At 43.3% G+C, this 142848-nt stretch overlaps 7 protein-coding genes and 1 long non-coding RNA gene across 14 annotated transcripts in view; 5 read left to right on the top strand and 3 right to left on the bottom strand.

The window, feature by feature from the left end:
- Positions 1–3754, top strand: part of LOC124034566 (acetyl-CoA carboxylase 2-like) — a 56974-nt gene extending 53220 nt beyond the window's left edge. For 2 of the 3 annotated variants that reach the window (XM_046347931.1, XM_046347930.1), the window contains 5 exons: positions 167–279; positions 543–697; positions 991–1161; positions 1414–1550; positions 1782–3754. In XM_046347931.1, the coding sequence (XP_046203887.1) occupies positions 167–279; positions 543–697; positions 991–1161; positions 1414–1550; positions 1782–1908 (703 nt within the window). In that variant the 3' untranslated portion in view covers positions 1909–3754. The remainder of the gene's footprint in view (positions 1–166; positions 280–542; positions 698–990; positions 1162–1413; positions 1551–1781) is intronic. The other variant, XM_046347932.1, reaches the window with a different exon arrangement.
- Positions 3755–6323: 2569 nt separating this feature from the next.
- On the bottom strand, positions 6324–15027 carry LOC124033393 (forkhead box protein N4-like). The gene is made up of 10 exons (XM_046345417.1): positions 14141–15027; positions 13296–13396; positions 10160–10344; positions 9561–9673; positions 9317–9427; positions 8860–8987; positions 8526–8622; positions 8071–8278; positions 7301–7690; positions 6324–7150 (listed from the first exon to the last, which is right to left on the bottom strand). The coding sequence occupies exons 2-10, from the start codon at positions 13373–13375 to the stop codon at positions 6891–6893; spliced, it is 1572 nt and encodes a 523-aa protein (XP_046201373.1). The 5' UTR covers positions 13376–13396; positions 14141–15027; the 3' UTR covers positions 6324–6890.
- Positions 15028–34832: 19805 nt separating this feature from the next.
- LOC124034565 (unconventional myosin-Ih-like) lies at positions 34833–75095 on the top strand. Its single transcript, XM_046347929.1, has 32 exons — positions 34833–34979; positions 37836–37997; positions 38217–38332; positions 38640–38838; positions 44493–44573; positions 44693–44872; positions 44960–45058; positions 45263–45376; positions 45482–45553; positions 45733–45852; positions 45952–46019; positions 58144–58249; positions 58472–58552; positions 58706–58797; positions 63028–63122; positions 63271–63317; positions 63555–63635; positions 63964–64069; positions 64253–64370; positions 64652–64765; positions 64847–64923; positions 65005–65073; positions 69917–70001; positions 70208–70370; positions 70467–70550; positions 71868–71961; positions 72235–72290; positions 72420–72555; positions 72797–72867; positions 73064–73161; positions 73341–73440; positions 74367–75095. The coding sequence occupies exons 1-32, from the start codon at positions 34974–34976 to the stop codon at positions 74391–74393; spliced, it is 3117 nt and encodes a 1038-aa protein (XP_046203885.1). The 5' UTR covers positions 34833–34973; the 3' UTR covers positions 74394–75095.
- Positions 75084–81240, bottom strand: kctd10 (potassium channel tetramerization domain containing 10). Its single transcript, XM_046347928.1, has 7 exons — positions 81135–81240; positions 79485–79698; positions 77774–77943; positions 77286–77372; positions 77118–77170; positions 76608–76803; positions 75084–76305 (listed from the first exon to the last, which is right to left on the bottom strand). The coding sequence occupies exons 1-7, from the start codon at positions 81135–81137 to the stop codon at positions 76093–76095; spliced, it is 936 nt and encodes a 311-aa protein (XP_046203884.1). The 5' UTR covers positions 81138–81240; the 3' UTR covers positions 75084–76092.
- Positions 81241–85353: 4113 nt separating this feature from the next.
- ube3b (ubiquitin protein ligase E3B) lies at positions 85354–99614 on the top strand. Its single transcript, XM_046347921.1, has 28 exons — positions 85354–85665; positions 86114–86270; positions 86504–86673; positions 86769–86880; positions 87143–87202; positions 87294–87398; positions 87525–87621; positions 87741–87826; positions 88131–88213; positions 88504–88609; positions 88794–88914; positions 89315–89492; positions 89692–89855; positions 90080–90247; positions 90325–90496; positions 90705–90823; positions 90979–91093; positions 91429–91528; positions 91656–91775; positions 91958–92134; positions 92261–92371; positions 92583–92720; positions 93044–93109; positions 93196–93254; positions 95141–95323; positions 95591–95702; positions 95839–95931; positions 96368–99614. Exons 3-28 carry the CDS (start codon positions 86513–86515, stop codon positions 96557–96559), a joined length of 3198 nt encoding a protein of 1065 aa, XP_046203877.1. The 5' UTR covers positions 85354–85665; positions 86114–86270; positions 86504–86512; the 3' UTR covers positions 96560–99614.
- A 140-nt stretch (positions 99615–99754) lies between these two features.
- On the top strand, positions 99755–113555 carry aldh3b2 (aldehyde dehydrogenase 3 family, member B2). Of its 4 annotated transcripts, none has more exons than XM_046347924.1 (11): positions 99755–100021; positions 101331–101379; positions 105533–105728; positions 109850–109960; positions 110437–110557; positions 110691–110776; positions 110875–110956; positions 111075–111467; positions 111717–111883; positions 111970–112069; positions 112695–113555. In XM_046347924.1, the coding sequence occupies exons 3-11, from the start codon at positions 105555–105557 to the stop codon at positions 112892–112894; spliced, it is 1434 nt and encodes a 477-aa protein (XP_046203880.1). In that variant the 5' UTR covers positions 99755–100021; positions 101331–101379; positions 105533–105554; the 3' UTR covers positions 112895–113555. The 4 variants fall into 4 exon arrangements, with proteins under 4 accessions (XP_046203880.1, XP_046203878.1, XP_046203879.1 ...); XM_046347922.1 differs by having other exon boundaries at positions 101331–101494; XM_046347923.1 differs by having other exon boundaries at positions 99755–100314.
- Positions 113556–118668: 5113 nt separating this feature from the next.
- LOC124034563 lies at positions 118669–119629 on the bottom strand. The gene is made up of 3 exons (XR_006838585.1): positions 119394–119629; positions 118954–119301; positions 118669–118851 (listed from the first exon to the last, which is right to left on the bottom strand). It is a non-coding gene; the product is annotated as an uncharacterized LOC124034563 (long non-coding RNA).
- A 190-nt stretch (positions 119630–119819) lies between these two features.
- LOC124034560 (mevalonate kinase-like) lies at positions 119820–130695 on the top strand. Of its 2 annotated transcripts, XM_046347919.1 has the most exons (11): positions 119820–119941; positions 120043–120139; positions 122454–122601; positions 124562–124709; positions 125897–126052; positions 126616–126719; positions 127075–127120; positions 127567–127657; positions 128143–128262; positions 128722–128875; positions 130318–130695. In XM_046347919.1, exons 2-11 carry the CDS (start codon positions 120062–120064, stop codon positions 130467–130469), a joined length of 1197 nt encoding a protein of 398 aa, XP_046203875.1. In that variant the 5' UTR covers positions 119820–119941; positions 120043–120061; the 3' UTR covers positions 130470–130695. The 2 variants fall into 2 exon arrangements, with proteins under 2 accessions (XP_046203875.1, XP_046203876.1); XM_046347920.1 differs by lacking the exon at positions 122454–122601.
- The last annotated feature ends 12153 nt before the right edge of the window (positions 130696–142848 follow it).

The raw sequence follows: 142848 nt of genomic DNA, 5'->3' as shown, positions 1-142848 counted from the left end.
GGGCCTTTTTACATTTACACAGGAGAGAAGCTTCCCTGCATTGTGAATGAGTTGCTCTCTTACTCTCTCTCTTTCTCTCTCTCTTCACCTTTACCCTCCCCTTATCTTCCCTCTCCTCTTCTCTCTCTCTCTCTGTCTGTCTCTGTCTCTCACTCTCCCTGTCCAGGGGTGGTGTGCTCGAGGCAGAGGGCACTGTTGAGATTAAGTATCGCAGGAAAGACCTGTTGAAGACCATGTGCCGAATCGACTCAATCTACGCCGTTCTGGCTGAAAAGCTTGGTAAACTCTTACAACAGTACCGTAGTTTCACCCATATCTACAATAGGCATTGTTTTTTTTTCATTAGCATTATAACAATTGTTGAAGTTTTGGCATGTTTAGAGTAAAAGGAGTATGTCAACTATAAAAAAAAAACTGGTTCATTAGGCACCAAACAAAAATAATCAGACTGAAGCAGGATAAGACTACCTGGATTTGTCCAATAAGAAACAAACATTTTCGATTTTGGAGGCACTGGCTGATAAATCCTCTTGACTGACCAGGTACACCCGAGCTGACGGACCAACAGCGGCAGGACCTGGAGGCCAAGCTGAGTGCCAGAGAGGAGTTCCTACTGCCCATTTACCACCAGGTGGCAGTGCAGTTTGTGGACCTCCACGACACTCCTGGTAGGATGCAGGAGAAGGGCGCCATCACGGTAAGAATCAACTTTCCTCTCTGTATTTTCAACAACATTCTCTGTGTTATGATAGTCAATCAAACAAGAGAAGGTCCCAGAGCCAACACTGCAAAGCAAAATAAAGTTGAAGGAAATCACAAGTGGAGCACATGGGCTGGCAGGAGATGCATGTGTCATGGCCAGTCCTATTCTCTGTACCTGCAATGGGACAGGGGCATTAGTGTCCCTCCCTCTCACTCTATTGTCTGTGTAACCCAGGGGTGGTCTGTGTAACCTGGGGGTGGTCTGTGTAACCCGGGGGTCACATGCAGGACATCCTGGACTGGAAGAACGTGCGGAGCTTCTTCTACTGGCGTCTGCGGCGCCTCCTGCTGGAGGGTGTGGTGAAGTGTGAGGTCTTGCAGGCCAACCCAGAGCTGAGTGACGGACACATCCAGTCCATGCTGCGCCGCTGGTTTGTGGAGACTGAGGGAACAGTCCAGGTATGGACGTCACAACTTAATGTCTCCGTTCATGTCATACAAGTGGTGTTATGCTATTATAGTGTAGTAGCCCTGTCTGAAACATGTAGCCCTGTCTGAAACATGTCCTAATTGTCACCCTCTGACCATAAGGAGTTATTTTTGATCTAATGTTTAAGATGTTGGGTTACTGCGTGGGAGACACAATCTATTTAACTACAATCCATTGTGTGGAGAAGTGTTTTAGAGTGAGATTCTGTGCCTCATTTCCAGGCGTACCTTTGGGACAACAACAAAGCGGTGGTGGAGTGGCTGGAGAAACATTTGACCAAAGAGGACGGCACACGATCAGCCATCAGAGAGAACATCAAGTACCTGAAGAGGGACCACGCCTTAAAACACATCCGCAGGTACACACACACACACACACACACACACACACACACACACACACACACACACACACACACACACACACACACACACACACACACACACACACACACACACACACACACACACACACACACACACACACACACACACACACACGCGCGTGCGTGCATGCACTTGAATGTACTGTGTGTATATGTTGGCAACTACCAGTAATCCTATTGTGTATACTGTGTTTGCTATTCTAGCCTGGTGCAGGCCAATCCTGAGTTGACCATGGACTGCATCATCCACATGAGCCAGACCATCACTCCGTCCCAGAGGGCCAAGATTTCCCACCTGCTGGCCACGATGGACGGCACGGCCCCCAGTTAAACTCCAGATCTGAGCTGAGCTGCCTGACGCCTTACACAAGACATCTATGTAGTTGTCCCATAGGAGAGAGACTAGAGAAGTAGACATATGGACCCTAGGGCCAGCATCTTCTCCAGTGCATCCTACTTTCTGTTGTAATCAGGTGAGCCAATAAAGCTAAGACTAAAGCTTGTCTTATTCTCAGGGTTAGGGCTAGTTAGTGCTACTCACACACTGTAACCAGGCACAGCAGAGATTCACCCTGCCACTGCACATGTACTACATGCTGTGATTGGACATGTTTAGGATGTTCCAAGCAGGCCTGGGTTCAAATACTATCTCAGATCATTTCAAATACTGTATTTGAGCTTGCCTGTTCCAATGGAACCAATAGAAAATGATCAAAGGTACAAACCACACCCACCTGACACTACAGGCAGGTAAAAAAAATGGTCTGGTTCCATGTAGCGGTTGACATTGCTGTGATCAGAGGGAACCGCCACTACTCACTGGCATTTCAAATGCACATTATCAATAGGATGGGAAAACCCATATATTTAAAAAAATGTAACATTCATTGAATGGATTGAACCATGGGCCTTTTTGTCAGTATTCTAATAAAGATTCTCATTGCTATCCTTTTGAATGTACGGCATACTGTACTAATTAAACCAAAGGTTCGTTTTTAGGTCAGTGTCGTCTTTAAAAGCCTAACTATGTGCAATTTGAAAGTCAGGTAAAAGCTTTTTTTGTACTTAACGTTACCACCCGGTGTTTATTCTTGTACCCTTGAATTTCTTTCTTTTATTATTGGTGTTTGACTGAATTAGAAATACACCTGTGTTTTTCCTGAGTCATTTCATTTGTATTTTTTTGTTGTCAATTGCTAAGTTTCCATCCAATTGGCGACAGATTTTCATGCTAATATTCTAAAATTAGCATAAAAACAATATGTGCATTTTCCCTCCAGAGATGTGTTTCCATCACATTGACTTGGTGCAGATAAAAGGCTGTGTGATGAGGTATGCACAAAAAAAGGACTTTTGCTGTTAAATTCCCATTTACCAAATTTAAATTTAAAAAAATGTTAAATGGGTTTCCGTCGGATTTTCAACTTTACTGATGTTTTTTAAATGTATATATAGCGAATGTGCTCATTCAGGTCGAATCATTTGCATGCTATCCAACAACTCTCAGATATACAGTGCAGGTAGGCTACCTACATGATGAGATTATCATGGACAAAAGAGTGAGATCATTTTGATTTGTCAAATGGCAGCCAAGCTTTGATCATCATGTTACCAGAATAAGACCCTCAATATTTATTGGAAAGGAGCATCAAACTCATCACCGTGCACTTTCACCACCCTGTGAAGTTCATCATCATTCATCTGTAGCCTAATTAACTGCATGCTTTCCCAAAGAGTCTAGTGGGAGGACCACACAACATGTCATTGCATGACTCCAAATTTACTTTGATATGATGGTTATTGTAGCAATATTTTCACATAAAGGCATTTTCACCGCCATTACTCACATAATACATTTTACAGACACAAAAATAACCCACCTGATAATAACCCACCTTATAATAACCCACCTGCTAATAACCCACCTTATAATAACCCACCTTATAATAACCCACCTTATAATAACCCACCTGATAATAACCCACCTGATAATAACCCACCTGATAATAACCCACCTGATAATAACCCACCTTATAATAACCCACCTTATAATAACCCACCTGATAATAACCCACCTTATAATAACCTACCTGATAATAACCCACCTGATAATAACCCACCTTATAATAACCCACCTTATAATAACCCACCTTATAATAACCCACCTGATAATAACCCACCTTATAATAACCCACCTTATAATAACCCACCTGATAATAACCCACCTTATAATAACCCACCTTATAATAACCTACCTGATAATAACCCACCCGATAATAACCCACCTTATAATAACCCACCTGATAATAACCCACCTGATAATAACCCACCTGATAATAACCCACCTTATAATAACCCACCTGATAATAACCCACCTGATAATAACCCCGTATTTTGTTTTGTCGACATTTTTAAGTTTACCTACAAATTTGCATCAGGCCTTTTGTCACCTTTCTTATCCAACATGTACTTTACTCGCATAAAAAGGTTGGATGGAAACCTGGTTCTTGATGGTGTATACATGGTGTGTAGTCTGGCTGAACAATCTAAATGTTAGTACTTGTATGGTGCTCATATGGAACAAATGGACACCTAAAGAAGATGATGATTTATGCTATCTTTTTGTATGTGATATGAATACGTGTACATGTTTTCATTGTGTTTAATAGAATCCTGATTGTTTCTTAAACTCAGGTGAACAGGGGCAGACAACGGTGCAATGGATAAATGTTGCCTTCAACAAAATATCAGATATCCATTTGAAATTGTGTTAATAATATATATAAAATATCTGCTATTTTGTGTACGTAATCCTAATAAGAGATAAAGTAAATAAATGTAATGAATCTATTTTCAGCACAAAACTGAAACTGATTTACCCATTGTGATTTTATTGTTTTTCTGTCATTTTAAAGTACATGTAGCCTGACAGTCATAAAAAAATCACTTCAATTATGAATTCAGAATTTGACTAATTTTAGCATATTTTCCAATGCTGACCTGTTTTGGAATGTATGGGTAAATACTGTTTAAGAAACGAAAGCTTTTCTGTGGAGATAGAAGGGATTTGAAACATACAAATATATACAGTAAACCGTGTTTGATAAATTCCTCCCTTTCTCCAATATAAATAAAACATCACAGTAATACTTCCTAAGATGATACAGACAACAGATAAAGAACAGGGAACTTAACAGTATCATGGTAAGGCTTACAAACACAGGAATGCCAATGGTACAATAACTAGCAGATGGTAAGTTAGTAGTTGGTGTACTACAGGGTAGCACAGCTTCTTGAGTCTTTGCTTGGCAAAGCTCCACCAGAGATGTCCGTATATTTTTGTCAATTTTCTCCTAATTTGAGTTTCCCTCTTAGCCGCCATTGGTTACTCATCTTGCTTACAGTACACAGTACCTTCGGAAAGTATTCCAACCCCTTGACTTTTTCTACATTTTGTTACGTTATAGCCTAATTCTAAAATGTATTAAATATATATTTTTTTCAGCAATCTACACTCAATACCCCATAATGACAAAGCGAGAACAGATTTTTTGCAAATGTAGAGAAAAACAAAAACAGAAATACCTTATTTACATAAGTATTAAAACCTTTTGTAAGTCGCTCTGGATAAGAGCGTCTGCTAAATTACTTAAATGTAAATGTAAATGTTTTGATATGAGACTTGAAATTGAGCTCAGGTGCATCCTGTTTCCATGAATCATCCTTGAGATGCCACCTGTGGTAAATTCAATTGATTGGACATGATATGGAAATGCACACACCTGTCTATATAAGGTCCCACTGTTGACAGTGCATGTCAGAGCCAAAAACAAGCCATGAGGTCAAAGGAATTGTCCGCAGAGCTCCGAGACAGGATAGTGTCGAGGTACAGAACTGGAGAAGGGTACCAGAATATGTCTGCAGCATTGAAGATCCCCAAGAACACAGTGGCCTGCATCATTCTTAAATGGAAGAAGCTTGGAACCACCAAGATTATTCCAGAGCTGGCCGCCCGCCTAAACTGAGCAATCGGGGGAGAAGGGCCTTGGTCAGGGAGGTGACCAAGAACCCAATAGTCACTCTGACAGAGCTCTAGAGTTCCTCTGTGGAGATGGGGAGAACCTTCCAGAAGGACAACCATCTCTGCAGGACTCCACCAATCAGGCCTTTATGGTAGAGTGGCCAGACGGAAGCCACTTCTCAGTGAAATGGCACATGACAGCCCGCTTGGAGTTTACCAAAAAGGCACCTAAAGACTCTCAACAAGATTGTCTGGTCTGATGAAACCAAGATTGGCCTGAATGCCAAGCGTCACGTCTGGAGGAAACCTGGCACCATCCCTACGGTGAAGCATGGTGGTGGCAGAATCATGCTGTGGGGATATTTTTCAGCAGCAGGGACTGGGAGACTAGTCAGGATCAAGGGAAATATGAACAGAGCAAAGTACAGAGAAATCCATGATGAAAACATGCTCCAGAGCGCTCAGGACCTCAGACTGGGGTGAAGGTTCACCTTCCAACAGGACAATGACCCTAAGCACACAGCCAAGACAATGCAGGAGTGGCTTCTGGGCAAGTCTCTGAATGTCCTTGAGTGGCCCAGCCAGAGCCTGGACTTGAACCCGATCTAACCTCTCTGGAGAGACCTGAAAAGAGCTCTGCAGCGATGCTCCCCATCCAACCTGACAGAGCTTGAGAGGATCTGCAGAGAAGAATGAGAGAAACTCCCCAAATACAGGTGTGCCAAGCTTGTAGCGTCATACCCAAGAAGAATCGAGGCTGTCATCGCTGCCAAAGGTGCTTCAACAAAGTCCTGAGTAAAAGGTCTGAGTACTTATGTAAATGTGATATTTCCATTTATTTATTCTTTTAATTAGCAAAATTTTCCCAAAACCTGTTTTTGTTTTGTCATTATGGGGTATTGTGCGTAGACTGATTTAATCAATTTAAGAATAAGGCTGTAACGTAACAAATTGTGGAAAAAGTCAAGGGGTCTGAACACTTTCCGAAGACCCTGTATGTGTGTGGTTTTAAAATGATTTTTATCAAATCAGTCTCCAAACGGACCTCTTTCTCCCATCTGAAGTAGTGGCTTGGGGACGGCAACACAAGTTGCACTGTCATTGTGGACAGAGAAAACCAATGAGGGTTCACGCTTTTCAGTCAAAGAAGATGTGGGGGGGTTTTTGGTGCCAGTAGTGGGATTGACAAGTAGAGCCTCTGTGCAAAACAAAAGAAGGTATTTTGATTCTGTTGGTGATGCATCACTACAGCTCTTGTCTTTGACTTCCACTCTGTGGTGGGGATGTTTTCATTAAAGCAGGGCGGTGATGGGCTTGCTGTTGCCTGGCGTGCCCATGTACTGGGAGGAGATGGCGTCCAGGGTGGCGTATGAGGTGAACAGGCCCGTCGCCTGCAGGTCTGAGAAGGGCATGCTGCCTCCACTGGAGACAGGAGGGAGGCTGCCGGTCATGGCACCCAGGTCACAGTCAGACAAACGCAGGGGAGAGTTACTGAAGGTGCCCAACGCTTCCAGGTTAAAGCTGTCGTCTTTCATCTCCTCCCACAGGTTACCTGAGGACAGAAGGAACTAATTTTGTCACGTCAATGGTCATCACTGCTTCTAAGAGACAAGAAAATGGCCAACACCAGTGCAAAGTAACATTGGTTTGAGGATTGTTCAATTAGTATATCATGTTGTGACTAGGTGCTATAGCTACCCACCTTGTAGAGCGAAGTCCATGATGCTGGGGTCCAGTGCGTCCACCTCTGCGTTGACGTCACCGTGGAGACTGTAGAAGTCATGCGGCTGCTTGCCGGGATGCTCGGTGGCAAGAGGGCTGTGGGAGAGGTCAGGAACGGTGTGGAGGGGGGGTGTCTGGGCGGGGGATACCGAGGCCAGCCTGGCCTGGGCATTGGCCTGGAGCTGGGCATGAAGCTGGTGGTGCATGGGCAGGCACTGCAGGGACAGGGTGACCACGGGCTGGGGCTGCATCTGGCCTGGGACAGGCAGGGTTAGGCCGGACGGACAGCTGGGGAGACGGGTCATCCCGGGGTCCATGGGCTTTCGTCTGCAGCTCTCTGGCCGGTCAGTGATCAGCTTGTCCAACTCATCTGACAGAGAGGGAAAAACAGGGCAGTTTAGCATCTGATGACAGACTGATGACTGTCCATTTAAAACAAAAAACTTAGCAGAGTCTAAGCATATTAGTGTCAATTGGAACATAGCCAACTGTACTGTAGCCGTGACAGTTGCCACATGGACATATAAAACTGAAGAGGAATAATCATCTTCATTGGTGGAGGGTCATGTCCTTCATTGATGGGGCGTGTTCAATAGAGCACACACAATTTTTCAAAAACATTTTGCAAAGGAAAACAAAAATGAGTTCAGGTTGTTCCTCCCTGTTTCAGTCCCTTTTCCTCTATTTTGTGCCTATTGAACAGGATCCAGGTTGTGTGTGAATAGACCTCAGTCAGCCCTGTGGTCTCACCTGGGTTGGCCATGCTGCGACGGATGGCTGGCAGGTCCTTGCGCTTCCACTTCTGCATCTCCTCTTCCATCTTGTCGATCTTGGCCGGGTTCAGGGCCCAGAGGCAGCCCTTTCGTGAGGAGCCGCTCATCTTGTTCTCCACCTTCTCAAAGCACTTGTTTAGGGACAGGTTGTGTCGGACTGAGTTCTTCCATCCGTCTGGTGCTGTCTATAGGGAAAACAACCCCAAGGAGAGGAAGGATATATTTAAATGACTTACTAAACACAATGCTAACTTCCATGCAACATATCTGCTTCCCCAATCACTATTGAATATTAGGCCAGTTTTCTGGACCCGGTCTTAGACTAAGAAGCATGTTCAATGGTGATTCCTCATTGAGCATGCTTTTTATTCCAGGGTTAGGCTTAAACTGGGTCCGAGAAACCAGCCCTTAGAGGATCTGCTCAAGTCTTACCTTAAAGTAGGGGAAATGCTCCTTCATAAAGCTGTAGATCTCGCTGACGGGGAGACTGCCCGTCTTGCTGTTCTTCAGAGCCATAGCAATCAAACAGCTGAGGATGGATCAAAGTAGAAAGACAATATTACCATTTAGTTATAAATCTAGGAAGTAAATACATTTCATATGGTTGATAATTAGACCAGGGTCTTGTTCATTAGGCACCAATGGGAAGAAAATTGACTTAAATGGGGAACTACCTGAACTTGTCATTTTCCTTTGTGTGTCCTAGTGAACATGACCAAGGCAATACAATACTACTGTAATGCCCCTTGGCCCAGGGGAGACTTACCTGTAGGAGTAGATGGGCTTGGGGAAAGACTTGGGCTGTAGGTCCTGGTTTTGTGGAGCCAGGCGCGGCTGGGTGAACAGGTTTTGGTTGTTGTAGGAGACATTGCTATAGAACCCAGCAGGAGAACACTGAGAGAAAATGAGAGAATAATCTAGAATATTTGTAATGTATATTATTTATTTAAAATAAAAATAGTGTTTTAATTAATGCCATATAAACATCAAACCCTTAATCAGCAGTAGGCCGTAAACGAATAGAATAATCTCTAACACTACATTAAGTTGCTCATATACCCATGTAGTAACACTGTAATTACGCTAACATTACTGTATTAATAGGTTGTTACATTGTCATTTACTAAATACTCTTTACAATACTATGTAATTATATGTAACAATTCATTTCTAATTCACAAACTGTATCCACAGCCCAGCTGTAGTAGAGATGACGTAGTTACCTGCTGGCTAGCCTGGGTCAGAGTGAAAACTTGTTGGGCAGTAGGTTGGTAGGCAGAGGCAGGGCATTGGTACCCTGGTGAGGGCTGCCCATTCATGGAGAATGGAGACATCTGTGGAATAGACCCAGGGCAACTTTAGTATATTTACTATATGATTTCATTTAGCTAGAGAATAAGCACTAATTAATAAAACAGTTTGGATACATCATATATGTATTTTTTAATGTCAGGATGCATAACTTACATTTCCGCTGTGGGGAGTGATGACGTTAATTCCCAGGGGGCTGTGCTGCATGTTGCTCTGTAGGTGGATCATGGCTCCCTGTCCCCCTGCCATGGTCATGTTGTTCAGCTGAGCTGTGAGGAAGGAAGCAGTACAAAATCCAGGTCTGTCTTCAATCTCCACACATCGGCCCTGTTCCAAGACTTTAGAAATGCATCCTATCTCAAGGTAAGCAAATGTGATTGATAGGGCTGAGCAAGGCTACCACCCTATTACTTTTACCAATTTAAGTATTCTGATACATGATTGTGCTTCAAGGAAGATAAGAAGGAAGGATGCATTTGTAAAGCATTAAGACAGGGTCCATGGCCCTATCAAGTATCAGTGTAGGCCCAAGTCTATATTCCCTTATACTGCACTTTAATCATTCTATTGGTCTTGCCAGTCTCATTAGCCAGGTTGGCAGTTATGCTTCCAACTGTAATCATTTTGATCAATTTGTCCTCTTCAGCATCAGAGCCCAGAAGCACTCCTGAACTATCCAATCAGAGCGTGTGTGTGGATTTGAAATGGTGCAGGCTCCCCCAATTGGCATGTGTGTGTGTTTTTGTGTATCTCACCTGTCTGCTGCTCAAGCAGGCTGCCCCCCTGCCCCTGGGAAGGCCCGTTGAAGTCTCCTCCGCCACCACCGCGACCATCGGCCATCTGCTGCAGCCGAGGAACATCTACAGATGTGAGCCATGACAGAGACTGCAGTTCCCCAGGGAGATCCTCTTGAAGCTGGGAGGGGTCTGTGGTCAGAAGTCTGCAGGGACGGGACACAAGCAACACAACCACTCAGATACACAGCCTATCATACAACTGTAGGATATATCCAGACCTGGATTCAAATAATAGTTGAAATCATTATTGCCATGGAAGCAAAAAAATAATCATCCCAAAAGTACAAACCCCAAAACAAATGTGTAAGTAGCCACTTTATAAATAGTATTCATACTATTCAGGTCTGGTTATATCTAGGGCAAATATACAGGACACTGACTGAATAGACATGTATTCCATTAAACCTAAAGTAATGCATCCAACATTGGTTTTGGAGAAGTGAAAATGAATCATAATCCAGGAGTATAATCTTATCTGCGATTTACCACAAGTATATTATAAAGTGCTATTTGATTAGCTAATTACTGTAATAGTAACATTATGGATAAAAAGCCAACATTCTCGTTATTATTAATCCCTCTTCAGTAACTTGCTTATGACCTTCCCCATCAACAATTTTAATGTTCTCATATACTTCCTGAGTTTTGGGAAATACAAATAAAAATAAGTGATCACTAGATTTGCAACATAACCACCAACAATGATGATCAAGTTGTGTCAACAATGAATTCCCATACCTGTGTACAATATTTGTTAAGATTTACTGCTTAATTTGTGCTTAATCGGGGCATGGGGTGCCAATCAGCTTTTGCTCATTATTTCTTTTAGACAGGAGGGCTCTGCAGGGAGAAAAGAGAAGAATCCTCTCCAGTCGTCTCTCCACACACTTACTGTAGAATAGTTCAGTAATTGGGGTCGCTATGACGACACTCACTATTCAGTTACTTTGTGGGTCTGGAGACTGTAGGATCCCCCGATCCCCACCCCACCCCAACTGCAAACAAAATCACCCCTACATCAGGTGACTACAATCTCCCTCTACCCATTGGCTGAATCATAAGTAAACAGCGCATGAGATCATTTGAAAATATGGGAGAGCGGCACATGTCGCTCTGCAACAGTTGGCCTTGTCTATTGAAAAATTATCACCTATTGTGTCCCAAACGACAAATCTGTCCAGTGGCACGTGGCCCTATTGTTTCCACCCAGACCCTTCCTTGATTGTCTCTGCCGTTTTTTAAACGTTTTTTTTACCAGCCCCTGCATTAATCTGTTGGAATGACAGTCCTCACACAAGAGGGACAAATAGGATGCCATCTGCTTCCCTGTCCCTCTCTCCTCACACTGTGCCCCCTCCTCCACCCAGAAGGGCAGTAGACAGGGCCCTGGGGGACTGAGGGAGGAGGGTGGGGTTGATGGAGGTCAGCCCACACTGCTCACTCAGCCTGTCACCTGAATAAATGACATTTCATCCAGAGCTTTGCCTTGGCACAAGGCTTTGGACACCTTGACTGCATGTGCTAGTAAAGGCTTGTGAATAACCGTCTCTTTCAAAGCAGAGTGACAGACGCTCCTGTGAAACTGTACACCACCGGCACCACCACAGACACCTATTTCTACTTGAGCTTTGTAGTATGAGCTCCCTCTACCCCCAAAAAAGACACATGCACACATGCCTACATACATGCACACACACATGCGTGTTCTCTCTCTTTAAAAAAACACACACACACAAAAAAAACGACAAATATATGCCTCACCAGCTGTAACCCTGAGTTAAGGCTTAATCCAAATAGGTAAAACACGTTTTAGAGAGCACTAGTTCCAATGGAAGCATATAACAACAAGATGACTATTTTGGCCTTAAGGGATGTTCAACTCAATACAACGTGATTTGTCATTTACCTTGGCTGTAGTCGGATCCCCAAGACAGTTCTTTGGATATGTATTTTGTTTCTTTTACTTAGGTATTTGATAGTCATTGTATTTTGTCAGTATTAACATAGGGTCCCATTCATTCTGAAATATGTCTAAATCACCTTACAAACAGACCAATCCAACTCATATTACAGCAGTATCCTTTCCTGAAGGACATGTCTGAACTTTCTTGGGGTTCAATCCACTTTTTGAATATTGTTATTGAGTTGCATCAAAGCAAAATCTGGAAGTGGATTAGGCCTATAACATGATAACGTGACTTTTCAAAAATCTAATGTAGACACGACCTTCAGAAAGGGTACATTTGTAATATAGGATTTGGGTATTTGTATGGTGTTTTGGCCAAATTTTCCAAATTAATTAGGAATTTACTACAGCCAAGGTACAAAAATCAGGTTAGGTTGTATTTGTGAACATGAATATCCCTTCAATGATTAGTGGGATTTGATCAAAACATTTCAACTTGATTGGAAACAGTCATAGCCTATATAACACAATTGATATGTAAAACACATTCTTAATGCTTTTTCATTTTTTCCTGAAAATCTGAAAAGCATCTCTAGGCCTAAGCCAATCACCCTAAATATGTTTACAGCCATTAGGATGCCTCTTCCCTATACACCCCCACTTAACCCACAATAAAGAGCATGTTCAACGAGGCACGGCATGCTGGTCTATAGTGTCCCCCCGTCTAGCACAAGTCGCACAAGCTTTCCCAGAGGTTCAATACTACACAGACCCCACTCCCACCTCCTAATTGAGAGCCACTTCTCCTCGCTAGTGACCCGGAGAGCCCCATCTCCCCCTTGGAGCCGGCGGGCCAAGAGGCTGAGTCTCACTGTGTGCCGGCAGCGGGAGTGTAAACAGAGCTGATGGTTTCTGACAGATCCATTCAGACAAAATCATTTATTCTTAGGTAGTGGGTTTTTTTCTCCCCTTTTTCATACATCACCTCCCTTCACTGAAAGAGCTGTCCATCTACCGTTGGATTAAAACTACAGTATAGGGAGTTTTTGGAAAATAAATATTGGAGTTATCCTTATACCTAAACCTTTTGAATCATATTTGCCTTTTTTTTGTTAAGTGGTGCCAACTTTACAAAGATACAACTTTGATCAAAAAGCATATCATTGCAATTCACAAATCCAGTCTTACCTGTAATCTTGTGGAGAGGGATGATGACCTGAATTTTCTAGAACTCCTGACATCCTGGATGCAATTCCACTTTCTATCATTTCCTGGGATATTTGATAATGCTGAAACAAGGAAAAAGTGCCTCTGCATAAGACATCTAGGCTTCAATACTTGATGTCATTTAGGTTTAGACCTATTTCTGTTTTTAAACTGACCAAACAATTTGAATTTTGTTTCCTTGTTTTGTCTACTCATTATATAGGCTATGATTATGACCTTTAGATAAATAAAATATTAGCACATCAAACAGACTACTTATGGAGGAAAATAAGTATTTATATGATGTATGATATAGTATTATGTACTACATTAATCATATAGGCTACAATGAATGCACTATTTTTAAAAATCTGAATCTGATTATGATCAGTTAATAACAATAATGATATAAGCTAATGACAATCATATCAGCTATCATGGAAAAAACATAACAATTGCAAATTAAAATAGACAACAAACAATACTTTAGATGTTTTTATACACAAGTTACAGGGGTATCAGTTCACAAATGTAGGCCTGTGCTTCAAATTAATATAACATTGACGTTTCACAATACAGAAAACAAATGGATTGCTATTTAATAAGCATTGCAATTGATAAGGCTATTTATTAATATTTTTTGACTGATTAAAAAAACAAATTTTTGTGCAATCCCTAAATATAGCAGCGTTTCCCACCCTTTCTGAAATAACAACAATGACACAAAAATGAAAAGTCCTCTAATATAAATAATCCCCTCTCACTCAAAGTATCATAACTATTTGCTGACATTCATCCTTGTCGTACCGGGAAAAGTTCAATCTTACCTGTTCAGGATCATCTGCAGAAAATGTTAGTTGTTGACGAGTCCGTGTAGTCTACTGTGTTTTCACTGTGCTTGCACTTGTTTCCGAAAAACCGTTTTTAAATTTCCCTCTCTGGAGCTGTCCAGCACACTGTCATGCGCAATAGGCCTACCTACCTTAACGGAGCCTGTTGTTGCTGAAAGGGCAGGTTTCTACGGGTTTGACAGCTGCTGCCAATGTAACAACTTGTAACAGACTCCCGTGGAAGTCAGTACACCATCCGAATGGACAAAAAAATATGCAGCCTGATCTCACTTTTTGTATTTACACCTAGGCTAGTATTTCCTTTAATTACTGTGATTGTGGAGTTTCTGGATAAAACAGTAGGCTATCCATGGACAATGACGAATTTGAGAAAGGATGGTTTCAAAACAATAAACCACTCTGTAGCTGTAGCCACCCAGTCTCTATCCAATATAGTTGACAATTGTCATTGTACGGCGACATATGGTAGCATACTTGTGTGATACTTTTTGTTAGTAAGCTAAAATAAATTGTTTGGTCAAGATCGAGGCGCAGGTGCGCCTTAGATGCGTCGCTATAGCCTACAATACACAACATTAACACATCACTTTGCCCAGTCTTACTTTGAAATCAGCGCTACAAATTAAAACAAATTAATGCAAATAAAAAATAAGAGGAATAACTGCTTAAGAAAGATGTAGTCCTATAGCGTATTTGCACCCTATACAATTCCCCTTCGATATAATGTCCAGTCCTCCCAAGTTCCAGTTTTCAAGTATTCCAACATAGTAATTATTAGAGACCTACGACTCTGATGGTGTCTATCGCTGCTTGTTAGCGTCTGAAACGGAATGAATGTGAATTAAAAGGCGAGTGCTTGTTGACAATTTGTTTCCCCGCCGCTGCACCCGCGTCTTTCTCCGTACAACAGCGGGAAAATAGGCTGGAAGGCGCGCAGGGGAGGTAAAGGGTACATGAGCCAAGGAAACAACAGGGCTGCAAAGTTGTCACTTGTCAGAAGAGATTTGAGCTGTTGATGTCGACCTGTGTTATGGGACACAGTATTTCGACTTCAATCTTAGCGTACTTTAGGTGACAATATACATGGGAAGTAATAGACTCTTATGGGCTAAACTGCTAAAGACAAGTGCTTAGGAAAGGTGGAAAAGTTGTCTACTTCACTGTTATTTTTGTGGGTGTACCAACTTTAAAAATCGTTTGTCCACGTTTACATAAACAACTAGAATTTGAGAAACATCTTGCAAAAATTCACAACCGGAAATTAACACAAATGTCAGTGGGGATAGAGCCAGTGAAAGCAGTGTCAACCCATGGGACACCACAGATGGTAAATCATGCTGCCGCAATGGACACAATCAATGATTACATGCATGAAGGTAACTGACAAAATAAGGCCATCCCCAAAGATCCAGAAAATCTAAGTCCTAGAGCCCGTGGTGTTACACTGTATTATTCACATGGCTCTACTTAGATAATTTGCCGAGGGACCACAACTCCCTTCACTGCGCCATAAAGATTTAGTAAAAGAAAAAGTCTGACCATCCTGTTGTTGGAACAAGGTTAACGGCTTATTATGTTAACTGCATATTATTACGTTAAGAGAGATGAAAAAATATGTGGAGAGAAATTATGTTGAGATAAATCATTTTGAGAAAATGGAGAGAAAAAAAGTACTAAAATGTACTGTAGTGTCACAGTGGTAAATGTAACAAAACATTTAGAGTTCTGATTGTGTGTTTACAGGCTGATGTCATTTTGATTGTGACAGGGCTCTCAAGTGGTTACATTAGTTACATTATACTGATAAAGGATTAGAGTGTGTGACATAAAGTACAGCCAAGGCAATCAACCTCCTTCCAGTTCTCTGCTGCCAATGACGAACGAACTGCAAAAATCACTAAAGCTGGAGACTCTTACCTCCCTCACTAGCTTTAAGCACCAGCTGTCAGAGCAGCTCACAGATCACTGCACCTGTACATAGTCCATCCAATCTACCTCATCCCCATACTGTATTTATTTATTTATCTTGCTCCTTTGCACCCCAGTATCTCTACTTCCACATTCATCTTCTGCACATTCTACCATTCCAGTATTTAATTGCTATATTGTAATTACTTCACCACCCTGGCCTATTGCCTTACCACTCTTATCCTACATTTGCAAATGCTGTATATAGATTTTTCTAATCTATTATTGATTGTATGTTTGTTTATTCCATGTGTAACTCTGTGTTGTTGTATGTGTCGAACTGCTTTGCTTTATCTTGGCCAGGTCGCAGTTGCAAATGAGAACTTGTTCTCAAGTAGCCTACCTGGTTAAATAAAGGTGAAATAAATCAATAAAATAAAAACCAGGGCCCATATTCATAAAGGGTCTCAGAGCAGGAGTGCATATGTAACAGTATAATTTTAAACCGTCCCCTCGCCCATACCCGGGTGCGAACCAGGGACCTTCTGCACACAACGACAACAGTCACCCTCGAAGCGTCGTTACCCATCGCTCCACAAAAGCCGCGGCCCTTGCAGAGCAAGGGGAACTACTACTTCAAGGTCTCAGAGAAAGTGACGTAACCGATTGAAACGCTATTTAGCGCACACCGCTAACTAAGCTAGCCGTTTCACATCCGTTACACATAGACTGGGGGGACTTTATCCTAGATCAGCACTCCTAGTCTGAGATGCTTTAATAATATAACATTTAACATTTAAGTCATTTAGCAGACGCTCACTAGTTCCCCCTACACAGGTAAAGTCACCACTGTTTGCATCAGAAAAGGATGTCCCAGTAAACAACTCCCTGTTCAGAGAACACAGTGATGACATTCCCTCTTGTGCCTTTGTCCAGGAATAATGGGGAAACGGTGGGATTTGACCATTGAACCACGGTTCCATCAACACATATTGATGTTTACACATTTGTTGTAATGGAGATGTTTGTGGAGTATCTACAAATCCTGGACACTCCAGTAGGTAGACATCTGTGTCTGCTCTGACCATTGAAGATGAAAAAAGAGGTGGGTGACCAGACATCTCTAGACTCTATCAGTACACCCAATTAGACATTACAAGATGCTATCATGACATTATACTCATATTTGTACTCAATTATGAAACTGACAAAGACACAAAAAATTGTTATGAAAAGTGACAGCCACTAGTCCATCCATTCTACTGTTCTAAAATGGTCCTGCGAGAGCAAAGATGGATTACTTCAGGACTGGCAATGAACTGCAGGGGCGACTCTTAGACAGGCTTGATCTACATTTTCTCCAGCCGATTCAATCCCTCTTCTATTTGACATGGCAGATAATGACGGTTCTCTGAGAGACTGTTGCATGGACCTAACATCTGAAAGTTGCTTCAGTTCCTCTGTCACAGTGCTGTTGTATTGGGAGATCACACACCCTCCATCTTTCAGGTTTAGAGAAATCAATGGGGTTGACCCTTGTGTGACCCGGGTCAAGACCAATCGGGTGTGTTCTATGGGGAGGATGGCCCTTTTCATAGGCTCAGAGCAGTGTTTCTTCATCCTGGGGACCCAAAGGGTTGCACATTGTAGTTTTGCCATGATTTGAATTAGGTGTGTAGTGCTCGGGCAAAAACATACATGTGCACTCCTTTGGGTCCCCAGAACCTGGATTAACAAACACTGGTTTAGCAGTCCTCAAACCTCAAGGACCCCAAGACGTTTCACAATTTTGTTGTCGTCGTGAACTAGCTCACCTGATTGACCTTGTCAGTGCCTCTTCAACCTAAGGAGGCTTAAGAAATTTGGCTTGTCACCAAAAGCACTCACAAACTTCTACAGATGCACAATCGAGAGCATCCTGTCGGGCTGTATCACCGCCTGGTACGGCAACTGCTCTGCCCACAACCGTAAGGCTCTCCAGAGGATGGTGCGGTCTGCACAACACATCACCGGGGGCAAACTACCTGCCCTCCAGGACACCTACAACACCTGATGTCACAGGAAGGCCATAAAGATCATCAAGGACAACAACCATCCGAGCCACTGCCTGTTCACCCCGCTATCATCCAGAAGGCGAGGTCAGTACAGGTGCATCAAAGCTGGGACCGAGAGACTGAAAAACAGCTTCTATCTCAAGGTCATCAGACTGTTAAACAGCCACCACTAACATTGAGTGGCTGCTGCCAACATACTGACTCAACTCTAGCCACTTCAATAATGGGAATTGATGTAGAATATATCACTAGCCACTTTAAACAATGCTACTAAATATAATGTTTACATACCCTACATTACTCATGTCATATGTATATACTGTACTCGATACCATCTACTGCATCTTGCCTATGCCTTTCTGTACCATCACTCATTCATATATCTTTATGTAAATATTATTTATCCCTTTACTGTTATGCTGGTGAATGAGGACCCAAAAGCGACTTAACGAAAACAGAGTCTTTATTCCAGTAAATGACAAAAGTAATAATCCTGGATATATCAAGGAGAAAACAAAACAGGAAAAACTGAAATCCACTCGTAGTAGCGAGGACTGACTGGAGACTCGACCATAGACTGCAGGTAGCTTCGGGAAGGCACCGACCGTAGCAGACTAAGACACCTGCTCACACGCAGCATCTGAAGAAGATAAAACACGACAGGGCGAGACAAGGACACAGAACAGCGAACATCATACAAGGATCCGACAAGGACAGAAGCGGAAAACAGAGGGAGAAATAGTGGCTCTAATCAGAGGGCAAAATAGGGGACAGGTGTAAAAAGAGTAAATGAGGTAGTTAGGAAAATTAGGAACAGCTGGGAGCAGGAACGGAACGATAGGGAGAGAGAGCGAGAGAGGGAGAGAGGGAGGGAAAGAACCTAATAAGACCAGCAGAGGGAAACGAATAGAAGGGAAGCACAGAGACAAGACATGATAACCAATGACAAAACATGACATTTACACTTGTGTGTGTATAAGGTAATAGTTTTGGAATTGTTAGGTTAGATTACTCGTTGGTTATTACTGCATTGTCGGAACTAGAAGCCCAAGCATTTCGCTACACTCGCATGAACATCTGCTAACCATGTGTATGTGACAAATACATTTGATTTGATTAGTCAAAGGGTTGATTATTAGTTGACAAGTTGAATCAGCTGTGCTAGCTCTAGAATAGTTCAAATACATTGAACAGTTGGGGTCCCTGAGGAGAGGTTTGAAAACAACTGGCTTAGAGGGTAAGATGAAAAAGTCTCCATCTCATTCACCAGTGATGTCAGAGTTGTGGGTTCGATTCCCACGGGGTCCAGTACGAAAATGTATGCACTCACGACTGTCAGTCACTCTTTAGAAGAGCATCTGCTAAATAGCTTCCCGAGTGGCGCAGCGGTCTTAAGGCACAACATCACAGTGCTCGCTGTGTCACTACAGATCCTGGTTCGATTCCAGGCTGTGTCGCAGGTTAGCAGAAAATAGGAGCATTGTACTGTGATTGGCTCAGTATTGCACCGTGATTGGCTAAGTGTTCTGTCACCGCCTTTAGAAGGATAACATCAAGAATGTGAGGTCTTTGGGTCCTTCCATAGACTTAGATTAGAAGTGCCCTTCCAAGAAGGCTCAAGGTCATTGGCCACAGCTAAAAGGACATCGAATCACGTTATATGTACAGTAGCTTTGATTGGACTGATCATGTCAACATCTTACTTTCAAAATCTTAGCTAGTAGTCATCATCATCAAAAAAGTCGACAATCTACTGGCAAATTCTTTTTAATCCTTGTCATATAAAGATAAATAATGAAGATAAATTATAGACAAAACGTATCGTTGCTCATTGCAAATTCAACAATGAGTTGTTTGGAAAGAATCAGTGACAGTGGCTAACTGCAAGCATTGCAATGTTGGAATAAACGTGCTCAGACTGGGAAAATACGTTTTGAGCGGTCATCCAGCTCGGAATTGTAAATCTTTCTTTCTTTGAAGAAAAAGTTTGCCAACGAAGGACCACCGCGCACAACTAGGTGAGTCTAAAAATGTCTTATATTCTGCTGCATAAATGATGTAATATGCCAGGGAGATATGGTCAGCCATATCAACTATGTTTTTTTAAAGATAGTAAACGAGGCCGAATGAATTGTTTCGTTGCCAGACAAGGCTCAGCTGATAGCCAGGTGTAGCAGTTGTAAGGATTCACTCCATTGTGTAGGCCCTAACAGTTTGTGGGCACCACTCCGTCGGAGTGGAATAAATTTATTTTTTAGTGTTGTGTAGTGGCTTTGCTGCAGGCATGCATCTAAAGAAATTGGGTGAGTTTGCCCCACCAACTTGTACATGCTAAAATCGCCACTGATTGTGTCAAAGAAGCAGTGTGGCTTGGTGGGGTCGTGTTTCGGAGGACACATGGCTCTTGACCTTCGCCTCTCCAGAGTCCGTACAGGTGTTGCAGCGATGGGACAAGACTGTAACTACCAAAAGCTTATCACAAAAATTGGGAAGAAAAAAGGGTAAAATAATCAATAATACACAAAATTAAAATTAAAAAAGAGCATCTGCTAAATTACTCAAATGTATTTTTGACCAGGGCCCATATGGCATAAGGGCATAGTGCAGGGTTGACCAAGTTGGAGATAACTTTTGGTCTGTTTTTCACTCTTATCCTTTGTGCATTCCTGTTTCTCTGCACTGTGGATCTTTAAGTGGTGTAAAGGTGATAAGAGAATTATGTTCTGAAGGTACATAACCCAATTTAGTTATATTACTCAGTCTGCAAACCAGAATTTGTAAGATCCTGGTCAAATGAAACAGACGGAGGCCCAGCTAAAATAGTCCAAAAGGTTTATTCATGGGAACGTTCTGGCGTGCACAGTACAAAGACCTTCATTTCATACTGACTTCTCACGCCCACACATTCACACGCACACACATACACACAAAGACACACACACACATATACACACAAACAGACACACACACTGTCTGTCTCACTACCCAGCCGACAGAGATAGTGGCCTTGTCCTTGAGACGTACTCCCTGTTCTCTCCCAAATCTCTAGTCAGGTCTGCACCAAGCTCAGACAGTCTGTGTTTAAAATACCATAAAGACATTGTTTTACCCTAATTCTGACTAGGACTACACATTTATTGATTATGATTTTACAATTATATGTCTCAAGGCGGAATATTCGATCATTCAATTAACAGATAATTCTCAACTAACAAAAGGATATCGTCACAGCTGAGCTGAATTCAGTGCTGTATAGTCAGGTTGTTCATACTAGCAACTCGCATGCCCCTGTATTTTTCAGCCATCTATCTCCTGTGTTTGATGGGTGAAAAATCCACTTGTCAAGTGGCGTGTATTCGTAGATGCCAAGGAAAGCCAGACTCCCCCCCCCCAAAAAAAAATGTAACATAAAATAATGTATCTTTCATCTGTCTGTGTTTCATAATTTTCCTTTAATTCACAAGAGGCGGACTGTATCTCACAGGAGAAAGCATCCGAGCGAGTGAAACAGCGCCCCTCTGTCTCTGTGTAGGCTATCTGATGCTGTCTGGTCCAAATGAGTATGACATTGTTGCCGCCTGTAGCATTGCAGACCATTGCAGCCAGCGAGCATCTGGCATCTCTTGACAAAAAAAAAATGAAAAATGTGCCAATCAGCATTGAGCTAAATCGAGCGAGCTCAACTGTGAATGGTCCTGGTGCACCAAAAAACAGTGTCAAGGGAAGCCAGCTTGGATTTGGCGTCACTCCTATCAAATCCCATTGAGAGCATATAGTCGTTGACAGAAAAACTTGAATTGTTGAATTTCGTTGTGTTGTTGTCCTCCGGTTTACTAGCTTGCCAGCTAGCAAACATTGTCCCTTTTCCAAATTAGCCATGGATGGAGATAGGGATTTGGACTTGTGGTTTTACTTAATTCTCTGTTCTGATCCTACCATTAATTCAAACTCTGTTGAACCCCTGGCCTGAGAGGATGGAAGTTCAATACGTAGCTAGATGTAAAAGTCTATCGTTAACTAGCTAATGTTGCCCATGAATGGAAGTTAGGCTAGTGAGCAAGCATTTTAGCCAGGTAGCCTAGGACAACAAAAAATATGCGTATACTGTTTGACAGAGTGACAGAGCGTTTAATCAACATAAAAGAGAGGAGGATGGCATTGCCATTTCTCTACAAGTAGGGTGAGTCAACATGTTTTTCTACTTGCATGCACACACACAGAAATCAGAACATTGGACAGCCACATCATATTTAGCTTACGTTGGTTTGTTTTCTTTTAGTTGTCACTGTATTAGACTAAGCAGAAGTGTTGATGTTGAAATGGTGCTGGAATAGTTGAGGCAGCTCCTGTTTTCTTTGTGACTTGCGGTAACTATGGGTCTAAATCAATAGTTGTTTCGTGGTTTAAAAATGTAGGAAACATTAACTGGCTTGACCATGCTGTAGGTCATGTAACTGTCTGTTACTGTATGCTTTGTGAAATTCACTGGACAGAGGATGCTATCCGGTTTTGTGATTAAAAACAAAGCTGTGGTTTAATTTATTCTGCTACTGTGTCTTCTTATTGTCTCGGCCTATATAGCACGGTGGCAATGCATTAACAGGTTATAGAGGGGGGTGGGTGGGGAGGCTTGGCTTCCCCAGTGATTTTACCCATGCATCACTACTGCTTGTCACTTAAATCTCGCTGGATTGATTTTCATTTTGCTCCTGTGACTCTTTCATACTGTTGCTTCTGGCAGTCTTTTTCCCCCCATGAACGTCACAACCGCGGACGTGTATGTAAGGTCCTATCAAACACACTCCAGTAATGGTGGAAATGGGCTCATCGAATGCATTATTTTCGTTGCATAAGAACAGTAAATCTTCGTCTGGGATTTAACACATCATCTCGGCCCTTACATCACAAGAAAGAGAAGAATAAGACCGTTATTTTGATGGGTGTTCATTTTCTGTGGAATTGAAGAAAGTTATAGTTGAATACAGTTGTGTTTACAAATTAGACTGCCTGAAATGAAAGCAACTTCTGAAAATGAACACTCAGATTATAGTGATATTATGTCTGATCTTGCAAACTGTGTAAAGTATGTATATATATATATATATACACTGCTCAAAAAAATAAAGGGAACACTAAAATAACATCCTGGATCTGAATGAATGAAATATTCTTATTAAATACTTTTTTCTTTACATAGTTGAATGTGCTGACAACAAAATCACACACAAATTATCAATGGAAATCAAATTTATCAACCCATGGAGGTCTGGATTTGGAGTCACACTCACGATTAAAGTGGAAAACCACACTACAGGCTGATCCAACTTTGATGTAATGTCCTTAAAAACAAGTCAAAATGAGGCTCAGTAGTGTGTGTAGCCTCCACGTGCCTGTATTGACCTCCCTACAATGCCTGGGCATGCTACTGATGAGGTGGCAGATGGTCTCCTGAGGGATTTCCTCCCAGACCTGGACTAAAGCACCCGCCAACTCCTGGACAGTCTGTGGTGCAACGTGGCGTTGGTGGATGGAGCGAGACATGATGTCCCAGATGTGCTCAATTGGATTCAGGTCTGGGGAACGGGCGGTCCAGTCCATAGCATCAGGAACTGATTGCAGGAACTGCTGACACACTCCGGCCACATGAGGTCTAGCATTGTCTTGCATTAGGAGGAACCCAGGGACAACCGCACCAGCATATGATCTCACGAGGGGTCTGAGGATCTCATCTCGTACCTAATGGCAGTCAGGCTACCTCTGGCGAGCACTAGGAGGGCTGTGCGGCCCCCCAAAGAAATGCCACCCCACATCATGACTGACCCACCGCTAAACCGGTCATGCTGGAGGATGTTGCAGGCAGCAGATCGTTCTCCACGGCGTCTCCAGACTCTGTCACGTCTGTCATGTGCTCAGTGTGAACCTGCTTTCATCTGTGAAGAGCACAGGGCGCCAGTGGCGAATTTGCCAATCTTGGTGTTCTCTGGCAAATGCCAAACATCCTGCACGGTGTTGGGCTGTAAGCACAATCCCCACCTGTGGACGTCGGGCCCTCATACCACCCTCATGGAGTCTGTTTCTGACCATTTGAGCAGACACATGCACATTTGTGGCCTGCTGAAGGTCATTTTGCAGGGCTCTGGCAGTGCTCCTCCTGCACCTCCTTGCACAAAGGCGGAGGTAGCGGTCCTGCTGCTGGGTTGTTGCCCTCCTACGGCCTCCTCCACGTCTCCTGATGTACTGGCATGTCTCCTGGTAGCGCCTCCATGCTCTGGACACTACGCTGACAGACACAGCAAACCTTCTTCCCACAGCTCACATTGATGTGCCATCCTGGATGAGCTGCATTACCTGAGCCACTTGTGTGGGTTGTAGACTCCATCTCACGCTACCACTAGAGTTAAAGCACCGCCAGCATTCAAATTATTGCCTATAATTTCCACCTGTTGTCTATTCCATTTGCACAACAGCATGTGAAATGTATTGTCAATCAGTGTTGCTTCCTAAGTGGACAGTTTGATTTCACAGAAGTGTGATTGACTTGGAGTTACATTGTGTTGTTTAAGTGTTCCCTTTATTTTTTTTGAGCAGTGTATATACAGTTGAAGTCGGAAGTTTACTTACACCTTAGCCAAATACATCCTTTTGTGACTCCCAAACCCGCATGTGGGAGCGTAATCATCGCCTGAAACGAATTAGCATAACGCAACGGACATAAATATCCCTAGAAAATATTCCTATTCATGAAAATCACAAATGAAATGTATTGAGACACAGCTTAGCCTTTTGTTAATCACCCTGTCATCTCAGTTCATTTTTTTCCAAAATATTATTTTTGTAGGTGAAACGGCTCCGTTTGTTCTTCACGTTTGGCTAAGAAATCGCCCAGAAATTATGGTCACCACAACTCCGAAAAATATTCAAAATTTGCTCCATAATATAGACAGAAACATGGAAAACGTTGTTTAGAATCCATCTTCAAGGTGTTTTTCTAATATCTATTCGATAATATATCCGTCGGGACAATTCGTTTTTCACTAGGACCGATTGGAGTAATGGCTACCTCTGTATTTTACACGAGAATCTCTCTCGGAGCCACCATGTGACCACTTACGCAATGTGGCCGCCTACGGCTATTCTTCAACAGAAATGAGTAAAACTACATCACAATGCTGGAGACACCTTGGTGAATACGTAGAAAGCGTAAGCTTGTTGATGGTACATTCACAGCCGAATAGGGAGTCATTGGAACGCAGCGCTTTCTAAACCTGGGGCACTTCCGGATTGGATTGTTCTCAGGCTTTCGCCTGCAACAACAGTTCTGTTATACTCACAGACAATATCTTTACAGTTTTGGAAACGTTAGAGTGTTTTCTATCAAAAACTGTCAATTATATGCATATTCTAGCATATTTTCCTGACAAAATATCCTGTTTAAAACGGGAATGTTTTTTTTCTCCAAAAATGAAATACTGCCCCCTAGCACCAAGAGGCTTGGCACAATTTCTGACATTTAATCCTCGTAAAAAATTCCCTGTCTTAGGTCAATTAGGACTTTATTTTAAGAATGTGAAATGTCAGAATAATAGTAGAGAGAATGATTTATTTCAGCTTTTATTTCTTTCATCACATTCCCAGTGGGTCAGAAGTTTACATACACTCAGTTAGTATTTGGTAGCATTGCCTTTAAATTGTTGAACTTGGGTCAAACATTTTAGGTAGCCTTCCACAAGCTTCCCACAATAATTTGGATGCCTTTTGGCCCATTCCTCCTGACAGAGCTGGTGTAACTGAGTCAGGTTTGGAAGCCTCCTTGCTTGCACATGCTTGTTCAGTTCTGCCCACAAATTGTCTATAGGATTGAGGTCAGGGCTTTGTGATGGCCACTCCAATACCTTGACTTTGTTGCCCTTAAGCCATTTTGTCACAGATTTGGAAGTATGCTTGGGGTCATTGGCCGTTCGTAAGACCCATTTGTGACCAAGATTTAACTTCTTGACTGATGTCTTGAGATGTTGCTTCAATATATCCACATAATTTTCCTGCCTAATGATGCCATCTATTTTGTGAAGTGCACCAGTCCCTCCTGCAGCAAATCAACCCCACAACATGATGCTGCCACCCCCATGCCTCACAGTTGGGATGGTGTTCCTTGGCTTGCAAGCCTCTCTATTTTTCCTCCAAACATAACAATGGTCATTATGGCCAAACAGTTATATTTTTGTTTCATCAGACCAGAGGACATTTCTCCAAAAAGTATGATCTTTGTCCCCATGTGCAGTTGCAAACCGTAGTCTGTCTTTATAATGGCGGTTTTGGAGCAATGGCTTCTTCCTTGCTGAGCAGTCTTTCAGGTTATGTTGATATAGGACTCGTTTTACTTTGAATATAGATACTTTTATACCTGATTCCTCCAGCATCTTCACAAGGTCCTTTGCTGCTGTTCTGGGATTGATTTGCACTTTTCGCACCAAAGCATGTTCATCTCTAGGAGGCCGAATGTGTCTCCTTCCTGAGCGGTATGACTGCTGTGTGGTCTCATGGTGTTTATACCTGTGTACTATTGTTTGTATAGATGAACGTGGTACCTTCAGGCGTTTGGAAATTGCTCCCAAGGATGAACCAGACTTGTGGAGATCTACAATTTTTTTCTGAGGTCTTGGCTGATTTCTTTTGATTTCCCCATGATGTCAAGCAAAGAGGCACTGAGTTTGAAGGTAGGCCTTGAAATCCATCCACAGGTACACCTCCAATTGACTCAAATGATATCAATTAGCCCATCAGAAACTTCTAAAGCCATGACATAATTTTCTGGAATTTTCCAAGCTGTTGAAAGGCACAGTCAACTTAGTGCATGTAAACTTCTGACCCACTGGAATTGTGATACAGTGAAATAATCTGTCTGTAAACAATTGTTGGAAAAATAACTTGTGTCAGGTAAAAAGTAGATGTCCTAACCGACTTGCCAAAACTATAGTTTGTTAACAAGAAATTTGTGGAGTGGTTGAAAAACAAGTTTTAATGACTCCAGCATAAGTGTATGTAAACTTTGGATTTCAACTGTAGGTAGATGTAATCTACAGCCAAGCATATTGATGTTATATCCAAGGGTGTCCTGCTTTTGGCACACTTGTTGAATTTTACACCAGAACGGGACAACAACAGTAATTGATGAGGCAGTCTCTAGACAGTGCAGGTGAGTGCAAGTAGTCCCAGCCAAGACAGAACACGTTTTTGGTGATTGCAGCCATGTTCCACCCCTTTATTTTAATCTATTCATATATGTATCACGTTTCAGGTAAGACCCAGATGCAGACAGCGTCGAATTAACAACAGTTTATTAATCCAACAGTGGCAGAGCAGTAATCAGTAATCCAGATAGGTGGGGCAAAGGTACAGGGTGAAAAGCAAGCAGGCTCAGGGTCAGAGCAGGCAGAAAAGGTCAAAACCGGGATAACTAGAAAACAGGAACAATCAAGAGGCAGTAACAGATGGAAAACTGCTGGTAAGCTTGACGAAACAAAACAAAGTGGCTCAGACAGAGATCACAGGTATAAATACACAGAGGATAATGGGGAAGATGGGTAACACCTGGAGGGGTATGGAGACAATCACAAAGACAGGTGAAACCGATCAGGGTGTGACAGTACCCCCCCCCCCCTCCCGCCACCTGGTGTCCTACCTGGGCGCATACCTTGTTGACCAGGGTGTCGGCGTTGGAAGTCCGTGATGAGGCCTAGGTCCAGGATGTCCCCGGCGGGGACCCAACACCTCTCCCCTGGGCCATAACCCTCCCAGTCAACCAGGTACTGGAACCCCCTGCCCTGAGGTCGAACCTTCAGTAGATGCCTCACTGTGTATGCCGGTTGGCAATCGATGAGACGGGGGAGAGGGGTGGGCCTGGAAACGGGAGACAAAGGGCTGTGAGACATGGGTTTAACTCTGGACACATTAAAGGTGCGATATATATGAAGGTACGGGGAAAAGAAGATGAACAGCAGAGGGGCTGATGATCTTGGAGATGGGGAAAGGTTTGATAAACCAGTGGGAGAGTTTGTGGGATTCCACCCGGAGGGGCAGATCCCAGGTGGATAGCCATACCTTCTGCCCGAGATGATGCTGGGGTCCGATTACAATCCGCTTGTCGTCAATACCTGGATGTGGTCTTGAGGAGGGCCGACCGGGCTCTCCTCCAGGTATGGCGACAGCAGAGGACAAACATTTGGGCAGAAGGTATGCCAACTTCTTCTTCCTGTTCGGGCAAAAGCGGGGGCGTATACCCGAGGGAACACTCAAATGGCAATAGGTCCATGGCAGACCAGGGAAGGGTGTTGCGGGTGTATTCCACCCACACAAGCTGCTGGCTCCAGGTGGTGGGGTTGGCGGAGACCAAGCAGCGCAGGGTAGTCTCGAGGTCCTATTTGGCTCGCTCTGACTGGCAATTGGACCGAGGGTGGAAGAGGCTGGCCAACGACCCAAGAGTGTGCAGAGTGCCTTCCGGGAGGGGACGAGAACTGAGGACCCCGGTTGGAGACCATGTCCACAGGCAGTCCATGAATCCGGAAGACGTGCTGCACCATGAGCTGGGCCGTTTCCTTGGCCGAGGGTAGTTTGGGGAGGGAGCGGAATGAAGTGGGCGGCTTTGGAAAACCGGTCGACCACAGTCAGGATGGCAGTGTTGCCCTCAGACTGGGGAAGACTTGTGACGAAGTCCAGGGATATGTGGGACCAGGGACAGTGGGGGACAGGCAGCGGTTGAAGAAGGCCAGCCGGAGCTTGCCGAGGAGTCTTGTTCTGAGCACAGAACGTGCAGGCGGTGACATACGGAGCCATAGTAGACCACCAAAAGCACTGTCGCATGAAGGCCAGGGTCCGACGGAAGCCCGGGTGGCAGGCAAGCCTGAAGGAATGGGCCCACTCCAGGACCTCGGAGCGGACAGCGTCAGGCATATACATCCGGTTACCGGAGAGGTCCGGGGCACCTTCCAAGCCCCCAGGAAGATGTCTCAGGGCAGGTTGCGCTGACTTCAGACAATGTGCGTGGGAGAACATACTCCAGCCCATGATGGCACCGTAGACCAGTTGATGAGGGGATTGTGGTGCCAGGAGAATCACAAAACTACGGGAATCTGAGGAGACTTGATGAGCAGAAATTGAATAGTCTCGCTGTGATTCCCTGACACCCGTACGTTGATGGGAGTGGTATTATGAGTGACCCGGCCTATAGAGCACTCGTCCAGTGCTCTGACTTTCCATGGAATGGAAAAGGGCTGAGTGGGGATGTTCAGCTCGGAAACCATTGTAGCGTCCAAAGGGCTCTCATCTGCCCCAGAGTCAATGAGAACCCGGAGAGATTTAGACTGGCCCACCAGAGTACTTGCTCCTGCCGGTGAGCCTGGTCTTTTAGGACAGGAGGACACCAAATGACCAAAGGTCCCGCAATACAGACAACTCTTCGCGTTGATCCTGTATTGCCGTTCTGCTGGCGACAGCCCAGCTCTGCCTAGCTGCCTATTTGCATAGGCATAGAAATCTAATGCCCTCTCCCTCCGTCGTTCATGTAATCGCCCATCGATAGGATGGTGAACGCGATGAGTAAATCGAGATTCGTAGGTAACTGCCGAGACGCTGTGCAGGAACATATCAAACAGCACTTCCTGGTTCCAAGCACTTGCCGCTGCCAACGTGTGGAAATCCACCACATCGTCTGCTACACTGCGGGAGTCCTGCCGAAGCTGGATTAGCATCCGGGCAGCTTCTCTCCCAGAGAACGCGGCAACAAAAACCTTCTTCACCTCTCCCACGAACCCCTCCAGTCTAACGCATATGGCTGTTGTTCCCATACAGCAGTAGTCCAGGAGAGAGCCATCCTGGACATCAGCGTGAGGCTATCTTGGAGCGATCTGAGAGGAAGGAAGAGGGCTGAAGCTAAAACACAAGTGCACACTGAGCTAGAAACGCCCTGCAGTTGCTCGGCTCTCCATTGAAGCATTCCGGGGGAGGTAAGCGGGGCTTCCGAGAAGGTGGAGTGGCTGTGGGGTTACATGGTAGGCTGCCTCCCAGGCAACCCGCGGAATTGCTCCAACAAAATGTCCAACACCTGGTCATGGCGTTCAGCCAACATTTGGACACCCTCATAAGGCCAAGAAGCAATTCCTCGTGCCTACCAATGGAGGCTCCTTGGGAGGAGATGGCATTGCGCAGCTGGCCCAGGTCTGCTGGGTCAGTCATGGCCAGTTCGTACTATCACGTTTCAGGTAAGACCCAGATGCAGACAACGTCGAATTAACAACAGTTTATTAATCCAACAGGGACAGGCAAAAGACAGGTCAAGGGCAGGCAGGGATCAGTCATCCAGATAGGTGGGGCAAAGGTATAAGACAGCAGGCAGAAAGGTAAAAACCGGGAAAACAGGAACAATCAAGAGACAGGAACAGAGGGAAAAATGCTGGTAGGCTTGACGAAACAAAACGAACTGGCAACTGACAGAGAACACAGGTATAAATACACAGGGGATATTGGGGAAGATGGGCGACACCTGGAGGGGGGTGTAGACAATCACAAAGACAAGTGAAACAGATCATGGTGTGACAATATGAAAAGACACCCAGTGTATTTATGCAAATGAGGCACATACAATTTTCTTAATTTGAACACTAAATATTTTTGAAATACCTGATGCCATTAGAAAATGTATACAGTGCTTTCAGAAAGTATTCACACCTCCTTTACTTTTCCAGATTTTGTTGTGTTACAGCCTGAATTTAAAATGGATCAAATAGATTTTTTTTCCACTGGCCTACGCACAATACCCCATATTGTCAAAGTGGAATTATGTTTTTCAAAGTGTTTACTAATTTAATAAAAAAATAAAAACTGAAATGTCTCGAGTCAATAAGTATTCAACCCTTTGTTATGGCAAGCCTAAATAAGTTCAGGAGTAAAAATATACTTAACAAGTCACATAATAAATTGTATGGACTCACTGTGTGCAATAATAGTGTTAATAATAGTGTTTAACATGACTACTTCATCTCTGTACCCCACACCTACAATTAAGGCCCCTCAGTCGAGCAGGTCATTACAAACACAGATTCAATCCCAAAGAAGGGCACCTATTGGTAGATGGGAAAGAACAAATATAGAAGACACTGAATATCCCTTTGAGCATGGTGAAGTTATTAATTACACTTTGGATGGTGTACCAGTCACTGCAAAGATACAGGTGTCCTTCCAAACTCATTTGCCAGAGCGGAAGGAATGGTGGCCAATGGTGACTTTAAAACAGTTACAGAGTTTAATGGCTGTGATAGGAGAAAACGGACGATGGATCAACAACATTGGAGTTATTCCACAATACTAACTTAATTGAAATTGAAAGGAAGGAAGCCTGCACAGAATAAAACATATTACAAAACATGCATCCTGTTTGCAACAAGGCACTAAAGTAATAATGCAAAAAAATGTGGCAAAGCAATTAACTTTTTGTCCTGAAGTGTAGTGTGGGGCCAATCCAATACAGTACCACTCGCCATATTTTCAAACATAGCGATGGCTGCAACATGTTACGGGTATGATTGTAATCATTAAGGACTGGGGAATTTTTCAGGATAAAAAAGAAATGGAATAGAGTTAAGCACAGGCAAAATCCAAGCAGAAAACCTGGTTCAGCTTGCATTCCACCATACACTGGGAGATGAAGTCACCTTTCAGCAGGACAATAACCTAAAACACAAGGCCAAATCTGCACTGCAGTTGCTTACCAAGAACAGTGGCTGAGTTTCAGTTTAGACTTAGAATTTTAGAATTTTTAAAATAATAATGGGCAGATGTTGCACAATCCAGGTGTGGAAAGCTCATAGTAACTTACCCAGAAAGACTCACAGCTGTAATCGCTGCCACATAAAATGTGGGGTATGAATACTTTCTGAAGACACTGCATATGAGTGCATTCTATGAAAAAAAAGAAGAAATCACAATAAATGGAATACCTGAACTAATGATTTGTCAGTGCCAGTGAAATGTTTAATGTGCTATAATTCAGCCAACATCTGATGGATTTCAAAAATCCATTGTCCAACTGTTGCATTTATTAGAATTGTTTTTAAAACCGTTTAACTATTTTGATGACCTGTTGTTATTCATACAGAATAGGGAAAAATGCTGTTCACATACATATGAAATCATACTGTAAATTGAAAGAAATACATACAGGTGGTTCTTATGTCATATACTGTAGCTTCAGACAAAGACACGAAATGTTGTGAAAGTAAAGAACTGCCTTCAATGTATACAGGGAGTAATTAACCTTGCTGACCGTGGACTCCACGGCTGGAACATGAACTGAAGACGGGAGCTCGGCCCTCGTTCCGCTGCTCTGAAAAATTACTTTGATGGACTATGAAAGAAATAAAAAGGGAGCGAGAGAGGGATAGAGGGAAAGGGGGAATGGAAGAGAGAGAGAGCGGGAGAGAGATAGAAAGTGGGGAGGGGGGGCGCGAGAGAGGGAGGGACTTGGCTGTAATGTTCTGATGATATGAGTGTTATCATCCAGCCTTCATTCTCAGCATGGACTCTCTAATGGGAAAATCAACCTCTCTGACTCCTGTGTAATTGGATTTAGCCGGGTCTCGTGCTGAATCATAGCCCAGTGGGTAGCGCAAAGCTTGTTAAGATTGGACAAGCATTGCTGGGCTGCCGGATTGGGGAGAGAGAGGCGGGGTGCTCGGGCAGAAGTAGCCCCTTGACAACTTTTCGGAGTGGAGGGTGGATAATTGAAATGGGCAACATCTGAACATCCATTATGTCTAACTTTACTCCAATGGTGGGAAGCAGCTTGAACTGCCACAAATAGAGGGACATTTGATATTTTGTCTCGTTTAGGTCATCGGGCCAGTGGAAATGGACACCTGTGCTTCTCCTTCCCCCTGTGTGTGTGTGTGTGTGTGTGTGTGTGTGTGTGTGTGTGTGTGTGTGTGTGTGTGTGTGTGTGTGTGTGTGTGTGTGTGTGTGTGTGTGTGTGTGTGTGTGTGTGTGTGTGTGTGTGTGTGTGTGTGTGTGTGTGTGTGTGTGTGTGTGTGTGTGTGTGTGTGTGTGTGTGTGTGTGTGCGTGCGTGTGCGTGTGTGTTTGTGTGTGCATGCGTACTTGCGTTGCATTCATGCATGCGTGTTTGCTGCTACAGGTTACCATGTTACTGAGGTTACCAGGTTAATGCTCCCTTGTGGTCTTTCCCTGTGAATACCCAATACAAGGGAACACCACAAACCTGATACGACCCAACAGTCTCTTACTGAAGTTTTTATTTTATAAGTTGTCTCTTCTTTTTTCTTACAACTGGACGTTTATAGTGTAACGATGTAAATATACTGATTATTATAAACTGGGTGGTTCGAGCACTGAATGCTGATTGGCTGACAGCCGTGGTATCAGACCATATACCACGGGCATGACAAAACATTTATATTTACTGCGTATGTAACCCGTTTATAATGGCAATAAGGCACCTCAGGGTTTTGTGGTATATGGTCGAGGGATGTATCCAGGCACTCTGCGTTGCATTGTGCATAAGAACAGCCCTTAGCCGAGGTATATTGGCCATATACCACACCCCCTTGTGCCTTATTGCTTAAATATATGATGGGAGAGTATAAAGGGTAATTTTGTTCGTATTCCCAGGCCTTTTGGAGGTTATCTCGTAAACCTTGAGACATTTCTTGTCAAGCGTGTGTAGTTTTCTATGGTGCACGCGCAAAGCAAAGTTTCTTGAATCCACAATCATTAAAATCTGATCAGAGAGCTCTAAGATTTAATATCAGGGTCGTATTCATTAGTCACTAAACGGACTGAAACTGAGTGATTACCTAAACTTGTCCAATAAGAAACACTTGTTATTGTATTCTGTTGCAAAACATATTGCTACATTTTTCTATGGTGTGCAAGAATGAATATGACCCAGCTTGGCATTATGAGAAAAGCATTATGTCGAGCAGGGCACTTGTAGCAGCAGTCAGAGACCCTTCTGAAATAGCGGTGGCCCAGTGGAACTATACTCTGAGTAGTTTGTAATTAGCCTGCAATGTAATCAAAGATCAGTAACCAGTCCTATGCTATGCCAGCGGGGGTTGCTGTGCTGCTGGTTCGAACACACGCGCACACGCACGCACGCACGCACGCACGCACGCACGCACGCACGCACGCACGCACGCACGCACGCACGCACGCACGCACGCACGCACGCACACACACACACACACACACACACACACACACACACACACACACACACACACACACACACACACACACACACACACACACACACACACACACACACACACACGAAAAGAGAGACTCGGAGGAGGGTTGGATTGGATTGTGTTTCTGCATCTTTGTGTTACACCCCGTCGAGCTAGTAGACATTCAAGTAAGCACAGAATAAGATCTCCCTGTCCCTCCACCTCTATCCCCCATGGCATGAATGATAGATTAAGCAGCCGGGCCGCAGTGCCGTGAGCCTGGGTCGGTATGACTAAGGTGTGGAGGAGCAGAGCACACAGGTAGACAGGACCACCAACCCCAGTGGTAGATCCTCAGTGATGGGTCTGTAGTGGCTGCAGAGGAGAAAGGACTGTAATGTAAATACAGGATTTCTTCAGAATTAGATTTTTGCCAACTAATGGTCAGTGATTCATCTACAGTGACTGAATAGAGCATGGGAGGACATGGAGAAGCAGCACACGTGTGATATAACTCCGGTCCAGCGAGGGTGAATGAAGAATTTGGAGCCAACCTGAATGTCCCCATCCCATTCCTGAGTTTGACTGAGAACTGACCAATACAGATTTGGAGAATGCAGGTATGATTGAATGTTCCAATGTACTGTTTGTGTTCCATTTTGTATTTTTAAAGCTAGGATGTTAGTTAACTAGTTAAAAATCTTTACAAGTAAAAAATATAAAATAACCAATATCATCCCATTGGGGGTTCACTGTCTGACCGTGTTTTTCAGAAGGGGGCATAGAGGCCCAGCTCGTGGAGTGTAGATAGAGTGCTTAAGAAAGGGATGGAGGCCCACTCTGTTAGTGGGGTGTAACAAGATCTTGTTGATCAAGTGAAGAGATTGGCCGCCATGCTGCGGGGCAGAATAGAAGAATGGATGGAGGCAGGCTCATTCCATCCTTTGGAGACAGGTTTTCTTGTTTCCTGGCTGAGGAGCGGACTGCCATGGAGTTGAGTGTCTCATGATGGTCCTGTTTATTAGGGCACATAATGGAATAAAAACAAAAAAAAATGTTTTGCAACAGAGAACAAACATGCATGTTTCTTATTGGACAAGTTCAGGTAGTCCATCCCTGTTTCAGTCCATTTTCTTCCTTTTGGTGCCTAATGAATATGACCCATGTTTCACTGGGTCTTCCTAGTTAGTTTTCCCCTTCCACATCCATCTCTCACAAGGATGAGATGAGGTCACCACTGTTTCAGGCGATGTTGGTTGACACTCTAGACCAAGATGAAGGGGCATCTCTTAAGACAATTGGTCATTTGATCTGACAATGAATGGCTGATTGGGTTCCCTACGTAACCATTGTTTCCACTGTTCTTCATGGGCTTTGTATCTCCGAGTGTTTTAGGTACACAATATTTCAGTCACTTTTATCTGTTATTCAATATAGCCTAGATGGATAAAAGGCATTTGTCCATGGACTTCTGCCGTGTTCAGTAATATGAGCATGTCACCAGTCCACACAGCTGTAGTACAGTAACCTCACAGAGTCAGTGTCTTGTACACAGTTATTGCTTTACTGTGGCCATTCGAGTACAGATATTCTGCCTCATCAGGTACAGTAGCTGTATTAACAGTTCTTTGAATTACTTAATACATATGATCTGTTATGGAGCTGTACAGTATCCCGTCCCATCCGTCCCTGAGCTTTGCACATCGTCTGCTTGCACTGCCTTGAGAAATGTTTGTTCCCATGAAGGAGGGCAGTGTAAAAAAAATACACCACTACCATCAAGTTGCCAGATTGATTTTGACATCTCAAATGGTGTGCCTTCAATGATATTGTTCACCTGTCTCAATGGCTTAAAGTGGGGGAAGACTGCGGGGAGGTGGTCGGTGAGGGTTATTGGTGGGGACACGGAGTGAGGGGTATTGTTAAGGAGAGGGGGTGAGATTTGGGGGGTGGGGGTAGATGGGAGGTTGGCTGACAGGTGGAAAAAAACATCTCATCTGACCAGCCCCCCCCCCCTCTTTCCATCCATGGTGCCCGGTGTGAGAAGAGTAATGAAGTCCAAATTACAGCACAGGATTGCTTGGAACAAGCCCCTATTGTTCACTCCCAGGGCAGACTAAATGAGTGTCATAGCAAACAGCGGGACACAGACCGTTACTGCACTATTTAGTCTGCCCCGTTGTCTCAAGACGGCCCCGTTTCAGAGGGTTCTCAGATCAGACAAATACTGCCCCCTCCCTCATTCCCTCCCTCCTTTGCCCTCACCCTTCCTCTGTCCAACCGCCCCCCCCCCCTCCCCTTCTCACCCCAAAATAGGGCAAATCTCCTCTATTGTGTTTCAACTGGCCAGTGTGAAATTGACTGTGACGTTAAATGTTTTCTAATGAATAATTACTGAATGGATATGCTAGGGGAATATATGTAATGGATTGTAGACTGCATTTTAAAAACCTCCTTTTTGTCTCTGCTCCGTGGTATTTACAGGACAAAAACACTTGGCCTTTCTCAGAAGTAACAAGGGCTATGGAATGGGAGGGGAGTGTGTGGGGAGGTGGGGTTGGGTACTAAGGGCTTTGTGTCAATTAGATCCAATGGATTATCTTTTTGAAATGTTTTTTTTTTACAGACAGAGTTGAGAATCAAAGGAGTTCTGCCTTCTAAAGAAGGAGAAAAAAAGAAAACCTACAAAAGCTGTGAAGAAACCTTTGGTCCAAGTGTTGGTGTTGAGAATGCAAAACAGATTACTGAACATTTTCCCACTCTGCTTTTCTCAAATGTGCCGTTGTTTTCGTGTTCCCCTGTTCCATTTGCACAGGGTGAGGTTGGTGTGTTTGGTTGGTGTGAGCTGTGGTGGCCTATGGGCTGCTGGCCAACACCGCCGTACTATGTGCTCTGTAGCCAACATTAGATTCTGTCTGTAGACTACCTCGACACAATCAGAGGGCTCTGCTCCAAAGCCCCATGAGAGCCACAGAGTCCTTGTTTCAGTAGAACTAACAGGGACTCCGCTTGTGCTTTTTTCTGTTCAACCAAAGAGCCTTTTGTAACTTGACTTATACACGATGGAGGAGTTGCTAGTTGTTTACGTCAAATGTTGGCTGTATGGTTCATATACAAATGGCATACATATGATATAATATTAATCAATTTCTTATCTCATGAAACTACTCAAATCCTTAGTTTTAGGAAAAAAACAAAAACAAAATTCTCATGAGGTGGAGCGGTGTGCTCAGTTCCAATGAATGTCTAATTAGCGGACCCCAAAGCGAAAAGTTCTGTGCCTCTAGAAGTCCTCTTATTTATCCATACACTTTTGTTTGGATGCATGTCTGTAAATGTGGAACTATATAAGGACTTCGTAAAACATGCATAAACAGCTCATAATACCTTCATGAAATGCTCATTTTCGTCTTCAAGCCCTTATGTACAGTAGGTATCCTTCATATCAAGCATTGTTGCTGTGTGATTGGCTGTAGGGGCATAAGGCACAGGGTGCCCAGGGTCAGCTGGACATGGAGGGGGCTCTGACCGCCCGAGACCGCGTGGGGATCCAGGACTTTGTCCTGTTGGACACCCATACCAGCGAGACTGCTTTCCTAGGCAACCTGAAAAAACGCTTCAGTGAGGACCTAATTTATGTGAGTTCGGAAGTGGCTAACTTAGTACCAACATTATGTTATACAGTATGTAGTATCACGTATAATGACGCCATCATTTTAGACCCAAGAGCAGATCCTATTTTGGTGCAATAGTTGAAGGAAGAATATATTATGAGCAACTTTCTGGGATTTTTAGCGAATGTTGAAGAACTATCAACTTACAGATATACTGTAAACCTGTTGTTTCTTCCTGTGCAGACCTATATAGGCACTCTGCTAGTGTCTGTGAACCCCTACAAGGAGTTGGATATCTACAGTAAAAAACAGATGGATATATACATGGGCGTCAACTTTTTTGAGCTTCCACCACATATGTGAGTGTGTTACATCATTTTTTGTGCATGTCTATCTGCATGTTGAAATTGTATTGTTTGTCACTCATGAGGTCAGATGTCAATCCACGGTATAAGCTCATACACGGTACAACGTTATACAATGTTAATACAAAATCGCTGTCTGACGTCTGTCTGGGTGCAGGAATAAAGCACAGGAGCAGCATATACAATATATAGGATTTTATTTCATTATTCTCATTCCTTACTGGCCCAGCATCCGTGTACAAATGATTCATTGTGGAATGCAAAATGTACATATCACTTGACACAATCCATTTTTCTGAAGTTATGCCCTGGCGGACAACGCCTACCACACCATGATGGCTGAGGCAAACAACCACTTCATCCTCATCTCTGGGGAGAGTGGTGCCGGCAAGACGGAGGCTTCCAAGAAGATCCTACAGTACTATGCTGTGAGCTGCCCCAGTACCACCCTACTGGACAGTGTCAGGGACCGGATGCTGGTGTCCAACCCTGTACTAGAGGTCTGATTGGACTGTTCTTAGCACTCACTATTATCACACATCTGGTCAGATCTGGTCCCAGATCTGTTTCTGCTCTCTCACTATTTGTGTTGTGCTATGTTTATTGTCATCATAGCTGTTTAGTACAAATAGATCTGGGACCAGGCTATCACACATCCTGGATCACATAGTAGGGTCGTTCCACAAAATGAGTCATTTCGATATTTTAAGTAAGAACTGGGCCTTAATATTGGGTTTTAAAATCCTGTTAAATTAGTGCACTTTAAATAGACCACATGGAAAATGAATAATAAAAAATGTCCTATATATGAATAAAGACTTGCTAAATTACCCAAATTCAGGACTCTGTGACTTCTCTGAAGTCCAACCAACATTTCTCCAAGATTTCACCATCACTGTAAAGCCGTAGTTATTTTGTTGCTTTTACAAAGTAATTTCTGAGGATAATTATTTATTTAATGTGATTATTGATTAATTTTAAGGTAAAACAAAACCTGTCCCTCATTTTAAGGTCAACCCTGTTATGTTAACTGAACTCTTGTTTTAATATGGTGAAACTGTTCCTTTTAAAAAACTTTTTTCCAAAAGAAACATTGAGCACGTAATAGTTAAATCATCGTGTAAAAGCAGGTGAGCTGGCTCTACTCTTTATGTAAAAGCAGGTGAGCTGGCTCTCCTCTTTATGTAACAGCAGGTGAGCTGGCTCTACTCTTTATGTAAAAGCAGGTGAGCTGGCTCTACTCTTTATGTAAAAGCAGGTGAACGAACTGGTTCTACTCTTTATGTAAAAGCAGGTGAACGAACTGGTTCTACTCTTTATGTTAAAGCAGGTGAACGAACTGGTTCTACTCTTTATGTAAAAGCAGGTGAACGAACTGGTTCTACTCTTTATGTAAAAGCAGGTGAACGAACTGGTTCTACTCTTTATGTAAAAGCAGGTGAACTGGTTCTACTCTTTATGTAAAAGCAGGTGAACGAACTGGTTCTACTCTTTATGTAAAAGCAGGTGAACGAACTGGTTCTACTCTTTATGTAAAAGCAGGTGAACGAACTGGTTCTACTCTTTATGTAAAAGCAGGTGAACGAACTGGTTCTACTCTTTATGTAAAAGCAGGTGAACGAACTGGTTCTACTCTTTATGTAAAAGCAGGTGAACTGGTTCTACTCTTTATGTAAAAGCAGGTGAACGAACTGGTTCTACTCTTTATGTAAAAGCAGGTGAACGAACTGGTTCTACTCTTTATGTAAAAGCAGGTGAGATGGCTCTACTCTTTATGTAAAAGCAGGTGAGCTGGCTCTACTCTTTATGTAAAAGCAGGTGAACGAACTGATTCTACTCTTTATGTAAAAGCAGGTGAACGAACTGGTTCTACTCTTTATGTAAAAGCAGGTGAGATGGCTCTACTCTTTATGTAAAAGCAGGTGAGCTGGCTCTACTCTTTATGTAAAAGCAGGTGAACGAACTGGTTCTACTCTTTATGTAAAAGCAGGTAAACTGGTTCTACTCTTTTATGTAAAAGCAGGTGAACGAACTGGTTCTACTCTTTATGTAAAAGCAGGTGAACTGGTTCTACTCTTTATGTAAAAGCAGGTGAACTGGTTCTACTCTTTATGTAAAAGCAGGTGAACGAACTGGTTCTACTCTTTATGTAAAAGCAGGTGAACTGGTTCTACTCTTTATGTAAAAGCAGGTGAACTGGTTCTACTCTTTATGTAAAAGCAGGTGAACTGGTTCTACTCTTTATGTAAAAGCAGGTGAACGAACTGGTTCTACTCTTTTTGTAAAAGCAGGTGAACGAACTGGTTCTACTCTTTATGTAAAAGCAGGTGAACTGGTTCTACTCTTTATGTAAAAGCAGGTGAACTGGTTCTACTCTTTATGTAAAAGCAGGTGAACTGGTTCTACTCTTTATGTAAAATCAGGTAAACGAACTGATTCTACTCTTTATGTAAAAGCAGGTGAACTGGTTCTACTCTTTATGTAAAATCAGGTAAACGAACTGATTCTACTCTTTATGTAAAAGCAGGTGAACGAACTGGTTCTACTCTTTATGTAAAAGCAGGTGAGATGGCTCTACTCTTTATGTAAAAGCAGGTGAGCTGGCTCTACTCTTTATGTAAAAGCAGGTGAACGAACTGGTTCTACTCTTTATGTAAAAGCAGGTAAACTGGTTCTACTCTTTTATGTAAAAGCAGGTGAACGAACTGGTTCTACTCTTTATGTAAAAGCAAGTGAACTGGTTCTACTCTTTATGTAAAAGCAGGTGAACTGGTTCTACTCTTTATGTAAAAGCAGGTGAACGAACTGGTTCTACTCTTTATGTAAAAGCAGGTGAACTGGTTCTACTCTTTATGTAAAAGCAGGTGAACTGGTTCTACTCTTTATGTAAAAGCAGGTGAACTGGTTCTACTCTTTATGTAAAAGCAGGTGAACGAACTGGTTCTACTCTTTTTGTAAAAGCAGGTGAACGAACTGGTTCTACTCTTTATGTAAAAGCAGGTGAACTGGTTCTACTCTTTATGTAAAAGCAGGTGAACTGGTTCTACTCTTTATGTAAAAGCAGGTGAACTGGTTCTACTCTTTATGTAAAATCAGGTAAACGAACTGATTCTACTCTTTATGTAAAAGCAGGTGAGCTGGCTCTACTCTTTATGTAAAAGCAGGTGAACGAACTGGTTCTACTCTTTATGTAAAAGCAGGTGAACGAACTGGTTCTACTCTTTATGTTAAAGCAGGTGAACGAACTGGTTCTACTCTTTATGTAAAAGCAGGTGAACGAACTGGTTCTACTCTTTATGTAAAAGCAGGTGAACGAACTGGTTCTACTCTTTATGTAAAAGCAGGTGAACTGGTTCTACTCTTTATGTAAAAGCAGGTGAACGAACTGGTTCTACTCTTTATGTAAAAGCAGGTGAACGAACTGGTTCTACTCTTTATGTAAAAGCAGGTGAACGAACTGGTTCTACTCTTTATGTAAAAGCAGGTGAACGAACTGGTTCTACTCTTTATGTAAAAGCAGGTGAACGAACTGGTTCTACTCTTTATGTAAAAGCAGGTGAACTGGTTCTACTCTTTATGTAAAAGCAGGTGAACGAACTGGTTCTACTCTTTATGTAAAAGCAGGTGAACGAACTGGTTCTACTCTTTATGTAAAAGCAGGTGAGAAGCTTTATGTAAAAGCAGGTGAGCTGGCTCTACTCTTTATGTAAAAGCAGGTGAACGAACTGGTTCTACTCTTTATGTAAAAGCAGGTGAACTGGTTCTACTCTTTATGTAAAAGCAGGTGAGATGGCTCTACTCTTTATGTAAAAGCAGGTGAGCTGGCTCTACTCTTTATGTAAAAGCAGGTGAACGAACTGGTTCTACTCTTTATGTAAAAGCAGGTAAACTGGTTCTACTCTTTATGTAAAAGCAGGTGAACGAACTGGTTCTACTCTTTATGTAAAAGCAGGTGAACTGGTTCTACTCTTTATGTAAAAGCAGGTGAACTGGTTCTACTCTTTATGTAAAAGCAGGTGAACGAACTGGTTCTACTCTTTATGTAAAAGCAGGTGAACTGGTTCTACTCTTTATGTAAAAGCAGGTGAACTGGTTCTACTCTTTATGTAAAAGCAGGTGAACTGGTTCTACTCTTTATGTAAAAGCAGGTGAACGAACTGGTTCTACTCTTTTTGTAAAAGCAGGTGAACGAACTGGTTCTACTCTTTATGTAAAAGCAGGTGAACTGGTTCTACTCTTTATGTAAAAGCAGGTGAACTGGTTCTACTCTTTATGTAAAAGCAGGTGAACTGGTTCTACTCTTTATGTAAAATCAGGTAAACGAACTGATTCTACTCTTTATGTAAAAGCAGGTGAACTGGTTCTACTCTTTATGTAAAATCAGGTAAACGAACTGATTCTACTCTTTATGTAAAAGCAGGTGAACTAGTTCTACTCTTTATGTAAAAGCAGGTGAACGAACTGATTCTACTCTTTATGTAAAAGCAGGTGAACTGGTTCTACTCTTTATGTAAAATCAGGTAAACGAACTGATTCTACTCTTTATGTAAAAGCAGGTGAACTGGTTCTACTCTTTATGTAAAATCAGGTAAACGAACTGATTCTACTCTTTATGTAAAAGCAGGTGAACGAACTGATTCTACTCTTTATGTAAAAGCAGGTGAACGAACTGGTTCTACTCTTTATGTAAAAGCAGGTGAACTGGTTCTACTCTTTATGTAAAATCAGGTAAACGAACTGATTCTACTCTTTATGTAAAATCAGGTAAACGAACTGGTTCTACTCTTTATGTAAAAGCAGGTGAACGAACTGGTTCTACTCTATGTAAAAGCAGGTGAACGAACTGATTCTACTCTTTATGTAAAAGCAGGTGAACGAACTGGTTCTACTCTTTATGTAAAAGCAGGTGAACGAACTGGTTCTACTCTTTATGTAAAAGCAGGTGAACGAACTGGTTCTACTCTTTATGTAAAAGCAGGTTAACGAACTGATTCTACTCTATGTAAAAGCAGGTGAACGAACTGGTTCTACTCTTTATGTAAAAGCAGGTGAACGAACTGGTTCTACTCTTTATGTAAAAGCAGGTGAACGAACTGATTCTACTCTTTATGTAAAAGCAGGTGAACAAACTGGTTCTACTCTTTATGCAAAAGCAGGTGAACAAACTGGTTCTACTCTTTATGTAAAAGCAGGTGAACGAACTGATTCTACTCTATGTAAAAGCAGGTGAACGAACTGATTCTACTCTTTATGTAAAATCAGGTAAACGAACTGGTTCTACTCTTTATGTAAAATCAGGTAAACGAACTGGTTCTACTCTTTATGTAAAAGCAGGTGAACGAACTGGTTCTACTCTTTATGTAAAAGCAGGTGAACGAACTGGTTCTACTCTTTATGTAAAAGCAGGTGAACGAACTGATTCTACTCTTTATGTAAAATCAGGTAAACAAACTGGTTCTACTCTTTATGTAAAATCAGGTAAACGAACTGGTTCTACTCTTTATGTAAAAGCAGGTGAACGAACTGGTTCTACTTTATGTAAAAGCAGGTGAACGAACTGGTTCTACTCTTTATGTAAAAGCAGGTGAACGAACTGGTTCTACTCTTTATGTAAAAGCAGGTGAACTGGTTCTACTCTTTATGTAAAAGCAGGTGAACTGTTTCTACTCTTTATGTAAAAGCAGGTGAACGAACTGATTCTACTCTTTATGTAAAAGCAGGTGAACGAACTGGTTCTACTCTTTATGGACATTTGGGGGTGTGGTTCTAGCATAACACATTAACCGTGTTACCTATACATAGACAGGCTAGAATGTTATTTCTTAAATTATAATTTTTAGAAGCTTGCATTCAATTGCCCCTCCCTGTTGCAAACAACAAGCTTCCATTCTCCCTGTCACGAGGGGATTTGTGACTGATTTAAGATTAAATCATCAACCCTGTTACTTTATTTGGCACTTAATAGGTACTTACTATAGTCTTTTTTTATAACCTCTTGAGATCAGATTATTATTTTTTTATTTAGTTGAACATCAATTTTAGATGAAATGAAAAGTGTTTTTTTACCAAGTTACACTACCCAAAAGGGACTCATTTCGTGGAACGACCCAGTAGTAAATCTCTCATTGATTAATGCCTCAGTGTTTCCCAACAGGCTTTCGGCAATGCCAAAACACTGAAGAATGACAACTCTAGTCGCTTTGGAAAGTACATGGATATCCAGTTTGACATCCAGGTAAGAAATGATGTTTCCCAGGTCACCACTCCTACTCTGAGACGATTTGTGAATTCAGGTCCAGGTCTGGTAAGCAGTTAATTGAGGCTAATTGATAATTGATCACATTTACCCTCCAGGGGGATGCCGTGGGTGGCCATATCCTGAGCTACCTGCTGGAGAAGTCCCGAGTGGTCCACCAGAACCATGGAGAGAGGAACTTCCACATCTTCTACCAGCTGGTGGAGGGAGGGGAGGAAGACCTGCTGCATCAGCTAGGCCTCGAGAGCAACTGCCAGCACTACAGTTACTTGGTGCAAGTATGGGCAACCACTGTGGTCGATTGATTGGCTATCTAGGGCTAGGCTAACTGCCACTCTATAATGGCAACTCCCTCTCTCAAACAGGACGAGTGTGCCAATGTGACTTCGATCAATGACAAGAACGACTGGAAGACGGTGAGAAACGCCCTGTCCGTCATCGACTTTGACGAGAGTGATATACAAGTGAGTTGCTGTCACACTGTTTGTGGAAACAGCTTTTGTGATGACATTCAAATGAGCTGTATATCTTATTGAAGTATACTGTGCTGTACTAGGCTGCACATACTTTTGCTTTATGTATATGTGTGTGTGAGGGGAGCTGCTTACACACAGCCAGCCACCAGTCTAACCCTATTCCTAACCCTCACATGTCTGCATTCTCTGCAGCACCTATTTGGGATCATAGCAAGCGTCCTCCACTTAGGGAATGTGCAGTTTGAAGCTGACAGCAAAGGCTACGCCACGTTGAACAAGAACACAGAACTCCGCTGGGTGTCAATAGTAAGCCTTGTTATTCCTTGGACACTCTGCAACGACACCATGCCAAAGCCCTGAAGACCACAGTCTACACTTTGCTGACTTTGTGTTGCGTGTGATCATCTGTAGTTGCTGGGAATTAATGTTCAAGTACTGCAGGAGGGGCTGACATACAGGAAGATTGAGGCCAAAACAGATGAGGTGAGAGAGGGAGGAGGGGACTGACTGAATTAATTAATTATGAATTAACTGCACTTACTAGTGGTAAACCCAGTACTCTTTCTCATTCATGATTTCAGCTGTTTCAATCAGATGTGAATTTGCATACTCTTGTCAGGTTTGGTATTATGTAATGTTTTCCTTTTTTAATCACCATCCAGGTGCTTAGCCCGTTCACAGTGGACCATGCCATCTATGCCAGAGATGCCCTGGCCAAAGCCATCTATGGACGCACCTTTACCTGGCTGGTCAATAAGGTCAATGATTCCATGGAGAATAAGGTTAGCAGATACTGTAAGTGACAAGCTCATGTCAAGATGAAACGGGAGCCCTGATGATCTGTGTGACTGACCACTGTTTCCTGAAACCTTTTTTGACAGGAACCATCAAGGAAGACGGTTATTGGTCTCCTTGACATATATGGCTTTGAGGTTTTCTATGTCAACAGGTAGGTGGAACTAGAGCCATATATTTAGAGTTAGTACATTGTGGTTTAGTATAATATAATACAGTATAATCAAAGAATTCCATATGGCAGCCATGTTAGCTCCCCATGGGCAATATGACCAATAGCAGTTTATGGAATTTTCTTAATTTTGAACAAAGCTATGAAACTGAACCTCTCGAATTAAAAGTAGAATCCAAATACTTGTCATGAATGGATCAACTGAAAGCTCAATGGCATCAACATTGCGTGTGTTTTAAAAGTTGTCCGAACTCTATATATACAGTGCATTTGGTAAGTATTCAGACCGCTTGACTTTTTCCACATTTTGTTACTTTACAGCCTTATTCTAAAATGGATTCAATATTTTTTCCCCTCCTCAATCTACAAACGATGCCCCGTAATGACAAAGCAAAAACAGGATTTTAGACATTTTTGCAAATGAATTAAAAATGTAAAACTGAAATATTACATTTACATAAGTATTCAGACCCTACTCTGTACTTTGTTGAAGAACCTTTGGCAGTGATTACAGCCTTGAGTCTTCTTTGGTATGACACTACAAGGTTGGCACACCTGTATTTGGGGAATTTCTCCCATTCTTCTCTGCAGATACTCTCAAGCTCTGTCAGGTTGGATGGGGAGTGTCACTGCACAGCTATTTTCAGATCTCTCCAGAGATGTTCGATCGGGTTCAAGTCCCAGCTCTGGCTGGGCCACTCAAGGACCTTACGAAACTTGTCCCAAAGCCACTCCTGTTGTCTTGCTGTGTGCTTAGGGTCGTTGAACCTTCGCCCCAGTCGGAGGTCCTGAGCGCTCTAGAGCAGGTTTTTATCAAGGATCTCTCTGTACTTTGCCTCTTTCATCTTTCCCTAGATCCTGACTAGTCTCCCAGTCCCTGCCGCTGAAAAACATCCCCACAGCATGATTCTGCCACCACCATGCTTCACCGTACGGATGGTGCCAGGTTTCCTCCAGACGTGACGCTTGGCATTCAGGCCAATCTTGGTTTCATCAGACCAGACAATCTTGTTGAGAGTCTTTAGGTGCCTTTTGGTAAACTCCAAGTGGGCTGTCATGTGCTATTTCACTGAGAAGTGGCTTCTGTCTGGCCACTCTACCATAAAGGCCTGATTGGTGGAGTGCTGCAGAGATGGTTGTCCTTCTGGAAGGTTCTCCCATCTCCACAGAGGAACTCTAGAGCTCAGAGTGACTATTGGGTTCTTGGTCACCTCCCTGATCAAGGCCCTTCTCCCCCGATTGCTCAGTTTAGCCGGGTGGCCAGCTCAAAGGGGGAGGAGTTGCAGTCTACTGCAGAGATAGCCTGCAAAGTAATGTCATACTTTCCAGGTCCATACCCAAACAGTTCGAACTACTAATTCTGAAAATTACTCTCTCCAGAAATAAGTCTCTCACTGTTGCCGCCTGCTACCGACCCCCCTCAGCTCCCGGCTGTGCCCTGGACACCATTTGTGAATTGATTGCCCCCCATCTAGCTTCAGAGTTTGTTCTGTTAGGTGACCTAAACTGGGATATGCTTAACACCCCGGCAGTCCTACAATCTAAGCTAGATGCCCTCAATCTCACACAAATCATCAAGGAACCCACCAGGTACAATCCTAACTCTGTAAGCAAGGGCACCCTCATAGACGTCATCCTGACCAACTGGCCCTCCAAATACACCTCCGCTGTCTTCAACCAGGATCTCAGCGATCACTGCCTCATTGCCTGTATCCGCTACGGTGCCGCAGTCAAACGACCACCCCTCATCACTATCAAACGCTTCCTAAAACACTTCTGTGAGCAGGCCTTTCTAATCGACCAGGCCTGGGTATCCTGGAAGGACATTGACCTCATCCCGTCAGTTGAGGATGCCTGGTCATTCTTTAAGAGTAACTTTCTCACCATTTTAGATAAGCATGCTCCGTTCAAAAAATGCAGAACTAAGAACAGATACAGCCCTTGGTTCACTCCAGACCTGACTGCCCTCGACCAGCACAAAAACATCCTGTGGCGGACTGCAATAGCATCGAATTGTGGCGAAATCTGCTCGGAGCCTTCACCGTGCGCTGCCACTTTAAGAGCGCATGAGCAGTAAGGAAGGAGGAAATAAAGAGAGCTTGTTCAGCTGTTTGGGGAGGAGCTCTTGGGAGGCGCGACAGTTTGATTGTGTGTGCTGCAGAAGTTTTGTTTGTTTTCAGCGTTTGAAGTTTATAAAGTATTTAACTCGATCATCGGTGTGATCGCTTTAGATCGTGGTTGTTTTTGTTTGGGACCGCGCCCGTTATGGATCGCATGGATTAGCAGCAACATTGTTGCGAAGCTTAAACCAACAAACCATCGGACAGTCAGACACCGGCAGGCCTGAAGACCACAGCTAAGATTGATCTTTTTCTCTCTCTTTCTCTTCGCTCTCATTCCAGTGCTTTACCCTGCAACAGACTCTCTATTTGTTAAATGCACTGCCCATTGAAGTTCATTAGAGCTGGACTATTATTTCCCTGCCAGAAGTATTTGGATGGACATTTTAGTAGGTTACTTGCAAGCTGTATATTATGTGAACTGTTGAGGTGGGGTGTACTAATGACATGTGGCCGTGAAGACTGTGGACATTTTTAAGGCCTTTGTTGTGTCGATGAACACCCCCACATTCATACCCTCTGCACTCACCCACTAGAAAATAATACAGATTATTGCAAATCCTATATTGATGACTGGGTTCGTTCTTGTATGAAGTTGCTGTTGAATTGCTCTGCCATTATTAGTATTAGTATTATTGTATGAGGTATTCTTGTTTGGGTTACCCCTGTGCTGTGATGTGGGTTTTATATGGTGTGTATTCTTTTTTCTCTCCACTGGCTATCTGGTAAACAGGCTACACTCTAGGCAGTCTCTTCTGCTGATGTGTGTGGGTCTGGTAGTGGTACTCTCTCTATTCTACTCTTTTCCTTTTGGCAGGGTTAATACCTGCCTGGCGCCCGAACAAAATCTTTCTTTACCCCTCTCTTAAGAAATACCGCTACAGAATTGGCGCCCGAACAGGGACTTGAAGAGAAACACCCATGACACCATCCACACAAGGTTGAATCATGTCTTTTGTTGGAACCCCATACTGTGTCAATGTGGACACACCTGATGGTAATCATGTTCGGGATTCTTTCATTGTGGAAGGACTCGATGAACTAATGGAGTTGGATAGCACTGCCCCTAATCCCCAGGCTTCTGGCTCACCTATAACATCTCCACCATTACCCTCCCCTCAAACCCTTCCGGTTACCCTGTCCAGAGAGACTGGGAGAGGTGTCTCTGTGATCACTGGACAACTGGAACATCAATGGACACACACCAATCATAGTTTGACAATGCAGGAGAATGCCATTCGCAAACTCAGTGAATGTGTGGAGGCTCATCAGACAGATGTGCAGAGGAGGTTGGATTACCTTCCCTGTCAAATGGAGAAAACCAACAACAAATTGTTCAGAGACAGAAATATTTGCAAGATTCTCTGAAGCAGGATATTCAAGGAAAACTGCATCGGTTCAAAACACAAATGGAAACTAACCATCATCAAGTCATAATCTTTCTTGAGGAGGAACAAAAACGGAGAGAAGAGGAGTCGGCCTCTGTTGTGAAGGGAGTGTGTTCTTATCTGAAGGAAGTTCTGGAGGACATGAAGAACTCTCTCACAGGGGAACTACGATGTTTGATTGAACAGACTCAAAAGGACACCGTTAATGAGATGGAAAAAGCACAGAAGGCCACAGACCTTCAACTGGAAGGGCTGCACCAGGAGGTAATGCAGTGCTTTTCCCTTCTGGACAAATCTTCTGCACCTCCCTCAAGTTTTACCTCTGCCACTGGCTTGGCCAGTAAGGGAATAGGAACAGGTAGCACTACAAAACCCCCTCTGAAGATATTGTTAAACAGAACTCCCTCTGCCACTGTCATGCCTCCTATAGAGCGCTCCCTCCCTATAAAACTACTTTTCCCCACTTTTGGAAGTCCAGAAGATGATGTTGATCCACTGTTTTTCTTATCTAAGTGTAATGATTTTCTTTCTATCCGGCCCCTTACTGACTTGGAGGTTCTTGCCACCCTCCGCAGTGTTCTCCATGGTACAGCAAGAGACTGGTGGGAGATAGCCCGTGAACATGTGTCAACCTGGGAGGAGTTTCAAAAAATATTCCTCTTAGCCTTCCTTTCAGAGGACTATGGGGATGAACTGGCGGAACGTGTTCGTAACAGAGTCCAGGGTGAAGCAGAGCCAATACGGGACTTTGCCTTCTCCTATCGAGTTCTATGTAGGAGATGGAAGGCTGACATTACTGAGCAGGAGATGGTCAAACTCCTTCTTAAGAACATGGTTCCCCGCCTTGCTAGTCAACTTCGAGAACGTGTGCAGAATGTGGATGATCTGGTGCGTCTTGGGACTCAGTTTGAGAAGGACTGGAAGCACCACCTCCAAACTAAAAACACCGTTCCCTCATCCCAGTATACCCAGAACTCTCCTGGGGCTAAACCGTCTCAGATATTTGTACCCAAGAACCAGGACAAAATTCCAGTTATGTGTTGGAGGTGTAAAGTCCAACATCCTCCAGATTCTTGCCCGCTCTATGTCCAGCATCAGGATTCAGGAAAAGGTCAGAAAGGACAGAAGACTGAAAGTCTACACAGGCGTGGTGGCTTGCATACAATTGGGTCAGCCTTAATGCCCACCATGAAGCCTTTAGACAGCACAGCTAGCGGTCTTATTCCTATTCCGCAACTACTATTGGTTCCTCTGACTGTTAGGAACTGGAGAGGGAAGGCCATAATCGACACAGGGGCATCTTACACCCTGATGCAAGAGGCCCTGTGGCAGAACATGGCATTACCTCATGAGGAGCTACGAACATGGGAGGAGGGACCATTGTCCTTGGCCAATGGAGAACCTACCACCCCCTTGGGCTGGATTAGTATAATAATACAACTGCATGGTGAGACTATTAACCTTCCTGTGGCAATACTTGCAGATTTAAGCCTTGCATTTGCTGTAGTCCTTGGCCTAGACTTCCTGTTCTTCAGTGGACTGACCATCTCTATGTCCGAACCCTCCTATCGGCTACACTCTGACTATTCCCAGCCTCATCCATTTCAACCTGGTAATGCACTGATTTCAGGTTGGAGCCTGCTACATTATGCAGAGTCCGGACAAGCTCAAGTCAGAGACAGAGAAACTATAAAGAGACAAAGACAAAAACATGTTCCACCAGTGAAGTCTGAGAACCCAACTATCACCCTGATTACCGCCGTACCCCCCTTCTATCCGAGAGCAAAAACAAACAAGCAGTGGAACAGGCATATCTGTCGGATGATGAAAGGTGGCAGCTCTCCCAGATGTTGGACGTGAACAGTGAGGTCTGTACTCTTACACTTGGCCGTACAACCGTCTTCAAACACAAAATCTATACCCGGCATGAGGTCCCCATTAAGCAGCGTCCCTACAGGCTGTCCCCCGCCAAACTGGCAATTCTCAATTAACAGCTTAAAAGCATGTTGGAGAATGGAATTGTGGAACCTTCTTTTCCGGATGGGCTTCTCCGGTTGTCCTGATTCCTAAGAAAGATGGTGGATATCGATTCTGTGTGGACTACAGGAAGCCAAATGCCATAACAGAAAGCGATGCCTACCCTCTACCAAACATAAATGACATACTGGAATCTCTGGCAGGAGTATCCATCTTTAGTAATCTGGATCTGAACAGTGGCTATTGGCAGGTGTCAATGGATCCCGCTAGTCAGGACAAGACTGCCTTTGTCACCCCTTCTGGTTTGTACTCCTTCAAAGTCATGCCTTTTGGTTTGAAGAATGCTCCAGCAACCTTCCAACGGTTGATGGAGACTGTCCTGGGAGATCTGAGGGGTAGAAATTGTCTCGTGTATCTGGATGACATCATAATCTACTCCTCCTCTGTTGCGGATCATCTGCAAGACATTCAGTCCGTCTTCGACAGACTAAAGGCTGCAGGTTTGACCTTGAACTTGAAGAAGTGTCGTTTCTGTCTGCCAGAACTCAAGTTCCTTGGTCATGTGGGTAATGCTGAAGGCATCCATGCAGATCCAGCCAAAGTTGCAGCCGTGCAGGAATTCCCCATTCCCACATCCCTCAAGGCTGTTCAGCGGTTTCTGGGTATGGCTGGATGGTACCACAGGTTTGTGCCTGATTTTTCAAAGGTAGCTGAACCTCTCAACCACCTTAAGAAGAAAGGTGTGAAATTCCAATGGACCCCTGCATGCCAAGGTGCATTTGAAGCACTCAAAAACAGTCTAATTACTCCTCCAGTGCTTGGACATCCTAACCTGAATGCTCATTTCATTGTGTACACGGATGCAAGTCAAACAGGACTTGGAGCAGTCTTGGCTCAACAAACAGGACTTGGAACAGAAGAAGTTCTTGCCTATGCAAGTCGCACCCTTAATTCAGCCGAAAGGAATTATTCAACGACTGAAAGGGAGTGCCTCGCTGTGGTCTGGGCTTTGGAGAAATGGAGCTACTACTTGGAGGCAAAGATCTTCACCGTTGTCACAGACCATGCTGCTCTGCAGTGGGTTCTGGCATCAGGCAAGACCAACAGCCGTCTTATTCGCTGGTCTATCAGACTGCAGAAGTTTGACTTCATCATTGAGTATCGCAAAGGAAAACTGAACGTTGTACCAGATGCCCTTTCTCGGATTACAGAGACTGCCAATGTTTGTCCTCCCTTGTGCAGTACTTATACTACCGCTAAATGTCTGGATGATTCCTTTCCTCTGGATGATGAGAGTGTATGGAGAGCACAGCAGAAGGATGCTGCCATCATGGCGATCCACAAGAGTCTGTCTGAAGAAGACTCCAAGAGTCACTTCAATGATAAGTATAGCATAATTCAGGATAAAGTGTATCGAAAAACTCCAAGAGGAGATGGAATACACAGCACGCATTATCGCGTCTTCATTCCCTCTACATTGTGTGACCAGATAATCCAAGCTTATCATGACAATCCCATGAGTGGCCATCTTGGAGTTTTTAAAACTTATCGAAGACTACAAGAGGTGGTTTACTGGCCAGGCATGTGGGTTGATACCCGGAAGTTTGTACAGCAGTGTGAAGTCTGCCAGAAATACAAACCAGACATTGGCAGACCTGCCGGGAAAATGCAGCAGACTGTGGTGAACCATCCAAATGAAATGTTGGGAATTGACCTCATGGGACCTTTTCCTCCCAGCCGGGGGACACGGAATGAATTTTTATTGGTGGTAGTGGACTACTACACACACTGGGTGGAGTTGTTTCCCCTCCGCAAAGCTACTGCATCAGCCATTGCTCTAATTTTGCGAAGGGAGGTTTTTACCAGATTTGGAATTCCAGACCAAATCCTCTCTGACCGAGGTCCGCAGTTCATATCAGGAATCTACAAAGAGCTCTGTACCTACTGGGGTGTAATTGCCAAGTTGACCACAGCCTATCATCCTCAGACCAACCTGACCGAGAGGGTAAACCGAACCCTGAAGGGGATGATTGCTTCATTCGTGGGGGATCAGCACACAAGGTGGGATCAGCATCTCCCTGAATTTCGCTTTGCACTGAACTCTGCCGTGCAGGAGACTTCTGGGGTCACTCCCGCCGAACTCCACCTGGGAAGACCACTAAAAGGTCCGATGGACAGGGTCTTGCAAAGTTCGAATGTTTCACCTGACTGCCCAGCATTTGATGCCGTACAACACCACCACACCTTGCTAGCCAGAGTGGAGGCCAGCAAAACCAAAGCCAAACAACGACAGCTGAGAAACTATGACAAACATAGACGAGATGTGTGTTTTCCACCCCAGTCTCGTGTCTGGGTACATTCACATCATCTGTCAAAGGCGTCTAAGAAGTTCACTGCCAAGCTAGCTTCGAGATGGAAAGGTCCATACCGTGTAGTGCAGCAGTTGGGACCAGTGAACTACTTGGTCTGTTTGGAGGACACTGGGGAAGATGTCAGGACAGTGCATGTTGTTGACCTAAAGCCCTGCTACCCTACGGCAGAAGAGCTGGATCGCAGGCAAAAGCAACACCTGCAGGACCTCTTCGTGGAGGACTCGGATGAGGAGGACTTCCCTGGTTTTGTGTAGCAGGAACATGAACCTGTCAATGCCTGCATCCTCTCTGTTTCTACAGGCATTGTTTTTTCATGGGGGGAGGAGTGTGGCGAAATCTGCTCGGAGCCTTCACCGTGCGCTGCCACTTTAAGAGCGCATGAGCAGTAAGGAAGGAGGAAATAAAGAGAGCTTGTTCAGCTGTTTGGGGAGGAGCTCTTGGGAGGCGCGACAGTTTGATTGTGTGTGCTGCAGAAGTTTTGTTTGTTTTCAGCGTTTGAAGTTTATAAAGTATTTAACTCGATCATCGGTGTGATCGCTTTAGATCGTGGTTGTTTTTGTTTGGGACCGCGCCCGTTATGGATCGCATGGATTAGCAGCAACATTGTTGCGAAGCTTAAACCAACAAACCATCGGACAGTCAGACACCGGCAGGCCTGAAGACCACAGCTAAGATTGATCTTTTTCTCTCTCTTTCTCTTCGCTCTCATTCCAGTGCTTTACCCTGCAACAGACTCTCTATTTGTTAAATGCACTGCCCATTGAAGTTCATTAGAGCTGGACTATTATTTCCCTGCCAGAAGTATTTGGATGGACATTTTAGTAGGTTACTTGCAAGCTGTATATTATGTGAACTGTTGAGGTGGGGTGTACTAATGACATGTGGCCGTGAAGACTGTGGACATTTTTAAGGCCTTTGTTGTGTCGATGAACACCCCCACATTCATACCCTCTGCACTCACCCACTAGAAAATAATACAGATTATTGCAAATCCGATATTGATGACTGGGTTCGTTCTTGTATGAAGTTGCTGTTGAATTGCTCTGCCATTATTAGTATTAGTATTATTGTATGAGGTATTCTTGTTTGGGTTACCCCTGTGCTGTGATGTGGGTTTTATATGGTGTGTATTCTTTTTTCTCTCCACTGGCTATCTGGTAAACAGGCTACACTCTAGGCAGTCTCTTCTGCTGATGTGTGTGGGTCTGGTAGTGGTACTCTCTCTATTCTACTCTTTTCCTTTTGGCAGGGTTAATACCTGCCTGGCGCCCGAACAAAATCTTTCTTTACCCCTCTCTTAAGAAATACCGCTACAGAATAGTCCCCGCAATATGCAACTGTTCAGGGAAGTCAGGAACCAATACACGCAGTCAGTCAGGAAAGCTAAGGCCAGCTTCTTCAGGCAGAAGTCTGCATCCTGTAGCTCCAACTCCAAAAAGTTCTGGGACACTGTGAAGTCCATGGAGAACAAGAGCACCTCCTCCCAGCTGCCCACTGCACTGAGGCTAGGGAACACTGTCACCACCGATAAATCCATGATTATCGAAAACTTCAACAAGCATTTCTCAACGGCTGGCCATGCCTTCCGCCTGGCTACGCCTACCTCTGCCAACAGCTCCGCCCCCCCGCAGCTCCTCGCCCAAGCCTCTCCAGGTTCTCCTTTACCCAAATCCAGATAGCAGATGTTCTGAAAGAGCTGCAAAACCTGGACCCGTATAAATCAGCTGGGCTTGACAATCTGGACCCTCTATTTCTGAAACTATCCGCCGCCATTGTCGCAACCCCTATTACCAGACTGTTCAACCACTCTTTCATATCGTCTGAGATCCCCAAGGATTGGAAAGCTGCCGCAGTCATCCCCCTCTTCAAAGGGGGAGACACCCTGGACCCAAACTGTTACAGACCTATATCCATTCTGCCCTGCCTATCTAAGGTCTTCGAAAGCCAAGTCAACAAACAGGTCACTGACCATCTCGAATCCCACCGTACCTTCTCCGCTATGCAATCTGGTTTCCGAGCCGGTCACGGGTGCACCTCAGCCACACTCAAGGTACTAAACGATATCATAACCGCCATCGATAAAAGACAGTACTGTGCAGCCGTCTTCATCGACCATGCCAAGGCTTTCGACTCTGTCAATCACCATATTCTTATCGGCAGACTCAGTAGCCTTGGTTTTTTGGATGACTGCCTTGCCTGGTTCACCAATTACTTTGCAGACAGAGTTCAGTGTGTCAAATCGGAGGGCATGCTGTCCGGTCCTCTGGCAGTCTCTGTGGGGGTGCCACAGGGTTCAATTCTCGGGCCGACTCTTTTCTCTGTATATATCAATGATGTTGCTCTTGCTGCGGGCGATTCCCTGATCCACCTCTACGCAGACGACACCATTCTATATACTTTCGGCCCGTCATTGGACACTGTGCTATCTAACCTCCAAACGAGCTTCAATGCCATACAACACTCGTTCCGTGGCCTCCAACTGCTCTTAAACGCTAGTAAAACCAAATGCATGCTTTTCAACCGATCGCTGCCTGCACCCGCATGCCCGACTAGCATCACCACCCTGGATGGTTCCGACCTTGAATATGTGGACACCTATAAGTACCTAGGTGTCTGGCTAGACTGCAAACTCTCCTTCCAGACTCATATCAAACATCTCCAATCGAAAATCAAATCAAGAGTCGGCTTTCTATTCCGCAACAAAGCCTCCTTCACTCACGCTGCCACGCTTACCCTAGTAACACTGACTATCCTACCGATCCTCGACTTCGGCGATGTCATCTACAAAATTGCTTCCAACACTCTACTCAGCAAACTGGATGCAGTTTATCACAGTGCCATCCGTTTTGTCACTAAAGCACCTTATACTACCCACCACTGCGACTTGTATGCTCTAGTCGGCTGGCCCTCGCTACATATTCGTCGCCAGACCCACTGGCTCCAGGTCATCTACAAGGCCATGCTAGGTAAAGCTCCGCCTTATCTCAGTTCACTGGTCACGATGGCAACACCCATCCGTAGCACGCGCTCCAGCAGGTGTATCTCACTGATCATCCCTAAAGCCAACACCTCATTCGGCCGCCTTTCGTTCCAGTACTCTGCTGCCTGTGACTGGAACGAATTGCAAAAATCGCTGAAGTTGGAGACTTTTATCTCCCTCGCCAACTTCAAACATCAGCTATCTGAGCAGCTAACCGATCGCTGCAGCTGTACATAGTCTATTGGTAAATAGCCCACCCATTTTCACCTACCTCATCCCCACAGTTTTTATGTATTTACTTTTCTGCTCTTTTGCACACCAATATCTCTACCTGTACATGATCATCTGATCATTTATCACTCCAGTGTTAATCTGCAATATTGTAATTATTCGCCTACCTCCTCATGCCTTTTGCACACATTGTACATAGACTCCCCTTTTTTTCTACTGTGTTATTGACTTGTTAATTGTTTACTCCATGTGTAACTCTGTGTTGTCTGTTCACACTGCTATGCTTTATCTTGGCCAGGTCGCAGTTGCAAATGAGAACTTGTTCTCAACTAGCCTACCTGGTTAAATAAAGGTGAAATAAAAAAATAAAAAATAGGAATAATCTTGGTGGTTCCAAACTTCTTCCATTTAAGAATGATGGAGGCCACTGTGTTCTTTGGGATCTTCAATGCTGCAGACATGTTCTGGTACTCTTCTCCAGTTCTGTGTCTCGACACTATCCTGTCTCGGAGCTGTACGGACAATTCCTTCAACCTCATTGCTTGTTTTTGGCTCTGACATGCACTATCAACTGTGGGACCTTATATAGACAGGTGTGTGCCTTTCCAAATCATGTCCAATCAATTGAATTTACCACAGGTGGACTCCAATCAACTTGTAGAAACATCTCAAGGATGATCAATGGAAACAGGATGCACCTGAGCTCAATTTCGAGTCTCTTATCAACGCGTCTGAATAATTAAGTTAAGGTATTTCTGTTTTTTATTTTTAATACATTTTCAATAATTTCTAAAAACCTGGTTTTGCTTTGTCGTTACATGATATTTTGTGTAGATTGATGAGAACATTTTTTTCTTTAATCCATTTTAGAATAAGTCTGTTACATAACAAAATGTGGAAAAGGGGAATTGGTCTGAATACTTCCCGAATGCACTGTATAGCTCTGGGTGGAACTAGGTTGTGCAGTAAATTGTAGAAAACTGGTGGGCTACATTTTAAGGTGCACATCAATTGTTATCTGTTGTATGTCCATTCCAGTTTTGAGCAGTTCTGTATAAACTACTGCAACGAGAAACTGCAGCAGCTTTTTATCCAGCTGACCTTGAAGTCGGAGCAGGAGGAATACGAGGCAGAGGGCATTGGGGTACACATAATTTTTCCACACGGATATTTATCTATCCTATTCTATCTGGTTCTATTTAGTCAACATGTGTAATATTGTCATTTGTACCTCGTCATAGTATTACTTTGGTGTTATAGTTACTGTTGCATCCTGCAATGCCTTATGTGTTTATGCTGAGTTTGGCTTAGGTATTATTCCCGTAACTCACATATCTTCCCATCACCTATTTACTTTCGTCTTCAGTGGGAGCCTGTGCAGTTCTTCAACAATAAGATTATCTGTGACTTAGTGGAGGAGAAACACCGGGGCATCATTTCAGTACTGGTGAGGACACACAAATGGCACCCTAATCCCTATCTAGTGCACTACGTTTGATCAGGACTCAACCCATAGAGTAAATTAGTAACATGATGCATCCTATTGCTCTTGGGAAGGACATAGGCTGAAATGAAAGGGATGATCTTGTTGCTTTCTCAGGATGAAGAATGCCTGAGGCCTGGAGAGGCCACTGACTTCACATTTCTGGAGAAGCTTGAGGAGAAAATGGGCAGTCACCCTCATTTCATCACGTGAGTTCAACTATCTCCCTCGCTCCCGAACCACAGTCCTGCATATGTACATGTTGACCACACACAACCTTTCTCACGGATATACAACAGCGTTACTTCAACCTCCCTTATCACTTAAGTTCAAATCCCTAACCACCCCCACCTCACAGGCAAAACATTTTGGTGGCTCCCTTCTTGACGGCGGAGAGAGAACATTTCATTTTAAAATTAATTTCCTGAAATTCCACACACTTTGCCATGGGGTGGATAGAAAATGTTGCTCTTTTAAAGATTTTTTGCAGTTGTACACTTTGCCATGGGGTAGAGAACATTTTTAATTTTCACAACAAATTTCATATAATTCTACTCATTTTGCCATGGTGCCAAAAATACATCTGTTTCACAGCTAATTTCCAGAAATTCTAACCATTTTGCCATGAGGTGGAGAGAATGTTTTTAGTTTTACAGCAAATTTCCTGCAATTCTTCACATTTTGCCATGACTTACAGTATGCCATGTAAATGATATCTGAGTGAGAGTGACTAACAAAATCATTGGGGGCCCCCTAGAGGTCAGGGGCCCTTGGCACGTGCCCTGTGTGCCCGGTCACTATTTGGCCAAGATAACTAGCTAGACTAACTTACCGATCTAAAGATTGTTAGCTGACATGGCTAATTGAGTGACTGACATAACAAAATAAAAATGGCTGATGCACAAACAAATTTTCGAAGTTGCACCTTGAGACCAAAATATACAGTTGAAGTCGGAAGATTACATACACTTAGGTTGGAGTCATTAAAACTCGTTTTTCAACCACTCCTGTTTCCTGTTAACAAACTATAGTTTTGGCAAGTTGGTTAGGACATCTACTTTGTGCATGACACAAGTAATTTTTCCAACAATTGTTTACAGACAGATTATTTCACATATAATTCACGGTATCACAATTCCAGTGAGTCAGAAGTTTACATACACTAAGTTGACTGTGCTTTTAAACAGCTTGGAAAATTCCAGAAAATTATGTTATGGCTTTAGAAGCTTCTGATAGACTAATTGACATCATTTGAGTCAATTGGAGGTGTACCTGTGGATGTATTTCAAGGTCTACCTTCAAACTCAGTGCCTCTTTGCTTGATATCATGTGAACATTTTTTTTAAATCAGCCAAGACCTCAGAAAAAAATTGATTCATCATTGGAAGCAATTTCCAAACGCCTGAAGGTACCACGTTCATTTGTACGAACAATAGTACGCAATTATAAACACCATGGAACCACGCAGCCGTCATACCACTCAGGAAGGAGATGCATTCTGTCTCCTAGAGATGAACGTACTTTGGTGCGAAAAGTGCAAATCAATCCCAGATTAACAGCAAAGGAAGATTTGTGAAGATGCTGGAGGAAACAGGTACAAAATGATCGATATCCACAGTAAAACGAGTCCTATATCGATATAACCTGAAAGGCTGCTCAGCAAGGAAGAAGCCACTGCTCCAAACCGCCATGAAAAAGCCAGACTACGATTTGCAACTGCACATGGGGCAAAGATTGTACTTTTTGGAGAAATTCCTCTGGTCTGATGAAACAAAAATGGAACTGTTTGGCCATAATGACCATTGTTATGTTTGGAGGAAAAATGGGGAGGCTTGCAGGCCGAAGAACACTATCCCAACTGTGAACCCCGGGTTGGCAGCATTATGTTGTGGGGGTGCTTTGCTGCAGGAGGGACTGGTGCACTTCACAAAATAGATGGCATCATGAGGTAGGAAAATTATGTGGATATATTGAAGCAACATCTCAAGACATCAGTCAGGAAGTTAAAGCTTGGTTGCAAATGACTCAAAGGATACTTCCAAAGTTGTGGCAAAATGGCATAAGGACAACAAAGTCAAGGTATTGGAGTGGCCATCACAAAGCCCTGACCTCAATCCCATAGAACATTTGTGGGCAGAACTGATAAAGTGTGTGCAAGCAAGGAGGCCTACAAACCTGACTCAGTTACACCAGCTCTGTCAGGAAGAATGGGCCAAAATTCATCAGACTTATTGTTGGAAGCTTGTGGAAGGCTGCCCGAAACATTTGACCCAAGGTAAACAATTTAAAGGAAATATTAATTGAGTGCATGTAAACTTCTGACCCACTGGGAATGTGATGAAAGAAATAAAAGCTGCAATAAATCATTCCCTATACTATTATTCTGAGATTTCACATTCTTAAAATAAAGTGGTGATCTAACTGGCCTAAAACAGGGTATTTTTACTCAGATTGACTGTCAGAAAAACTGAGTTTAAATGTACAGTGGGGCAAAAAAGTATTTAGTCAGCCACCAATTGTGCAAGTTCTCCCACTTAAAAATATGAGAGAGGCCTGTAATTTTCATCGTAGGTACACTTCAACTATGACAGACAGAATGAGAAAGAAAATCCAGAAAATCACATTGTAGGATTTTGAATGAATTTCTTTGCAAATTATGGTGGAAAATAAGTATTTGGTCAATAACAAAAGTTTATCTCAATACTTTGTTATATACCCTTTGTTCGCAATGACAGAGGTCAAACGTTTTCTGTAAGTCTTCACAAGGTGTTCACACACTGTTGCTGGTATTTTGGCCCATTCCTCCATGCAGATCTCCTCTAGAGCAGTGATGTTTTGGGGCTGTTGCTGGGCAACACGTACTTTCAACTCCCTCCAAAGATTTTCTATGGGGTTGAAATCTGAAGACTGGCTAGGCTACTGCAGGACCTTGAAATGCTTCTTAAGAAGCCACTCCTTCGTTGCCCGGGCAGCGTGTTTGGGATCATTGTCATGCTGAAAGACCCAGCCATGTTTCATCTTCAATGCCCATGCTGATGGAAGGAGGTTTTCACTCAAAATCTCACGATACATGGCCCCATTCATTCTTTCCTTTACATGGATCAGTCGTCCTGGTCCCTTTGCAGAAAAACAGCCCCAAAGCATGATGTTTCCACCCCCATGTTTCACAGTAGGTATGGTGTTCTTTGGATGCAACTCAGCATTCTTTGTCCTCCAAACACGACGAGTTGAGTTTTTACCAAAAAGATATATTTTGGTTTCATCTGATCATATGACATTCTCCCAGTCTTCTTCTGGATCATCCAAATGCTCTCTAGCAAACTTAAGACGGGCCTGGACATGTACTGGCTTAAGCAGGGGGACACGTCTGCCACTGCAGGATTTGAGTCCCTGGTGGCGTAGTGTGTTACTGATGGTAGGCTTTGTTACTTTGGTCACAGCTCTCTGGAGGTCATTCACTAGGTTCCCCCGTGTGGTACTGGGATTTTTGCTCACCGTTGTTGTGATCATTTTGACCCCATGGGGTGAGATCTTGCGTGGAGCCCCAGATCGAGGGAGATTATCAGTGGTCTTGTATGTCTTCCATTTCCTAATAATTGCTCCCACAGTTGATTTCTTCAAACCAAACTGCTTACCTATTGCAGATTCAGTCTTCCCAGCCTGGTGCAGGTCTACAATTTTGTTTCTGGTGTCCTTTGACAGCTCTTTGGTCTTGGCCATAGTGGAGTTTGGAGTGTGACTGTTTGAGGTTGTGGACAGGTGTCTTTAATACTGATAACAAGTTCAAACAGGTGCCATTAATACAGGTAACGAGTGGAGGACAGAGGAGCCTCTTAAAGAAGTTACAGGTCTGTGAGAGCCAGAAATCTTGCTTGTTTGTAGGTGACCAAATACTTATTTTCCACCATAATTTGCATTTTTTTAAATTGAAAATCCTACAATGTGATTTTCTGGATTTTTTTCTTCTCTCAACTCTCTGTCGTAGTTGAAGTGTACCAATGATTAAAATTACAGGCCTCCCATCTTTTTAAGTGGTATTCCCAACCTGTGAGTCGACAAAGTAAAAAGGCTTAGGCTCTGTCTTTATTTGCCTCTCTCTCTCTCTCTCTCTCTCTCTCTCTCTCTCTCTCTCTCTCTCTCTCTCTCTCTCTCTCTCTCTCTCTCTCTCTCTCTCTCTCTCTCTCTCTCTCTCTCTCTCTCTCTCTCTCTCTCTCTCTCTCTCTCTCTCTCTCTCTCTCTCTCTCTCTCTCTCTCTCTCTCTCTCTCTCTCTCTCTCTCTCTCTCTCTCTCTCTCTCTCTCTCTCTCTCTCTCTCTCTCTCTCTCTCTCTCTCTCTCTCTCTCTCTCTCTCTCTCTCTCTCTCTCTCTCTCTCTCTCTCTCTCTCTCTCTCTCTCTCTCTCTCTCTCTCTCTCTCTCTCTCTCTCTCTCATTGACTGCAGGCACAAGTTGTCTGACAAGAAGATACGTAAGACGCTGGATCGGGGCGACTTTCGCCTTCTGCATTATGCTGGGGAGGTCACCTATGGCGTTGTGGGTAAGGTATCCCATGGTCTCAGGCCCAATGGTGGCATTACCCTGCTCCTCAATGTCCCTACATGTCCTACTAGTAGATTTCACTGCCACTCTCACGTCCCTTCTCACTCACCACTCTTTCTTGCATGTTGTTGTTTGTGTCATCCCAGGGTTCATCGACAAAAACAATGACATGTTATACAGAAACATCAAAGATGTAAGTCTGCAGGTTTCTACTGATGGATTATGTGAGACAGGGGAGGAAGGAAGGAGGGGAGGAAGGAAGGAGGGGAGGAAGGAAGGAAGGGGGTAGAGAATGGGACTCTTTTCGATTGGTTCCTTAATTATTTACTCCTGTTGAAGTTCTGTAAATAATACAAGAGGAGGGGAATGCAGTGAATTTGCCCAATTGGTTTTGAGTATCCACTGTGTGTGTGTGTATGTCTGTACACAGGTGATGCGGCAGTCAAAAAATGCCATAGTCAGAGAGTGCTTTGCTTCCACAGAGTCAGATAGCAGGCGACGACCAGAGACGGTGAGAGCTCACCAAGTTTTCCCCACCACTTTTCCATCTGTCCCCCTGAAGTCACAATGACAGTTTTTTACTTGTACACTGCCTCAATAGTATAACATATTGTACAGTATAGCTGGATAGGAACACACCATTTTCAGAATGACAGACAACTGAGAAAAGTAATAGATGTCTCTGTGTTTATATTGGATTATTTATTGTCCCCTTATGCAGCATTTGATCGTCATTTACCTCTGTCACTGGCAGCCTGTTGTGGTCCATCATCCATGTGTATTTGACAGATAAACTGTCGGGGGACTCTACAACTGATCCCAGGCCTGTTTCTCTGTAGGTTGCTAGCCAGTTTAAGAGCAGTCTGCTGGGACTGACAGACATCCTCATGTCTAAGGAGCCCTGGTATGTGCGCTGCCTCAAATCCAACGAGTCCAAACAGCCAGGTGAGAGACCCTCTGACCTCCGCCACGTGCACAATATCATCACCAGCTGGTGGTACTTCCAAACTTCAATCTGTCAACTGTGTTTTATGAAGCAATTGCTCCTTCATTCTCTCTCTCTCTTTTTCCCCTTTGTGTCTTTTTCTCTCCCTTTTTTTGGCACGTACACAAACACACATGCTTCAGGTCGTTTTGACGACGTGCTGGTTCGGCACCAAGTGAAGTACCTGGGGCTGATGGAACACCTTAGGGTCAGACGGGCAGGTTTTGCATACCGACGACGCTACGAGTTGTTTCTGCAGAGGTAAGCCAACAGAACTTGTTGCTTTAGTAGACCACATTGATTACTTTGTAGAAATAATATTTTCCTTATAACATTAGGCTTCATCGGCAAATGATTCGACTAGAATCTTTGAGAGATTTTGACTTTACTTGAGCTGTTGATATCAAATAATTAATTAATTTCTTTATTCTGTCCCCTCGGGGAACGTTGGGTTGCATTTTAACACAAACAAGCACAGGCATTACAGGCATTCCAAATACTGTACATCTAGGACAATGAGGTGATGTGTGATCCACCTCCAGATACAAGCCCCTATGCCCAGCCACCTGGCCCCATTGGAGAGGAGTGGCTGCAGAAGGAGTGGAAGTGCTGGTGCAGCACCTGGGATACCTGCCAGATGAGTACAAAATGGGCAGGTGAGAGCAGTTTGGGCAACTAATTTCTCCTCCACTAGATTGGTTCTTACAAATCTCTGTTACTTTTCAATTTCCCTCTAGAACCAAGATATTTATCCGCCACCCCAGGACACTTTTTGCCACAGAAGATGCCTTCGAGGTCTGCAAACATAAACTTGGTAAGGGCATGAAAGCTAAGAGAAATCAAGAGATTTTATTTATCTGCATAGAGATTTCAATATTATTAATGGATATTACAGCATCAAGGATTCAGGCCCAGTACAAGGGATACCGGCAAAAAGGAGAATTCAGAAGACAGAAAGAAGCTGGTAAGTGACAGCAAAGCTACATGGATGTGGTCCTCTGTAACTCAGTTGGAAGAGCATGGCACTTGCCAGGATAGTGGGTTCGATTTCCAGGACCACTGATTCAGTTCCTTCAGAAAGTGTTCAGACCCCTTGACTTTTTCACACATTTTGTTACGTTACAGCCTTATTCTAAAATGTATTAAATACATAAAAATTCTAAGCAATCTACACACAATGCCCCATAATGACAATGCAAAAACAAGTTTTTAGAATTTTCTGTAAATGTATAAAAAATAAATACCCTTTGCTTTGAGACTTGAAATTGAACTCCAGTGCATCCTGTTTCCATTGATCATCCTTGAGATGTTTCTACAACTTGGAGTCCACCTGTGGTAAATTCAATTGATTGGACATGATTTGGAAAGGCACACCTGTCAATATAAGATCCCACATGTGACAGTGCATGTCAGAGCAAAAACCAAGCCATGAGGTCCAAGGCACAGATCTGGAGACGAGTACCAAAAAATGTCTACAGCATTGAAGGTCCCCAAGAACACAGTGGCCTCCATCATTCTTAAATGGAAGAAGTTTGGAACCACCAAGACTCTTCTTAGAGCTGGCTTCCCCGTCAAACTGAACAATCGTGGGAGAAGGGCCTTGGTCAGGGGAGGTGACCAAGAACCCGATGGTCACACTGATAGAGCTCTAGATTTCCTCTGTGGAGTTGGGAGAACCTTCCAGAAGGGCAACCATCTCTGCAGCACTCCACCAATCAGGCCTTTTAAGGTAGAGTGGACAGATGGAAGCCACTCCTCAGTAAAAGGCATGACAGCCCGCTTGGAGTTTGCCAAAAGGCACCAAAAGACTCTCAGACCATGAGAAGCAAGATTGTCTGGTCTGATGAAACCAAGATTGAACTTTTTGGCCTGAATTCCAAGCGTCACATCTAGAAGAAACCTGGTACCATCCCTACGGTGAAGCATGGTGGTGGCAGCATCTTGCTGTAGGGATGTTTTTCAGAGGCAGGGACTGGGAGACTAGTCATGATCTAAGGAAAGATTAACGGAGCAAAGTATAATCAAGTCAAATCAAATAAAATTTCATTGGTCACATACACATGGTTAGCAGTGTAGCGGAATGCTTGTGCTTCTAGTTCTGACAGTGCAATAATATCTAGCAATAAATCTAACAAATTCACAACAACTACCTTATACACACAATTGTGAAGGGATGAATAAGAGTATATACATATAAAGTTATGGATGAGCAATGGCCGTGCGGCATATGCAAGATGCAGTAGATGGTATAGAATATAGTATACACAGTACATATGAGATGAGAAATGTGGGATATTTCAACATTATTAAAGTGCCGTTATTTAAAGTGACCAGTGATACCTTTATTAAATCCATTTATGAAATGTATTAAAGTGGCCAGAGATTTGAGCCTGTATGTTGGCAGCATCCACTCTATGTTAGTGATGGCTGTTGAACAGTCTGATGTCCTTGAGATAGAAGCTGTTTTTCAGTCTCTCTGTCCCAGCTTTGATGCACCTGTACTGACCTCGCCTTCTGGATGATAGCAGGGTGAACAGGCAGTGGCTCGGGTGGTTGTTGTCCTTGATGATCTTTTCGGCCTTCCTGTGACATCAGGTGCTGTAGGTGTCCTAGAGGGCAGGTAGTTTGCCCCCCCCCGGTGACGCGTTGTGCAGAACGCACTACCCTCTGGAGAGTCTTGTGGTTGTGGGCAGAACAGTTGTCGTACCAGGCGGTGATACAGCCCGACAGGATGCTTCCGATTGTTCATCTGTAAAAGTGTGTTTTAGGTGACAAGCCAAATTTCTTAAGCCTCCAGAAGTTTGAGGAGCTGTCGCGCCTTCTTCAACACTCTGTCTGTGTGGGTGGACCATTTCAGTTTGTCAGTGATGTGTATGCCAAGGAACTTAACTTTCCACCTTCTCCACTCCCCTAGAAAGATATTTGATGAAAACCTGCTCCAGAGCACTCGGGACCTCAGACTGGGGTGAAGGTTCCCCTTCCAACAAGACAATGAAGAATCAGGAGAAACTCCTCAACTATAGGTTTGCCAAGTTTGTAGCATCATACCCAGGAAGACTCAATGCTGTAATCGCTGCCAAAGGTGCTTCAACAAAGTACTGAGTTAAAGGGTCTGAATACTTATATGAAAATCATATTTCAGTTGGTTTATTTCTTATAAATTACATAACATGTCTTAACCTGTTTTTGCTTTGTCATTATGGGTTATTGTGTGTAGATTGAGGAAAACAACTATTTGGTAGAATAAAGCTGCAATGTAAGAAAATGTGGAAAAAGTCAAGGGGTCTGAATACTTTCCATAGGCACTGTATGTAGACAAATGTTTGGATAAAATCATCTGCTAAATGATAGATATCATAATGTGTGTAACATGACAGGATAAACCGTGTGTCTTTTTGGAGAGCAGAAACATAGTAGGCAAGATACCTTCGCTCTCTCTCCCCCGCTACTCTCTCCTCTTCCATCCTATCATCTCTTCCCTCTGCTCAAACCTTCTCCAACCTATCTCCTGATTCTGCCTCCTCAACCCTCCTCTCCTCCCTTTCTGCATCCTTTGACTCTCTATGTCCCCTATCTTCCAGGCCGGCTCGGTCCTCCCCTCCCGCTCCGTGGCTTGACGACTCATTGCGAGCTCACAGAACAGGGCTCCGGGCAGCCGAGCGGAAATGGAGGAAAACTCGCCTCCCTGCGGACCTGGCATCCTTTCACTCCCTCCTCTCTACATTTTCCTCCTCTGTCTCTGCTGCTAAAGCCACTTTCTACCACTCTAAATTCCAAGCATCTGCCTCTAACCCTAGGAAGCTCTTTGCCACCTTCTCCTTCCTCCTGAATCCTCCTCCCCCTCCCCCCTCCTCCCTCTCTGCAGATGACTTCGTCAACCATTTTGAAAAGAAGGTCGACGACATCCGATCCTCGTTTGCTAAGTCAAACGACACCGCTGGTTCTGCTCACACTGCCCTACCCTGTGCTCTGACCTCTTTCTCCCTCTCTCTCCAGATGAAATCTCGCGTCTTGTGACGGCCGGCCGCCCAACAACCTGCCCGCTCGACCCTATCCCCTCCTCTCTTCTCCAGACCATTTCCGGAGACCTTCTCCCTTACCTCACCTCGCTCATCAACTCATCCCTGACCGCTGGCTACGTCCCTTCCGTCTTCAAGAGAGCGAGAGTTGCACCCCTTCTGAAAAAACCTACACTCGATCCCTCCGATGTCAACAACTACAGACCAGTATCCCTTGTTTCTTTTCTCTCCAAAACTCTTGAACGTGCCGTCCTTGGTCAGCTCTCCCGCTATCTCTCTCAGAATGACCTTCTTGATCCAAATCAGTCAGGTTTCAAGACTAGTCATTCAACTGAGACTGCTCTTCTCTGTATCACGGAGGCGCTCCGCACCGCTAAAGCTAACTCTCTCTCCTCTGCTCTCATCCTTCTAGACCTATCGGCTGCCTTCGATACTGTGAACCATCAGATCCTCCTCTCCACCCTCTCCGAGTTGGGCATCTCCGGCGCGGCCCACGCTTGGATTGCGTCCTACCTGACAGGTCGCTCCTACCAGGTGGCGTGGCGAGAATCTGTCTCCTCACCACGCGCTCTCACCACTGGTGTCCCCCAGGGCTCTGTTCTAGGCCCTCTCCTATTCTCGCTATACACCAAGTCACTTGGCTCTGTCATAACCTCACATGGTCTCTCCTATCATTGCTATGCAGACGACACACAATTAATCTTCTCCTTTCCCCCTTCTGATGACCAGGTGGCGAATCGCATCTCTGCATGTCTGGCAGACATATCAGTGTGGATGACGGATCACCACCTCAAGCTGAACTTCGGCAAGACGGAGCTGCTCTTCCTCCCGGGGAAGGACTGCCCGTTCCATGATCTCGCCATCACGGTTGACAACTCCTTTGTGTCCTCCTCCCAGAGCGCTAAGAACCTTGGCGTGATCCTGGACAACACCCTGTCGTTCTCAACTAACATCAAGGCGGTGGCCCGTTCCTGTAGGTTCATGCTCTACAACATCCGCAGAGTACGACCCTGCCTCACACAGGAAGCGGCGCAGGTCCTAATCCAGGCACTTGTCATCTCCCGTCTGGATTACTGCAACTCGCTGTTGGCTGGGCTCCCTGCCTGTGCCATTAAACCCCTACAACTCATCCAGAACGCCGCAGCCCGTCTAGTGTTCAACCTTCCCAAGTTCTCTCACGTCACCCCGCTCCTCCGCTCTCTCCACTGGCTTCCAGTTGAAGCTCGCATCCGCTACAAGACCATGGTGCTTGCCTACGGAGCTGTGAGGGGAACGGCACCTCAGTACCTCCAGGCTCTGATCAGGCCCTACACCCAAATAAGGGCACTGCGTTCATCCACCTCTGGCCTGCTCGCTTCCCTACCACTGAGGAAGTACAGTTCCCGCTCAGCCCAGTCAAAACTGTTCGCTGCTCTGGCTCCCCAATGGTGGAACAAACTCCCTCACGACGCCAGGACAGTGGAGTCAATCACCACCTTCCGGAGACACCTGAAACCCCACCTCTTTAAGGAATACCTAGGATAGGATAAAGTAATCCTCCTCATCCCCCCCCCCCCTTAAAATATTTAGATGCACTATTGTAAAGTGGCTGTTCCACTGGATGTCATAAGGTGAATGCACCAATTTGTAAGTCGCTCTGGATAAGAGCGTCTGCTAAATGACTTAAATGTAAATGTAAGATACAGTACATATTTATTTCACTGGCCATGCAAACCTCAACAGATATTCAATAAATTCACATTTTTTCTCCATCTTGATTTGATACCTGTTGTGTAATGTGTTCTTTAGCCACCAAGATTGAGACTTGCTGGAGAGGAGTTCAAGCCAGGAAAGAGAAAGAGAGGAGACAATGGGCTGTCAAGGTTATCAAGAAGTAAGAGGGAGAATGAGATCACATCTTCAGGCTCTAGCACTGCAATGTTGATCCATCAACCAAAATGACATATACATTTATACTCTGAAGTTTGCCACAAATTACAGATCCATAGTGGATTAAAGCCTATAATGTTCAGCACATTCCCAGAGGGCAGTATTATTATTAATACTGTAGATGACCAATTATTTACTTTTTTATTCCAGGTTTATTAAAGGATACATGACCAGAGGGGAGGCAAAGACTACTGATAACTCTGAATACCTGGCCTTTGTCAGACAGAGCTACCTCAACAGGCTGAAAGACAATCTCCCAAAAACTGTTCTGGATAAAATCAGCTGGCTAACCCCTCCACCTGTATTGACTGAGGTATTTATTCACATTGTAATTGAGGACAGCTATTTTGGTGTTAAAGGGGAAGCTCAGTGAAACGTCTGTTGGACTGTGCTTGCTCTTCTTGTACAGGCCTCAGCGATCCTGCGTCAGCTCCACATGCGTGTCATGGTGACGAGGTATGTCAGAGGGATCACTGGACAACAGAAAGCACAGGTAAGGTCAGAACTACTCCAGAATTGTCCCTTTTAAATCATGAGTTTATCAGGTTTGAAGGTAAGATCCAGGTGCAGACAAAAGTGTGTTAAATCGAGCACAGGCAGGCAAAGGTACCGGACGGCAGGCAGGTTCAGGGTCAGGTCAGGCGGAGGTCGGTAAACCAGAGTAGTGGAACAAAGGTACAGGACGGCAGGCAGGCTCAGGTCAGGCATCCAGAGTAGTGGGGCACAGGTACCGGACGGCATGCAGGCTTAGGGTCAGGTCAGGCAGAGGTCGGTAAACCAGAGTAGTGGGGAAAAGGTACAGAACGGCAGGCAGGCTCAGGGCAGGTAATCCTGAGTAGTGGGGCAAAGGTACAGGACAGCAGGCAGGCTCAGGGCAGGTAATCCTGAGTAGTGGGGCAAAGGTACAGGACAGCAGGCAGGCTCAGGTCAGGCATCCAGAGTAGTGGGGAAAAGGTACAGAACGGCAGGCAGGCTCAGGGCAGGTAATCCTGAGTAGTGGGGCAAAGGTACAGGACAGCAGGCAGGCTCAGGGCAGGTAATCCTGAGTAGTGGGGCAAAGGTACAGGACGGCAGGCAGGCTCAGGTCAGGCATCCAGAGTAGTGGGGAAAAGGTACAGAACGGCAGGCAGGCTCAGGGCAGGTAATCCTGAGTAGTGGGGCAAAGGTACAGGACAGCAGGCAGGCTCAGGGCAGGTAATCCTGAGTAGTGGGGCAAAGGTACAGGACGGCAGGCAGGCTCAGGGCAGGTAATCCAGAGTAGTGGGGCAAAGGTACAGGACGGCAGGCAGGCTCAGGTCAGGCATCCAGAGTAGTGGGGCAAAGGTACAGGATGGCAGACAGGCTCAGGGCAGGTAATCCAGAGAAGTGGGGCAAAGGTACAGGACGGCAGGCAGGCTCAGGGCAGGCAGGCTCAGGGCAGGCAGGCTCAGGGCAGCCAGAAAGGTCAAAACTAGAAAACAGGAACTATAGACAATACAGGCGCAAGGGGAAAACCGCTGGTAGGTTTGATGAACAAAACTAACTGGCAACAGACAGAGAAAACCGGTATAAATACACAGGTGATAATGGAGAAGATGGGTGATACCTGGAGAGGAGTGGAGACAATCACAAAGACAGGTGAGACAGATCAGGGTGTGACAGACTTACATCATGGACATAGTAGACAACATACTTGTGTTGTATAACCTACCTTTTTAGTGCCCTGTATAGCCTATGCTGTTACATATTTGTGATCACAAAGATCCTATAAATCCGAATTCTTTAGCTAGTTCTATGTTGGTGATGTTCATTCCTTGTCTCACCCTCCCAGCTTCAACTCAAGGGGATCACCAGTGTTATCTTCAAGGACAAGAAGGACAGCTACCCTCAGAGTGTCTCCCAACCCTTTGTGGACACCAGGATCAGTCAGTATATAGTAGCAGATATCTGCTAATTACATGTGGCATCTTACTGTGGTCCTTCTGTAGCTCAGTTGGTAGAGCATGGCGCTTGGAACGCCAGGGTAGTGGGTTCGATTCCCGGGATCACCCATACGTAGAATGTATGCACACATGACTGTAAGTCGCTTTGGATAAAAGCGTCTGCTAAATGGCATATATTATTATTATTATTATATTATTACTCACACTCGTGTTTTAGGATCAAATGCCATCTTTTGCACTATGTTATATTTTCAGGTGAACAGGACATCAATATGAAGGTCCTGCAGATAATTCGCCATGAACGCATCAAGGTAATCAAGACATTTGCATTGTAAAACTCTCGTTTTCTCCATCATTTTAAAACCCTTAACACTATCTCTCTCTTTCTCCCTCCTCTCTCCTCTCTCTCCTCTCTCTCTCTCTCTCTCCTCTCTCTGCAGTATAGCGTACCAGTGGTGAAGTATGACAGGAATGGGTTTAAACCCCGACCTCGGCAGCTCATCCTCACGCAGACGGCTGCCTATGTGGTGGACGAGGCCAAGATCAAACAGACAGTGCAGTACACTACTCTGAAAGGTGAGCCTACAACATGGTATGGATGTGATGCATGGGGTTTGAGCTTGTCTGGTCTCACTTGCAAAATAGATTTGATTTCAGTGGGGCGAATCCTAATTTCCATCTGCATCAAATTTTCACAATGGATTATTAGTTGAAAATTCAACTGAAGTGTAAGTTAGGAAAATACTGGTAATATATATAATATACAGTTTGTTTCAAAGTGTACTGATCAGTGTGAGTGCTGCTTACTCCATTGCAGGTGTGTCTGTCAGTACCTTGAGTGACAGCATCATCATTTTCCATATTGCAAGTGAAGACATTAAACAGAAGGTAGGAGGACACTGTCGTCACACAGCATAGTGTAGTAGCTCGGTAAAGTGAGTGTAGCGCCTCTGTTTTTCAAGTGATTCTAACCAGGATATGTTTAGAAGGAAATCCATCCTGCAGTGCACTACATGCTTTGGAACATGGTGCCCTTTCAGACACACCCCTAATGCTACCCAATGTGTCCTGACCTCATGTTCAGGGGGACCTGGTCATCCAGTGTGACCACCTGTTTGAAGTGTTGACCAAACTCAGTGTGGTTGCCAACAAGCAGAGCGCTATCAACGTGGTCAAGGGCAGGTGAGGCTGTGGCTGACAACAGGATGGATTCTGGGAGTTCTCGTCCGATGGATCAAGTAGCAAGATGCTTATGTTTATTTCACATCTTTATTGATTTAGCCAGGATAGTCCTCTCCGTAACACGTGCCACTGTTTTCCATGGAGTCCTGGATGAATATGAATATGCTGTTGTTTTTCAGCATCTCGTTTCAGATACAGGCGGGGAAAGAGGGTATTGTGGACTTCAGCAGTGGCCAGGAGTCCATGGTGTACAAGGACAAGAATGGACACCTCATGGTGGTGAGTAATGCTATTGCTGCTGCTGAGAGGAGCCTGGAAGCCTGGTCCCAGACCTGCTTGTGCTGTCTTGCCAACTCCTATGGCCATTGCCCACCATCCTTTGCCTCAGATCTGGGATCAATCCTGTGCACAGTTGGCTAGTATCACATGCTTTCTGCTGACTTTAGCTGCTAGAAGAATAACAAGTCCTGTATTGTCCACACAAAGTGGAATGCTTTCTTTGGCTTCCTTGTGACATTATACACAGAACAGACAAACAAATATTGAAACCACTGTGATCACGTTGATATATCATACATACTGTATGAAATGTTAAAGGTCCAATGGAGCTGTTTTTTATCTCAATTTCAAATAATTTCTGGGAAACAACTAAGTATCTTACTGTGATTGTTTTCAAAGAAAAAAAAGCAACAAGCAATTTCTGAAGCAAGAATTTCGCTTGGACTGTCTGCGAGTGGTCTGAGTGGGGAGGGGAAAACTAGATGAGAGCTTTGGAACTCTTATTGGTCTAACTAATTTACTGCCTGGTGATTACACCAGTTAGGCCAAAACTCCATCCCACCCAAATTTCAGGCAGTCTTTTCAAACAACTTTTACACTAAAAGGGCATTATCAACATTTCCACAGTATTATTCCAATCTCATAGTGTGGAAGTACATATAAAACACAAGAATATAACATGTTTGACTGCACTGGGCCTTTAACAAATGTTTGGAGTAAGATACAGTGATTGTATGGTCTGACAGGCATGCACTACCTTGTTATGGACATAATCAACCATTAAAAAAAAAGAAATGTGGAGTCTGAAAGAGAGGGATTACATGGGTGTCCAATACAAATATCTCATTTAATTGCAAATGGTTTGTGTTATGTTCCCTAATGATCAATACGTGCAATCTGAACAAATAACATATTTGTCACTCTAGGTATCCACTCGGACCAAGGCTCGGTGAACTGCTCAGTGCCCAGCAGATAGACACACTAAGGCGAGAACGAATAAGGTCTCAGGAGACTGACCAGGCACATTAGAACCTGTGGACAACATCTGGATTAGACCTAGAATTCTGCTCCTGTATAGCCTGATTCCAGATCTGTTTGTGTTGTGCATATATTTAACTCAATAGCCAGTTGGCAAGACACCACAAACAGATATGGAATCAGGCTGAGTTTTATAGAGATTAACCATAAAACAGAACTACAGCAGTTGTTTTCAGGAAACCATGAAAGCTACAAACCATTGAACCAATGGCTCAATGTATTTAATGACATTCCCTAGGCAGAGCTCATAAGAAAATAATTCCCCCTTATGCACCCATCCTGTCTAAGAGAATTGACTGGAGACAAGTGTTCATTTAAGGGACCAAAACAGCACAAACCTATAAGAATACTTTGTGAATTCAAGACTAAGAGAGGCATATGTATGGTTTAGTTTTTCTAGTTGTAAACAAACATTACTGCACTGTTGACTGAGAGCAGGATGCATTGCTCTCTAAAATAGTCAATTACATTTCTTTGCACTATATCAAACCATCAGGCTACTCTTGTATAGGAATCACTGATTAATTTTGCAAGAATGTACCATCATTTTGTAAAATATGTACCATCATTTTACACTTAAAATATAAGAGTAAACGCAAACAACATTCTTGTAGATTTTTTTATTTGTGATAAGGTATCTATAAATATGTAAAACATTTTGTTGTACAATTGTACAGATTAATCTACAAGCACTGTTTGTTAAAAGGGGACACAGTGTGTAGATGTACAGTTAACAGGTCTAATTTCTCTGCCTGTTAAAAGCCCTCGAGTGGAGCTCTGGTTTCAGACATTAATTTCAGCCTTGGAGCTCTTTCAGCCCAGATAACACTTCACACCACAGCTGAAGTTGTCTCCTTTTAAGCAATCACTTACATGGCATGAAGGGACATTGCGTTAAATGGGAAAACCTATTCATAAAAATAAAATAAAAAGACGTTGTGGGACTGTGGAAGTACCTGATTGTATGATATTTTGATTCAACCGATATTCACAGAATGGGGCAAAAGGAAGATGCAACGATTTAATTGAATATCGATAGCATCGCTGCCTGTCTCTGTTTGTTTGATTCAATAATGCCCCTTGGTGGACTGTTTTTGTAGAACACCTGATTTACTGCCATTATAGTGTCTCCATACACTTCAGACAGGCGTAATGATTCTTGTTCTTCTTGCTGCAACAAAGCAAGCACCAAAGAAAAATGCATGATGCTGACATTTTAATTGCCTCCAGTATAACCACTGGCACAATTCCATTCCACACAATTGACGTCACATTCATAATCCAATTCACATAGTGGAAAATCCAATCACCTAACTCGGCATCCACCTACCTCTGAGACATTAAACACCCCAAAATGTTGGATGACTCAGGCATTCTTCCTCAAGAGTACTACACAAAACAAGATGGTCTACATGAAACAACTTCACCACTACACACAGTCTCCATTCGTCTCTCCTCAGCAGTGGGCTCCAGCTGTGGGGGAAGAAGAGAGAGCGAGCCGCTGGGTGTTGGAAGTAAGGCACACACATGGTCCACTGAGAGTCCAGGATCACACATCCAGGGATGGGCTGGGCTTTGGATGGTCAAGGAGGAGGGGGGGGGGTCAGTCAGGGGTTACTGGTGGTGGTGTGTGCGATCATCGGGCCGCTTGACGTGGATCCTACGGACCCTGTCAATGCGCTCCTCGTCCTCGTCCAGGTGGTGCGAGCGGCCAGCGGCACCTCCCGTAGCCTCCAGCAGAGCGTTGTCAGGACCCCTCCCATCCTGGGACTCATACAGCAGGATGTTGAGGGTCTCCTCGTAGATTCGTGCCTCAGGGAATTCCACCTGGAGGGGAAGGGCTTTATGTATTTAGGTCTGCCTGGTCATTGTTATCTGAATGCCAAGAATGCCTGTACTTTGTAGCAAAGAAAATATCCCAATGGTATATTAAGGTATACTTTTCTACAGTAATCTAACAGCAGGCTAGCAACAACAAACTCCCAAATGGGGGTAGTTTACTAGAGGTGTTCTACCTTCAATGCCTTGAAGCCAGAGACATGTAGTTGCTGAGTCTGTGTTCAATAAAATATTTTAAGATGACATCATACTATATGCCATTGCAGTGCAATTTTTTTATTTTGCATTACCTTGGTCTGCTTCTTCTCTGTGGCGTAGACGATTGAGGTGCAGCACACCTCAGCGATCTTGCGTCCCTGGCCGTAGAAGGACCAGCAGCAGATCTCGTCGCCGATCACATCCTTGATGAAGAGCACACGGTTGTTGAAGCGCAGCGACAGCTTGTCAAACAGCTCAATGTTCTTCAGCATGTTGTCGTCAGAGTTACTGCATGGAGGGAAGGATGTGGAAGCCTGGTTAGTGATAAGAGGTTGCGTTCCACGCCAACTAGACTGCAGCCACGTAATTGCTGTCGCACAGAAACCACCTATTGTGTGCCACGTCATTGACTATGCAGTCGGACATCAGATTGCTATTTCATATGATGTGGTTAGGTGATGTTAAACACTTATCCAGGCGTTGTGAGATCTGGAAGCTGGCTACAATGTAGTCAGCCTGGGATGTGGGCTGCACTTAAACCATACATTTTTCACTTTACATTCATCATTTACACGTCTTTAATAGATATAAGAATCTCTTACCTGGTGTAGGAGTATTTGTTGTTGCTTCTGTTGTATAAGAGTTTGACAGTGGGCTATGTAGACCCAAAACAACAGGAAAACATCAGTCAGAATTGAATACGTGAGACTAGAGCTTAAGTAAATACTGGGTGTGTCCTTCACCCTGATGCGTGACTCGGTCAACAATACCTTATTAGAGGTGGCGATGAGTCTCTGTTCTTCCTTCAATGATGTCACCAGAGGAACTTTACAGAACGGCTCGTATGACTCTTTGTTCTAGAACACCAATAAAGATTTTAAAAATACTTGAATGGTAAAGACAGATTTTTAGCTAGAATGGATGATTTTTAACATAAGTCCTCTAACAAATAGATGAAGAGTGAGTGAGTTGGCTGGGCCCGTAACGGTGTATGTGTAGAATGTAGAGGCAGTGGGAGGTAGAGCTAGCTGAAGAGTGGGGGTTGGGGATGAGCCTGATCATTTCACACCATTGTGCCGACCCAAACAGTATTGGCTCTGATATTTTCCTTTTGACATGTCCTTTCCAGCACGGTTCAAGCAACTATGGTCAATGCATAACCAAGCCTGTGCAGTGCAGTGCAGTTTGGCTCAGCTCAGTAGTGTGAAAAGGGGTAAAGAATGAGAGGAGAAACAAGCAGTCCTGAGGGTGACGGTACCTGCAAGGCAGCTTGACACTCATCAGCCAGGCCCTGGACCAGATAGTATTTGGCCTCAGCAATCAGCTCCTCAGTCTCCCGACGACTCTCTGGGAGCGGCACAGCCCCGTCTCTAAGGTAGTTCAGAATCGTCCCAAAGTGTTTCCCACACCGGTCAATCAGGATCCAGCCTGGACAGGGACAACCACCAGATCAACTCAATGGCCATTTTCATTTTTAGACCGCTAACAAAATACTAGGCTGATCCCAGTTCTGTTTATACTGTGTGTAACTCCTAAGCTCGTTGTCATGCTCGTGACTAGGGCTGTGGCCGTGAAATAATTTTGTCAGCCAGTGATTGTCAAGCAAATAACTGTCGGTCTCACGGTAATTCACTGTTAATTAACAAACACATTTAGCATCTCCTGGCTTCCACACATAGCCTATAAGCCATTGATGCAGACCTTTGAAATATCTGTTTTAAAAAGTCTAATAAATATAGCCTACACCTTTGTGCAAGCTGTACACACTTAATTAGTCTCTCATTCACAATTTGACAAGCACTTGATAATGCCTCGAATTTCACAGTGGCATCCCCTTTGTGGCTGTAATGCACCCTGCGATTATGCATGTAATGCTTTTATTATAAAGAAAATGATCTTCCCCAAACTTAAAACTCATGCGCTGCTTATGTATGCCAGTTAGCATCTACACTCCTTGTAAAGCAGATTAATGTGCTTCATTTTAAGAAGTTATTTGGCCACTTTAGATGAGATACAAACCTTATCAAAACATATAGGCCTATGGGCTAGACAACTTGAGGTGTGCGACTATGATTAGAAAGTCGCAAAAAAAGGCAGTTTCTTATTCTGTGATGATATATAACTCAAGTGATAGGCTAATATTGTCAACCATCAGACTATTCTTGATTTACATATACTAAATAATATGTAAGAAATTTGTTTTGATTTAGAATGGACCATTAACATGCACCTGTCTCGAAACAGGGGCAGCAGGAAAAAAATACATGTCATCTATGCACTTAAATAACGAATGGAGGACGCTTTTCCCGTGGTTCATTTTCATGCCAGCCAGGTAGGCTATACTCCTGTTGTAAAGAAACAATGTGCTTAATATTAGGAAAGTTAAGAAATAAATATAGTACTCATAGTCTACAGAAAGCTGATCGGATCCTCCTTCTTTGATTAGAGGCTATCACTGTGTTTTGTTGTACATTTACATTTAAGTCATTTAGCAGACGCTCTTATCCAGAGCGACTTACAAATTGCATAGCCTATAGAAATGTTGCTCAATATGAGCTCATGGGTTCTCATTAAGTGTTTAATTTGATTTTCAAATACATTTGCATTGATGTCAAAGTGATTAGAGGGACAATAGTGTGCTGAGTACCAGGCAGTTAGCAAGTTTGGTATGCAACTAAGGATCACCAGCGGCATCAGAGTTTGGAGAAGCCTAATTACCGTGACTAACCGATCAAGTGGAATTTGACTGCCTTCATGACTCGTGACCGCTGGTGTGGTCACCGCAACAGCCCTACTCATGACTCTTGACAATGACCATTTAGGAGTTGGCAAGACAGTACAAATAGATCTCGGACCAGGATAGAAAAATACAGGTGTAATAATAGAGGCGTTAAAGACTCCTCACTCAGACACTCCCACCAAACGTATCTGAAATGAGTGGTGCCATGGAGGTCTGACAGATACAGTACCTTCACTGTCTGTGAGGACTTCCATCCTGCCGCTGAACATGGCCTTGAGCATGGTGTCCTGCTTGGTGAGGGTCTGCATGGTGGTGTAGTAAAGCACCCCGCCCACGTTTAGCTTCACATACTTGGAGCTGGGACTGGAGCCCTTGAAGGAGGTGGTCCGGGTTGTAGCCGCCGGCATTGCCGAGCTCACCACGCTCTCTCCTGACATCTCTTCCTGTGACGGGGGCACAAAACAACCCCAAGTCAGGTGTCAAGATGGCAAACAGGACAATGAGCCGCATGGACAGGTCAGCTTTGGAAAACTAGTCCAGTCAATCCCACATCGACACCAAGCTTTTAACTCTAAATTGCCCTTAAGTATTTGGGATTGGAAAGGATTAGCTAGCTAGATAGGTAGGACCAATATGATTATCAATTCTTACAACTATCACTTGTCCAGTTAGTTGCCCTGCCACTTACACACCCCGAATGGCAGTTAACTTTTGTTCTGGTGAGTTCACACGGACCGGTTCAGACATAAAACATTCAGGCTGCAAAGGCGTCGATTTTCTGCTTAGCTCAATTTAAGACATTTCTGTTTTCATCTACGCGGGCCGGACGCCATGGCTTCGGCGGACCTGCTCTCACTTGCGGCCAAAGCCAGGCACTGGTACTTTTCAGTTGGAATTTACATAACAATGGATTACTGTGAACTGTAACTCCTCACCACCAACCACAGGTGGCCTCATGAGTCCGCTCTTGGTAATCATCAGATGGGAGGAGGAGAGGAGGTAGGGGGCACTATGCAAGATTTGGTTGGGCCCTATGTAAGATTTGGTTGGGCACCCCACCGCACGGGCAAAGCACTTTTCACCCCCCTCTTGACAGCAGAGATAAAGTTAATGTCCTATAATTATAAACATTTTGCTATGGGGCAGAGAGTATTTTTTGCCGTTTTGAAGCTAATTACCTGCTATTATTCACATTTTGCCATTGCTTATGCCATGTTAATGATCTGAGTGAGAGTGACTAACAAAATCAATGGAGGTCAGGGCCCCTGAGCACAGTCAGTATTCTGCCATTACTACAAGTTTGGATCGCTGGCTAGACTAATTTACCAGTTTAAAAATTGTTAGTTGACATGGCTAATTAATTGACTGACATAAGATAAACTGCTGATACACACACACACAAAAAAAAATCGTAATTGCACCTTGTGTAACTATTCTAACTCTCAAGATGAAGTTGAAACCCTGACTGAGTCGTTGTCGTCGGCATAAAAAAAAAAACAAAGCCCCAGGGTTTATGATAAGTTAACAGGCCCTGTTTAAAAATCATCCTGTCAGCCCGAGTTATGTAAACACAGTATCCCTAGTATAACATAAGAGTGCATACTAGTGGTACAGTCCAAAATAAGCAATAAGGTCTTTGGAGTAACGGTATGCTCGCCTACATTATTGCACTAAAGTAGACGTTACGTTTGCTAAGAGTTCCGGTTAGCTAGCTAACGTTAGCTAACTAGGAGACCTGAACCAAGACGGCTAAACGTTAGCTAGCTAACTTAGGCCAAATCGAAAAGTACGTCGACATTTCACCAATTAGTGATCATTCATTCAATTGTTTTCTATTCCGAAAGTGTCTTTTAAAACAACATTGTTCAGTCATATTTACCATAGAACCCCCCAACAGACTTCGGAATTCGACGAGCACCAGCCCCAAGAATCACCTGCTTCCGGACCAGCAAACAATTGATGACGTCAATACAGGTAGGGACTGTGCGCACCAACAAATTAATAATTTTCCCTTTTAGTTTACCCTGCATTTTGTCTCATCATTCATTACTAAATTAGTTGACAGAATTGGTTAAAATGGTGCAATGGCCCATTTTGCTTATTTTCTCTAAAGTTTATGAAATGTATTATTCTTAATACACTGAAACACTTCTTCAACACAAAGTAGAATATTTACCAGGATTTGCCATGTTCGAGAGGATCAAAACCGTAATATATCATGGTAAATTCAAATCAAATTGTTTTTGTCACATGCGCCGAATACAACAACCTTACAGTGAAATGCTTACTTACAAACCCTTAACCAACAATGCAGTTGTAAGAAAAATAAATGTTAAGTAAAAAATAGATAACTAAAAATAAGAAATAAAAGTAACAAATAACAGCAGTAAAATAACAGTAGTGAGGCTATATACAGGGGGTACCGGTACAGAGTCAATCAATGTGTGGGGGCTCTGGTTAGTCAAGGTAATTGAGATAATATGTACTGTACGTGTAGGCAGAGTTAAAGTGACTAAGCATAGATAATAAACAGAGTAGCAGCTGCGTAAAATAGGGGGGGGGATTTGCAGATTGTCTGGGTAGTCATTTGATTATTGATTAGCTGTTCAGGAGTCTTATGGCTTGGGGATAGAAGCTGTTAAGGGTAGAAGCCTTTTGGACCTAGACTTGGTGCTCCGGTACCACTTGTCGTGTGGTAGCAGAGGGATCGGTCTATGACTAGGGTGGCCGGAGTCTTTGACAATTTTTAGGGCCTTCGTCTGACACTGCCTGGTATAGAGGTCCTGGATGGCAGGAAGCTTGGCACCAGTGATGTACTGGGCCGTACGCACGGCCCTCTGTAATAGCTTGCAGTCGGAGGCCGAGCAGTACCAGGCAGTGATGCAACCAGCCAGGATGCTCTCGATGATTTTTTAATTTTACCTTTATTTAACCAGGCAAGTCAGTTAAGAACACATTCTTATTTTCAACGACGGCCTGGGAACAGTGGGTTAACTGCCTGTTCAGGGGAAGAACGACAGATTTGTACCTTGTCAGCTCGGGGGTTTGAACTTGCAACCTTCCGGTTACTAGTCCAACGCTCTAACCACTATGCTACGCTGCCGCCCAGAACAGCTGTAGAACTTTTTAAGGATCTGAGGACCCATGCCAAATATGTTCAGTCTCCTGAGAGGGAATAGGCTTTGTCGTACCCTCTTCGCGACTGTCTTGGTGTGTTTGGACCATGATATTTTGTTGGTGATGTGGACAACCTGCTCCACTACAGCCCCGTCGATGAGAATGGGGGCATGCTCGGTCCTCCTTTTCCTGTAGTCCACAATCATCTCCATTGTCTTGGTCACATTTAGGGAGATGTTGCTATGAGATGTTTAGGGAGATGTTGCTATCCTGGCACCACACGGCCAGGTCTCTGACTTCCTCCCTATAGGCTGTCTCATCGTTGTCGGTGATCAGGCCTACCACTGTTGTGTCATCGGCAAACTTAATGATGGTGTTGAAGTCGTGCCTGGCCATACAGTCATGAGAGTACAGGAGGTCAGCTGAGCACGCACCCCTGAGGGTCCCCCGTGTTGAGGATCAGCGTGGAGGATGAGTTGTTACCTACCCTTACCACCTGGGGGCGGCCCGTCAGGATGTCCAGGATCCAGTTGCAGAGGGAGGTGTTTAGTCCCAGGGTTCTTAGCTTAGTGATGAGCTTTGAGGGAACTATGGTGCTGAATGCTGAGCTGTAGTCAATGAATAGCATTCTCACATAGGTGTTCATTTTGTCCAGGTGGGAACAGGCAGTGTGGAGTGCAATAGAGATTGCATCATCTGTGGATCTGTTGGGGGGGTATGCAAATTGGAGTGGATCTAGGGTTTCTGGGATAATGGTGTTATTAGCCATGACCAGTCTTTTAAAGCACTTCATGGCTACAGACGTGAGTGCTACGGGTCGGTAATCATTTAGGCAGGTTACCTTAGTGTTCTTTGGCACAGGGACTATGGTGGTCTGCTTGAAACATGTTGGTGTTACAATGTCAGTGAAGACACTATCCAGTTGGTCAGAGCATTCTCGGAGTACACGTCCTGGTAATCCGTCTGGCACTGTGGCCTTGTGAGTGCTGACCTGTTTAAAGGTCTTACTCACATCGGCTAGGGAGAGCGTGATCACACAGTCGTCCGGAACAGCTGATTCTCTCATGCATATTTCAGTGTTACTTGCCTTGAAGTGAGCATAGAAGTAATTTAGCTTGTCTGGTAGGCTTGTGTCACTGGGCAGCTTGCGGCTATGCTTCCCTTTGTAGTCTGTAATAGTTTGCAAGCCCTGCCACATCCGACGAGTGTCGGAGCCGTTGTAGTAATATTTTATCCTAGTCCTGTATTGACGCTTTGCCTGTTTGATGGTTTGTTGGAGGGCATAGCAGGATTTCTTATAAGCTTCCAGGTTAGAGTCCCGCTCCTTGAAAGCGGTAGCTCTCGCTCAGTGTGGATGTTGCAAGTAATCAATGGCTTCTGGTTGGAGTATGTAAATTGTGACCGACTGACTAGTTATGAGTAGTTATTTTTGATCTTGTCGAACAAGTTCATTCTTAATAGGGCGTTAATCAAGAAAAGAGCATGTTGGACAGTCAACGGCCCAATCCCAAATGAACCCCTGGATCCTATGCACTTGTGGAGAGCTGAAATATATTTTTGAGGTATTTTAATTGTTAGAATTGCGTAAATTCGAATCTGGTATCAGGATAAATATAACCATGAGTCACCGATTGTATACTATGTATTTTTTATTAGCTAAGTAATAAATGGCAAATGCATCTTTCGTATATACGGGCTCACTGTAATACCACGCAGGGCAGAACAGAGAACTGACTAGATGTATGTTAACAGTGTTCTTATACTGTGATAGGCCAACAGACGGGTTGGAACAATGTCTATCACAGTAGAGGCTGGGCGTGGTTTAAACTTGCTCAGCCTATCGCAGGCGCTCAGGCGGGTCCCCGCCTCTTGGCGCTTCTTGGAGTCCTCCCTCCGTCGATGTATAGATCCTTACTGTTCTGGTATCACCCCTAGTTATAACAGTTGCTCAGTTCCTGCTATTGTGTTGTTCAGTATTTTTCCATCTCAGTTAAACCTCGTGATGACTACCCCTCCCTATCACAACTTTGTAAGATACAGCAAGTCACACCATGTGCTCAATATTGTTACATACAAACATAAGGACAAAGCAACTGCTGGGTTGTTATCTACAGTTTTGCAACATGCAGGTCACATCATGTTACTCAGTTCTTGTCACACACACAAACAGGCAAGTAGCAAGCAGTTGTTTAATCTCATAATGATGCTCCAGTGCACAAATGCAGATACCTCACACAACCAACATCAGATAATATTTAATCATATATATGGTAATGGCTATAATTTAAAATACAGAATCCCACACTGCAATGTCGAACAAGTTAATTCTTTATAGGGCATTAATCAAGAAAAGAGCATGTTGGACAGTCAACGGCCCAGTCCCAAATGAACCCCTGGACCCTATGCAATTGTGGAGAGCTGAAAGATTTTTTTGAGGTATTTTATTTAGTTGTATTTAACCTTTATTTAACTAGGCAAGTCAGTTAAGAACACATTCTTATTTACATTGATGGCCTACCAAAAGGTCTCCTGCTGGGACGGGGGCTGGGATTAAAACATGTATAATATATAAATATAGGACAAAACACACACCATGGCATGGGAGACAACACTACATAAAGCGAGACTTAAGATAGCAAGGCAGCATAGTCTATCAGAGGACAAGGTTGAGGTATTACCATATTGGGTGCACCTCTCAAATCTCAGATCGCCACAAGTGGGTGTAGGGATCCATTTGGAATTGGGCCTACCAATGTGATTGGCGTGTTCAAGAGCATCAAACCGTGATTTATCAAGGGTAATCTGCGACAGACTGATTGATCTTAAATAACGAGTCAGTAGTATTTGTAGATGCAAGGTGATTTGTAGATCAGTCAGTCGGCAGTCGCCTGCATTGTCGGCTGTAACAGCGAACAAGCCCATTTCTAACTATCTGTGGCCAAACGTCATTAATTAGCTTCCACCCCGGAAATGGGTAACCAATAATAGCTCCCCCATTTTCTTTAGATTTAAATTAATATCCATAGTTCTATGAATTGGATCAAAGCTTCAATTGAATAGATCCAGTTTAGACAAAATAATAATTCTAACAAACATAATTTCAGTGTACATACAGTGTATCAATATGGAAAAGATCATGTAAATTCTTTAGTCAGAAAAATACATCCCACTTGGAATGTTTTCAGTGCGAAAGTGCAAGGATTAATGGCTGCAATCACGGATCTCTTGTTATTGTTTACATTTTGAAACAGCCGAAGGCCTCTACTTTATGGGGTTGTCATTGACAGTGGACGGTATGTTCTTGTTGGGTAATGTTTTACCTAGCTTTTCATGTTCGTAAAATGCGTTGACAAGTAACTAAGTCAATTGGTGGCGACGAAGTAGCTAGCTAACGTTAGCCTGCTATGCTAATCAGCGGCTAGCTAACGTAAACCATAATACAGTAGATTGTTGGCTACAACAAGCTAGCGAGTTATTTGTCGGATATAGTAGTTATCTAGCTAGTATAGATAACTGTTACGCTTGACTTGTACCACAATGTTAGTTTGTCATGGATTAAAATGTTGTTTATGTTGTTAGCTTGCTTGCTTTCTACTGTAACTAAATTAGGAACGTGTCACCGTTTGAGACCAGACAGACCATCCACAATTTGGCTAACGTTGGCTAGCAAGCTTAAATGGCCTCAAAGTTGTAATGATGGGTTAACTCGTTACATATGTTCTTTGTGTGTTGTTGTCATAGAGATGACAAATTGATCCGCTTTTGCTGGGCTAACCAATGCGCAGCTATAGCTCTCGAAGGGTTTCTGGAAACTTGGATCTCGAGGATGTTCAAATGACTGCAGAAACATAACGCATAGTTGCAAAGGTCAAGCCAAGATCACCAGAGAAAAACACAGGTATAACACACCATGTCATGTTTTTGTGCTATTGTTTTCTGTGTGGGATGTCATTACCTTCATTTGAATGTATTCTTATTCTATTGCAGTGTACGGTTAGATCAAAGTCATGTTATTGTTTTCCCCCCTTCCCCTTTACCCACAGAGAATACCAATAAGTGAATTTGTCCTTGAATATTTATCACTATTGTGTTTCTGCAGAAACTAAATCTGTCAATTTTGCCTGACCTTAGGGGTGCACAATGTTTAGTGCAACTCAGAGTTCCAAGTCTGAGTTCCTGGACAAAGCCAGGCAGGCACGTGAGGAGAGGAAGGGGTACAAAGAGAGGGAGAGAGCAGCCACTCTGATTCAAGCGCTGGTCAGGAGATTCCTCTGTCGCTGCAAACTCCAGAAGCAAATAAGGTTAGATTTTACAAGCAATACTTGCCATTGTGCTTTAGGAGGACATATCATCTTTCTTGAGACTCAATGTGTGAATTCTCTCTATTTCTGACCAGGAAAGAGGTTGATGACTTCTTTCAAGATGTCGGAACAACAAAAAGAAATGCACTATCAATTTTTAAAATTGCTCGGAAGTTGTTATTCATTTTTTGTCAAGAGGATAAGCTGGTGAGTTTCTTTAACCCCTACACTTTACCCTCACTGATAATATATGAAAAATGTTTTGTACATTTAACTGATTTGAAAATATGTTTTGTACATTGTTATAACTGATTTGAATGTTTTAATGGTCTCTTACTGGAGGATGTCTCTTATTTACTTACGAGCTGAAAGGCATTTCAATAATTATGATTCAATATAGTACTTGAGATTACTGAAGATTGCTTAGTGTACATTTAACTAATGAACTATGATGTTTTTTTCTACGCAGAGGTTTGAGAAGCTTTGTCGCTCCATTCTTGGTAGCATGGAGGTTGAAAATGAGCCCAAAGTGAGTATGATTATTATTGATCATCAGTGATTACAGATTTTTTATGAACCCAGAGTGTGATTGACTCTGTGATTCTGTTCTTGGTTATCAGGTTTGGTACGTGTCACTGGCCCTTTCCAAAGACCTCACCATCCCATGGATAAAGCAGATCAAAGATGTTCTGTGGGTCTCCTGTAATTTTCTGAAAAAATTAAAGGTAAATATTAATACTTAGGATAATAACCTTCTATAAAATAACAGGTGTATAATTTAAAATATTGAAATGTGTATAATTTTGAAATGTCAAAATTGTAACTTTACCCCTCCCTTCCTTCTCCTGTAGCCTGACATCCTGCAGGACAATAAGCTGGTGACTTTGTACCTTACCATGCTGGTGACCTTCACAGATACGTCAACCTGGAAGATAGTGAGAGGGAAAGGTCAGTCTCAGGTCAAACCACTGCTGCAGTGCACACACATCCTCTATTATCACTAGTGTCTTGATATTGAAAGAAAAAAAGACAGTGGAATCTGACATCCCCCCCCCCCTCTGTTCTAGGAGATGCCCTCAGACCAGCGTTGACCCGGATCTGTGAGAACATCATGGGGCATCTCAATCAAAAGGGATTTTATTCAATACTGCAGGTACAGTTACACATGTGGCATCTTCCATCTTTTCCCCAGGCCTTTTAGAACGATTATTATGATGTTAACAGGGTTGGGGTCAATTAAATTTAAATTCCAGTCAATTCAGGAAGTACACATTCTAATTCATATTATCTTTAATGCTTTTCAATTAGGAAGAATTAGAATTTTGGCCTACTTTTTGAATTGACTGGAACTGAAATGGAATTGACCCCAACCATGGTTGTTGACGTGTATTGGTTGTTTATGCAATATAAATAAAAAATAAAATGTGTGAACTGTCACCTTTTGGATTCCGTGGTAGATTCTACTCACCAACGGATTGGCGCGCTCCAGACCCTCTCTTACCAAGGGCACACTCACAGCAGTATTCACATTGGCATTAAGGTGAGCGGTTGTTGGGAGTGTTCGTATCCCCATTTAACCACAATGGATCAATTGTCTCTGCATCACTAGAGCCTGGAGCAGATCTATTGCAGTGGATTCCCAGGGTTCAGCTAGCTCACGTTCCCTCTCAGTAACAGGGTTTGTAATAAGAAAATAATCCTATGTTTTAGCTTCATGGAGAATTAAGTCCTATCTTATCATAGTGTATGATCTGCTTGGTTACCGTTTTAGAATGCTCGGAGCCAAAGAAGCTTTGGGAGCCATTAGTGTAACTTGTTTTTATTTTATAGACCTGTCATTGCTGCTCACTTCTCTGACAACCTGCTGAGGTCTCTTCTCATCCACATCATGTCTGTCCCAGCTGTCGTCTCCCACATCAACACCATCACCCCAGAGGTAGACACTCACATGAAGAAATGGCACCCTATTCTCTGCCTCGTGCACTGTATGTAGGGAATAGGGTGCTCGAAAGTAGTGCACTACGTAAGGTATAGGGTGCCATTTCAGACGCACCCTTTATTGTGTGGACATCATAACTTGTACAATGAGAGAGCCTCTGAGTGTGTGCTTGTCTGTGCAGTGCATGGCCACCATACAGACCCACGACCTGCTGAGGAAGTTCACACTGTTCCTGAGCCGCGAGGAGCAGTGTGTCGACATCTGTGTCTGCCTGGAGGGGAGCCACACACTGTGCTTGCTGGGTACGGTCCTTTACATTGCCTCACATAGCTATTCTATGGCAATAGTTTTTAATTCTCTTGTATATTGCAGGGTTTCCCAAACTCGGTCCTGGGGCCCACCCTGGTGCACGTCCTAGCACTACACAGCTGACTCAAATAATCAAAGCTTCATGATGAGTTTGTTATTTGAATCAGCTGTGTAGTGCAAGGGGAAAAACAAATCCTGCACCCAGTGGATGGGGACAGGACAGGGCCAATTTTGGGAAACCTGCTATAGGCTACTGTTTGTGTGAGTGTACAAGTTAAGAGTTTTTTTGCATGACTCTTTCTTGTTTTTCTCTGTGCTGTGGGAAGCATACCTAATCAGCTCTTTGGGGTTGCTGCTCTGTGGGGGCCTCTGTTTCATCCTGTTGTACTGTAGGTAACCTGATTCACCTGGGCTACCTCAACGAGAAAGTCCTGGAGGAGGAGGCCAACCACTTTGTGAAAGACCTGACGGACATGCTGTCCTACTGCCAGAGATACGTGTCCCAGAAGAAATCCAACCTCACTCACTGGCACCCGGTCTTAGGCTGGTTTTCCCAAACTGTAGACTACGGGTCAGTGGTACATCCTCAGAACCCAGATATGTTTCTGCTCTCTTGTCGACTCTTATTGTCATGCCAAACTCATGACAATGACCATAGGAGCAAAATGGCACAAACAGATATGGGACCGGGCTATGAAATGGGATCTCAATCATTGAATGTCATGGATTTAAAGTGGATCTTAACTCCCTCACCCTGTCCTTCTCTCCAGTCTGAATGAGTCTATGCCACTGGTCACCAAGCAGCTGCAGTACCTGTGGGGCATGCCTGTGATCCGGACTCTCTTCAGTGACGTGCTCAGCAAAAAGCTTGAGACCCAAGAGCCCACGCCTCCACCACAGCCTACCACGTCGCAGAACAACCTTCCAGTCAAGAGTAAGTTGAATTTGGTTTGTTTGTTGTTTTCCTCCCAGGCACTTAATCAATCAATTTCAAGGGTTAATTATTTAGAAACTATTGTCAGTTTTTTTTGCCCACTTACCTGGGTTTTTGTCGATCAACACTGTATTAAAGGTTGTGTTTTAAAACAATGAACTAAACCTTATCAATGAAGTAACTTTGTCAGAGTGGTTTCTGATTGACATGTGGGTTTCTCTTAGGCCTCTTTAAGCGGGCGTTTCAGAAGTCTGCCTCGGTGCGCAACATCTTGAAGCCGGTCGGAGGGAGACGAGTGGACTCCGCTGAGGTGCAGAAGGTGTGCAGTATCTGTGTGCTGTACCAGACAGCCCTCACCACGCTCACTCAGATACGACTGCAAATCCTCACTGGTGAGTCCCTGCGATTAGAGACACACACACACACAACATATGTTCTCTCATGTTTTCTCCGGTGGTGTCGCCCTCAGGCCTAACCTACCTGGATGACCTTCTGCCTAAGCTGTGGGCCTTCATCTGCGAGCTAGGCCCCCAGGGAGGTCTCAAGCTGTTCATGGAGTGCCTGAACAACGACACAGAGGAGTCTAAGCAGCTGCTGGCCATGCTCATGCTGTTCTGTGACTGCTCCAGACACCTCATCACGTGAGCTCCATGAATTGCTACTATATAACAGACACGTGATAGACACATCCAGTATGGGAGGGTTTCCCACATATAGATTACATCTAGTCCTGGACGAAGAAGCACTTTCAATACTAATCTGTGTCTGGAAAACTGTCCATAAATGCAGTATCCCAGACCCACTGGATGTCTGTAGTTACTGACACATTATAACGTATGTTTTCCACAGGATCCTGGATGACATTGAGGTTTACGAGGAGCAGATCTCATTTAAGACAGAAGAGCTTGTCACCATCTCCTCGTTTCTCAACACATTTGTGTACAAGATGGTCTGGGACGGCATTTTAGGTGAGTCGCCTCTTACCCCTGTTGAACTCTTGTCAAACTCAAAGGTCAAGCCGATTGACAGTGACAGAATTGCCAATCCCAGGTTTCGGCACCATGAGAAATAGTTTGGGGATAGGGTTAGTGAGTGGGTGCATTCATTTAGTGTGTTGTGACAGAGAATGCCAAGGGGGAGAAGCTGGACCTGTTCCACAGTGTTCACGGCTGGCTGATGGTGCTCTATGAGCGGGACTGCAGGAGGAGGTTCTCCCCTGATGATAACTGGCTGCGCAAGTAAGTGCCCCTCCGGAAACATACTGATCCTAATCCCCAATACTTCCCATGCTTGTTATTCTGCACTTCCCAAATCCTTATAAGGTGATCCTTGTGATCAGTAGCAGTCAAATACTCTCAAAGCTTGAGGTGCGCTTGAAGCTTGCCCACCATAATGGAACCAATGGAATGTTAGTGCCAAAAGCGCCAACTTTGTCCACCCTGTACACCGGGGAAATATTGGGCCCATCTCAAGTATTTGACTTATGTATTTGTTCCAGGTGTGATCTGTAGGAAACAATTGTGATGTTGGAAAAAGGCACACACACACACACTCTTTCAACCCTTATGTCCAGGGATCTGAAGCCAAGCCTTTTGTTCCAAGAGCTGGAGAAGGGCAAGAGGAGAGCTCAGCTGTTACTGCAGTACATACCACACGTCATTCCCCACAAAAACGTGAGTCTGCACAGAAAGAATATTGTCCCTCTGGGGAATCTGTAGTTGTAGTTTCACTGTACCGTGTCCTTATCAATATGTACATGGTGTCTCACCCCCATTCGTAATCCTGTCCTACCCACTTTAGAGGGTCCTGCTGTTCCGGAACATTATTACCAAGGAGAAGGAAACCTTGGGATTGGTGGAAACAAGCTCCGCGTCTCCGCATGTCACCCATATCACCATTCGCCGCTCACGGATGTTAGAGGTATGGACTTGATGTATCGATCTGTTGCATGTTTTCCCCCACACTGGAATACCACTTAGGATGAATTCTGTATTCAAGTGTACAGATTGAGACAGTCTAGTTGTCACAGCCACCATACCGGACTGTATTTGACATCAGCCCAAACTGATCACCCAAACTCTTTGTGCCTGAACACTCTTCAGGATGGTTATGACCAACTCCGCCGGTTGCCTGTCAACTCCATCAAAGGCGTGATCCGTGTGAAGTTTGTCAACGACCTGGGTGTGGACGAGGCCGGAATCGACCAGGACGGCGTCTTCAAGGAGTTCCTGGAAGAGATCATCAAGAAAGTCTTCAACCCAGCACTCAACCTCTTTAAGGTTTGCTCTCCAGACCTCGTTTCAAATATTTTTGGAATAATTTTGAAAGATTCACTCTCACAAGGTGCTTTTAGCCATTTTCTGTCAACCATGCTGCTGCTGATGTTGATGTATTTTCCCACATAGACCACCAGTGGCAACGAGAGGTTGTACCCTTCCCCTACATCCTACATCCACGAGAACCACCTGCAGCTTTTTGAGTTTGTGGGGAAGATGCTTGGCAAAGCAATGTATGAGGTGTGTCTGCACTCACAGAGGATGTTAGTCATGTGAAATTGCCATATATTTACAAGAATGACTCCTTTTAAAGCCACAAGCCCTGCCCACCACTTTCCCCCTATAAAACTGAGGGATGGGTCTGGAGAAATGTAATGACGGTTCATAGCTGGAGCTATGGATGCAATGCCTGATAGTCCATGAGATCAATGTGTATGTGTGTGTTTTTCAGGGCATCGTGGTGGACGTGCCCTTCGCCTCCTTCTTCCTCAGCCAGGTCATGGGTCACCACCACAGCACCTTCTACAGCTCCATCGACGAGCTGCCCTCCCTGGACTCGGAGTTCTACAAGAACCTCACCTCCATCAAGGTCAGAAAGATCCCCCGCCCCAACTATCATAGTCCTACATTCCCTGGCATTGTGTGTAATTACAGCATAAACCGTGTTTATTACGAAAACGTTGTAAAAAAAAAAAAAAAATTGCAACTGAAAATTAGCGTTTCTGATTGGTTAAGTCCTGTTTTCTCCTGCTTGTTGCCTGTTGAACACGACCCCGGTTTATGGTTATAATTTCGCTCTTTTGATTTGAGACGTTTGTTTTACTTTGTCGCTACTTTTTGTGATCAATTTTACTTCAAGTTGTGGAAGTTGACTCCAAATAGGTGGTTGATCTTGGTTTTGTCCTTTTCCAGCGCTATGACGGGGATGTTGGTGATTTGGGACTGACACTATCGTATGACGAGGATGTTATGGGACAGGTAGAAACTATATATTGTTTCTCTGAATACAGGAAAACAGAACTGCTCTTTTAATCTCTTAAAACTCTCTTCATGTTTCCTGGCAGCTGGTCTGTCACGAGCTGATTCCTGGAGGAAAGACGATGCAAGTCACTAACGAAAACAAGTGAGCAAGATGCAGCTCCCTATCTAGTGGTTCTCAATAAATACATATTGTATTAGACAAACAATGGTGTGAACATCAAGTGGAATTAACAACTAACATCTGTAAGTTTGGTTCTACAGTACATCAGTGGTTCTCAAACCTCTCCTCTGGGACCCCTAGATGTTTCACAATTTCATTGTAGCTCTGAACCAGCTCACCTGATTCACCTAGTCAAGGGTTTGATTAGTTGACAAGTTGAATCAGGTGTGCTAGCTGTGGAATAGATCAAATACATGGAATCGGTGGGGGTCTGAGAGGTTTGAGAACCACTGATGTACTGTAGAACCAAACTTACAGATGTTAGTTGTTAATTCCACTTGATGTTCACACCATTGTTCGTCTAATACAATATGTATTTATTGTCCCCCTCCCCCAGACACTTGTGGAGATCTAAAAGGATCTGATGAGCAATAAGGTGAATGTCCTACCAAGCCAGGGCATAGTAGATGTACATGCAATGCTTATTATACCTGTCAAATCCATTCATATCTTCACTGTTTCTTTTTTATTATTACTTTTTATTTTAGTCTACTTGGTAAATATTTGATCTACACTTCTTGAACTGCACTGTTGGTTAAGGGCTTGTAAGTAAGCATTTCATGGTAAAGTCTACACTTGTTGTATTCAGCGTTTGTGACCAATAGTTTGAGTTGATTTCACAAGTGCCCAGGAGGGAAGGGCTAGGGGGTTGTTTCTAGACAGGCCCATGGTCAAAGACCGGTACAGTATGATGATGGGAAACTGCTTCTGCAATAGAAATCCTGATTACGGTTGTAGGTGATGTCATGGCGACGTTGGCTAGCAAAGCTCATGCATAGAAACACGTCATCGGGTCTAACAGTCCTCTCTCACTGAACTGCGCATGTGCAGGTCGTCAAATCAAAAGCACTCCTTTGCTATAAAGTTGTTTTTGACAAATGAAAACGTGTCAGTTTGTCACTTTCACAAGGTTGGAGTAATAACATGTTCAGCTACTTAAGACATTGGCTCACATCTAGGTTGTGCCTTTAGAGTTTCAGAAAGTGAAGAACCAAGGAATAACTTTTCCCTTTTCTCATTGACTTCTTAAACCCTGGTCTGCTTCACAAGCATTCCCGGATGTCTTGAGATCAAGTCAAATGGTTAGCAGATGTTATTGCGAGTGTAGTGAAATGCTTGTGCTTCTAGTTCCGACAGTGCAGCAATATCTAACAAGTAATTTAACAATTCCACAACAACCACCTAATAACCACAAATTTAAGTAAAGGAATGGAATAAGAATATATAAATATATGGATAAGCAATGACAGAGTGGCAAATGCAAGATGCAATGGATGGTATAAAATACAGTACATACGAGATGAGTAATGGAAGATATGTAAACATTATTAAAGTGACTAGTGATCCATTTATTAAAGTGGCCAATGATTAAGTCAGTATGTAGGCAGCAGCCACTCTGTGCTAGTGATGGCTGTTTAACAGTCTGATGGCCTTGAGATAGAAGCTGTTTTTCAGTCTCTCTGTCCCAGCTTTGATGCACCTGTACTGACCTCGCCTTCCGGATGTTAGCGGGGTGAACAGGCAGTGGCTTGGGTGGTTGTTGTCTTTGATTATCTTTTTGGCATCTGGTGCTGTAGGTGTCCTGGAGGGCAGGTAGTTTGCCCCCCTGATGATGTGTTGTGCAGACTGCACTACCTTCTGGAGAACCCTGCGGTTGTGGGCGGGGCAGTTACCGTACCAGGCGGTGATACAAGAACGACAGGATGCTCTTAATTGTGCACCTGATGTTTGTTCCTCTGGGTTTAGAAACTCTGCCATGGTGTTCTGAGTCTGACGTAACTTCACCTTTGACCTTCTCTGTGCTGCAGGATCAGCTACATCCACCTGATGGCGCACTTCCGCATGCACACGCAGATCAAGGAGCAGACGGCAGCTTTTATCCGAGGATACCGCAGCATCATCAATCCAGAGTGGCTGCACATGTTCTCCACCCCCGAGGTCCAGCGCCTCGTCTCCGGGGACAATGCCGAGATTGACCTGGATGACCTCAAGTGCGTAACCTTCGACCCCTTTCACCCCGACCAGCCCCTCAACATGTCATTACTGTTGTCACTCGACAGCTCTTCAACGTGCCAATTGTCAAACATTTTAGGGAAATCCTGAAATCCACGGTGTTCAAATGGTGTGAATCTCCCATTTGATTGTTTCGCTGACAATGAGCTGACCTTGTAAGAAGGTGATGAAGCCAAGGTGAAGGTGCTCGCTGACATGGTCTCTCTCTGCCTGTCTCTTTCTGTCTGTCTCTCTCCTGTTGTCAGGAAACACACAGTTTACTATGGAGGTTTCCACAGCAGCCATCGGGTCATCATCTGGCTGTGGGACATCCTGTCCAGTGACTTCTCCTCTGAGGAAAGAGCCATGTTCCTCAAGGTAATAACCAGCCCCAAATGTTACAAAAATGCTATTTTACCATTCATTCATTTAGCTGTATTAAATCGACTTGCGGGGCGCCAGTTTGAGACTTGTAACTGTTATGTTATTATCCATTGTTGTTCTTGGTTTACAGTTTGTTACCAGTTGTTCAAGACCCCCCCTCCTAGGTTTTGCCTACCTCAAGCCCCCTTTCTCCATCCGCTGTGTGGAGGTGTCCGACGATCAGGTGAGAACACTGTAATCATAGTCAGATGTTTATACATAGAGCTCAGTGATATGGAAAAAAATCCATACCATGATAATGTATAGCCTGTATAGCCTGATTTGATGCGAAACTATAAGTTTATAACAATGTGCACCACAGTTTAACATTTAAAAAGTTATAGCCATCAATTGTCCCATTAACAATAACCCATATTAGTGAACTTATTTCATTTCAAACTTTACATTTCTGTAATGTAACTAATCGTGATGAACAATATCCGCAAAATGCCTGCTATAAGTGATCGGTATGGTCGATCATTTTTGGTTTATCGTCCCAGCTCTACCTGCTACTCTCCATTGAACTTTGACCTTTTTGTTGAAAAATAAAATAGCTTTGAGAAGTCAGTCCCTTGGGACTACTGTGTGTTTATGTGTGCTCCTGTCGCCTGTCTCTCTAGGACACTGGGGACACCCTAGGCAGCGTCCTCCGTGGTTTCTTCACCATCCGGAAGAAGGAACCAGGCGGTCGCCTCCCCACCTCGTCCACATGCTTCAACCTGCTCAAGCTGCCTAACTACAGCAAGAAGAGCATCCTGCGTGACAAGCTCCGCTACGCCATCAGTATGAACACAGGTTTTGAGCTCTCATAAAATAAACTCCCCCCTGCTCGTGGCCTGCTGACAGCAAAACTAATGGGAGAATGACTGAAGAGCATCCTCCTTACCCAGGCTAGAGGCGGGAGTCTGTTAAGTCAGTGGAGCTTTACCAAAGCAGAAGGCAAAACACGTAAGACACCCCCCCCCTTTACCTTTATCGCAGCCTTGGTAACCAGAAGAGCTCCGCCCCCTCTCTTATCCCAATCAGTCTGGATTCTGGAAGATACCCACCCCAAGGGCTCTCAAGCCCATTTGCTGCCTCTGTAACCACGGTAACCTATTTTCTGACCAGTTGTAGTCTTTTGACTACGTAAAAAAAAATTATCTTCAAATAGACAAGTAGCTAAAGAAACAAGTGCTGTGGGAGCAACTCATTTGGAACAGTTACTTTCTGCTCTCAACTTTAACCCCATGCTAATAATCGTAACAAGGAGAAGAATGTGTTACCTAACACATTGCCAAACTAAAATGGCTCCATGTCTTACCATTTCTTCTCAGGCTTAATAGAACGATACTTGGATCTAGCACTCCCACGTCAAATTAACTGGAAAGCAATATAGATGCAATGCAAGCCATTAGACACGTGATAGACTTCTCACTGGAGCAAAACCATAGAACAAAGTTTCCTATCTATTGGAATACAATATTATCCATGCAACTTTCAGCTGTCATTCGATGAGTCTTAATAGCCTTGTTGAACATGACGAAAGCACCTTTTTATAAAGAGACGACAAATCACTGCCTCATGTTCAACAACAAGTTCTAACCACGGAGAGGTGGTCACCTGTTGACGCCTGTGTCATATTTATATTGGCTCTCATGGATTCATTAAGGAATTAAATCCTGACGATCTTTCTCTCCCCATATACACACACTACAGTCAGTCACCTGACAAAAGCATTAGACCTTGTATCTCTGTTCTCTAATGTATTGAAATTAGAACTCATGTTACACTGCAATGCATTTGTAACCCAAAGTGATGCCTGTCGGTCATGTCAATACTTTCACTGATCATGCGATTGTTTGATACAGACAAATGATGTCCCATTATCTTATGTCGTGGTTCCGGAGTCTTTTTTGTTGTTGTTTTTTTGTTTGCTTTTGATAATTAATTAGTGGCTCTTGAATGTTTTTTATGATTTGCTGTGAAATATCTGGGTCCTATAACTACAGCAGACAACTGTTGTTTTTTCCGCATTGCATGTCGCTGATTGTGACCTTCCCAAACAAATTTGTTACAGTGAAGTCAATCATGAACGTTTCTCTATACACTAGGATTTCACTGAATAATTCTCACTACAGCTCTGAAAAATGCTGAGTGCCTCATATGTCCCCACCTCATATGTCTAAGTGTGGCGTTTGATCGCGTTTGTGACTGACCATGTCTCTTCGAAATGGAATCAAGCCATAAACACACAGGACAAGGTATTTATAAGGACTTGAGCCTGCTTAGAGATAATTCAAATTCAACGCTCCCTCTACCGTGTCCGCCACTGAACCAACCAACCAACCAAACCAGGAAAGTTTGGTGTCATTTGTCACTGGCTGTGCATGCCAACCCTGTAAGGATGCTCCCTTGTCTGAAGACCTTACAGCCACATGGAAAGGGGTTACGCAGGGAGCAAACCATACTACAACATGATGTCATGGGTTGGTTGATCACCTGAATCTGAAAGCATTTCTTTTGTATCCATCTACCCTCCTTCAGACCCTCTCTTGCACAGAAAACCCTGCCAAATACCATGCAAAATGTTGCATTAACAGGGTCAAATAAAAATAGACTATGTGGGGCAGTTGTTAGTAACTTGGTGGTGGGAGATGAGGCAATTTAGGGTTTTAAATGGAAATGAAAGATAAACAGGCTGATAAAAAGCAATAGCCTGTCTGTTGACTCTGTATTTTATGCAGCACTTTTTCCTGAGGGGTGTACGTGTGCACTGCGTGGTTGTGGTCAGCCATTGATACGGCTCTGGTTGTGGTCAGCCATTGATACGGCTCTGGTTGTGGTCAGCCATTGATACGGCTTTGGTTGTGGTCAGCCAGAGATGCGGCTCTGGTTGTGGTCAGCCAGAGATGCGGCTCTGGTTGTGGTCAGCCAGAGATGCGGCTCTGGTTGTGGTCAGCCAGAGATGCGGCTCTGGTTGTGGTCAGCCAGAGATGCGGCTCTGGTTGTGGTCAGCCAGAGATGCGGTTGTGATAATTTCTAGTTGAAGGCGTAATGCACCCCAACACCTCAACGCATTTATCACTAGCTAACAGAAAACACCTTTCTGATGATGTTATGGGGATTATATGGGCCATTAAACAAGGTTCTGTATGGTTTTATATTGCTTCGCTATCTTATATTGACCAATGAACCGCAATCTGTGATCTATTTGTTTGTGTATAGTAATATTAGAGGGATACAACCTACATGTACAGGCATTTCCCCCAGTTATGAATGCCATCAATTTCATTGGCAAATTGAAATAACTATTAGAGACTATAGTATGGGAAAATCTTACCTCAATTTTGTCTGTTGTGACTGCGATATATTTAATTCCCAAGATCCTCTGACTGTGGCCTCTCTGACAAGTCAGTGGTCAATGTCCTCAGTGGTGTCTGACTAAATGTTACCCATAATTTTTTTCAATCAATTGTTTCAACAGCCTGATGCGGATTAGAAATGAGGTTTGGAAATGGAGCTGTAGTGAGACATGTTCAGTGTCCAAGAGAGAATGGAAGATATCCCACACACTCTGTCTGTTGTGTTTGATGAGGTCATTCCTCACTTTTAAATGATGTCATGAGAACTTGCTATCTTTTTATTCGAAGAAAAGGAAATCCAGGAAATGTGCAACATACTCCTATGAAAGTACTGTCCTCCCTCCTTTTTAAGTGTTTTTGAAACTGGTTGCACTATGTGAAATACAGGTTGTTGAAAAGGTTATTTCAATGTAAAACATGTCTGTGTAAGATATTTCTGCTGTAAAACATTAACAATTGTTGAGTCATGTTAACCATATTTATTCTAAACTTGACTTAACTAAAGTGTGTCTTTCTTCAGGAATCAAGCCATGCTTTTCTTCAGGAGAGGTTGTATAGTGCAGAGAGGTATTTATATTAAATAATGAAATAGCAGCTGTGTAGAACAGGTTATGTCATGGATTCGTGTCAATTCTCTATTTATTACATTTCTATCTGCAAAGTCCAGATCGTTTCCTTGCTATCAGGGATCCTTGGGACGCCCCTACCCCGTTGAAATTTAAAATGGTTAACCTGGTTGGAGGATTTCAGATGTCCTGCTTATTCCCTCCTGATTCCGGGAATACTCCAGGGGATATATTGAAATTAGCGGAATTTTGTAACCCTGGTTATGGTTTAGGGTGGGGGACAGCCCAATGATTCCAGATAGCACTTAACCCTCCCTTACCTAGGCTATAGCGACGTATGTCAGTCGACTCAAGTTTGGGTCAGGTGAGCCTGAATTTCAATGCTTCCCCTTCATACACTTTTTTAAAAGTAGTTTAACGATCATTGCATATCTAAAACCATGAGGACTCCTCCAACGCGCTGGTTCAAAGCATTGCGGAGGTAAATTGGCTACATTAAAACTGGTCAGACGCATCGCAGATCGCTGTCTAAATTTACTTGAATCACTTTGGTAGTAACACGCATTGTTTTATTGATTTCAAACCTAATGTATATTGTTAAACTGTGTTCATCTTTGAGATCAATATTACTTATCTTTCAGAAAGTTCGTGTGACAGGTTTGAACAACTTTATTTCTTCATCGCTCTTATCTTTGATTATCTTTTGCGTTTCCTGATTGGTTGCCTGGAAACCCGACGTCTAGGTGGGCAGAGATGAGTGTTTGACTCGAACTGTTCATCTCGCCACCTCTACAAGCCAGAATGTTATAAAAGTATATTAAAGTACTTTACCGGTTGGTATGTGAGACAATATACAGGGAAGTATAATTACATGTTGGTAGTGCACTCAGATTTCTATCACCTGAAGCATGCACATAACCATGTGCGTCAGTTTGGCAGGTATGCATGCCTCTCCTGCAGGGTGGGTATAATTTGTGGAACATTCCAATAGGAATCTGTTCCAAAAACTTCGTAAATAACAAGGTTTCCAACAAACACTTACACAGTTGTATAGCAGCATAATAAGATAACGGGGTAGGGCGTGGGCTATTTAATAACTTTATTTCAATTATGTTTATTCCGAAAAATGGCTGTACTCACTCTGGTAGCCTATCGACAAACATTAAGAATAAGCTACATGGTGAGTTGATGTCTATTCGGTAGCTAGGTGGATTGCTCATGTTACCTTGTACTTCACGAAGTTTTTGGAACAGTTTCCTGTTGGATCGTTCCACAAATTATACCCACCCTCTCCAGCATGTATTTGTATCGCATGCTTCAGGTGATATAAATCTAAGCGCTCTACCAGCGCTTTGGGGAAAAAATGTAATTATACTTTCCTGTGGATTTATTTGCTCATATTCCTACCGCCCAAAGTACCAAACTCGCTGAATGGTCCTTGGGACTTCCCTACCCCGTTGAAATTTAAAATGGTTAACCTGGTTGAAGAATGACAGATTTCGTGATTATTTCCTCCTGATTCCGGGAGTATTCCAACCGGGATTTCGGGAAAATCGGGGAATATATTGAAATTAGCGGAATTTTGTAACCATGGTTATTGTTTAGGGTGGGGGGACATCCCAATGATTACAGATAGCACTAACCCTCCCTGCCTATGCTATAACGGTTTATAGGCTACTGCGCACGCCCGAAGACATGTCAGAAGACTCAAGTTTGGGTCAGGTGAGCCTGAATTTCAATGCGTCCCCTTCATACACTTCAAAAAGTCGTTTAACGATCATTGCATCTCAAAAACCATGAGTACTCCTCCAACACACCGGTTCAAAGCATTGCGGAGGTAAGTTGCCTACATTGTTACTCTTCTTCTTATTATTGTATTTTTATTTGACTAGGCAAACCAGTTAAGAACACATTGTTATTTACAATGAAGGCCTACCTGGGCCTAACCTAGACGACGCTGGGCCAATTGTACGCCGCCCTATGGGACTCGCAATCACGGTCGGTTGTGAGACATCCAGGAATCCAACCATGGTCTGTAGTGACGCCTCTAGCACAGAGATGCAGTACAGCTGAGCCACTCGGGAGCCTATTAAAACTAGCCAGACAGATCCCAAATCGCTGTCTAAATTCACTTGAATCACGTTGGTAGTAACACTCATTCATGTTTTATTGATTTACGTTTGTTGCGCAAACCTAATGTATTTTGTTAAACTTTGTTCATCTTTGAGATCAATATTACTTATCTTTTAGAAAGTTCATGTGACAGGTTTGAACAACTTCATTACTCATATCTTTCATTGATTCTCTTTTGCGTTGCCTGATTGGTTGCTTGGAAACCCGACGTCTAGGTGGGCAGAGATGAGTGTTTGAGTCAGGAAATGTCCCTCTCACCACCTCTACAAGCCAGAATGTTATAACGGTATATTTTAAGGTACTTTACTGGTTGTCTGTGTGATTGGTCCTTTTGGTGGCAGAAAAGTATAATTACATGCTGATGGTGCATTTGGATTTCAATCACCTGAAGCATACACAGAACCATGTAAACATGAGCATGTGTCCCAGCTTAGCAAGTATCCATGCCTCTCCAGCAAGTATCCATCCTTCTCCAGCAAGTATCCATCCTTCTCCAGCAAGTATCCATGCCTCTCCAGCAAGTATCCATGCCTCTCCAGCAAGTATCCATGCCTCTCCAGCAAGTATCCATCCTTCTCCAGCAAGTATCCATCCTTCTCCAGCAAGTATCCATCCTTCTCCAGCAAGTATCCATCCTTCTCCAGCAAGTATCCATCCTTCTCCAGCAAGTATCCATCCTTCTCCAGCAAGTATCCATCCTTCTCCAGCAAGTATCCATGCCTCTCCAGCAAGTATCCATGCCTCTCCAGCAAGTATCCATGCCTCTCCAGCAAGTATCCATGCCTCTCCAGCAAGTATCCATCCTTCTCCAGCAAGTATCCATCCTTCTCCAGCAAGTATCCATCCTTCTCCAGCAAGTATCCATGCCTCTCCAGCAAGTATCCATGCCTCTCCAGCAAGTATCCATGCCTCTCCAGCAAGTATCCATGCCTCTCCAGCAAGTATCCATGCCTCTCCAGCAAGTATCCATGCCTCTCCAGCAAGTATCCATGCCTCTCCAGCAAGTATCCATCCTTCTCCAGCAAGTATCCATGCCTCTCCAGCAAGTATCCATCCCTCTCCAGCAAGTATCCATCCCTCTCCAGCAAGTATCCATCCTTCTCCAGCAAGTATCCATGCCTCTCCAGCAAGTATCCATGCCTCTCCAGCAAGTATCCATGCCTCTCCAGCAAGTATCCATCCTCCAGCAAGTATCCATCCTCCAGCAAGTATCCATCCATCCATCCTTCTCCAGCAAGTATCCATCCTTCTCCAGCAAGTATCCATCCTTCTCCAGCAAGTATCCATCCTTCTCCAGCAAGTATCCATGTATCCTCTCCAGCAAGTATCCATCCTTCTCCAGCAAGTATCCATCCTTCTATCCAGCAAGTATCCATCCTTCTCCAGCAAGTATCCATCCTTCTCCAGCAAGTATCCATCCTTCTCCAGCAAGTATCCATCCTTCTCCAGCAAGTATCCATCCTCCAGCAAGTATCCATCCTTCTCCAGCAAGTATCCATCCTTCTCCAGCAAGTATCCATCCTTCTCCAGCAAGTATCCATCCTTCTCCAGCAAGTATCCATCCTTCTCCAGCAAGTATCCATCCTTCTCCAGCAAGTATCCATCCTTCTCCAGCAAGTATCCATCCTTCTCCAGCAAGTATCCATCCAAGTATCCATCCTTCTCCAGCAAGTATCCATCCTTCTCCAGCAAGTATCCATCCTTCTCCAGCAAGTATCCATCCTTCTCCAGCAAGTATCCATCCTTCTCCAGCAAGTATCCATCCTTCTCCAGCAAGTATCCATGCCTCTCCAGCAAGTATCCATGCCTCTCCAGCAAGTATCCATCCTTCTCCAGCAAGTATCCATGCCTCTCCAGCAAGTATCCATGCCTCTCCAGCAAGTATCCATGCCTCTCCAGCAAGTATCCATGCCTCTCCAGCAAGTATCCATGCCTCTCCAGCAAGTATCCATGCCTCTCCAGCAAGTATCCATGCCTCTCCAGCAAGTATCCATCCCTCTCCAGCAAGTATCCATCCTTCTCCAGCAAGTATCCATCCTTCTCCAGCAAGTATCCATGCCTCTCCAGCAAGTATCCATCCTTCTCCAGCATGTATTTGTATCACATGCTTCAGGTGATCGAAACGCTCTACAAGCGCTTTGAAAACTTTCCTGTGGATACATTCTCACATTCCTACCGCCCAAAGGACAAACTGCAAGGACAACCGGTAAAGTACATTTAAAATATAATTTTATTCACCATTCTGACTTGTTGCGGTCATGAGAGGAAACTTTCCTGATTCAAACACTAATTTCTGCCCAATGTAGAGTTAAATGCAATTCAACAGGTTTCCAGGCAACCTGATTGGCTGAGTCATTTTCCTCTGATACTGGGGTTTTAATGGTATGGATACTGCCCATGGGCTGTCCTGTTTGGCACACACTTTTCACCAGACTTATACATTATATGGCCAAACGTATGTGGACACCCCTTCAAATTAGTCACTGACCGGTTGTTGTTTTTAAAATATATTTTATTAACCTTTTATTGAACTAGGCAAGTCAGTTAAGAACAATTTCTTATTTTCAATGACTCCCTAGGAAAAGTGGGTTAACTGCCTTGTTCAGGGGCAGAACAACATATTTTTACATTGTCACCTCGGGGATACGATCTTGCAACCTTTCGGTTACTAGTCTAACACTAACCACTAGGATATCTGCCGCCCGTATAAAACCGAGCACAAAGCCATGCAATCTCAATAGACAAATATTGCTGGTAGAATGGCCTTACTGTAGAGCTCAGTGTCATCGACTGCCACCTTTTCAACAAGTCAGTTTGTGAAATTTCTGTCCTGCAAGAGCTGCCCTGGTCAACTGTAAGTGCTGTTATTGTGAAGTGGAAATGTCTAGGAGCAACTATGGCTCAGCCGCGAAGTGGTAGGCCACACAAACTCAAAGTATGGAACCGCCGAGTGCCAGAAGCGCATACAAATCATCTGTCCTCGGTTGCAGCGCTCACTACAGAGTTCCAAACTGCTGCTGGAAGCAACATTGGCACAAGAACTGTTTGTTGGGAGCTTCATGAAATGGGTTTCTGTGGCCGAGCAGCTGCACACAAGCCTAAGATCACCATGCGCAATGCCAAGCGGCGGGTGGAGTGGTGTAAAGCTTGCCGCTATTGGACTCTGGAGGAATGGAAATGCATTCTCTGGAGTGATAAGTCACGCTTCACCATCTGGCAGTCCGATCGTCGAATCTGTGTTTGGTGGATGCCAAGAGAACGTTACCTGCCCCAATGCAGAGTGCCAATTGTAAAGATTGGTGGAGGAATAATAGTCTTGTCAAGATCTGTGTGAAAGAACTTGACTGGAATGCACAGAGCCCTGACCTCAACTCCATGTAACACCTTTGGGAGTAATTGGAACTGGGACGCAATGTTCCAACATCTCGTGGAAAGCCTTCCCAGAAGATTGGAGGCTGTTATAGCAGCAAAGTGGGGACCAACTCCATTTTAAATGATTTTGGAATGAGATGTTTGACTATACTTTTGGCCATGTAGTGTATCTGTAAGCCTGTTTGAGATTAACATGACAGTGTAGAAGGAAGCATGCGCGGAAAAGCAGGAGCATGTTATGCATGCAAGAAGAATGGCAGCCTAACCTGCAGAAGGTGTACTGAATATGATTTGATCTAGAATACTAACTACAAGACTTGTTTCCTTTACACATAGGAATACACTGGCTTTTGTCTGACATGTATTTCAGGAACAGGCTGGAGGAGCCCTGCATGAAGACCCGTCTTTTAGAGTGTATGGAGCTGCTGAAAAGGGCCAGAGCTGCCTTCCAAGCTGGCCGCACATTTGACGAGAGCTTCAGACAGGTCCAACTGGAAGCCCTAGTGCGCATGCTGGTGGAACACGAGTGTGACTTTGTGGATGCACTTGGGAGGGACCTCCATAAGGTACAGAAGTTATTCTCCAGATGGAGAATGTCTAATCATTTCTCCATATTTTAGTAGGAGCTGAAGAGGTTGACAAGATGCAGACCAGTACATAATAACAATATACTATGTATTCGGAAAGTATTCATACCCCTTCACTTTTTCCTTATTCTAAAATTGACTAAATTGTTTTTTCCCTCATCAATCTACACACAATACCCCATAATGACAAAGCAAAAACAGGTTTATATACACTTAACAAAAATATAAATGCAACATGTAAAGTGTTTGTCCCATGTTTCTTGAGCTGAAATAAAATGTCCCAGAAAAAGCTTCTTTCTCTCAAATGTTTTCAAACATTTGTTTACATCCCTGTTAGTGAGCATTTCTTCTTTCCACGATAATCCATCCACCTGACAGGTGTGGCATATCAAGGATCTGATTAGACAGCATGATCATTACACAGGTGCACCTTGTGATGGGGGCAGTAAAAGGTCACTCTAAAATGTGCAGTTTTGCCACACAACACAATGCTACAGATGTTTTGAGGGAGCGTGTAATTGCCATGCTGACTGCAGGAATTTCCACCAGAGCTGTTGCCAGATTATTTGTTTATTTCATTACCATAAATCTCCTCCAACATTGTTTTAGAGAATTTGGCAGTACATCCAACCGGCCTCACAACCGCAGACCACGTGTATGATGCCATGTGGGCGAGCGGTTATCTGATGTCAAGGTTGTGAACGTAGTCCCCCATGGTGGCGATGGGGTTATGGTATGGGCAGGCATAAACTACAGACAAAGGACACAATAGCATTTAATTGATGGCAATTTGAATGCACAGAAATACAGATCCTGAGGCCCCCTGTGAGACCATTTCTTTTAAGGCAGTGATTCCCACTTTTTATAGTCCCGTACGTACCCCTTCAAACATTCAACCTCCAGCTGCATAACCCCTCTACCACCAGGGTCAGCGCACTGTCAAATATAGTTTTTTGCCATCATTGTAAGCCTGCCACACACACACTATACTATACATTTATTAAACATAAGTTTCTGTCACAACCCTGCTCGTGGGAAGTGACAAAGAGCTCTTATAGGACGAGGACACACATAATAATACATTTTGCTCTTTAATTTAACCATCTTACATATAAAACCTTTTTGTTCATTGAAAATTGTGAATAGCTCACAACAGGTTAATGAGAAGGGTGTGCTTGAAAGGATGCACATAACTCTGCAATGTTGGATCGTATTGGAGAGTGTCTCAGTCTTGAATCATTTTCCACAGTCTGTCTGTATTTACTTTTCATGCTAGTGATGGCCGAGAATCCACTCTTACATAGGGCATCAGTGTCTTAATAGTGAGACTTTCCAAGGCAGAATACTCTGAGCGCAGCCCAATCCAGAAATCTGGCAGTGGCTTCTGATTAAATTACATTTTCACAGAACCGCTTGATGCAATTTCGATGAGGCTCTCTTGTTCAGATATCAGTAAGTGGACTGGAGGCAGGGCATGAAAGGGATAACGAATCCAGTTGTTTGTGTCATCCGTTTAGGGAAAGTAATTGCGCATCAAACTCACTTGTTTGCACAAACAAAATCATACGATGATGGAAAGACCTGTGTGTTGTTCTTGTTAATTAATGCAGACAGAGAAGAACTCAAACTTCTTAATCATAGCCTCAATTTAGTCCCGCACATTGAATATAGTTGCGGAGAGTCCCTGTAATCCTAGATTCAGATCATTCAGGCGAGAAAAAACATCACCCAGATAGGCCAGTCGTGTGAAACTCGTCATCATCATGCAAGTGAAAATAATGGTTAGTAAAAAGAACTTTAAGTTCATTAAAAAAAAAAGTCAATACTTTGCCCCTTGATAACCAGCACAATACTGTATATTGTAAAATCTTTACATGGTCGCTGCCCATATCATTGCATAGTGCAGAAAATACACACGCGTTCAGGGGCCTTGCTTTAACAAGTTAACCATTTTCAATGGAGTGTCAAACGTCTTTCAAGCGGTCAGGCATTCCCTTGGCAGCAAGAGCCTCTCTGTGGATGCTGCAGTGTACCCATATTTTGGGAGGAGGGGGTCTTTTCCCCCAGCATTGTCCCTGCCATATTTGCGGCAGAAGGAAGAATTAAGCACTCCACAATAGTATGGGGCTTTCCTGTCCGATCCACTCGGTAGTTCACCACCATATAAGACACTTCTAGCCCCTTCTTATTAATGGTATCTGTTGCATTTATACATGTCTTACTACTCGAATGTCGTCTTAATTCTCATTGGCTGCATCAGATTCCCAACTGTCAGTGTCCATGCTAGCTGGGCTACCTGTAATTTTACTTTTACATTGTTGTTATTTCGCTGATCACTAGATGGTTTAATTTTATTTTTGGCAGTAAAACTAGGCTAATCGGGCGAGGGGGGGGGGGACCTCACCCAAATGTATAGCCTGTTGGAAAATATAAATGGACTGTTTGAAAATATGAAGAATTTTTATTTATTTTTAAATTGTGAATCACATGTTTTATTTGGCGTACCCCTGACGGCATTGCGCATACCCCTGGGAATACCTGTTTTAAGGTATCTGTGACTAACAAATGCATGTCTGTATTCCGTGTCATGTGAAATCCATAGATTAGTGTGTAATGAATTTATTGAAATTGTCTGATTTCCCCTCATATGAACTGTAACTCAGTAAAATCTTTGAAATTGTTGCATTTTGGTCTATATAATGTATATGTGTGTATATACACTACCGGTCAAAAGTTTTAGAACACCTACTCGTTCAAGGGTTTTTATTTTACTATTAAAATAATAGTGAAGACATCAAAACTATGAAATAACACACATGGAATCTTGTAGGAACCAAGAAAATGGCAAACAGATCTAAACATGTTTTATATTTGAGTTTCTTCAAATAGCCTTTTCCTTGATGACAGCGTTGCGCACTTGGCATTCTCACAACCAGCTTCACCTGGAATGCTTTTCCAACAGTCTTGAAGGATTTCCCACATATGCTGAGCACTTGTTGGTTGCTTTTCCTTCACTCTGCCTGTCCGACTCATCCCAAACCATCTCAATTGGGTTGCAGTTGGGGGATTGTGGAGGCCAGGTCATCTGATGCAGCACTCCATCACTCTCCTTGGTAAAATAACCATTACACAGCCTGGAGGTGTGTTTGGTCATTGTCCTGTTGAAAAACCAACGGTAGTCCCACTAAGCCCAAACCAGATAGGATGGTGTACCGCTGCAGAATGCATGCTGGTTAAGTGGGCCTTGAATTCTAAATAAATCACTGACTGTGTCACCAGCAAAGCATCCCCACACCATCACACCTTTTCCTCCATGCTTCACGGTGGGAACCACACGCAGAGATCATCCGTTCACCTACTTTGTGTCTCACAAAGACACGGCGGGTGGAACCAAAAATCTCCAATTTGGACTCATCAGATCAAAGGACCGATTTCCACCAGTCGAATGTCCATTGCTCGTGTTTCTTGGCCCAAGCAAGTCTCTTCTTATTGGTGTCCTTTTAGTAGTGGTTTCTTTGTAGAAATTTGACCATGAAGGCCTGATTCTGAACAGTTGAATTTCAGATGTGGCTATTACTTGAACTCTGAAGCATTTATTTGGGCTGAAATTTCTGAGGCTGGTAACTATAATGAACTCTGGGTTTTCCATTCCTGTGGCAGTCCTCATGAGAGCCAGTTTCATAACGCTTGATGGTTTCTGCGACTGAAAATTCTGAACATTTTTCATATTTACTGACTTAAAGTAATGGACTCATTTCTTTGCTTATTTGAGTTCTTATTTTAGTTACTACATGATTCCAAGTGTTATTTCATAGTTTTGATGTCTTTACTATTATTCTACAATGTAGAAAAATAGTACAAATAAAAACCCCTGAGTAGGTGTTCTAAAGCTGACGTGTGTATCACCTTTATTACTAACAGTGATTTTATTAGGGAATCCACATTCCTGAAGGCACACATTGGTTCCCCAATAAATCACTGTGGCATTTTTTTACAATGTTTATCTTCAAGGTAATCAATAGTGTAAACAAACTGGCTACCATCAAGGCCTTATTTCAAATGTTCTGTCCGAGACCTGAGCGTTTGTGCTGTTTTGCCAGCCGCGGTTTGAGACGGTAGTGTCTGAACTGATACTGGTGAAGAACGAGGCTCTTCATGCCATCAACAACCTCAAGAAGTGGATGGAGCCGCAACCAGTGGAGAGGAACCTGGTAAGACTGTTACAGGGTGCCCCGTGTGTGTTTACTGAATACTGGGTTGTCTTCAGTTGGGAGAAACATTTTGAAATGGAGTGAAACGGGGAGGTACTACTAACTGAATTTGTCCAGTAAAAACACCGGTTTTTGTTTTGCGTTGCATAACCTTTTGCTATGTATGATGGTGGTTTAGTTGGAGTTTTAAAGCCACTTAAAAACTTTTAAAGCCACTTAAAATATGATTGTTGAATCATCAATTAGTTAAATTGTCTTTGAGAGAACGGGCTGTCTCTCGCCTACAAAGCAATGTATTGTGCTGAACTTGTCAAAACAGCTTAGAATAGTCTGGGTGCCAGTCTTTTTGCTCTATTTTCAACTTCTTATGGAATTGTCATGCCAAACAGTGACTATGCACGTAGTACCTGTGACTCATGAGTTTTCCATTGGCTGGGTAATGTGAGCTCCTCCCCTCTGCCTTCTGATTGGTGCAGACCACCACGTTGGATGAGTGCCTGGTGGTGTGTGAGCCACTGGGGGTGGTGCTGATTGTGGGGGCCTGGTGTAGCCCTGTTCAGCTCTGTCTGGTACCCCTGGTTGGGGCCATTGCCGCAGGTAACAATACACTGTAACTATAGGCTTTAGGGCATTTAAGTATCACACACTCAAACACAATGCTCATCCATTTGCATTCAATACTGAAAGTTGCTTGCCAATCGTTGTACTGTTGTATCTGTTTGTTCTTTAGGGAACTGTGTGATCATCAACCCCTCAGAATGTAGTTCTCACACATCGGAGCTGCTACACCACCTCATACCGTCATACCTGGACAATGTGAGTTGAATTCAATGTTACACAGGTGGCTGTTTTGGTGACTTGTCATATAAGTGAGTATACCTTTTAATCTACAAACATTCCTGCTCTTTTCAAAGGAGTGTTACCATGTGACCCTTGCAGGGGTGAATGACCTGGCTGAAATAGTGGACCTCAAATTTGATCATGTCTTCTTCACAGGTAAAAAAAGGTTCAGATTTAAAATGTCACCATTGCCTTATCTGAATTTTGCTCCCTAATCTTTGTTGTATCAGACGTAATGTGTGCTCTGTGTATGAGGTAATAATGGTTCCCCTAGGAAACCGTGAGCACGGGGGTAGAGTGGCACAGGCAGCAGCCCGCACCCTCACACCCGTCACCCTGGTCTTGGGCGGTGGTAAGAACCCCTGCTACGTGGACCAGCAGTGTGACATCCCCACCACGGCACGACGCATCACCTGGGCCCGCTTCCATAATGCTGGGCAGAGTATGGTAGCACCTGACTACGTCCTGTGCCATGCCGAGGCCAAAGCACAGCTGCTCCAAGCCTTGCGCTGCTGCCTCCTGCAGTTCTATGGTTCAGACCCCCAGGAGTCCAGGAGCTTTGGCCGCATCGTGAACCTGGAGAACGTACACCGCACCACGGACCTGCTGCGGAGGTCTGGCAAGGTGGCTGTAGGAGGCCAAGTGAATGAAGCAGATAAATACATTGGTAAATGAACGAGGAAGGAAGTTTTGAGATTCTAAGGCCTGGTTTCCTTGACGAAGATTAAGCCTAGTCCTGCGCAAATAGCATGCTCAACAGAGAATCTCCATTGAAAGTGCTTTTCAGTCTGGGATTAGGCTTAATTGGTGTCCAGGAAACTATTCCTACATGTATATGCACCTGATTTACAGTCTGTACTACACCACAGTATTTGTACATAATGACTTTTGTGTATATATATTTGTTTTTGTGAAGCACCAACCATTCTGTGCGATGTGATAGACTCGGACCCTATCATGCAGCAGGAGGTTTTCGGACCCGTTCTGCCCATTCTGACCGTCAACAGCATAGATGAGGCAATCTCCTTCATCAGTCGTCGAGAGAAGCCTCTCTGTGTGTACGCTTACTCTAGCAACAGCAAGGTGACTGGCACAAGCTTACACACACAATTCATGTGTACACATACAATATATACTGGCTGTCATGCCTCTTTCTGCTTCCTGTGCAGGTAATCTCAAGGCTAATGAGTGAGACCTCAAGTGGGAGCTTCTGCTCCAATGACAGTGTCCTGCAGAGCCTGATGGTGGTCCTGCCTTTTGGGGGAGTAGGTAGGTTTGAGAAAGATCTGCCTGGGTCAGATTACTGCCTCACGTCTTCAACCCTTCTCAGTACAGAGACCTGGGTCATGTTCAGTAGGGCATACAGTAATAAAAAATAAAATAAAAAAAGAAGCCATTTAGCAGACGCTTTTATCCAAAGCGACTTACAGTCATGTGTGCATACATTCTACGTATGGGTGGTCCCGGGGATCGAACCCACTACCCTGGCGTTACAAGCGCCATGCTCTACCAACTGAGCTACAGAAGGACCACATGTTTTGCAGCCGAAATCTGTTCTTATTGAACAAAGTATTAAAAACAAACATGGTATTGACAGACTGATCAGGTGAAAGCTAATATCCGCTATCGATGTCACTTGTTAAATTCACTTAAATCTTTAGATGAAGGAGGGGGCAGCTTAAAAATCCTTCTTTAACCCTTGGTAATAGGATTGTGTGCAATTCAGAGGGTGAAGTGGTAAGACAAATGCAAATGTAACAGTATGGTAGTACAGTGCGTGTCAGGCGCACCGGTTTGTGTCGAACTGCATCTCCCTTTAAAAAAAATAACAACCATAGTGAATGAACAAATATTATATTAACCCTCCCATATTTTGTTTAACTCTACTTGACAGGTGCCAGTGGGATGGGTTCCTACCATGGGCGCTACAGCTTTGACACCTTCTCGCACCGGAAATCATGCCTGCTCAGAAACAGTTGCATCGAGTGTGTCACCTACCTGCGCTACCCACCATATGAGGAGCGCAATCTGTCACTTATGACCTGGGCAAGTAGCCTTTCCCAGAAGAGCCAGGGCTGGTGCCAGATACTGTGACTGTGTGTGAGTTGGAAGACTGAGACCTTTTTACAACACTAAGCCGGGCTGAGCTCTACTGTACTGGCTTGATTACACATCCACCATAGTTATTGAAGCCATGCTGTAAATCCCAGTGTGAAGATGATATCTGAACCTACAGTACATTGAGGACCAGTTGTGATAGTTCTCCAATATGACAATATATTCAGCACATTACATTTCTGATGTAGAACATGATGCTAAGGAAGTGACTATGATCAGCAAGTTTATTTACTGCAGCATGGCATGATAGCCCATCAGTATAAATATTGTATCCATGATATTTATTAAACTATTCGTCCAGTGTTCTCTGAAATACTTTATAAAGAAGCTTCTTGTGATCCAACCTGTGACATTTAATTACAACAATGTACATTGTGTGCTTCCAACACAGGATTATAATTCTTCATTTGGTATTATCCTAGTATCACAGGTTATTGTTGTAGCAGTTTTTCCAAATTTCATTAAAAGCAATGTGCCACTCAGTATGTTAAGGTTTAGCCTCTAGCAAAGTCAAACTTGATTCAAGTCTTTATTTGAAATTTAGGGGCAGTGCCATTACGAGATATTCAAGCGTATACCATCAATCTGTCGTTTACATATGCCAATGATGATCCTTAAACAGAATAAATGTTGTTTCAAAGTTCCCCAGTCTGTTCATTCATGTGTAGATGTGTCATTCAGGTCTTTTGTAGATTTTCTCATTACCTTATTTCATGGCTGTGTACCTGGCCACTGGAAACAGGTAGTTGCTCAATCTGTGGGAAGAAGTGAGGTGACTGTTCATCAGCTAGAGCACACAATCTAAAATGTGCACATTTATACCAGGAACATAGTGGATTGCGAAAGTATTCACCCCCTTGGCATTTTTCCTATTTTGTTGCCTTACAACCTGGAATTAAATTATTTTTTGGGGGGTGGGGAATATCATTTTATTTACACATGTCTACCACTTTGAATATACAAATAAGACTTCAGCGTGCATAACTATTCACCACCCCCAAAGTCAAAAACTTTGTAGAGCCACCTTTTGCAGCAATTACAGCTGCAAGTCTCTTGGGGTAGGTCTCTATAAGCTTGGCACATCTAACCACTTGAATTTTTGCCCATTAAAGTTAAAACTGCTCCTGCTCCAAGTTGGATGGGTTCTGATGGTGTACAGCAATCTTTAAGTCATACCACAGATTCTCAATTGGATTGAGGTCTGGGCTTTGACTACACCATTCCAAGATATTTAAATGTTTCCCCTTAAACCACTCGAGTGTTGCTTTAGCAGTATGCTTAGGGTCATTGTCCTGCTGGAAGGTGAACCTCCATCCCAGTCTCAAATCTCTAGAAGACAAACAGGTTTCCCTCAAGAATTTCCCTGTATTTAGCACCATCCATCATTCCTTCAATTCTGACCAGTTTCAGTCCCTGCTGATGGAAAAACATCCCCACAGCATGATACTGCCACCACCATGCCTCGGGGATGGTGTTCTTGGGGTGACGAGAGGTGTTGGGTTTGCGCCACACATAGCATTTTCCTTGATGGCCAAAAAGCAACATTCTAGTCTCATCTGACCAGAGTGCCTTCTTCCATATGTTTGGGGAGTCTCCAACATGCCTTTTGGCAAACACCAAACGTGTTTGCTTATTTGTTTTCATTGAGCAATGGCTTTTTTTCTGGCCACTCTTCTGTGAAGCCCAGCTCTGTGGAGTGTATGGCTTAAAGTGGCCCTATGGACAGATACTCTAATTCCAAGATAGTTGCAGCTTTGCAGCTCCTTCAGGGTTATCTTTGATCTCTGTTGCTTCTGATTAATGTCCTTCTTGCCTGGTCCATGAGTTTTGGTGGGTGGCCCTCTTGGCAGATATGTTAATAATGGATTTAATGGTGCTCTGTGGGATGTTCAAAGTTTGGGGTATTTTTTTTTTATAACCCAACCCTGATCTGTACATCTCCACAACTTTGTCCCTGACCTGTTTGGAGAGCTCCTTGGTCTTCATGGTGCCCCTTGCTCAGTGTTGTTGCAGACTCTGGGGCCTTTCAGAACAGGTAAAGTTGAAGTCGGAAGTTTACAAACTAGTTTTAATGACTCCAACCTAAGTGTTTCAACCACTCCACAAATCTTGTTAACAAACTATAGTTTTGGCAAGTCTGTTACGACATCTACTTTGCATGACACAAGTAATTTTTCCAACAATTGTTTACGGACAGATTATTTCACTGTATCCCAATTCCAGTGGGTCAGAAGTTTACATACGCTAAGTTGACTGGGGCTTTAAACAGCTTGGAAAATTCCAGAAAATGTCATGGTTTCAGAAGCTTCTGATACGTTAATTGACATCATTTGAGTCAGTTGAAGGTGTACCTGTGGATGTATTTCAAGGCCTACCTTCAAACTCAGTGCCTCTTTGCTTGACATCATGGGAAATTCAAAAGAAATCAGCCAAGACCTCAGGAAAAAACAATGGTAGACCTCCACAAGTCTGGTTCATCCTTGGGAGCAATTTCCAAATGCCTTAAGGTACCACGTTCATCTGTACAAACAAAAGTACGCAAGTATAAACACTATGGGACAACGCAGCCGTCATACTGCTCAGGAAGGAGTGGTGTTCTGTCTCCTATAATTGAATGTACTTTGGTGCAAAAAGTGCAAATCAATCCCAGAACGACAGCAAAGGACCACGAAGATGCTGGAGGAAACTGGTACAAACGTATCTATATCCACAGTAAAACGAGTCCTATATCGAGAGAACCTGAAAGGCTGCTCAGCAAGGAAGAAGCCACTGCTCCAAAACCGCCATAAAAAAGCCAGTCTATGGTTTGCAACTGCACATGGGGACAAAGATCATAGTTTTTGGAGAAATGTCCTCTGGTCTGATGAAACAAATATAACTGTTTGGCCATAATGACCATTGTTATGTTTGAAGAATATGCGAGGAGGCTTGCAAGCTGAAGAACACCATCCCAACCGTGAACACAGGGTGGCAGTACCCGTGGGGGTGCTTTGCAGCAGGAGGGTCTGGTGCACTTCACAAAATAGATGGATGGCATCATGAGAAAGGAAAATTGTATGGATATAAGTGACTGTCCCACTGGATGTCATAAGGTGAATGCACCAATTTGTAAGTCGCTCTGGATAAGAGCGTCTGCTAAATGACTTAAATGTAAATGTAAATGTTGAAGCAACATCTCAAGACATCAGTCAGGAAGTTAAAGCTTGGTTGCAAATGGGTCTTCCAAATAGACAATGACCCCAAGCATCCTTCCAAAGTTGTGGCAAAATGGCTTAAGGACAACAAAGTCAAGGTATTAGAGTGGCCATCACAAAGCCCTGACCTCAATCCTACAGAAAATGTGTGGGCAGAACTGAAAAAGCATGTGCGAAAAAGGAGGCCTACAAACCTGACTCAGTTACACCAGCTCTGTCAGGAGGAATGGGCCAAAATTCACCCAACTTATTGTGGGAAGCTTGTGGAAGGATGCCTGAAACGTTTGATGCTACCAAATACTAATTGATTGTATGTAAACTTCTGACCCACTGGGAATGTGATGAAAGAAATAAAAAGCTTAAATACATCATTCTCTCTACTATTATTCTGACATTTCACATTCTTAAAATAAAGTGGTGATCCTAACTGACCTAAAACGGGATATTTACTTGGATTAAATGTCAGGAATTGTGAAAAACTTAGTTTAAATTGATTTGGCTAAGGTGTATGTAAACTTCTGACTTCAACTCTATATGTGTGTGTGTGTATATATATATATATATATATATATATATATATATATATATATACACAGATCATGTGACACAGATTGCACACTGGTGGACTATTTAACTAATTATGTGGCTTCTGAAGGTAATTGGTTGCACCAGATCTTATTTAGAAGCTTCATAGCAAAGAGGGTGAATACATATTCACGCACCACTTTTCCATTTTTATTTTGTAGAATCATTTTAAATTACAGCTTGTAATGCAAAAAAAAACTGGGAAAACGCCAAGGGGGATGAATACTTTTGCACGGCACTGTACCTGTTAAAAAAATGTGGCAACATCAGGATCGGCCTCATCTGACCGCACTATAGGGGAAACACTGAACAAAAAGACAGTTATAGTTAATATGGCTGTTTCTGGGACAATGTTCAGGATGACTGTTTTACAGTGGTTGGTCTGAACCATATGATTACCTCAAATTGACCTGCATTCTGTTCGGCGACACACTGTCCGTGCTATGTGGAGGGCTGCGCTGCTCTTTCCTACAGACTATGTAACTGGACACACAGGTTAAAAAAGAGCACATCAAACCAATATGCAGAAATGTATTCACCCACAAAGGGACCTAATAACTAATGCATCAATGGATATTAAATGTCAATATACATGTATTGAGGTGCTTTAAACATGGATTAACATATGCAAAACCTCATCTGATGTGTTACCTGGAAGTACACTAAGACTATTTGGAATTTGAACCTGTAAACCGATCATCAATACTTCCACATCACCTTATAAATGTTCAATTCTCGGGCCTACTCTTTTCTCTGTATATATCAATGATGTCGCTCTTGCTGCTGGTAATTCTCTGATCCACCTCTACGCAGATGACACCATTCTGTATACTTCTGGGCCATCTTTGGACACTGTGCTAACAGACCTTCAAACGAGCTTCAACGCCATACAACACTCCTTCGTGGCCTCCAACTGATTTTAAATGCTAGTAAAACTAAGTGCATGCTCTTCAACCGATTGCTGCCCGCACCCTCCCGCCCGACTAGCATCACTACTCTGGACGGTTCTGACCTAGAATATGTGGACAACTACAAATACCTAGGTGTCTGGTTAGACTGTAAACTCTCCTTCCAGACTCACATTAAGCATCTCCAATCCAAAACTACATCTAGAATCTGCTTCCTATTTTGCAACAAAGCCTCCTTCCCTCATGCTGCCAAACATACCCTCGTAAAACTGACTATCCTACCGATCCTTGACTTCGGCGATGTCATTTACTAAATATCGCCAACACTACTCAGAAAACTGGATGTAGTCTATCACAGTGCCATCCGTTTTATCACCAAAGCCCCATATATTACCCACCACTGCGACCTGTATGCCCTTGTTGGCTGGCCCTCACTATATATCCATCGCCAAACCCACTGGCTCAAGGTCATCTATAAGTCTTCACTAGGTAAATCCCCACCTTATCTCAGCTCACTGGTCACCATAGCAACACCTACCCGTAGCAGGCGCTCCAGCAGGTATATTGCACTGGTCATCCCCAAAGCCAACACTTCCTTTGGCCGCCTTTCCTTCCAGTTCTCTGCTGCCAATAACTGGAACGAATTGCAAAAATCTCTGAAGCTGGAGTCTTATATCTCCCTCTCTAACTTTAAGCATCAGCTGTCAGAGCAGCTTACCGATCACTGTATCTGTACACAGACATTCTGTAAATAGTACACCCAACTACCTCATCCCCATATTATTACTTACCCTCTTGCACCCCAGTATCTCTACTTGCACATCATCATCTGCACATCTATCACTCCAGTATTAATGCTAAGTTGTAATTATTTTAACCTCTATGGCCTATTTATTGCCTACCTCCCTACTCGTCTACATTTGCACGCACTGTACATAGATTTTTCTATTTTTCTTTTCTTTTGTGTTATTGACTGTACGTTTGTTTATGTGTAACTCTGTGTTGTTTTTGTCACACTGCTTTATCTTGGCCAGGTCACAGTTGTAAATGAGAACTTGTTCTCAACTGGCCTATCTGGTAAATAACGGTGAAATAAAAAAATAGAAATAAAGAAATGAAAAGTTTCATCCAGAGTGGGTGCTTTCAGCTAATATAAAGTTTGTCAGTGGTGGCAGCTCCTTTGTGAATGCGTCGAGACAGTTTTCCAGGTCTGCCAATGGCTGGGAACTGAACTTGCTTTTCTCTGCTGGATAGAGTGAGATAAGAGTATGAGTAGAATGAGAAGGCCAATGGCTGGGGTGAACTGTGTGTAATGATTCTACAAAACGATTTGCAGAAATATATTTACTTCTCTTTCTCTTGCAGATGACAGAAGTGTGGTAATGTTGGATCCCACATCTTGTAAGACACTGAATCTGTAGGGTTAGGCAGGTAAGCACTGAGTAAAATATAACATATGTTCATCATTACTCTCCAAAAATGAACTGAATAAGTTCAAACTCAGACCTTGTCCAGCTGATCTGTGAAGTATGACCTTTGTTGATGCAAAACACAAGACTGTGAATACTCACAAAGCATAATACTCAATAGAAGGAAAGGACATCACATTACCCCATTGCTGATCGACAGCTCATCTGTTGTTCCCAATGCTTCAAACACATGATCTTCCTTGAGTCTTCTCTCTCCAGTGTAAGTGCTAAATAAACATTTGGCAATGACAAGATGATTAGCAAAGCTTTCTTTGATGAAATGACCATATGATGTGCAATGACTTGCTTGAATATCCACCTTTATCGCCCGTTTTTGTGTATATTTTGGGTATGCTGCTGTCTGGCTTTGTGCTGACAGTGGTGTTAAATGTGTGTCAAATCTAGCTAACTTGTTACGAAACAAGATACAATATTGTAGCATTAAACGCGAGTTATACTATACAGCTAACCACCTTATTTTTGATCCAAATTATATCTTTGTCCAATTCACAGTTAAACATGTTACTATTGTTAGGATACACCGTAGGTGAGATGTCTTTGTAATCATGTTTAAACCAAATAAAAACGCTCCTTGTGCCTCTTGTCTATTGGTGGCATCCGTATGTTAGTGGGCTGAACCAGTCTGATCACACGACCAATGGCACGAGGGTGAGAGTAGGATTTTGATTGGCTATCAAAATAGCTGTATATCTCACCTCTAGCGCTGATTGGATATGAAGCCAGAGGCATGTCCCGCTGGCTGTCGCTTGATGTTTTCAAGATTGTGGTATTTAACAGTGCCGACAGCTTCATAAGGACGCTTTATCCCTTCTAAAACTACCCCTCATCGTACGGAGTGGTTTGGAGGTATTACTATATATCGCTACAGGACGTTTTCCCGATTAATTAACTGGAAGAAGCTAACTAACGTTATCTATTTTACTAACAATTCAACATTTACTTGGCAGGCTTCATTTTGCTATCAAAATGCAAATCAAGGAATGTATAGTGTCTGCACCAGGGAAAGCTATCCTCCACGGAGAACACGCTGTCGTGCATGGCAAGGTAAGTATTTTTTTATATTTCACCTTTATTTAACCAGGTAAGCTAGTTGAGAAAAAGTTTTCATTTTCAACTGCGACCTGGCCAAGATGAAGCAAAGCAGTGCGACACAAACAACAACACAAGAGTTACACATGGAATAAACAAGCGTGCAGTCAGTAACACAATATATAAAAACTAAAGTATATATACAGTGTGTGCAAATGGCATGAGGATTTCCTATTTCACAACAAAGCATCCTTCACTCATGCTGCCAAACATACCCTTGTAAAATTGACTATCCTACCGATCCTTGACTTTGGCGATGTCATTTACAAAATAGCCTCCAACACTACTCAGCAAATTGGATGTAGTCTATCACAGTGCCATCCAGTTTGTCACCACCGCCCCATATACTACCCACCACTGCGACCTGTATGCTCTCGTTGGTTGGCCCTCACTACATATTTGTCGCCAAACCCAATGGCTCCAGGTCATCTATAAGTCTATGCTTGGTAAAGTCCCCGCCTTACCTCAACTCACTGGTCACCATAGCAGCACCCACCCGCAGCACACGCTCCAGCCGGTATATTTCACTGGTCACCAACAAAGCCAATTCATCCTTCGGCTTCCCTTCCAGTTCTCTGCTGCCAATGACTGGAACGAACTTCAAAAATCACTGAAACTGGAGACTCATATCTCCCTCACTAGCTTTAAGCACCAGCTGTCAGAGCAGCTCACAGATCACTGCACCTGTACATAACCAATCTGTAAATTAGCCCATCCAACTACCTCATCACCATATTGTTATTTATTTTGCTCCTTTGCAACCCAGTATAGCTACTTGCACACTCATCTTCTGCACATCTATCACCCCAGTGTTTAATTTTCCATAATGTAATAATTTTGCCACTATGGCCTATTTATTGCCTCACCCCCCTTAACCTACCTCATTTGCACACACTGTATATAGACTTTCTCTATTGTATTATTGACTGTATGTTTGTTTATTCCATGTGTAACTCTGTTATTGTTTGTCGCACTGCTTTGCTTTATCTTGGCCAGGTCAGTTGTAAATGAGAACTTGTTCTCAACTAGCTTACCTGGTTAAATCAAGGTGAAAATAAAAAAGCAGACATGTACTGAACAATATTATAAATGCAACAATTAATGATTTGACTAATTTACAGTTCATAAGGAAATCAGTCAATTGAAATAAATGTAATTAGGCCCCAATCAATGGATTTCACATGACTGGGCAGGGGCTTAGCCATGGGTGGGCCGGGGAGGGCATAGGCCTACCCGCTGGGGAGCCGGGCCCACCCACTCACAATGAGTTTTTCCCCACAAAAGGGCTTTATTACAGACAGATACTCCTCAGTTTCGTCAGCTGTCTGGGTGGCTGGTCTCAGACGATCCCACCGGTGAAGAAACTGGATGTCCTGGACTGGCGTGGTCCCATGTGGTCTTCGGTTGTGAAGCCGGTTGGACTGCCAAGTTCTCTAAAACGACATTGGGAGGTGGCTTATAGTAGAGAAATGAACATAGAATTATATGGCATCATCTCTGGTGGACATTGCTGCAGTCAGCATGCCAATTGCACACTTCCTCTCAACTTGAGATGTATATGGCATTGTTGTGTGACACAACTGCACATTTTTATTTGCCCTTTATTGTCCCCAGCACAAAGTGCATCTGTGTAATGATCATGCGGTTTAATCAGCTTCTTGATATACCACACCTGTGGATGGATTATCTTGGCAAAGGAGACATGTTAACTAACTGGGATTTAAACAAATTTGTGCACAACATTTGAGAGAAATAAGCATTTTTTGTGTATGAAAAAATACTGGAATAATTTATTTAAGCTCATGAACTATGGGACCAACACTTTACATTTTACGTTTTATACTTTTGTTAAATATATTTTGAGCCAGATTTACTTTATTGTATGAATATCTTACTGAAGATAGTTGTCCATGCCAGTCCATCATCTTTATGTATTCATGAGATTTGTTCGTCATATTATTTTACCTTTATTTTACTAGGCAAATCAGTTAAGAACAAATTCTTATTTTCAATGACGGCCTAGGAACAATGGGTTAACTGGCTGTTCAGGGGCAGAACGACCGATTTGTACCTTGTCAGCTCGGGGATTCAAACTTGCAACCTTTCGGTTACTAGTCCAACCCTCTAACCACTAGGCTACCCTGCCGCCCCCCCAGGACAAGCATTTTTATTGTTTTCAGTTCACCGAAAGATTGGTTGTTGAAATTAAATTGATTTGACATTAACCACAACAATAATTCAGAGGTATTTTTGCTCCCACCCGTGCTAGGTGGCTCTGGCTGTAAGTTTGAACCTGCGCACATACCTGCGGTTGCAGGCCACATCCACCAGTAAAGTCTGCATCAATCTCCCCAACATCAACACTTTCCTCAGCTGGGATGTGGCCGTGTTGAAGCAGCTCCTCCCTGACTCTGGAGGTGAGAGATGTTGTAGGGCTGATAGATTGGTAACTGGAGTGGGATTTGAACCCTGGTCCCTGTCAGTCCAACACCTTAGTCATTACATAAAGAGGCTTGAACCTCTTGACCCCCCCCCCCCACCCCTTCTGAAAGCTTGTCCCTTCTCTTCACGTTCCTGGCATCCATGTGGTGGTACATAATGGCCTCCCAGTAGCTGTATTCCACTTCTGATAGTGCTGAGCTATTAGTGCTTTTTGTGGTAGTTTCGGTTAAATACTTTTTATGAAAAAATAAATTGGGTTTTGATTATTTGGGTAAGGTTAAATGCTGTAACCACACAGAATAAAACAATTAATAAAAGTCCCATGATGGTAGTGACTACCCATTACTGCTTATCACTTATTAACCATTTATGCACATTACTTTAATAAAATATTTCAGTTATTGTGTGTATTACATTTGTTTTATTTAATAACTTTTAATTCCAAGTAATCTCATCTCTATAGAGCTGCTGCCTATGATTTCTGACAAAATCACTGTTTTGTAGTTCTTCAAAGTAAATAAAGCATACTTTTTATGACTGTTGAATACCAACTATCAATCACTTGTTTTTTCAGGTATTGATACCTCTCGAAGCAACAGCTTGCTCTCTCTATTGCATCACGATCGTGCTTTCTTCTGCTTCTGTAGCAGGCGTAAAAGAAGAACAGACCAAACACCTACTGTGCTGGAGTGTGCGATCAATTATAGTCTGCCGAATTCTGAGCTACTAAAAAAATATATATCTATCCATACTAATTTCTATCACCCTCCCCAATCAAGCACCCCTACCCTATTACACTTGATATCATGCTGAAACAATCCACCCTCAGGATTATTCAGCATGTTCGACAGTAACATCTGCTTTCCATTTCTTGCATTGAAAAAAGGAATCCTATCTGTACTGAGCAGCACTGATAAGCTTTCACATCTTTGACCTTCTTTCCTACTGATCAATCCTTTGGTCTCAATCACTCTGCCTCTCTTCACATTTTCTATAATATCATCTATGGACATAGATAATGGAACCCCAGTGATGACTCCCCTCAATCTAGCTTAAGCACCAGGGACATGGCTTTTAATCTTCTTCCCATTAAGTTTTTCCATTAGCAGAATATTCCCTTGCTGAGCCTGGCTTCCACAAAGTATTAGCAGTCTTCCATTTCCAATGAACCGGGCTAGTTTGAATTCGCCTATCTCTTTCTCTACGGCATTGGTTAATCGGATAGGGTGTAAACGAGGCCCTGTGGTCTCAAACACCATCAGAACTTTCCACTCCGACACATTATTAGTCTTGCTTCCTACCTTGACCCTCTTTATGCCTTCTTTACTAGATGCTCCACTGCTTTCTGTTTCCTGATCTCTCTTCTTCCTATGTCTTTCCACTACAGACCATTCAGATCCTTGACCCTAATCCTCCTGATCCATATCATCAGAACTGTCACCCATATTGATCACATTCCAGCACAGCCATTTTCTCGACTTGGTCTGCACTACTCTCCGCCATGTCCAACCATCCGCCATATGTTCTTGCAAATCGTCCCGACGTCCCGCTTCCTCTTCAATCTCTCCATTATGGTCATTGTAGTTAATTGCCATGTTTTATGCACTAAAATATGTAGAATATTGGCCTGTTTGAATCTACAACTCCCTACTACATCGCATAGTTCAGGCTTGATCTGATTTATCTCTAGAAAAACTGCAATGTATGTGCGCATTGAGCTCAACCCCCCCCCCCAAAAAAAAACGTAACAAATTAATAAGTAAAATTTTAAAAATTCAGTTAATCAATCAGCACAAGACGCCAATGTAGCACATTTTGGAGATGAGCTGGACTTGAACCCAAAAACTATTGGCAAAGTTGTAAAATAACAGCTGAATGTATCGTTTTTGTTTTATTCTGTTATTGTAATGTTGTCTTTGTCATTCTGTCTCACAGCTGAGCTGGGGAATGTGAATGAGCTTGATGCAGAGCTTGTCAGGATGCTGCGAAACTTTGTTGGTGTATCAAACGGAACCTTGGATACTCGCAGCATGGCCATCCTAGCCTTCCTCTACATCTACCTCTGTGTCTTTGCCAAGTCAAGGTAAGAGTGTCAACTGATTTATATAGGCCTGTTAACATAGGGTAATGCTAATCTTGGTACCCAAGAACCAAACCTCTAATGCCCAAATGAACACCACAGACCCCATCCTAATGAGAAAGACTTGGACAGATAGGAGCTGAGTAGATGCTAAGGAGTAGGCCTAATCGTGAGTTGACGCTTGCAGCGCTATGCTAGCATGTCTGAGATAGTGGTGGACGGTCTCTGACAGGACGGACAGCCACTAATGATAGGCTGGCACTGGGCTCACGCTGCAAGTATGGATGCGCTTGTCCCTAGGGTAAGCAGCTCCTTAATTCGTTTTGAGCGTCCTCCTGTCCTGTCTGCCCAGAAAGAGCCTAGCTGTCATGGGCATTGACAGTGCCTGTCCTGTCTGCCCAGAAAGAGCCTGGCTCTCATGGGAATTGACAGTGCCTGTCCTGTCTGCCCAGAAAGAGCCTGGCTCTCATGGGAATTGACAGTGCCTGTCCTGTCTGCCCAGAAAGAGCCTGGCTGTCATGGGGATTGACAGTGCCTGTCCTGTCTGCCCAGAAAGAGCCTGGCTGTCATGGGGATTGACAGTGCCTGTCCTGTCTGCCCAGAAAGAGCCTGGCTGTCATGGGAATTGACAGTGCCTGTCCTGTCTGCCCAGAAAGAGCCTGGCTCTCATGGGGATTGACAGTGCCTGTCCTGTCTGCCCAGAAAGAGCCTGGCTGTCATGGGGATTGACAGTGCCTGTCCTGTCTGCCCAGAAAGAGCCTGGCTGTCATGGGGATTGACCGTGCCTGTCCTGTCTGCCCAGAAAGGGCAAGTCTACTGCAGTCACACCCATGCACATATGTACGCCACACTAGTCGTTAACAATAAAAAGGACTGCTGTGTCTAGACCCTTTGGCCAGTTGGATTAAGATCAAAGGAAAAAAAATGTTTTTGCTGTAGGAGCTGTTGCAAAGTGTGATGTTTTTGTGTGGGATTGAGTGCCCTAAAACCTATTACAAACACTAGTGTTTAAACACTAAAAAAATAGTGTTATTTTTAGCTTTTTCATCCACATTTAAGTTTTTCACTCAGCGATACCCAACTAGGCTGAAGAAATCTTACTACAGTCACATTCCTAGATGTAAGAAAGCCATGCTGATAATGTTTGCAGTAATTGATTGAATGTGGTTAATAGTTCTCGTCCATTTCAGGGAGTTGCCCAGTCTGACGGTGTCTGTGTGGTCAGAGTTGCCAACGGGAGCGGGTCTGGGGTCCAGCGCTGCCTACTCTGTGTGCCTTGCTGCAGCCATGCTTTCTGCCAGTGGGACCATCCCTTCTCCTCTGAGTGACCAGGAAAACACAGCCAGGTAATGACCTAACACCAAATACCCTACTGGATCTATTAACATTGAATTATTTAAAGAAATCTCTCAGTAGCTGTTTTTTTTTTATTGGAACAAACAAATAAAACATTGTAAGCCATATTTGTCTTAATTTATAGTTACTCAAGTTCATTTAGAGTAGCGGCTGCAGCACCACTAGCTGAGTCCTTGGATATGCTATTCCACCTTCCAGACAGTCAGTCAATACAAATATATTCTGCCCACATTGTGAACTATTTGCTTCCGTTTGGCTGCAGTTTCTCCAGCAACCTACATATTGTTTTTCAGTAATCTGTAAAGATTTCGATAGTTTTCAGATCACCATTTTTCTTAAATCTATTTCCACAACTGGAGGATGCTTGTTCGTTATAAATTCTGGAAGTCAGATCGGACTTTGTTTCTGATGTCCTCACATGTCAGTATGGGTGGGGCTGGACTCATCACAAGCACAGAGTGGTGGACAAGAGGGCTATGTTAGATAGGGGTTGAAGGCCCAGTGTAAATCCTCATTGTAATCATCTCTTCTGTATTTCAATGTGTTTCAACAGGTGGGGCGAGGTGGAGATGGAGCTAATTAACAGGTGGGCGTTTCAGGGGGAGAGGATCATCCATGGGAACCCCTCAGGGGTAGACAATGCTGTGGGGACATGGGGTAAGACCCGGATCCCTTTGCCTTGTGCACTCAACAGCACAGACCCCACGGTAGCACACAGCTTTGTGGTGTGTGTGGTACAATGAATGGTGTGATACAATCTGGCAGCATGTTCTGTCTGCAGAACGGCACTGAACGGTATTGTAGCGGGAGTTACTTTTCTTGTGTGTGTTCTCTGTGAGCAGGCTGATGTTACAGTTAGCAGTGGGGAAATGTGCTGCATGTAATGCAGTCACCAGCTGCAATATTCCTTTGTGTGGTGTGAGGGCTGTTTTGCAGCCAGAAAATACTATTTTGCTTAAATTACTCTATGGTATCTGATTGATGGCCTATCACTTTGCTTTGACTCTTGAAGGTGGCATATTGAGATACCGTTCTGGGAAGATAACAGCCTTAAGCAGGTACTGTACACTAAACCAATCCCTTTCCATGTCACTGCAGTGAATATGGTCAATGGGCCTAATTTACATTGCCAGTTTTACAGAGTGTGATAGCATGCCTTATTTTAAAGTAGTCTACTGTGTTGTGGAGGGATTAATGAATGTCATCCGGGTCAGTGTGTTAATGGATTATACTCTTGAACAATTATGGCAGGTGGCATTAAATCCCCAATGCAGTTACAATGGACTACTTTAGAATAAGGACATACCTCCGTGACACTGCCCATGCTGTCACAAACAATGAATGGAAAATATAGTCTGTGCTCCTTCTCTTTGGATTCTATGGACTCTACTCTGCTATTGCCACTCATGAGGAGAAACATTGACAATAGCATCACCTGAATAAATACAGGTACACAATGTGGTATGATATTGCTAACTTTCCTTTAATGTTTTCCCACTTGTAGGGTCCCAATGTTAAGGATCCTACTCACGAACACCAAGGTCCCTCGTAGCACCAAGGTACTTGTTGCTGGAGTGAAGGACAAAATGAACAAGGTACTAAATGGCTGTGTTCTCCTCCCCAGCCCTGTAATTAGTGTAATCACCAGGGCTTTAATTTGCATGGGAAAGACACTCTGGGGCCTGGCATTGACTGCCTTCATAAAACATGGAGAAGAAGCACTAAGCTAGCACCCCTGTGTGCTGTTGCCTAGGTGACATCCACAGGTGTGAGCACTTCTGTTCTGTTAGATTGTCATAGGTGACTTTACTGGCAGTGCTGTGATTATAGGAAAGAGCTACATTTTTTTGCTCAGCACCGAGTGACTGGCTTTTTGTGCTGCTGTGCAATATGTACTGACTGTTTTAATTAATGATATGACCGCTAGATTAGATGTTATGGACATTTGCTGCTTTAGTCTGCACTGACTTTTTAAAAGTATATTTAGTGTTGTTAAATTCCTTTACTTTGAATTCCCAATTATTTGTAAAAAGTATTCATTCTATATTTTATTTGCTGTTCTCTTCCTCCCTCCCTCCAGTTTCCCTCTATTATAAACCCTGTACTGGAGTCTGTGGATGCAGTCTCCTGCACCTGTGAGCAGACCTTAACAGAGATGGCCAGCGACACCCCCACACCAGAGCACTACAATGTTCTGGAGGTACAGTATGGAAACACATGTTGCCTATAGACTGTGTGTTCTGGTGGGACAGGCACTACCAGTCTGACACAACGTAGAAATTATTGACTTACTCTTACACATTGTAAAAGCCAGGGGTGCAACTTTCACTAGGGACGGGGGGACATGTCCCCTTAACATTTTGAAATTGCATTTGTTGTCCCCCCCAGTTTTATCATTGGAATGTGATACAAAATGAGGCAACGTTGTGCTTTAGGACCATGTGGATGCCTGCGAGCGTTCGGGTAGGCTGTTTGGAGTGTTTATCTTAATTTATAAAAATAATTATACCCCCCTCACTTCTAAAACCAAAGTTGCACCCCTGGTAAAAACTATAGCTGCATGAAAAGCCAAAATACAGAACAAAATTGTGTTTTCATACAAACCAGATTGAAAATGAAATTATGTAAAAGCCCACAGCTGCTATTATGTCTCCCATAGGAGCTTATTGACATCAACCAGCACCACCTGAATGTGATTGGTGTCGGACACACGACCCTGGACACCCTGTGCCAGGTCACCCTGGCCAGAGGTCTACACAGCAAGCTGACTGGTGCCGGAGGAGGGGGCTGTGGCATTACCTTGCTTAGACCAGGTACTGTAGCTGACTGCTAGTAATGCCTCCCTACACTTTCATCTGGCTCACAGTAATCAAGTGGGGGCGTCTGTATGTTATGTGTTCTTACACTGCATTGGCATTGCCACCATCTATGGCCCTGGCCTTAATTTTGGGGCAGAGAGTTGCGGAGAGCCTTGTTGCCTTGTCTATATTTTTATGAATAGTGTGACCTCTTAACGGTGAGCGAGATCTGTGAAATGACATCTGCATACTGATTCTATGTCGACACATCAGTAGATTTGGCTCATTATATTGATTTGACGGTGAGCCAAGATATGGGTTGTGTGCCAAAATGTCACTCAGTCATCCTCTTTTGAGGTAAAAGTTATGTTGTCTCAAACTGACAGCATAGAGAAGGAGAGCTGGTTGAGTTAGCCAGGAGGATCCTGTGTTTCACGCTTATCTTCCACAAAAATCCACTGCCACATTTGCTTATGCCTGCAGCCCATAACACTATATAGCCCCAAATGAAGTTTATTTGTTTTGTTGTACTAGCAAACAAGTGTTGCACATTTTTTTTTTGTGGTTTGCAGCTATTTTCCAAAAGGTTTAGTCAAGTGTTTCCCTCAGTGGTCTCAGATCAGCTTTGACCTGAGACGATTTGAGCGAGAGCAGGGACGAAACATGCAGTGGTGTAACCTGCTATCCTGCAGCCTTGTTAAAACCCACCACTGTCTGACGTGTTACGTATTTATCATTTCTTTGTAATGAGCATTGTGATGATTTTTCTCCACATAGAGATGTACTTTAGCTTACTATTTGTTCTTCAGCTGAATAAATACTACTACAGTATAGTAGCCATTTCAGACACTTTTATCCAAAACGACTTACTGTACAGTACAGAGAGTGGGAGCAAACATTTTGTTAATATATTTGACCCCAGTGGGAATTGAACCCATGATCCTGGCGTTGCTAGTGCCATGTTCTTCCCAGCTGAGCCACACAGCACCACAGAAGCAGTTCAGGTTAAATGCCCTCTTCAAGGTCAGTCTGAAATCCAAATCCCACGCAAACATTTCCTTAGCTGCATGGTGGGAGGCTTTCTACTTTTACTTTCAGAAATTGCTCCCCTATTTGACACATTTTCACCCCAAGCATTTTAGCCCTAGCCTATGTTTACACATTATTATCCAGTTATTGGGCACCCTGGTGTTTGCTAGAGAGGGCTTTGTGGGTTCAGCTCTCACAGCGGCTGTCAGACTCCACCTCCTAGTGGGAGTCTCGCATCACAGAACCCAAGGGTGCGGACTCCGAGGGGTGCCATTTCAGTAGCAAACCTAGTCCTTCTCCCAAGCTCTACAGATATAAATTAATCCTCCGGTGCAGTAAGCAGGAACGGAGGGTCAAAAACAAGTTCGGTGTTAAATGTAGTTCACAATGTGTGATGGTTTGTTTTTCTTTGTGATTTCCTCTCTTAGAAACGGAGTGCTCGGTGATCCAGAACACGATCCAGGACTTGAGAGACTGTGGCTATGACTGCTGGGAGACCCGTATCGGGGCAGCAGGTGTGCAGCAGCACTCTCCCCTCGCTGTGAAAGAGCAGGTCCTGGAGGTTTTGGCGCGCTACTGAGACTCACTGGCCATGGGTGTGCCCAATGCCCTCCCTACAGGGTAGCGGGGTGCTTAGCTCCATGACTCTGGCCTACCAAGTCTTCTATTGTAAACCTTCCTGGGATATGTGGGACGGTAGCGTCCCACCTCGCCAACATCCAGTGAAAGTGCAGGGCGCCAAATTCAAACGAACAAAAATCTCATAATTAAAATTCCTCAAGCATACAAGTATTTTACACCATTTTAAAGATAAAATTATTGTTAATCCAGCCACAGTGTCCGATTTCAAAAAGGCTTTACAGCGAAAGCACCACAAACGATTATGTTAGGTCATCACCAAGTCACAGAAAAACAGCCATTTTTCCAGCCAAAGAGAGGAGTCACAAAAAGCACAAATGGAGATAAAATGAATCACTAACCTTTGATCTTCATAAGATGACACTCATAGGACTTCATGTTACACAATACATGCATGTTTTGTTCGCTGAAGTGCATATTTATATTTTTAAAAATCTCATTTTACATTGGCACGTTACGTTCAGTAGTTCTAAAACATGCAGTGATTGTGCAGAGAGCCACATAAATTTACAGAAATGCTCATCATAAATGTTGATTAAAAATACAAGTGTTATACATGGAATTAGAGATATACTTCTCCTTAATGCAACCGCTGTGTCAGATTTTTTTTAAACGTTACGGAAAAAGCAAACCATGCAATAATCTGAGTACAGCGTTCACACGACAAAGCAGCCAAAAAGATATCCGCCATATTGTGTAGTCATCATTAGTCAGAAATAGAATCAGAATGCACTCCCAGGAATCCCAGTTCCATAATAAATGTTTGATTTGTTCGATAAAGTTCATAATTTGTCTAAATAGCTTCTTTTTTAGGGCGTTTGGTAAACAAATCCAAATGCTCGTTCAGGTCCAGCCGAACATCGGGACGAAAAGTTAAAGAAGTTATATTACAGGTCGTAGAAAATTGTCAAACTAAGTATAGATTCAGACTTTAGGATGTTTTTAACATAAATCTTCAATAATGTTCCAACCGTAGAATTCCATTGTCTGTAGAAAAGCAATGGAACGAGAGCAAACTCTCTCGTGGCCGCACGATACGAGCCTGTGGCACTCTGCCAGACATCTGGCACAATCTCCTCTCATTCACCCCCACTTCACAGTAGAAGCTTCAAAAAAAGTTCTGAAGACTGTTGACATCTAGTGGAAGCCTTAGGAAGTGCAATATGACCCATTTACACTGTATATTGGAATGGCAAAGAGTTGAAAAACTACAGAACTACTTTCCCACTTCCTGGTTGGCTTTTTCTCAGGTTTTTGCCTGACATATGAGTTTTGTTATACTCACAGACATCATACAAACAGTTTTAGAAACTTCAGTGTTTTCTATCCAATACTACTAATAATATGCATATATTAGCATCTGGGACAGAGTAGCAGGCAGTTTACTCTGGGCACCTTATTCATCCAAGCTACTCAATACTGCCCCCTGTCACCAAGAAGTTAAGAAATAACAGCGGACAATAGAGTTGGCTACAGTATGGGTTGACACACGTAAATGTTAATAGCACTTGTCTATTAGACTACCAACAGTCAAGACGCTTTGTGTCAGGGGAGGACAATAGCTCATCACACACATCACTTATTTTTCTAACTCTGAAATCATGCCATTTCATGAGGTCATGAAACTAATATTGTAGGTGAACTAGGCAGGTGATCACACGTCACTTTGAAATGTGGTTTTCTAGTTTTCACCATTGGAGTATGAGCCTCCCCTGAATATTAACAGAATATAATGAATAATATTAACAGATGTGGGTTTGAACCGTTTTTCATGAGCTTTTCATTAGATGTCTAAAGCGGATGCTGCAGAAGAGCAAGAAACACTGCTCAGCAGTGTGTCTAGCTGCTGGTTTTGGCAGAGAACTAGTATTAAAAAACGAGTCAAAACGATCCCACTGGGATTTTTTATTTTTTAAAATTTATTTTAAGACCGATAACCAACCTTGACTTTAGTGCTTATTTGTTTTCAACTCAAGATTGGTCCATCTGTTCTTTTTCAGTGTGCGGTTTTTAGTCTTGTTTTTGAATATCAGTACCTTCGTTGACGTCTTGTTAATTTCAAAAGAGGGTGCCGTGATCTGTTTGTCCAATAGATGGCAGCAAAATGCAAGAATTCACTAACCTCAACAGGGATCGAGTGAGTCAGAGCAACAGGGACTGAGCGATTCAGAGCGATAGATTGTCATTCAGTGTTTGCTTCAGGTGTCAATACAATGCCATGGGTGATGCACTATTTGTTAAACTAACCCTTTAAAACTGAAAACCTTCTAGTTCTATGTGTCACATAAATGGTGTGTGGATGTCTTTTTAAAGGAGCTATTGCACACTTGGACACCATCCAAGACTAGTTATGGTGAATTCATTGACTAAAAATAAATGATTTTTTTACATAAACCACTTCCTCAAGAAGCATAGCACGGTAATTGTTTTTTCAAGGTCCAAAGCAAAAATTGTATTTATCCATACTTTTTTTGTGGTGAGACCATGTTTTTTTAAAGACAGCCCCTCAAGCTCTTCTTTCCAAGAGCTGAGTATGAAATTGAAAAGGACAGCCATTATCTGATTTCTTTGGTCATCAAATATGTCTGACGTATCATGCCGCAGACCAAGAAATCCAAGGCCTTTAAAAATAACTATTGGTAGGCTAGGCTACATCTCTGCCTTTCACATTGGTTTTCATGTTTGTTATTTATATTAACCATGATATGCTAGAGCATGTATGAGGGGGGGAAAAAATCTAATCTTGAATCAATGTATTTCAGTACATATCAGAGGAGGCTGGTTGGAGGACCTTAAGGAGGATAGGCTCATTGTAATGGATGGAATAAATGGAATGGAGTCAAACGTGGTTTCCATGTGTTTGATGCTGCTCCATTAATTCCATTCCAGCCATTACAATGATCATGTCCTCCTATAGCTCCTTCCACCAGCCTCCTCTGGTACATATGCATCCCGTATTTCTATTGATTTATTTTCAAAATTAGGAAAAGCATTTGTTTTTGATCAGTGTTAATGTTGTGTGAGAAAGGTGGTGTAGCACATGAGGAATGGCAGGCTGGCTCTCCAAGGCTTATCAGTGAGCCTGGATTAATGTCCTCTAATGTGGATCAACAGCTCGTGGCGTGCAGTGACTCACGCTTACTTTTGTGCTGACACACACACACACACAGGCATCTTCAAATGATGTTTTACTTAACTGCTCATCCACTAAGCATAACAGAAATTTCTGCCTATGCTGCATTCATATAAGATATGGATTAGCCTAATTTAGAAAACTTCTCATTTCGGAAAAGGTCCGTTGGGGATATGAGTCTTAAATCTCAATTTTTATTTAATTTTAAATGTCATGAAGATTGAGTGGTGTGGACCTGGCAGTGTGTATGAATGAACAGCATTTGTCACATGCCCCCCCCCCTTTCCGCCTGTCGCCCCTCTCGTCCCCCTGAATTGTGTCATCTTTGTCAGTGCTGCCCCCGTCACTGCTCTGCACAGTCTCCCCTAACCCCCGCTGCAATTTAATTACCACTGCACTTTTCAATTGAAATGGCATTGACGAGAGGGGACAAGAGGAAGACAGCAGCCCAGCCGTGCCCGTTTCATTTTAAGCTCCTCTTTCTTCTCTACTCTCTCTCTCCTTTTACCCCTGCGAGGCACAGATGTTTTTTTTATCAATGTCAGTGCCAGCTTCTTTTTGCTCTGATGAATAGATTCTAAGAAGGCCCTGACATTATTTCAGATAACAGAAGGAGCAATGAAAGGGGGTCAAGGATAGAGGGAGAATGACAGCACTGGAGATGACATGAAAAGCCAAAAGGGAGAATGTGTAAATTATCTATTTTTTTTGTGGTTTTGTTTTCACAAAGTGTGCAGTGTTTGAATCATTATGGGAGAATAATAAGGGATGCAGAAATCGTACTGCTCATGCAAGAGTAACGCAATGGTTAATTTTGCTATGGAAATGTTGTGAACATGATCACTATGGCACCACCATCCCTCTGGTCTCAATGAGCTGGTGAAATGTTGTCATGACCCATTTCACTTTCAACACACAATTGGAACTGGCAGACAATCTACCACTTTGTTCTTGGCCATGACTGTTTGCCTATACATGTTTTTCCTTGCAGGTCATTATATCGGTATCTATGTCAGTTGGAGATTTTGAGTACAGTATGTGGTCATTAACATTTAGTTGTTTCTTAGGATCCCCATTAGCTGTTGCCAAGGCAGCAGTGTGTGCGTGTGCGTGCATGTCCATCCTCTCCCAGCCTACAGGCACAGACAGACGGCTGACTAACAGCCCCCCCCCCCCCCCCCCACACACACACACTCATTAGGGCTCTGTGACCCTCCTGCTGGGAGGTTGCCCTTTTGGGGAAGTGACGGGGCGGAGGGGGCCAGGGGCAACTGGCTGTGGTGAAAGCAGGCATCTGCTGACCCTATTAAAGCCAGCGGGGTGTGGTGGAATCTGTGACAGAATTCCCCAGAGTCCATGCTTCATTTGAAGAGGACTGAAACATTGTTTTTCCAAAGTGGCACCAATGGGTCACTTGTGACTCACGTGAGCACTAACATAACTAGACAGAGTTACCAGAACTACATCAACATAGAGAGCGTTGACCAGCACATGACTAGTGTCCACTCCACATACCATAATCATGTCATTACATCGATCAGGTAACTGGTTGTGTGAAGTAGCGGAAGAAACCAGCACAGTAGTATGTCATCCCCTTTGTGCTGGCAGCTCTTGTTTTAATTGCAGGCTAAGGTTTCTCTTTTTCTTGTTGCCTTTGAAGAGCCTTGTTGATTTTTATACCACCCCTCTGCTCTGCTCGGTTTAAGAGCAAATCCCTTATGGCAAAGTTACCAGGAATGTAAAAGCATAAAATTGTCAGCAATTTTTTAAAAATTATTTTTCGCCAGACTGATGTGCAATCGAGACGTTTTGAAAAATTGGACTCCTGCTTTTTAAAAAGAGTGAGAGGAAGTATTGAGGCTGTACTTTATTCCTGCGGTCTGTCTCGTAGATGGGTCAGCTCAAGGGCTAGCTCATCGCCAACTCTGTTAAAAAATATGTATATTTTCTACTGAATGAGTCAAGCGCACCCCAACTCTAAAGCGGCTATGCTCCTGTTATGGTTAAATGAACTGAACCTGTCAAAAATCTCCACCAAAACTTTGGCAATAATGATTTCTCAGGTTGTGTAGTTGTCTTCTGTGGAATTAATGCTATCTACTGTGGCATTTGGGTGAATATGCTAGTAAATGATATTGAAGTGGTTTCTCTTGACGTCTCTCGGTTATGAAGCTTCAATCAGAAATATGTACAATTCATTGCATCTATTGTAAATCTAGAGACGCAAACATTGATGCCAAATCTTTAATCATGCAACCACCTGTGTTAAGAACCTGGCATAGAACTCAATGCAATTACACTTGGCTTTCTAAAGAACCCAAATATCCAAGCAGAAATTTGATAAGCTGACTATTAAATGAATGCTAATCTAACTTGCATACTTTGAACTGCCTTTTGAATAGGAAATACACTCATCATTGTCCTTGGGATACCTGCCAGTTTAATCCTGCTGTGTGTCGCCGAGGTTTTGAGAGGATGAAGATCTTTCTATTTAATCACGTCATCACAGTGTGATTGACGGCCTGTTAAAGCTCAGTAAACCGCTCATACTTAAAGATTCAGCATTAAAGTGAATAAATCAAGGTGAACAACGGGATTCATAGAATGGGGGGAAAACACATTCATCCCTATTAGGAGTTCTGTGATTATATCCCGTTGGTTTGTGCCCCACTGGGAACCATACACCATCATTTTATAGTGTCTTTACTTATACTCCAAGTATGACAATTGAGTACTTTTTTCCCACCACTGCTGTTTAGACCACTCCACTCATGTAATTACTATGGGACAGGTAGGAGAGTTCATATTTCATCTGCTGCATTCACGATAATATCTAATAATCTGAAAGCGTTGCAAAATTGGTATCTCTTCTTGCTCATGCATTATGAATGAGTCACTGTTTTGCATAGATTAGCAATCACAGAAACCTTTCATATCAAAATGTGCCAGGAGGGTTCTATCTCTTTTTTGAAGACGCGAGGTGACACATCCCTGCGCTTTTAAAGATATGACAGATCAGGTGATACTGTCTCTCCCCATTTCTCTTCTATTCTCCCTCTTGCGCTCTGATTTATGTCTCCATGCATATCATCATCATAGGGGGAATATATGTAATTTTCAACCTGCTTTTAAAGTGATTGCTCACTTGCTGAATATTTTTGCATCTGCAGTGTTGTCTAGGGCAGCGTGGCTAAGCTCAGCAGGGATGTTCTATTATCAAATTAAACATTTTCCACAACCTAGGAAGAGGAAGATGGCACCGTGACCATCCTTTAAAACCTCTTCAGCTGACAGGAAAAAATGTGAATTTCCACCTAAAATGCTATACCCAAACTAAAAAGTGTATAACTTAGGAATTATTTGCTGCACATGCATATGGATGGTAACGTTTGAAAGGAAACACATTGTATAGAAATGTCATATCATAGATAGGAATTCCACAAGATAAGGTTTATTTTCCACATCACATGAAGAAGTAGTGCTGAGCATTGTTTTGGAGTTGTGGCCCAAAATGTACTCAAAAGTATGACATACAGTTAGTTATACAATTGCAAACATTTGGAAATGGTTTAACAGTTTTCAAAACTGAGGCCTAAAACATCCAACATATGAGAGGTGCAGAGCAATGTTTTCAACAATACACAATAAGTCGGTGTCCTGGGAACATATTGAAGTGTATTTGATTTGGGCCAAGCTTGGGTGCACTCACACAAAACAATCAATAATGCTGGCAGCAATCAAGCTGGAGATGTTGGCCAAGGGGATGGGGGGTGCTAGGGGTGGCAGTAGGGAGGGACAGCTGACTGGGCCCCCAGCCTGGTTATTGGTTCCCATTCATCATCAGTGTCCTGACTGGGGGAGAAATTATCATATTGGAAGCGACATTACATTACAGTGAAAACCGGTGCAAAATAGAAAGCCAGAAATATGTATTTGATTTGAGACACACAGAGGTGCACTTAGAAAATATATATATAAATATGTACAAAGGCACAGAAGCATTGGGCAGTATTGCCCAGTGATACACTCACACATTTTTCAAACTAAGGTCAAAACAGCCTACTATGAAAAGATAAAGATTGCTAGTTATCTAAACCAAAACAAAAGTAATCCTTTGAGCCTGGACCTTTTTAGTCCCAAATTGTACTATGTAGTGTACTAATTTTGACCAGGGAACATAGTATGTATGGACAAAATACAAATGTATGGACATAGTATGGACAAAAGTAGTGCACTGTATAGGGGGAATAGAATGCAATTTGGGACTTGTTCTAAAAAAATACAAATACAAAAACAAGCAATGACACATGATCTACATGCAGAACAAATCAAAATCAAATGTACTTACAATAATCCAAAAGAGGATGCAGGGAGCCCTTTAAAAAAAATGTAATCGCTGCAAAAATGCAGCTGTCCAAGTTGCCGCTATTATCCTCCATATGTTACGTGTCCGCTGCCCTATCTTCCAGAATCATAAATCAAATCAAAGTTTATTGGTCATGTGCACAGATTTGCAGATGTTATTGCAGGTGCAAAAAAAAAACTACACAATATACACTACCGTTCAAAAGTTTGGTCACTTAGAAATGTCCTTGTTTTTGAAAGAAAAGCACGTTTATTAAAAAAAAAAAATCCATCAAAATAACATGAAATTGATCATAAATACAGTTTAGACCGTCATTTACAACATTAACAATTGTAGCTGGAAACGGCTGATTTTAATGGAATATCTCCTTAGGCGTACAGAGGCCCATTATCAGCAACCATCACTCCAGGCCTTCTAGGCAGAGTTGCAAAGAAAAAGACAAATCTCTGTCCAGTGTCTGTGTTCTTTTGCCCATCTTAATCTTTGATTCTTATTGGCCAGTCTGAGATATGGCTTTTTCTTTGAAACTTTTTTTCTTTACAGCATCCCAGTGTCGCCTCTTCACTGTTGACGTTGAGACTGGTGTTTTGCAGGTACTATTTAATGAAGCTGCCAGGTGAAGACCTGTGAGTCGTCTGTTTCTCAAACTAGACACTCTAATGTACTTGTCCTCTTGCTCAGTTGTGCAACGGAGCCTCCCACTCTTTCTATTCTGGTTAGAGCCAGTTTGCGCTGTTCCGTGAAGGGAGTAGGACACAGCGTTGTATGAGATCTTCAGTTTCTTGGCAATTTCTTGCATGGAATAGCCTTCATTTCTCAGAACAATAATAGACTGATGAATGTCAGAAGGAAGTTCTTTGTTTCTGGCCATTTTGAGCCTGTAATCGAACCCACAAATGCTGATGCTCTAAGTACTCAACTAATCTAAAGAAGACCATTTTTTTAGCTTCTTTAATCAGAGCAACAGTTTTCAGCTGTGCTAACAATTGCAAAAAAAAATTGAATGATCAATTTGCCTTTTTAAAACGACACTTGGATTCGCTAACACAACGTGCCATTGGAACACAGGAGTGACGGTTGCTGATAATGGGCCTCTGTACGCCTGTCGATATTCCATTAAAAATCAGCCGTTTCCAGCTACAATAGTCATTTACAACATTAACAATGTCTACACTATTTCTGATCAATTTGATGTTTTTTAAATGGACAAAAAAATGAGCTTTTCTTTCAAAAACAAAGATATTTCTAAGTGACCCCAAACTTTTGAACAGTAGTGTGTGTATGTACAGTTGAAGTCGGAAGTTTACATACACCTTAGCCAAATACATTTAAACTCCGTTTTTTCACAATTCCTGACATTTAATCCAATTACAAATGACCTGTCTTAGGTCAGTTAGGATCACCACTTGATTTTAAGAATGTGAAATGTTTCATCACTTTCATCACGTTCCCAGTGGGTCAGAAGTTTACATATACTCAATTAGTAATTGGTAGCAGGGCTTTGTGATGGCCACTCCAATACCTTGACTTTGTTGTCCTTAAGCCATTTTGCCACAACTTTGGATGTTTGCTTGGGGGGTCATTGTCCATTTGGAAGACACATTTGCGACCATGCTTTAACTTCCTGACTGATGTCTTGAGATGCTGCTTCAATATATCCACATAATTTTCCTGCCTAATGATGCCATTTATTTTGTAAAGTGCACCCGTCCCTCCTGCAGCAAAGCAACCCCACAACATGATGCTGCCACCCCGTGCTTCACGGTTGGGATGGTGTTCTTCGGCTTGAAAGCCTCCCCCTTTTATTCTCCAAACATAATGGCCTCATTATGGCCTAACAGTTCTATTTTTGTTTCATCAGACCAGAGGACATTTCTCCAAGAAGTACAATCTTTGTCCTCATCTGCAGTTGCAAACCGTAGTCTGGCTTTTGTATGGGGGTTTTGGAGCAGTGGCTTCTTCCTTGCTGAGCAGCCTTTCAGGTTATGTCAATATAGGACATGTTTTACTGTGAATATAGATAATTTTGTACCTGTTTCCTCCAGCATCTTCACAAGGTCATTTGCTGTTGTTCTGGGATTGATTTGCACTTTTCGCACCAAAGTACGTTCATCTCTAGGAGACAGAACACGTCTCCTTCCTGAGCGGTGTGACGGCTGTTTGATACCATGGTGTTTATACTTGCGTACTATTGTTTGTACAGATGAACATGGTACGTTTCAGGCATTTGGAAATTGCTCCCAAGGATGAATCAGACTTCTGATGTCTACAATTGCTTTTCTGTGGTCTTGGCTGATTTCTTTTGATTTTCCCATGATGTCAAGCAAAGAGGCACTGAGTTTGAAGGTAGGCCTTGAAATGCATCCACCTTCAATTGATGTCAATTAGCCTATCAGAAGCTTCTAAAGCCATGACATCATTTTCTGGAATTGTCTAAGCTGTTTAAAGTCACAGTCAACTTAGTGTATGTAAACTTCTGACCCACTGGAATTGTGATACAGTGATTTATATGTGAAATAATCTTTCTGTAAACAATTGTTGGACAAATTACTTGAGTCATGCACCAAGTAGCTGTCCTAACCAACTTGTCAAAACTATAGTTTGTTAACAAGAAATTTGTGGAGTGGTTGAAACACTTAGGTTGGAGTCATTAAAACTCGTTTATGTAAACTTCCGACTTCAACTGTATATACACTGCTCAAAAAAATAAAACACTTAAACAACACAATGTAACTCCATGTCAATCACACTTCTGTGAAATCAAACTGTCCACTTAGGAAGCAACACTGATTGACAATACATTTGGATAAATACATGGATAAATTTTGTGTGATTTTGTTGTCGGCACATTCAACTATGTAAAGAAAGTATTTAATAAGAATATTTCAGTCATTCAGATCTAGGATGTGTTACTTTAGTGTTCCCTTTATTTTTTTTGAGCAGTGCATATCAGAATGAGCAATGTCAGAGACTGGAGTATAAATATATTTATATAATGGTGTTTAAAGACAGTATGGAAAGTATATGAATAGAAAATGTGTGTACAGCAGTAGTTTTATATAGGATGGGCCATCACCAGAATACAGTATATACTGACTAAGTGGGGTGCCAGAACAACAACATCAGCCTCTCCCTCAACGTCAGCAAGACAAAGGAGCAGATCGTGGATTACAGGAAACGGGGGGCTGAGCACGCATCATGGTCCACACACAGCAACACAGTGAAGTGGGCACGACAATGCCTCTTCCCCTTCAGGAGGCTGAAAAGATTTCGCATGGGGCCTCAGATCTTCAAAAAGTTCTACAGTTGCACCATTGAGAGCATCTTCATGGGCTGCATCGCTGCTTGGTATGGCAACGGCTTGTTATCCGCATGGCGCTGCAGAGGGTAGTGCGTATGGCACAGTACATCACTGGGGCTGACCTCTCCGCCATCCAGGACCTTCATAATGTTCCAGGTGGTGTCAGAGGGAGGCAGTCAAAATTGTTAAGACTCCAGCCACCCAAGTCATTGGGCACCGCCTCATGGGTTTCCCTGTCATGGCTGGCTGTGACAGCTTGGGATCGAACCCGAATCTGTAGTGCCTTAGACCGCTACGCTACACGGGAGGCCTAACTTGAAGCTTTTGACCCTCCACTGCGGCCCTGTGGATGTGAGTGTGTTCTCTTTGCAGTCTCATGTTGTCCACGATCAGCTGCTTCAGGGAGAGATTATTTTCCTGGCACTACTCTGCCTGGGCTCTCACCTCCTCCCTGAAGGCTGTCTCATCGTTGTTGGTAATCAAGCCTACCACTATTGTGTTGTAGCCGTAGTCCATTACTTATTTTTGCCACTAGCCATATCGATACTATCTACACTAGCTAGCTATAAGAATACACTAGCTAGCTATCCAAATGTGTACAAAAGTGCGTACAAACATTTTTTGTGTCAAAACTGTGTCTGCTGCTCTGTGGGTTCGATGGCTAACTGCAAGAGGAAATAACAACTCACATGCGGCTTTGAGCACTCCTCTTGCAAAGAGGGGAAAACTCCACCCCTGTGATGTGGATATGGTCTCAAAAGCTTATCTTATTTGCTACAACCCTGTAAAGTAGTGGTGCACGGGTCGACTGTTTGTTCACCTGAAGTCCCACATTCTTTGCAAAAATATATTTATTTTTTGCTAAATATTTTTTGGGGGCTTGCATGTTATTTTGGCATTAATACGCTTCACATATCAGTTTGCAAATATTTTATTTTATTTTTTATGTCATTGAGTTAATAAAGCCGCATACACACATTGTCTCTTTGTTTTCTTGAGTAAGGCAGCTCCAAAATGCAGGTGTTTCAGCCTGCTTTCTGTGGTGCTTTCTGTGGTGGTGGGGGAACCAGCAAAAAAATAGGAGCATTGTGCCGTGATTGGCTCAGTGTTCTGTCACTCATGGGGACACTACGTCATCGCCAAGTTTAAGTCCTTAGTAAGGGTAGACATCCAAAATTTGAGTCCTGCCATAGTTATATTACAAGTGCCCTTCCAAGAAGGCTCAAGGTCATTGGCCACAGATAAAATGACGTCAAATCACGTTATATCTAGTAGCTTTGCTTGGACTGATCATGTCAACATCTTACTTTCAAAGTCTTACCTAGCCGTCATCATCATGAATCAAGTCGACAATCTACCGGCAAATCCTTTTCATCCTTGTCATATGAAGAGAAATAATGGAGAGAAATTATAGACAAAATGTATCAGTGCTCATTGGCCATTCGACATAAAGATTACACAACAAGTTGGAAATTGCAAATTCAACAGTTTGGAAAACCTCAGTGGCTAACTGCAAGCAT

Source organism: Oncorhynchus gorbuscha, linkage group LG04 (assembly GCF_021184085.1).
Source record: "Oncorhynchus gorbuscha isolate QuinsamMale2020 ecotype Even-year linkage group LG04, OgorEven_v1.0, whole genome shotgun sequence".
Taxonomy (NCBI): Eukaryota; Metazoa; Chordata; class Actinopteri; order Salmoniformes; family Salmonidae; genus Oncorhynchus; species Oncorhynchus gorbuscha.
This window is presented reverse-complemented; position numbering and strand designations above follow the sequence as displayed.

What these genes read in the sequence shown, in the direction of transcription:
- LOC124033393 (XM_046345417.1), bottom strand. Translation starts at nt 13,375, where the DNA reads ATGATAGAAAGTGGAATTGCATCCAGGATGTCAGGAGTTCTAGAAAAT. An exon ending in TCACTCCCCACAGCGGAAAT is followed by an intron (nt 9,428 to 9,560) that starts GTAAGTTATGCA and finishes TCTATTCCACAG; the next exon opens with ATGTCTCCATTCTCCATGAA. An exon ending in TCGCAGCATGGCCAACCCAG is followed by an intron (nt 7,691 to 8,070) that starts GTGAGACCACAG and finishes CCTCTCTGTCAG; the next exon opens with ATGAGTTGGACAAGCTGATC.
- LOC124034565 (XM_046347929.1), top strand. An exon ending in GGTCACCTATGGCGTTGTGG is followed by an intron (nt 63,123 to 63,270) that starts GTAAGGTATCCC and finishes GTGTCATCCCAG; the next exon opens with GGTTCATCGACAAAAACAAT. An exon ending in CTGGACAACAGAAAGCACAG is followed by an intron (nt 70,551 to 71,867) that starts GTAAGGTCAGAA and finishes TCACCCTCCCAG; the next exon opens with CTTCAACTCAAGGGGATCAC.
- kctd10 (XM_046347928.1), bottom strand. An exon ending in AGTCCTCACAGACAGTGAAG is followed by an intron (nt 77,944 to 79,484) that starts GTACTGTATCTG and finishes GTCCCTGTCCAG; the next exon opens with GCTGGATCCTGATTGACCGG. An exon ending in AACAAATACTCCTACACCAG is followed by an intron (nt 76,804 to 77,117) that starts GTAAGAGATTCT and finishes CCCTCCATGCAG; the next exon opens with TAACTCTGACGACAACATGC.
- ube3b (XM_046347921.1), top strand. Translation starts at nt 86,513, where the DNA reads ATGTTTAGTGCAACTCAGAGTTCCAAGTCTGAGTTCCTGGACAAAGCC. An exon ending in CAGCACTCAACCTCTTTAAG is followed by an intron (nt 92,135 to 92,260) that starts GTTTGCTCTCCA and finishes TTTCCCACATAG; the next exon opens with ACCACCAGTGGCAACGAGAG. An exon ending in TTGGCAAAGCAATGTATGAG is followed by an intron (nt 92,372 to 92,582) that starts GTGTGTCTGCAC and finishes TGTGTTTTTCAG; the next exon opens with GGCATCGTGGTGGACGTGCC.
- aldh3b2 (XM_046347922.1), top strand. Translation starts at nt 99,995, where the DNA reads ATGTCAGTCGACTCAAGTTTGGGTCAG. An exon ending in TTGGGAGGGACCTCCATAAG is followed by an intron (nt 105,729 to 109,849) that starts GTACAGAAGTTA and finishes CTGTTTTGCCAG; the next exon opens with CCGCGGTTTGAGACGGTAGT. An exon ending in AACCAGTGGAGAGGAACCTG is followed by an intron (nt 109,961 to 110,436) that starts GTAAGACTGTTA and finishes TGATTGGTGCAG; the next exon opens with ACCACCACGTTGGATGAGTG.
- LOC124034560 (XM_046347919.1), top strand. Translation starts at nt 120,062, where the DNA reads ATGCAAATCAAGGAATGTATAGTGTCTGCACCAGGGAAAGCTATCCTC. An exon ending in AAGATAACAGCCTTAAGCAG is followed by an intron (nt 127,121 to 127,566) that starts GTACTGTACACT and finishes TCCCACTTGTAG; the next exon opens with GGTCCCAATGTTAAGGATCC. An exon ending in CATTACCTTGCTTAGACCAG is followed by an intron (nt 128,876 to 130,317) that starts GTACTGTAGCTG and finishes TTCCTCTCTTAG; the next exon opens with AAACGGAGTGCTCGGTGATC.